At 48.4% G+C, this 142792-nt stretch overlaps 4 protein-coding genes and 1 long non-coding RNA gene across 10 annotated transcripts in view; 1 reads left to right on the top strand and 4 right to left on the bottom strand.

Annotated features, from left to right (window-relative positions):
* The window catches only part of tmem132e (transmembrane protein 132E), a 381572-nt gene extending 362142 nt beyond the window's left edge, over nucleotides 1-19430 (bottom strand). Inside the window, exon 1 of the mRNA XM_030100150.1 lies at nucleotides 19289-19430. Coding sequence (XP_029956010.1) covers nucleotides 19289-19349 — 61 coding nt within the window. The 5' untranslated portion in view covers nucleotides 19350-19430. The remainder of the gene's footprint in view (nucleotides 1-19288) is intronic.
* A 30279-nt stretch (nucleotides 19431-49709) lies between these two features.
* On the bottom strand, nucleotides 49710-57658 carry LOC115394884 (uncharacterized). The gene is made up of 3 exons (XR_003932186.1): nucleotides 57610-57658; nucleotides 57177-57241; nucleotides 49710-49931 (listed from the first exon to the last, which is right to left on the bottom strand). It is a non-coding gene; the product is annotated as an uncharacterized LOC115394884 (long non-coding RNA).
* Nucleotides 55950-65565, top strand: dtx2 (deltex 2, E3 ubiquitin ligase). 2 transcript variants are annotated; one of them, XM_030100162.1, is made up of 9 exons: nucleotides 55950-56567; nucleotides 58494-59094; nucleotides 59979-60037; nucleotides 61926-62144; nucleotides 63702-63769; nucleotides 63865-64029; nucleotides 64235-64396; nucleotides 64507-64596; nucleotides 64682-65565. In XM_030100162.1, exons 1-9 carry the CDS (start codon nucleotides 56255-56257, stop codon nucleotides 64916-64918), a joined length of 1914 nt encoding a protein of 637 aa, XP_029956022.1. In that variant the 5' UTR covers nucleotides 55950-56254; the 3' UTR covers nucleotides 64919-65565. The 2 variants fall into 2 exon arrangements, with proteins under 2 accessions (XP_029956022.1, XP_029956023.1); XM_030100163.1 differs by lacking the exon at nucleotides 61926-62144 and having other exon boundaries at nucleotides 55954-56567; nucleotides 64682-65564.
* Nucleotides 65566-66150: 585 nt separating this feature from the next.
* On the bottom strand, nucleotides 66151-91967 carry gtf2ird1 (GTF2I repeat domain containing 1). Of its 2 annotated transcripts, none has more exons than XM_030100151.1 (27): nucleotides 91654-91967; nucleotides 82462-82582; nucleotides 81720-81861; nucleotides 80849-81025; nucleotides 80174-80357; nucleotides 79749-80077; nucleotides 78644-78739; nucleotides 76421-76504; nucleotides 75637-75820; nucleotides 73686-73711; nucleotides 73241-73373; nucleotides 73057-73100; nucleotides 72836-72916; nucleotides 72572-72727; nucleotides 71051-71104; nucleotides 70889-70969; nucleotides 70538-70721; nucleotides 70352-70413; nucleotides 69874-69945; nucleotides 69484-69751; nucleotides 69330-69358; nucleotides 69190-69237; nucleotides 69029-69106; nucleotides 68058-68250; nucleotides 67914-67960; nucleotides 67733-67839; nucleotides 66151-67475 (listed from the first exon to the last, which is right to left on the bottom strand). In XM_030100151.1, the coding sequence occupies exons 2-27, from the start codon at nucleotides 82576-82578 to the stop codon at nucleotides 67407-67409; spliced, it is 3045 nt and encodes a 1014-aa protein (XP_029956011.1). In that variant the 5' UTR covers nucleotides 82579-82582; nucleotides 91654-91967; the 3' UTR covers nucleotides 66151-67406. The 2 variants fall into 2 exon arrangements, with proteins under 2 accessions (XP_029956011.1, XP_029956012.1); XM_030100152.1 differs by having other exon boundaries at nucleotides 70889-70966.
* A 2091-nt stretch (nucleotides 91968-94058) lies between these two features.
* Nucleotides 94059-127790, bottom strand: clip2 (CAP-GLY domain containing linker protein 2). Of its 4 annotated transcripts, XM_030100156.1 has the most exons (19): nucleotides 127444-127790; nucleotides 127243-127363; nucleotides 122538-122750; nucleotides 115357-115865; nucleotides 112883-113007; nucleotides 112038-112251; nucleotides 109669-109866; nucleotides 109477-109580; nucleotides 107653-107713; nucleotides 104572-104622; nucleotides 102074-102376; nucleotides 101427-101960; nucleotides 101290-101347; nucleotides 101131-101214; nucleotides 99826-99982; nucleotides 97637-97796; nucleotides 97295-97483; nucleotides 96900-96959; nucleotides 94059-96847 (listed from the first exon to the last, which is right to left on the bottom strand). In XM_030100156.1, exons 3-19 carry the CDS (start codon nucleotides 122650-122652, stop codon nucleotides 96824-96826), a joined length of 2946 nt encoding a protein of 981 aa, XP_029956016.1. In that variant the 5' UTR covers nucleotides 122653-122750; nucleotides 127243-127363; nucleotides 127444-127790; the 3' UTR covers nucleotides 94059-96823. The 4 variants fall into 4 exon arrangements, with proteins under 4 accessions (XP_029956016.1, XP_029956015.1, XP_029956017.1 ...); XM_030100155.1 differs by having other exon boundaries at nucleotides 127243-127790; XM_030100157.1 differs by having other exon boundaries at nucleotides 94059-96823; nucleotides 127243-127790.
* Between the last annotated feature and the right edge of the window lie 15002 nt (nucleotides 127791-142792).

Here is a 142792-nt window from a genome sequence, read left to right as displayed (position 1 = left end):
TAATCTAATCTAAACATCAAACTAGGATGACACTTTTGAAAAAAGAAAATCAATTTTTGAACAAAAAAAATTAATTTTTGAGCCAAAAAGCAAAAAAAATAAAATAAATTAACATAAAAATCCCGACATTGATGCGACTCGATTGTATTTGCCATTATTTCAAGGTTTCAGTGAAGGTTAAAATATAAACTGTAACTGTAAGAGAGCGGCTGGAGATGCTGAGTGTGACTGAAGGAGTCTCTGGGTTCCTTTATCTCAGTCGAACCATCAAACCAAGAAGTGAGCAGTCAACCAAAACCACAGGAAATTCAACCGGCAGCGAACAACGGAGCGGCGGCCGCTGATTCCACGTGAGAGCCGCGGACGGCGGCTCACTGACCCGGTTTATCGCCTGATCGAGGCCTTCCTCCACGCCTGCTTTATTGGACACGGCGCGATGCTAACAAAGCGCCGGCCGCCATAAAACGGGAGCGAGCGCATCTACAATGCTGAACAACCGGGAGCGTGGAGCGGCTCCAGGACACCCCGGCCCAGACCCGGTCCGAGGGCCAGAACCGGCCTAAACCGGCTCCAACACGGTCAAACCAGGCAAACAGAAGTGTTTTTCAACTCATTTCTTCAGAATAAGGGACAAAAGGAAAATCTTAATGTTTCAAATTCAAGGTTATTCACGGCTCTGTTTTCCCGGTCCGACCGTCTCAAGATGACACAGGACTGTTCATGACCTCTGACCTGAAATGAGAGGAAAGCAGCCCTGGTTGAAAACATCTCTAACTGCAGGATGAAGAGCTGAACTTTGAACTCCAAAACCTAAACAGGAGTTTCCATATGACGCCATTTTAACCACGCCTCCTTAAAAGATCCCAAAACCACAGGACTGAAGCTGGAGGCCTGCTGCGCTCACGATGCTAATGCGCGAGCCTCCCGGCTGGCTCCTCCCTCGCCGTGGAGTTCAGAGCGATCCCCAGCGGAAGAATTAGAAACAGCAGTTAATTTTATTGTGGAAATTGGAATTAACATTGTCTTTGCAGGCGTCACAGTCTGTAAAGTCCTCCCAGGGGCCAGATCGGACCTGACGCTGTGAAATCAGGCAGCGATCAGCCAGAAGATTACCACCGGCCGCCGTGACGGCCGAGGACCGTCCACATGCCGACCATTCCAGGGGAAAACGCCAAACTTGTGTTCTGGGAGTCCGTTCTGATGGAGTGCCCGGATCGTTTGATGGATACTGACGGGAAGCATTCCACAGCGGCGCTCCTCGGGCCGTGGCAGTTTTCCATCTGGGTTCTGCTGTGGGAAAAAGTGGCGTCCAATAAAGCAGCGGAGTGGGAGAACGTCCTGTCCTCCGCGGTGGACAGCCAGGACATGTCTGCAGCGGACAGCAGCTGCTGCCGAGGGCTCATGAGCAGAACGCTGCCGGTAATCGGTCCTGGCTCTCATCAGGCTGATTCTGGAGGCGGGTGGAGGCGGCGATCTGCAGGCAGCTGCAGGAGCAGCTGATTGGGTTAATGTGAAGCAGGCCGGCGTGCACGGCGGAGAACCGGGAGGAGTGCACGTGTGACTGATGGCTGCTGGTTAACCTTGAACGAGCCGAGCCGAGCTTCAATAACGGATTTTAAAAAGGTCCAGAGAACAAGCCAAGCAGTAATCATGGTGGTAAAATGGTCGTTTTCTTTTTTTTCCATCATCTTCTATTATTTTAACACCAGCAGGCCTGATATCGTTGATGGAAAAGACCTTCAGGGGTTTAAATTCCCATCAGGAACAGCTTTGGTCATCAGTCCATAACACCTATTTTGATTATATCAGAGTCACTGTGTGGGTTTTAATAAACACTGATGTTTAATTCAAAGACAGAATCTCAGTTAAGATGAAGCCTGGCACACAAATACTGAACCTCAACGTGAAAAAGTGTTTTCAGTGGTTCTGAGCGCCGCTGTCGTGTAAACAGCTTTCTAAAGCATTGCAGTGAAACCACCAGCATCTCAAGTCCCACACTGAGCTCCCAAGAAGTGGCTCTTATTTAAAATAATATACATTTAGACCAAACATAGCAATGTTCAATCTACTGGAGCGGTCTAATGAAGCCAGATGCTTCTTTAGCGCTGTAGCACAGCAGGAAGTCTCCACTGCACCATGACAGCTCCACATGCTTTTATTCTGAAGAGCCTCTCCACAGGATGCTCCAGTACCTATTTTTTGTCCGCGCTGCCCGTGAGGTGAGCGGCGGCGGTGATCCTGAGCGAGGCGGCCCTCGTCCCCAGGCGTTTGATGGGGTTCAGGTGCAGGGTTCACCTCGGGCCGCTGGAGGAGTCTCCCACCGGGCTCAGCCGACCGCGGCTTCATGAAGCACTCGGTCTCAGACCGGGGTTTTCCCCGAGCTGTGAGGGAGGGCGCGGATGAGGAGAGAGTCTCTCCGGAGTCATCAGCAGCTTCATTCCGCTGCTCTCCAGACCCAGGGCCCTATCGGAGGCTGATAAGCCTGATCGCTGTTCGCAGGCCGGATCTCCACTCCTGGCTGGCTGCAGGCCTCCACCGACTCCGCCTACTTCCTGAAGACGCAGGGCCTGTCTGGACGGAGAGTCTCAGCTCATGAAGGAGCCGGTCCACAACGTTACCGGAACAGATGGAAATCTCTGCAGCTAATGAGACGAGAAAACTGACTTTTCAACTGAGGGAAACTGGAAGATTCCTGACGGCGCTGCTCTGTCTCCACTGCTGCACGCCTGCTGAGAACCTGAAGCAGCTGCTTCATCTCGACGGAGTCTTGTTGTCATTTCTGATGGTTTTCTATGAGCTGCAGATTGAAATGTTCTGATTAAACCAAACTGGATGTGCTGGAGTATTTCTTTGAAGTGCAGGTTTGAAGTCTGGAAGCCGTTTCGGTAAATGCTGCAGTGGAACAGCATCAGAGGAACTCTCCTGCTCAGTCTGCCTCTGAACTCATGCACACCTCTGTTCATGGTTCTCCACAAGACTCCAGCTGGTCGATGCATTTCAACCACATGCAGGAGGTAAACAGCAACCATGGCAAACAAACGAGCAATCCCACGGATTTGAAGTATTCCAGAATTAGAGTAATAAAGAAAAACTTTTTAATTGTGCGAGTCGTTATCTGGCGCCGTGCATTGAGGCCAAACTCGGTGTCCTCAGAGATCTGCGTGACTAATTCATTATTCTAAGCCTCTTAAAGGTTGGCAGTCTGACGCCGTGTGATCGCTGAGAGCGGATACAAAGAATGTGCACGTTTATTATTCTGACTCCGGTTCACTCTGCAATCAGCAGAATGTGTTTTCCTCACCGTGACACAATGCAGAGGTTCAGAAAGGACTGAAACTTAAACATAGATTCAGTTAATCTGGTGCTAAACTGCATCCTCCTCCACCCTCCTCCACCCTCCTCCCCCCTCCTCCTCCTTCCTCCCCCCTCCTCCTCCTTCCTCCACCCTCCTCCTCCACCCTCCTCCTCCCTCCTCCCCCCTCCTCCTCCTTCCTCCTCCCTCCTCCCTCCTCCTCCTGAATCACTGGCTTCTCATTCTGCGCCCCGGTGAGAGGTGAGAGGACAGTTCACTCAGCACAGAAACATTTTGCAGCGTTTTCAGTTCCTGTTTACACGACAAAGCTGCTCTGACCGAAAACAACTTTTGGAAAACACTCGGGCTCCGTCGTCATAGAAACGGGGTGAAGCAGTGTGAGGACTGGGCAGCCAGTCAGAGGCAGAGCGGAAACCAACGAAAAGCCACAAAGTTTTGACTCCTTTCTCACCTTTTTCCTGCATTTAAACACAGATTACCAATAGCTTGTGCTCGACATTCGGTGTAGACTTCTTATTTTGTTTGTTTTGTGTCTTTTACATGTTCAACAGGAAACACTATGGATGGATGTTTACTACTGTATATACAGTCCGTTTTATTGCATTGACTGGGCTGAAAGTTGCTCTTTGAAATCAATCACTGATCAATTTTTGAGCGGATGTATTGAAGCGCTTCCCCTGCTCGTACAGAAATGTTTGTTTCTGTGCTGGAGGAGTCGAGTGAGTCGGATGTTTGTAAAGTCCTGGAACGGCGTGACGTGAAGCTAATATCCTGACGGAATATTTTGTGGGCGAGTTGGGAAGATTTGAAAGTACACTAGTCTAAGTGCATTTTTAAAATTGTGATTTTAAATCCTTAAAGTATTTATTCTCCTGCCTTAATTACCTTTAGCATGTTCTTCATGCTCTGCTCTGATTTGAGTGTAATGAGTGTTTCTTTGCGTTTGTGGAGCACTGCTCCTCCCCCACGCTCAGGTATCTCACTGTTTCTGTCCCGGGTGCATTTAGTTTTCTTCATACTAATTGCCAACTGCAACCAAAACACAGAAAGTGTAGCGATACAAGATGTCCCGGGCCTGTGGCTCAAACCGAGAACAGTCTGCGCGAGCTCGATAGGGTCTTAATCAATACCAGCGACTCCATGATTACTTGGCCAGTGGCTCCGATTCCTGGCGCCCAAAACCAAGTCAATCTCCAGCATCTGTTTCTGAATAAACACTGCTCCCCACAGGAGTTCTCTTTCTCTTTGCAGGACGTTTCCCAGCTGGTCTGCTGGAGGAAACGTTCGCCAGCCGCAGCAGAGCGCCGGCTGTTCAGACAGGTAGCTCGGCTCTTGCAGAGCGTTACTGTAGAACGCCATTCCCAAACATCCGTCCCTGAGAACCGCAAGTTCTGAGAAGACAGAGGGACACGGAGCGCCTCCAGCTGGAGTCCGGGTCAGTACCGGGCTGAAGTTACAGCGCTGACGCAGAGGGGTTGGAGGTCACGTGCACAGCCGCCGTGCACACCACTCCTCTCCCCACCAGGTCGCAGAAAGTTATCGCTAAATATTTGGGGGATCGATTTCAGGACGATGCGAAGCAGGAGCGCGACAGTAATGCTGCGACAAGATGAAGTGAGCCGCCCGGACGTTGCTCTGCGCTCGCCGGTCTCTCAGGCTGTTTTATATTCGCAGCGTAAAAACACCAAACGGGAGACAGAGCCAGGTGTGACTCGCTGCCGGCGGCTGGAAAACACTCCCAGCCGACACTGACGGTTCAATCCGGCGCTGGCAGAGGCCCTCCGGCTGCCTCCGTCACTTCCACTGTCCGGCGTGAGAGCTAACCACTGCACCGCGTCCAGGGGACCGAGTTCGATTCCAGGTGTGGGGCTTTCTGTGAGCACAATAAGCTTCACATCCTGCAGGCGTTTTGACGCTGCTGACGAAGCGACTGACCAAATGACAGACTGCATCAAGCTGAAGCCGAAGCGCCTGGCCAGCGTTGGAGACTGAGAAGGCCTTTTTGTGTTGAGTCTACATGTTCTTCCTGTGCTTGTACTGGTTTACATGAATGCTTCCTACCATGATCCAGGTTGTTATAACTACTGATTCCAAGCCAGTGACTCCCAAAGTTTCCTACGCTTGTAAACCTCGTCGATCTCAAACCTCATCCTGTGCCGTTTTGAGTCAGCCACACTGCAGGGATGACGTGAGGACGGATTTCCTCCTGCTCGCTTGTTGTTTCTTCATATCTGCAGCAGATTGTGGGAAAACGGCGCCCTCGGTGTGCGTTCGGACTGAGAGGCGGTTTATTTCCACCCTGTTGGTCTGCAGCGCGAAGAAAACCGTCTCCCCGGTTCTGTTCAGGCCCACCGCTGGTTCTGACACGCGGAGCTCACACGGCCGTCTTCCCACTGCACACCTCACCGGCGGAGCTTCACTCATATTCTCTAATTGGTATTTTTCTAGTTAATTAAATGGAAGCCAAATCAATCATTTCCTCGTTCCGGGCTGCTGCCCCCGGAGACCTCGCCGGGACCTCGCAGGGTGACGCAGCAGTAATTGGACAGAAGACGGAGGACAATGGCGTGAGGACTGCTCGGCGCGTCGCAGCTCCGCCGGGCGGGGGCGGGGGTGGGGGTGGGGGCGGGGGCGGGGGCGGGGCGGGGGCGGGGACGCATGTATTTTGCATGAATGCTGTAAGGTTAATGGCTTGAGTGGATGCATGAGGTATAAATTCTCCAAACCTGCTCCTCCAGCAGAATGTGTAAGCGTGGGTAATGTGGGAATTGACAGGCAGCGGGAGGCGAGAGCGCCGTATTACTAATGCAACACGTCTGCTTTAGGACAGGTTTAAGTGCAACAAGTTATTTCTTATTCATCAAAGACAGCGTGGAAGACATGTTTACTCCAATGCTTTATTTATTTCCTAGCCGATGCTAACATGCTAGCCTGGCCCGAAGCAGACAGCCTCGGCGTGGGGAAAATCCTGTTTCACAGGCTCATAGGGAAATTATTGAAATGTCTTTTGGAGCTAATATAGCAAAGCAGAGGCTATTAGGAGAGGCAGGGATTCCTTTTTTTCCCCAAGCCTATGTAACCTAATAAAAGAATTGATTACAATGGACATTGCTCAATGTGGCGGCTGCTGCGGGGCACAAAGCACCGAGCGCACGGCGGGGAAGTATGGATCCAAGTCAAACCGGGCAAAACTTTTAATTCCAATCTATTAGAGTGGAATAAGTGGACCGATAATATTTTACAAGGCCGAACATGAGCGCGATTCAAACGGCTCTGCATATTCAAAGGAAAGGCTCAGCTTGGCTTCCACTGCAGGACTGAGTGGAATGAATCAGCGCTACCAGAAGGCAGGGCCGCTCCAGAAAGCTCGGTGTGACAGCCAATCAGAACGAGGAGGGGAGGACAGAATGAAAATTAGGTTCTGACAGAAAATCAAGAGGAGGAGAAAAATTGTACAACACCAAAGAATGCTCCGAAATGGGCTGCATGCTACATGCTACAAGCTACATGCTACATGCTACATGTTGCATGCCACATGCTACATGCTATATACACCATGCTACATGCCACATGCTACATTCACATGCTGCATGCTACATGCTAAAGACCACCTGTGTGTTTTTCAGTAGGGCTGAAAATAACGATTATGTTTGGTGTTGACTAATCTATTAATTTTCTCCATTAGTCCCAAATATCTTTATTCTTGTTTGTTTATTTATTTTGTTGATCACCTGTCCTCTGGTCCGTGACGATCCAGCGGCGTCAGATTGTGTACGGTGTTCATGTAGTGCCACCACGAAATAAGTTTTTTAAAAGTTTTGTAAGAGTTTCCGTACGTTTGTTCTGCCATAATGCATGTGTTTTTTCTTCTTCTGTTTCCTCGTGAGATGTACATAAACAGTGAGCGACGCCGCCCCCAGCACTTCCTGTCGTGCACTGCAGTGACAGATGAGCGCCAAGCCGCAACAATAACAACAACAACAACAACAACAACAACAACAACATCGAAGTTTAAATTTCACATCAACGTGATCGATTGCGTCAACTAATCGTCGCCTCAGGCTGAGTGTAAATAAAGCCTTAGACTCCGCCCCTGACTCCTCGCTCCCCTGGATTAAAGACTCTGAGGGACGGATTTTACATTTTGGTGCCGTTAACGGCGTTGTATAGAACCGTTTCCAGAAATACCAGCGGTGACGGAGTGGGGTGTGGGTCGCTCCCGGCGGGATCGGTCCTGCGATGGATGGTCCGGGCTGAGCGAGCGGCTCCCTCTGCACGTCTCCTGCCATATTTAGATGGAGCTGAATGGGACTTTATGGGTTCATAGCTCAGAGTCGACGTCTTATTCCTCCTACGGGGACGAGAGTGAGAAATAGAGCCGCCTGCATGACGTAACCTTGCAAACGTTCCAGCTCTTAATTGTAAATTTAATTAACAATGATTTCCAGGGTCAGAGATGAAGTCTGCCCGTTTGGATTATATCCCAAATCAATGGCTTGTTGGCGAGCGGGCCGGATGTAGGGGAAATGACACCAACGCCAAAAGTCCACTTCAGAGTTAAAATGCCGTTCATCACCTCGGCTGCTTCGGATTTTAACCCCGATCACAGCGTCACCACGTGTGTGTGCGAACCAGACAAGACCCCCGCCGGGCCCGGGTGGATTCAGTGCCGTCGGTGCCACAGCGGCCTCGATAGCACAGCGTGTGTTTTCCACATGTTAGGATCAATAAGAGGAAGATTCAAACCGTATTTCCAGCAGATCGGCACACTCAACCCTCAAAAGTCCCAGACAACATTATTGATTCATCTCAGGGTTACAGTGGAGGGAAGCACCACCCACTGCAGCGTGCACACACCAAGGACACGCCACACCAGCTCCACACGGCCACAGACGGCAAAAATTACAAATTCACACAAAACGCTCAAGTACACCCAATCGAGAAACATTTGAGTGTTTTGTTTCCGATAAAGTCGGTCCAGTTGAAAGCAGAAGCTCACAGGACGCCAGTGAAAACGCCGAACCGCGGCCAAACTGAGGACCGACTCAGAAGAGAGGAACATGTAGACGACGCAGCAGATCAAACAGGTGAAACACGCCGCAGAAACCACACCGCCCGCTTTAATCCCGAGTTCCCATGAGACGACATGTCGGCCTGCTATTTTCTTCTTCCTTGAGACTCTGTTAGTTTCATATTTAAAACTAATCACAAAAAAACTAGTTTACACAACGCTTCAAATGGGTCATGAGAACGTCTCAGACAAATCGTCCAGGAAGCGGCGAGGCCTCGGGTCTCGTGCTGGAGGGTTCCGGGCCGAGCGGTGGATGTTGGCCGCGGTGATTCACTGTTTGCCGCCTGTGTTGACACATTCACAGCCTCCCCTGAAGAAAACACCACGGCTACATGTAATTACCCCGCAGAGGCCGGCCGGCCGGCCGTGGCTTTTATTTACCCTCAGCGAGGCACCCATTGATCCAACACAACATGAGAGAATGTCACCAACTGTTGGGCCCCAGACCGCAGCAATATGCAGACGTTGGTCTGCGATGGCGAAGAGGAAAAGCCGGACTCGGATATCAGACGGGAGAGAGCGATCCCCAGTCCTTCAGCAGACCTGCAGCTTTGGGAAATCAGCGAGGGAGCGAGGGGATGCCGCAAGATGTGCTGAAAGCTAAAAATCTGGTCATATTTCTTGGGTTTCCGCGGCTCGGATTGCAGAGGAATCGTTCACACGAGGTCCGCTGGGAAATACTGCCGGTATGCAAAGCAGGGGAGGAAACACTTCTGCAGCAGATGGTTTATCTGTTGTGACTCTGCTGATCTCGTCGCTCCTTACAGTTTGACAAATGACACGAACTGGATGCATATCTAATCTTAAACTTCCACCGCCTGTTACCTCTCATGTCTCACGGTATTAAACGTCCACGTCTCCGAAACCTCGGCGCGCCGCCGACTCGCGTTCGCACACGCCTGGGAATAACACTGATTCTGACATTTACTCCAAAGGCTGCACCGTGATCACAGCAAATGCAAATGCTTTAAGTATGTGTGGTGGAAAATAAAGCCTCCGTCAGCGGCAGTGTGGTAAACAAGCCTGGAAATGTACTCCACTGTTTTTAATTCCTTCTCCGGGTGCGCCGAGGCCACACCACTCAACAATCCTTTATTTCTCCCACAAAGGGGAAATTTGCATTGTTTCAATCGTAACTACTCTGATATATAATAATATAAACACACACACTTATTATCTATTTATAAGTTTAATCAGGGTAACTCTTCCCTCTGATCTGCTCTGTAATGCCGCATTTTAATACCGGTGGATCAGTGAAACTGTAGAAAACTGCTCATTTAGTACAATCTGTTCAGTCGAATCACTAAAACTGCCATCAAAAAACCTTAATCTGAGAAAAAAATCATAATTTCAGATACTTTTGATTATACCACATTATCTTTAAATGAGGCAGCATGCAGTCGTAGTAACAGTAAGGCTTCATTGTGTGTTTGGTGAAACGCTTTAAAAAAAGCTCCCATTTATTGTCTCACCAACAATAGAAATTGATTTCCGCCCTTGAATAATGTCATAAGCACAGAAGAATAGCAGATTATGAATGAATCAGCGTTCAAGATGAATCACATGCTGGTTGAGATCTTTTCTTTATCTTCAGCCGCTGGTGAGAAATGAGGAAATCCAGCGAAGTCGGAATCATTTAAACCTCAACTTTAAATTTATTTCCATTTTTATGTATTTTAAAATCATTTTAAAATAGTGTTATTGACTGTTCCAAAAACCATCGAGTGCCAGCAGGCCACGTTTCCACAATAAGGTTTTTTTAGTAAAAATATGAGAAAGCATCATTTCTGTTAGGGACGGACCAATATCAAAATACTGACCGATAGTTGATATTTACAGATATCAATACTGGTATAAAACAGGCTTGTGGGATGATTTTGTTAACTGAAAACCATGTAAACATTGAATATGAAGAGGTAATTATTTTTTTTATTTTTGCAAAACATCAGAACCGTGACTGAACTTGTTATTGAACATTCCTCAACTTAAACCAATCTAAACACACAATGGCAACTCGAGGAAATGAAGATCAGCTGTTCATATCATATCAGTTTTACTCATCAGACCGATACCGATGTGTTAAAAAATGTCTGATATCAACCGAGACCAATATCTACGTAGATCCCTGGTTTTTGTTTTGGTTTCAGAAAAGTTTCACGTTTACACGGCGACAATGAAAACGCTGTGAGTTTCTACAGAAACAGCAGAAAGGCTGAAAGAGTTCTGTGTTTTCACTTAAAAAAAACATTGTGTAAACGGGTTCGTCCTCTGCTGTCCAGTCTGTGTGCTAAGCTAAGCTAATCTCCAGACTGTGGCGTCCATGTCAACACTTCATCCCACGATCCGCCCCGTCTGCCCGTCGATATGACCGACAGTCCAGTGAGAGACAGACTGCAGCACGGCAGCTTTGGAGGCGCCGCCGCCCTCCGTCCACGGCGTCAGCGAGGTTACGACCCGCTGCTCAGAGATAGCCAGCGCTTCGTGACACACGGGAGGTCCTGGCCTTCCCCTGGATATGTGTCAACGGCCATACGGGGACGTAATGTCAGCCCTCATCTCTGCTCACATCTGTATTCCACCTCGGCCTCTTCCCAGAGCCACTCAGCCACTTTCGGGGTAACCTTTTCTTCGTCCCCTCCCGGCTGTCAGGGGAGACAACTTATTAAATGGGAGCTGTATTGCTGTGTCGAGACAAGCGGAATTAGACGAAAAAAGATTACACTCCTGCAACAACACAAAGGAGGGAGCATGTCACAGCTGGTGCCATCATATCTCCACAATAAAAGCTGATAAAGGCGTTACATAAGGCCCGCCTGGCGAACGCCGCTCCCACAGGGCGTCCGAGAAGTGGCCATTCCTCTCCTGTTATGTCAAGACGCATCACCGTGCATCTCACTCTTTCTCTTTCTTCCCTCTCGACGATGCAGATTTGAAATCTAGGTGCTGAAAATGTGGTGGAGGATGACTCATGACGCCACAGGCTGCAGAGACAGAAGAGAGAGTCCAGGCAGCAGACTCAGCATGTGAGACGGTCTGAGGGAGAAGACAGACCAACACCTAGCATCACACTGACCAACACCTAGCATCTCACTGAACAACACCTAGCAACAGACAGACCAACACCTAGCATCTCACTGACCAACACCTAGCATCACGCTGACCAACACCTAGCATCACACTGACCAACACCTAGCATCACGCTGACCAACACCTAGCATCACACTGACCAACACCTAGCATCACACTGACCAACACCTAGCATCACACTGACCAACACCTAGCATCACGCTGACCAACACCTAGCATCACACTGACCAACACCTAGCATCACACTGACCAACACCTAGCATCTCACTGAACAACACCTAGCAACAGACAGACCAACACCTAGCATCACGCTGACCAACACCTAGCATCACGCTGACCAACACCTAGCATCACACTGACCAACACCTAGCATCACGCTGACCAACACCTAGCATCACACTGACCAACACCTAGCATTTCACTGACCAACACCTAGCATCACACTGACCAACACCTAGCATCTCACTGACCAACACCTAGCATCACGCTGACCAACACCTAGCATCACGCTGACCAACACCTAGCATCACACTGACCAACACCTAGCATCACGCTGACCAACACCTAGCATCACGCTGACCAACACCTAGCATTTCACTGACCAACACCTAGCATCACACTGATCAACACCGAGCATTTCACTGACCAACACCTAGCATCACACTGACCAACACCTAGCATCACGCTGACCAACACCTAGCATTTCACTGACCAACACCTAGCATCACACTGACCAACACCTAGCATTTCACTGACCAACACCTAGCATCACACTGACCAACACCTAGCATCACACAGACCAACACCTAGCATCACACAGACCAACACCTAGCATCACACAGACCAACACCTAGCATCACACAGACCAACACCTGGCATCTCACTGACCAACACCTAGCATCACACAGACCAACACCTAGCCTCACACAGACCAACACCTAGCATCACACAGACCAACACCTGGCATCTCACTGACCAACACCTAGCATCACACAGACCAACACCTAGCCTCACACAGACCAACACCTGGCATCAGAGTGGACTGTTCAGACCGTCCAGAACTGGGTCACCCTGCAGTTTCTGTTCGCTCTGCTCCCTTCAGGCAGGACCAAAACAGCCTGAGAGGTAAAGCTGTTCAGGTCAGGAACACTTTCCCTCCCTCAGTCATCCATCTCTTATATCACATGTGAAATAACCATGGGCCGAGTGCAACCACTTCTTATTCTACTGTGTTTTTACTGATTTAATGCACCAGAGTTTATAGCTTCTGGTCTTTAGATTCAGGTACTTTGTTAATTGGTGTGTTTTTTGCACATGCAGACCCCAGAAGAGACATGCCACTCTTTCATATTTGGATTTCTTTTTTTTTAATCAGTTCTTCCTCATGATATAAAGCTGCATGTGTCTGTTTTGGAAGGTTTTTCCAGATACTCTGAATTCTCCCTACAGTTCCAAAAATGTGCACTTCCTGTCTGTGAAAGAGGCTGTGAGTGTTGTGATGGACTGCTGACCTGCTCAGGGTCAGACCGGCTCTCACACAGCCAGCCGGGATCCAGGACTCAACGACCCTGAGTTAAACGAACCCATAAAGATGATGGATTCATGGATAGCCCATTATTTATAGCTGCATGCTTCACAAGCTTGTAATCCAACACAGTAATCGCTAACAAGACGCCCACTCCTTCACAAAACTGAAAGACTGGAGTGTCCTCTGGAAGACGGGACAAAGTTCTGCCTCCGATGGACTCAAGTAAACCGAATCCAGCAGTAATCCGGCTTGTGAGGCGTCCGACAGAGTCCATCTGGATGAGGCGCCAGGCTCAGGGTGGATGTTACCGTGAGGCTCTTTATATTGTCCTCTGATTATTAAAGCAGCAGAAAAAAACAAATACTGGAACATCTAATTTACTATTTTGCAGAGATAAAGTCTGGAATGTCCTAAAAACTTAAATCAAGGACAGAATAAGTTTCATCTTCATCTGATGTTCACATTTTTCTAATTATTGACAGGTCGACACTGTGATTGACACTGTCTAGCTGTAACGACAGCAGGAGGTGGAAAAGCTTCACAATAAACACGAAACCGTGTGCATTTCTACTCTCCATCCGGTAGCAGGGAGCCTGCGGCGCTGCAGCCCGGCGTGGACGCTCCCTTCACGTTTCCGTACTGTACATGCATGTGAGGCAGACAATGCTACAGCGGCGACTCCGCGCTTCAAGTGACTGATCAGCAAGCGCCGTCTAATTACTCTGCACGGCATCCTGAAGCAGGTGGTGAATCATCCCCGGCAGAGTTTTCTTTCAATTATTTCCATAGAGAAAAAACAACGAATGGGAAAAAAAAAAAAAGACGTCTCTCACTGTTTAATATGAGAAAAAAAGGCAGATGGACAGAATGTACAGATAGGAGAAGCTGTTTAAAAATAACCCTGAAGAGTTTCCTGGATGATGCATGGATGGAGAAGAAGAAAAAAAGAGGCAAACCTTCATCTTCTGCTCAGGAAAAAGGCTGCTGTGTGACTGTATGAGGTATATCTACTGGACTTAATGTGCTCTCCATGGAAATGAGGCTTTTCTGCTAAACTGCGAGCCAAATGAGGCTATATTCAAGGCGCTAAATTGATTCCTTTTGAGGTTTGGCCCCTGGCACTGAAACATGCATGCGTTTCATGAGGAGAGAAGGGAGAAGGGTTAATGCACTGCAAACAAGTGCTGAACCCGTTCCAGCCCTGGAGCCCTGACACTCGGCGCCGATTCCTCACAGAGAGCTCCTCTGCGCTGATAAAGGAGGTCGTCCTCACAATCCATCAGCCGCAGAGCCTCCAGAACACGGCTCCGGGCGTCGCACGCACTCCGGCACGCCACTCGCTCCGCTGAGAGGAATCCAGTTTTGGCTTGTTACAATTAAATAGAGGGAAATCGATGGCCGCTGAACGACGGGCCCACCTGGAAAAATCTGTGACTGTAATTACAGCAGGAGGCGGCCAATAAAACAAGGAGCTGTCTGTTCCTCTAACAGCTTCTTCTCTTTAGCGTCTGCAGCCCAGGGTCCCGCCGCACACGGTTTAGCCTCCAGCTCCAAAATTTAAAGGAAAAAAAAGAAAAAGAAAAGCCACTTGTAAAAATGGTGGCGCTCCACACGGGTTAACCATTATCTGGCGCCGGCAGCCACAGAAAGCTCCTTCCCTTCAGCGAGAGCGGCTCGAAATATACAAACCATACGCTCGGCAGAACGGAAGTGACAGGTGCGCCAACAACAAATTAACATCCTGACATCAACCCGGCGCACAACAAAAGAGGAATAGCTAAACAGCGAGCGCTGACTCACTTCCAGGCCCAGAGTGCTTATGCATATGGAGGCCTGGTTCCCGCTGCGTACAGCAGCAGACGAAAGCACCAAACGACCAGGAGGCGTCTTCACACGCCGCGCAGCAAGGCTTCGTTTCACCACACGTGAATCAATCAGGTCTGAACATGAGAGCTGCTGAGTCACACTGCCGCCGCCGCCAGGAAGCCTGGCAGCGACATGCAAACCATGACGGAGCAGACAGAGGACGCGGTCGCCGCCGCTCCACCGCCGCCACGCCGCCGCCATGCCGGGAACCACTCCGCCAAATGAAGCTCCGCACGCCGGCCGAAGCCTTCCAGCCCGACTCACCGTGTCTGGGCTTCACAGCGCTCCACGCTCACGTATGCTGACAAACACTTTGAAATTAAAATGTTCTGTATGCAGGAGTGTCAAGCATAAGGCCCGTGGGCCAAAACAGGCCCGCGAGAGGCTCCAATCTGGCCAAAGCTCCAAGAAAATAGCAGGAATTTCAAAGAAAGCTCTGTTGTTTTTACAGCTGTCTCTGACTACCGGGTTGGTATCAAACCAGCCTCAAAGCCAGGCTGTCAGGGAGAGTTTGGAAAAATACCCAGAATGCAACAGCTAGAGGAGACGTTTCAAGGACATTTCACTGGATTTCACACCAGAAGGTTTCAGTGAAAGTGGCTTTATGTTGAGACTGCAGTCACTCTCAGAGGTACTTTGTGGGTTTTGTGAGAATGAAGTCGTTTTCATCATGTGTCCGACCGGAGACGACACCGGCCCAATGTGGCACCTCGACTCAGGCGTGCAAACACGAGAGAAAGGACTCATTTTTCTGGATGTTGCATCATTTTTCCACTGACGCAATCGTCTGAGAAGCACCGGCGGTTTAGTGCAACGCTTCTCAATACCAGAGATCCCATCGGATCCAGTTCCGTCAAAAGCAGATCGGAACACGTCAAGAAAACCAGGAGGCTGGGAGGGTCGGGGTTTGTCTTCACTGTGATCAGACTGGAGTCAGGAGAGACAAAACACAGGGCGGAGTCATGGAGTTAAAGCCTATTCCCAGTCCAGATCCTCCTGGTCCTGGTCCTGGTCCAGATCCTCCTAGAAAACCCCAGAACTGCTGCTTCTCAGACGTGAGTCTCAGACCGTCAGAAGTGAAAAGCGTCCATTAGCAGCAGCATCCCCCCAGAGGTCAGACCACGGATGACAAATCCTCATTTCAAACACTCAGCAAACATGTGGAGCAGAGAAGTGCCCTTGAGCAAAAATCCCCATCATCCCCAGGAACTTCGGTCTGTGCCTGACCTTTGACCTTCATGTGGAGGAGAAAGAACAGCAGAATCAGGGTCTTTCTCCCGCGAAGCCATCAGTCACAAAGACGTCGGGATTTAATTCCAGCAAATATTCAGCAGGAATGAATAAATCTTTAACTTGTTTACAGCCAAACCCTGAGCTTCCAGGTGTGAGGACGGAGGAATGATGAATTCATTACAGCGCTGGTTTTCCCAGGAGCGCTCTCCCACTCCATGATATTGCTTTTTCACACCTGGGGATTTGTCTGCTTAGCTCCTCATCCAGAAAGTCTCCCGCCTTTCTCCGGAGCTATCCTAACAAATTGTTTATTTGGAGCAGGACTGTGACGAGGGGGGGCGGGGGGGGGGCAGGTTTGAGGGGACTGGAGCTCTCTGAGGCCGAACGCCGCGGCGAGGCGGCGGTTAGAGGCGTAACGACACGGCGCTCATCGAGGACGGCGCCCGCCCGCCATTCCAGTGCTGATTGTCTGTTATTGAGCCTGATACACACTCCATCAGCAAACGGTGTGTGAAGGTTACAGGTCACTGTGAAGCCCCCCCTCCAGCCCGACAAACCAACACACAGTTACTACGCCACGGACGCCTCGCAGCTACGTCACGGTTCTGCTGAGCGGCAGGACGGAGGACGACAAGGCCTGAGCGAGGACTGGTAGCATGTAGCATCTCTGGTGTGTGAGCCCTGAAACTCTTTAGCATGTAGCATGTAGCATCTCTGGTGTGTGAGCCCTGACACTCTTTAGCATGTAGCATCTCTGGTGTGTGAGCCCTGACACTCTTTAGCATGTAGCATGTAGCATCTCTGGTGTGTGAGCCCTGACACTCTTTAGCATGTAGCATGTAGCATCTCTGGTGTGTGAGCCCTGACACTCTTTAGCATGTAGCATGTAGCATCTCTGGTGTGTGAGCCCTGACACTCTTTAGCATGTAGCATATAGCCTCTCTGGTGTGTGAGCCCTGGCACTCTTTAGCATGTAGCATGTAGCATCTCTGGTGTGTGAGCCCTGGCACTCTTTAGCATGTAGCATGTAGCATCTCTGGTGTGTGAGCCCTGGCACTCTACAATTCTACAATTCTACAATTTCATTCAGCAGACGCTTTTGTCCAAAGCGACGTACAACACAAGCAAGAATACAGACATAAGAAAGAAAGAAACCATTAGTAAATGATTCAAGTGCGATTGGTCAAGGGAGTTGCCATCAAGTTGCAGAAGAGGAGCCACTACCCCCCCCCCTTTTTTTTTTTTTTTGTGTGTGTCAACTTAGTCAGCGGTACATAAGTGCTGGGTTTTAGAACACCTGATCTATTCTTCCCCGAACATGGGGTTGGATTAAGACCCTAGGTGTTCTCTGAACAATTGAGTCTTCAATTGTCTCTTGAAAGTAGAAAGAGACTCGGCGGAACGCACCGAGTTAGGTAGTTCGTTCCACCATTTGGAAACAGCAGAGGAGAAGAGGCACTCTTTAGCATGTAGCATATAGCATCTCTGGTGTGTGAGCCCTGAAACTCTTTAGCAGGTAGCATGTAGCATGTAGCGTGTAGCGTGATTACATTAGGAGCAGCTAAGCTAACGGGCGGGACCAGGCTAACTGTATTGTAGCTGACAGGCGAGGCCACTAATACTCTCCTCTAATTTGGGAGCTTTAACGAGTCCAGACGTCGACACCGGGCCATATCCCCCATCGCGGTGTCGGTACGGGCGCATCGCTCCTGGCCAGGCGCCAAACCCGCTCCCGCCTTCCCGTCCTCACCGTCCTCCCCCCGCTCGCCGCCCCACCCGGCGCCCGAGCCACGCTGACCACAGGCGTTGGAGGATGTGTGTAGGCAGGCGGCTGCAGCGGACGGGTGAAGCCATCAAGGAGAGTATATGCTTTAGTGCACACGTAGGCGTTTTCTTTTGTGTGGTAATGAAATTGAGGCAAGACTTAGTGAAAATGAGTAGGAGAGCAGATATGGTGCAAAAAGCCTGGAAGGATGCAAAGGACGGTTCTGCAGCGAAGACGGGAGGAAATAAACGAACTCTGCCCGCATGTGGTTCACTCCGGGTCTAAATATATGCACATCTGAATAAAAATACAGCTTTAAATGACTCAATACACTCCACTGGAAAGTGCTTCCACTCAGTTTACCTCTAAGCAAGGCATGGCCAAGTCAGCGCAGGAAACACCGCTGTGCTTCTGCTGCATCCGTAAAAAAAAAAGAAAAAGGAGCTGGATATTAAAGGAGGATTAGTGTTTTTGGAGTCGAACTAGATCACAGGGACATGTCATGTCAGGAAATCATCTCTGGGACGTTTGGCTTCCCGGCACTTGGTTCTCTCTCTATGTAGGACACTATAGGGCTGCGGGTTGCATAAGAGCCGCTCGCTGTGTGACAGACTCCGAGCAGCGAGGAAGGAATGAGGAGGAGGAGGTAGACAGATGTTTAATGAACTCCTTTATTTCAGTTGGTCTCTGCCTGCAGCCTCACCCAGCCTGGACCCCAGCCTGGACCCCCAGCCTGGACCCCCCCACATTACAGTGAAGCCAAACACCAGCAGGCACAGCAGCAGGTTCTGGCTGTTCTCTGTTCTCTTCAGATATGTGTAAGTCTAATTCCACAGTCTTGGATTCATACCCAGGTTGGGAACAACAAGGAGGCTTCATGGCAAACTGTGCTTTTTCAAAAAGCAGTCCGTCCCCGTCTCTATCCTGAAAACAACCTGCACGTTAAGTGTTTTCATCTCCTTACAGGCGACCATCAATATTTGCTTCCTTTTTTACACCTTATGTTTCTGTTTATCTACTTTATTATTGATGCACAGAAGGAACAGCACCTGCAGTTTCATGATATGACACACACACACACACACACACACACTCCACAAATACAGCTGCTCCAGTCCGTTTTAAAAAGAGTTTGAACAGCCTGCAGGAGGATTTCACCCCGGGAAGAGCTCTCCACCTGTGTCTGGCAGGATGTGTGTGTGTGTGTTTGTGTGTGTGTGTGTGTGTGTGTGTGTGTGTGTGTGTGTGTGTGTGTGTGTGTGTGTGTGTGAGGCTGCTGGGTGGTGGTCATCTCCACAAATGACCAATGGCTACAGCAGCGACCTCTGCAGCAGCATGTCACACGAGCCCAGCACTTTTTATGCAACACAGCGATGATCCCGCTGGAGGAGGAGGAGGAGGAGGAGGAGGATGAAGAGGACTCACCACATGAAAGCGCTGCCACACAGATGAAGAGAGGCCATCTGAAATCCCGCACACCTGACATGGTAGAAATCCCCCAGCGGGCGCGAGGTGTAAATCCCAGTCGTTCCAGCGGAGGCCGGCGGGGGGTGCAGCCCCTCTCTGCGGGTGTCTCAGCCTCCGCAGTTCTTCCAGGTCCTCAACTTGGACGATGCGCAAAAGACAGATATGGATCTGGGCGCGCGCGCGCGTGTCGGTGTGTTCCAGCGCGTGTTGCGCACCGTCGAGGTCTTCAGAACGGTCTTATCACCCAGATGCGGTCCTCCGTCGGTCCCCGGCGGAGCGCGCTCCCCACATGGGAGAAGAAAGTTACCTGCTCCGAATCCGCGCGTTCCCAAAGCGCGTCCAGGCGAGAGAGGAACTGTCCCCCAAAAAATTACAAATCAGTGGGCATCCGGGGGAGGCGAAGCGCGTGCGGGCTTCAAAACACGCGTTTCCCCCCTAAAAGAAAAGCAGAGGAGTGTTGAAAATGAAGCGACCGGCGGGGACAGACGAGCAGACCGAGCTCGTGCGGTTTGTCATCCGCCAATTAAAAATTCAGACATGAGGATCCTAGCGCAAAAAAATGGAAAGCCGGGAGAGGAGGGCGAGCGGGGAGCGGGCGTCCGGAGGGTCCGGTGGTCACACACTTCTCCGGGGCTCCCAGAGAAATCCGGGCAGGTGGAAAGACGCCGCGCGCCGCGCAACACAAGGCGGAATCGCCTGGACAGCGGCGGCGGAGGGTCCCGTGTCTCCTGGAGTTCACCTACCGCAGCGTGGCGCGACCGGCAGCCGGCAGTCCCGAGCGGCGGAGCGGAGGAGGCACGCGCATCCCGCCAGACGACACTTTCTGCTGCACTTTGAGGCGCGCGGAGCCGGAGCGCAGCCGCCAGCGTCGTCCGTGCCGCTCACCGACAGTGTGACACCCAGCCAAGTCCGGAGCGCACTCTCCCGGTGTGTGCGTGCGTGCGTGCGTGCGTTTGTGTGTGTGTGTGTGTGTGTCTGTGCGTCCTGGCCGCGCCTGTCTGTGCGGGACTCTGCGGGAGACGCAGCCGCGCTCCTCGTCCTCCTCCGTCTCTTTCTTTTTCCTCTTCGTTATTTGAAACTCGGCCCCAAACTAAACGTGTTCACCTTAAAACGTCCAGAGCTGCAGATCCCGGCGGCGAAACCCCGCACGATGCGAGGCTGCTTCCTGCCCGAGCCTTCACAATAACACCGCTTCACGCGCTCTGAATCCAGCCAGACGTGAGGAGGGTCGAGATGATTGTGAGACGATTAATAACCTCTGGGAAACAATCACACCCAGCAGAAAATAGGGATTTAATTCATTAAAAGAAAAAAAATGTAAAATCAATTATAAAGCAGACACAAACAGAATATTTCCAAAAATCAAACTTATTCTGTTATTTGAAGGACCTAAAAACATTAAAATATGCTTACTAATAAAGGAAAGAACATACAGCATCATGGTGTGAATACTGCCTGTATATAAAAAGCCAGATTTTTAAAATCAAAAATATGCACCCTATCACTGCAATTGTTCTTTCTTTTGATTCAGAAACTTGAAAATTATATTTCGCCCTTAAAAAGGGAGAAATATAAAATATTAAAAATCGAATCTTCAAATTTACATAAAGGCGCCTTATATAAATTCAAAGATTCGATTTAAAAAATTCCTATTCACAGTATTTCCTGTTCTGTTCGATCTCCTGCTGGAGGTGCCTTGAAGGTTCCAGCACGTGCTTTTACCTCCTCACCCCAGTACGGCCACTTCCGGAGTTGACCATATTAGGTGTGTTGAACTTGTCTGGGATCACGTGAGTGTTTCAGCCGCCTCCCGCTGGGCTTCACCTGCTCCCCTCACCTCCTCATCCATCAGCCTGCAGGCTCCAGTAAGGTCACCTGAACCTTGATTCACGGCGTTCTGCTGGTGGAACTGGGAACGCTGGAGACTCCATGTGGGTCAGTTCCAGGTAAGTCTCGTCAAAGTGGGAAAAATTGTCCTGAATGCTGTCAACCTGGGAATTCCAACTGGGAAAGTGGGAAAATGTTGAGGCGAGAGTCCAGGTCCAGGTTCTCCTGGTCCTGGCCCTGGTTTTTGTCCTGGTCCATGTTCTCCCGGGATCACTGATGATCATTACCTTGATTTTTAGCATTTTTGCTGTTTCCAGAGAAACAGATATCATTTTCAAGATGTTGCTGTGTAAAGGCAGAACTTCTCTGAAACGATGCATTTTCACCTGAAATGTTGTTTGAACGGTTCCTCAAGAGGAACACTGGATGGCAGGGGTCTACCTCCGCCTCCAGAACACATGAGGAACATCATTCCAGTAGCATTTCAGCACTGGAGTGAAGAAGGAAGCTCTTATTAACCTCAACAGACTGCCAGGCAGATGCTTTTATTTTGACACTCTCAGAACAGGAACAGTGGCAGGAGAACATCAAACACCACACCTCTCTCTAATGGAGCAGACTCAACTAAAATAAACTAACTAAACTATTAACAACACTTATAACACTTTAATATAACCCACAGTAACAACACTCCAAACTCCCAGGGTGCATTGCAGCGCAGCAGTTGAGCCATGGCGAGCTGCTCTGCAGTCGCTGGATGAACCAAAACAGCGTGAGGGTCACATCGCAGGATTTATTGGTCTGGATTGTAGATTATGCTCCTTTCAAAGCAAACGCTGATGAACGGAGGTAAAACGTTCCACTCTGAGAGAGAGAGAGCGGGAGAGAGAGAGAGAGAGAGAGAGAGAGAGAGAGAGAGAGAGCGAGAGAGATGTATCAGTGAAAGGTGGAGTGAGAACGGAGAGAAGAGGCCTCCCGACATGAAACAGGTTCCACATGGCAGGAGCCTGGTTAGGTTTAGGATTGAGGATCATGTTTGACTTAGAATAAGGATCAAGACTAATATAAAGCTGGCCAGGATGTGTTTTTTGATTTTTAAACAGGTCCTTCGCTGCCGAGCAGATTCATGTTGGGCCCATATTTTTCAAAGAGCTCGCAATTTAGCAACACTCAAGAAGTATTCGGAGCTTGTATGATTTCAAAATTCCTGCATTTTCCTTGCAAAAAATTCAAACAGACTGTATCCCCACAGAAAGTTTAAACACGCTGCATTTTCTTCACACAGGAGCAGCCATTTTGCTCCCGTTGCCTTGGGAACCGTATGAAGTGAACGTCACCGGAAAGCTGCGAACTCCTGAGGAAGGCACAACCAAGTCCACAAATCAGTGTCATGTGACCGCAAAAGGCCGAGCCAGGTAACACGACCGTGGAGGCAGATGATGCTGCACGCCGTGACGCTGTGTGTTGAACTACAGGCGGAAGTCGACCTGGACGGCCATTTTCCCACCACCAAACCCTCCAGGATGGTTAAAGACGCCAGGAAGCAGCTCCCCGACACCGAGGCCTCAGCGTCCAAACAGCAGCAACGGCTCAGAGAGTCATAAGTGTGAAAGGTAAGGAAAAAATAGGTATTTATGCAGATATATCGTTCCTATTTATGGTTAATTTGAGGCATTTCTGAAAGAAAATGATCCTGAACGTGCACGAGCACGGTGATGAAGAACAGGTAGGATTCATAAGCCCTGATTACTTACAGGTGTTCTACGATCCACGTATGGATGTTTCATCAATACGGATTTTTTTGTACTTACACACATTCTGAATTTCATTCAAAAGACAGAATTTACAACCGTTTGACAGACTTTAGAACCATTTCTACACACGGTTTGATAAATGAGGCCCCTGGTTCTCTGCAGTGCAGAACCACACTCGGCCCTTTGGACTGTATGAGAAGTTTATAGGAATGGAGGTAAAATCTTCCCTCTCGGGGGGTTCCCTGCAGAGAAGCTATGGAGTAGACGCATCAGATTGAGCTCCCCAGAACTTTTAAATTAAATAGCTTCATAGGCACAGTTTCTTCAAATATCTTTTTCTTTTAATTTTTTTACATCTTGCTGTATGCGTATTTAGCAACACAGCTTCAAGATATGGCCGGAAAGTCCACAAAAAGTCGAAATCAGGTTGCATCCGCGCCGCGGCCTGGTATTCACGGCTCACCCTCGGACCAGCGTGACGAGCTAACCTCTACTGATCCGGCTACAGCGCTAGCTACCGGGACCTTCAGGAAGGAGCTCCTGTCATCGCTCCGCGGGGACATTGGTGACGCCATTAAATCCGAGATTAAGGGAGTTTTGGAAGAAGAGATGGCCGGACTAAGAGCTGACATAAACATGGTGAGAACCGAGACACAAGCTTGTCAGAGTTCGATAGCCGCGGAGCTAACAACACTGAAAAACACTACGGCAGAGATGGAAAAAAGCCTGTCATCCTGCACGGATGATGTTGTTACTCTACACCGGGAAGTGGCTTGGCTCAAAACACAATCCGAGGCATTACAGGACAAGTGCGAAGATTTAGAAGCGAGATCGAGAAGGAGTAATATCAGAATTGTGGGGGTGCCGGAGAGCCAAGGAAGCACCACCGCTGTCGTGTCGGCACTTCTGCAACAAGCGCTGGGCTTAGCGGGGCCACCAGTGATTGACAGATCACACCGTTGACTTCAGCCACAGCCCAGGCGGGTCACTGTGGCCCGCTTACACTACTGTCAGGACTGCGCCAACATCCTCCGCCTCGCCAGAGAGAAGCAACGGATAAAAGTGAACGGGGCAAATATTTTCATCTACCCAGACGACACAGCACGAGCGGCCAAAGCAAGAGCAGGATACAACAGTGTGCCGCAACAACGAGGGGAGCTGGAGGGGGTCCGCTACGGCATCCTCTACCCAGCCCGCCTTCGGATCACGCATGGCAGCAAGGACCATATTTTTTCCACACCAGAGGAAGCCCAGGCTTACGTCACTCAGAACTTTCCTGCGCGTGGAGCTTCAGCTGAGAAGAAGTAACTCCACAGTGCTGCACCGCGGAGCTCCTGATAAGGAGCATAATGTCAGAAACTGTCCCAAACACGAGAGTGAGTGCTGTTTGCTCATATTCATATTTTCAGTTTTAACATTAGGATCACATCCCAATATGTTGATGTTGCTTTAATGTTCGGGGTCTTTGACATAACCTGGGTTGTCATTTCGTGAAGAGTTTGAGTCTTACTTTATCATAAGTACTAAACTGTTTGGAATTTGTATCACATTTGAATTTTTTCATATTTTCGGGGGTTTAAAGATTTGAGTTTTCATTATTACCATTCCTGTAGCAGTATAGTGGTTATGTGGGTGTGTGTGTGCATGTGCAGATGTGCACATTTATATACGTATATATTTATATGCTACATGGATATAGACATGTTTATGTATGTGGGTGTGGAGGTGGAGGAATGTCAAGAGCATTTCTTTAAGTCTGCTCATTTACTTACCTATTGCCTCTTGAGTTACTTCTCCCATCTTTGATTACCCCAATGATCGACACTAATCAAGGTTCCTTCCCCATTTTTTGTTTTTTTTTTAATTTACTTCAATTTCGAAATTGTTCATGTGTCACAATTTGCACAGGATTTGTTCTGGGGGTCCCAACGTATAACCAAGCGGTAGCCCAGCTATACAGCATGGTTGGGGTTAGCCTTAGTTTAGGTAAGGCCAGAACGGCCTGGGGTTCTGAACAGGTCAGCTTCGGGAGTTCAGGCCGTTGTTTTCAGTTCTGTGTTGCTTATTCTGGGGGAACATGCCTTTATCTTTACACAAGTTCTGTTTTTTTTTTTCACCACTTCACAATATGTTGGAAGCTTTTTTCTGCTTTTGGCCTTCAAACAATTAAACACCTGCATTTGGAATTATTCCTTTTCTTTCTAATATATCTCTTTGCATTAAATGACTAACACTGAAAGATTAAGCTCAGTCAGGTTCATCAGTTCCACCATCCTATCAAACGCACCAGAGTATTCACTCATTTAAAGTCACTGGGTTCAGATATTATATTCCTGCAGGAAACACACCTTCGTACTAACGAACATTCCAAATTGAAAAAAGGTTGGATAGAACAAATATTCCACTCTAACTTTGGAGACAGGTCAAGGGGAGCTGCGATACTTATAAGAAAAAATGTTCCATTTAGGCCAATTAATGTAATACCAGACAACAAAGGGTGTTTTATCATTGTATCAGGGAAACTCTATGGCATCCTAGTTGTACTTGTGAATATCTATGGACCCAACTGGGATAATCCTGAATTCTTTTCTCACCTTATAGAAAAACTCCCTGACCTTAACTCACATTGGCTGATATTAGGCGGGGACTTCAACTGTGTGCTGCAGCCGATGCTGGATAAGTCTAATCCATCAAGAAACCAAACTTTGTCCAAATCGGCAGCACTTATGTCATTATTCAGCCAATCTTACAAATTATTTGATCCCTGGAAACACGCAAATCCCACTACCAGACAATTTTCCTTTTTCTCACCAGTTCATCTTACATACTGAAGAATTGACTATTATCTGATTGATCACAGAGCTCACACATCACAGATCACAGAGCCATCTCTTTTGTAACCGTCAGTACCATAGCATAGTGATCTCCGACCACTGCCCTGTGCAACTAGACATAACATTTCCAAATAGTCCTGCGCCTCAGCGTTCATGGCAACTTGACCCGCTACTGCTAAAAAATAATTCATTCACTAAGTTCATATCTGATCAAATAGATTTATTCTTGGAAATTAATAGTACTCCTGGGATGTCATACACAATCATATGGGAGTCGCTCAAAGCATATCTATGGGGCCAAATAATTTCATATGCAGCCCATAAGAAAAAAGAACGAACTAAACGCTCTGCAGAACTGACAGATCAGATATTGCAAACTGACAATAAACTAGCTCAAGGTTCCACACCAGCGCTGGTTAAAGAGCGACTGTTGTTACAGACAGAATTTAACAACCTCAATATGAGACAAGCTGAACGTCTGTTACTTAAAACAAAACAAACATCTTACGAACATGGTGAAAAAGCAGGAAAAATACTAAGCCATCAGCTCAGACGAGCCCAGGCACGCAGCGCAATCCCTGAAATTCGCATCTCACCAAATTCGACCAGCACACATCCCCAAACTATCAACGACCAATTTAAACCGTTTTATACTAGCTTGTATACGTCACAAGCCTCCACACACCCTGCTGAAATCCAGGCGTTTCTTGCAGGATTAGAACTTCGACAAATTGATACGAAGGACCGGGCCTTTCTGGATGCCCCCATTACTAGCAAAGAAATAATACAGGCGATCAGTTCGATCCAGAGTGGGAAAGCACCCGGCCCCGACGGTCTACCCACAGAATTTTATAAATCATTTTCCAATAAACTGGCTCCTTTTTTATGTTTACTGTTTCAGGAAATTATCTGCAGAAGACAGCTACCCAATTCCATGACCCAGGCATCCATATCAGTCGTACTGAAAAAAGATTGGGATCCTCTGGATTGTGGATCCTATCGCCCAATCAGCCTCTTGTGCTGTGACTACAAAATCCTTACCAAAGTGTTAGCAGATCGTTTAGAATCAGTTATATCTAAGATCATTGATCCTGACCAAACTGGCTTCATTCCTGGGAGGCAGTCTTTTTACAACATACGTAGGCTATTCAGTGTACTTTACTCTTCTCACTCATCGGACCAGCCTGAAGCTGTGCTGTCTCTTGACGCAGAGAAAGCATTCAATATGGTTGAGTGGAATTATCTATTCTCTGTACGTTCTAAATTTGGATTTGGCCCAACATTTACCTCATGGACCAAAATAATATATACATCACCAGTAGCTTCAGTACGCACAAACTCTACCAGGCCTAATTATTTTAATTTACACAGAGGAACGCGGCAGGGGTGCTGCCTTTCACCATTTTTATTTGATCTAACAATCGAGCCATTAGCCATAGCTTTAAGAATGCAACAGGACATTAAGGGTGTCGACAGAAATCAAATAACCAATAAAGTTTCACTGTACGCGGACGATCTCTTACCATACATATCTAACCCTACCACATCAATCCCGAAGCTCATTATATGCTTCAACAATTTGGTAAAATTTCAGGCTACAAATTAAATTTCTCAAAAAGCTTACTTTTTCCCATGAATCATCTTGCAGCTTCCATTGACTACAGTAGTTTCTCCTTCAAATTATAACAAGAACATTTCTCTTATCTGGGCATAAATGTTACACGTACATATGAAGGTCTCTATGATCATAATTTCAAATTGCTTCTACAACGCACCAAACAGGATTTCGATAGATGGACAGTGCTTCCTACTACACTGGCTGGCAGGATCAGCACAATCAAAATGACAGTATTACCACGATTTTTGTATCTATTTCAATCAATCCCCATTCTACTTACTAAAACCTGGTTTAAAAAACGTAATAGCCTAATCACTGCTTTCATTTGGAACAAAACTACCACACAAATTAAAAGAAGCAGTTTGGAAGTACCCAAATATAATGGGGGACTTGGTTTGTCTAATTTCTTATTTTATTATTGGGCGGCTAACATTTCTAAATTGAACTATTGGATCTCAATGTATGAAAATAAAAAGGGACCCACACCGGCCTCTATGGAGCTTGTCCCAGACTCCTCATATCACTCATCTCTATGTTAAGTAGCCCCTTACCAGGCAGTGTTGCTTCCCTAACTGTATGCCCAGCGGTAAAAAACACTTAAAATCTGGTTGCAATTCAGGAAACATTTCCACTTAAGCCAGTCAAGCATCTTCTCACCTTTAAAAAGGAATCACTTATTCCCACCATCACAAATAGACACAGCTTTCAACTTATGGCATGAGAACAGCCTGGTTTTTTTTTCCGGGAACTTTTTATTGAAAACACATTTGCATCGTTTGACAAATTACAGAAGGATTACAATCCCCCCAAAAACCATTACTTCAGATTTTTTCAGGTACGTAGTTTTGCCGAGAAAAATTTTCCATTTCCCACTTTAACATCCAAAAACACAATAGATTCAATTCTTGAACTTGACCCTGATGCTAAGAGAAGGATAGCTGGAATCTACAAGTTAATACAAGGTATAAACCCCGCTTCTTGGCAGAAAACTAAATTGGCTTGGGAGAACGATCTACGCATCACAATCTCAGAGGAAACCTGGAAACACTCAACAGAACGCATTCACACAACATCCTTCTGTGCGAGACATGGCCTTATCCAGTTCAAAGTTTTTCATCGGTTACATCTATCAAACGAGAAATTGGCTAAAATATATCCTGGCTCAGACCCTAAGTGCCTTAGATGCCATCATAACCCTGCCGCACTGGGTCACATGTTTTGAACGTGCAGATCAGTGGCTGATTTCTGGACAAAGATCTTTGAGGCCATATCCCATATTTGCCAGGTGAGAGTAGACCCCAGTCCAGTAGTTGCTGTTTCTGGGGTGTTTCCAACAGGCCAACCCACCTCCCTCCAAACAAATGTGGTGGCTTTCATAACTTTATTGGCTCAGAGGCAAATCCTGTTGCACTGGAAGTCAGTGAAACCTGCTTCATTTAATGAATGGGTCAGAGCAGTACATTCTATGATTCCATTAGAAAAGCTGAGGTACAGTAGAGCTCGAGATAAATATATGAAAACCTGGACACCCTTTATCGAATACATTGAAAGTCGAATGGTGCGTTCACACCGGACGCGTCGCAAGCGTCTTGAGCGGCGCTTTTCTATGCAAAGTCTATGGTGGACGAGCGTCGTAGAGCGGCGGGGCGGCGCATCAGGAGCGTCATGAGCAGCGCTTTTCAAGCGTTTCGAGCATCGACGCCCACGACGCTCGTCCCCGGCGTCAGGAGCGCCGTGAGCGTCGCTTTTTGAGAGTTGGGAAAACTGAACTTTCGACGCGCTGCCGCTAAGCGTCAACCAATCAGAGACGATCCCTCCGGTGCCACGTCACTACGAGTGATCCGAGCACCGATGCGGGCCGGCCAGTGTTGCTAACTTGACGACTTTCTCGCTAAATCTGGCGACTTTCCAAAGCCTCTTGGCGACGTTTTTTGTCGACGTTGTCAAAAGCAATAGCGACAAATCTAGCAACCTTCTCTGGTGCTCTGGAGACGTGACAGGACGTCTCGTTGCTGTCGTCAATGAGCAGCGGGTGCTGCGTGAGCCCCTCCCCCGTCCCAAAGCGCTCACAAGCGGTCAGTCTCAGCAGCGCCCCCTGCTGCAGGCAGAGCAGAGAGGAGCAGACCAGCCAATAGCGACTTTTCCGACGACGCAGTCTAGCTTTATTTAACAAATAAAGCCAAGCCGCTCTCCTGATGCGATCCGCCATAGCTGGAAACAGAAATCAGCCTCCCGCGCGCCAATTAACTGACGTGCGTCAAGAGCGTCGTGAGCTTTGTGACCAGCCGGTGTCAAGCATCGTGTTTGAAGCGTCACAAGCGTCAGCTTCGAGGCGTCCCAAGCGTCGACGACGCCTGCGACGCGTCCGGTGTGAACGCACCATAACCCTCACTTAATGTCATATTTTGGAAAAAAGACTCCCCTATTGATTATTTTTTTCTTTTTCTTCTCTCCTCCCTGTGCTTAATTTGAAGGGTTCTAACCTTTCCATTGTTGTTATGTTTCTATGTGCAAAGGATGAGCATGAGAAACACAAGAAGCATAATGTCCTACGATGCTCCAATCTCTATGTGTGTATGTGGGTATGTGTATGTATATGTGTCTATGTGTGTGCGTGTGTGCATGTATACATGCATATAGATTTGTTTCTTTTTTCTTCTTTTGTGACTTAATCATTGTGAAGTTACCTCTTTTATTCCCCCTTCTTATTGTTGATATCATTATTATGATTATTACTATTTCTTCTATTTTATTTTACTTTTTCTGCAAAGCCTTGGGGTGGGGGGTGGGCTTTGGGGTTGGGGTTTGTTCTGTAAATTAAAAATTATAAATAAAGTTGGAAAAAAACTTCCCTCTCATCACTCTTACTCAATACAACGAACACTTCCCTTCTTCATCAGCCAGCCCCGTTTGCGCTTACAAACATGGATAGTTCAGTGAGATCAAAGTAAAAAATGTCATTTCATTGAACATGTTTGTGTTTTTTATTTCTCGGTGTGTGTCAGAAGGGCTCCTCAGTCTGGAGAGACTCCACAAGGTGCTTCAAGATCCAGACCCAGAGCTCAGTCCCTGAATGTCCAGATCAATATCACGCCTGAGAGAAGTCTTCTTGATGTTTTCCTGAGCAGACAAACCATCAATTTGTGCCTCCCCACCTCACCTGAGTACCCTTTTCCCCACTTGTAGCATTTTTTTCAAGAACATTGTTGTGATATTATATCTTTAATCAGTCTTTATTAGCAGTAAGACGGTATAAAATACTGACCCACCGACCTTACCAGCTCTAACTCAGCCCAGCCTACTCCAACCCAACCAATCCTGACCTACTCTAACAACCTACTTTAACCCAACTCAACCCACTCTAACCTAACCCAACTTAAGCAACTCTAACCCAAGTCAGCCTGCTCTAACCCTAACCCTAATCTAACCTAATCTACTGTAATCCAACCAAACTCATCCAATCTATTGCAAATCAAGCACAGCTAACCGAGTCAAACCAAACCCAACCTGCTCTCATATGTTTTATTTTAACTCAACACAATCTACCCTAACCTAACCTAGCCTAAACCTAAGCTAATCCAACCTAACCCACGCTAACCTAACCTGGAATAAACCTAAGCTAACCCAACCTGGCTGCCTTTGGACCGTGGATGAAGCCCACAGTCACTGAAGAAAAGTTAACACAGAGAAACCTGCAGACTCCACAGGGAGACTCTGATTCCCAGTCAAACCGAGGTTTTGTCCCTGTGAGATGAGAGCGCTAACCACTGCTCCACTGCACCGCCGTGATGTAAAGTCTTCAATTGGACGCTGTCGGTTTCTCTTCTGTGCTTTTTGCTCTCTCTCAGGGATTTTTAAATATTCATTTCAAGCTGACAGCTTGACATCAGGTTTGAATAAATAAACAGGCTTTGAACATGTTTTGTTTGACAATGATCCGAAAACACAAAATGACCTTAAAGCTGGAGACGTTCGACTAAAGGCACTTGGTTTGATTCCTCTCAGCTCACACTCCAGACTCCCGTCTTTACATTGAGAGGTATTCTCCTCGGGATGATCTGAACGGCAGTGATCGTCCTCTCGCCTGTTTCACACTTGCAGGCAGAACATGTACGATAAAAGTAAATCACAGTGACGAGGAAGTGCAGAAGTGTGGGAGAGAATCAGTGGTTGCTACCTTTCCCCTGACTTTGTGCCTAATGAGAGTCCACACATCGACTGGCGGCTCCGGGCGCTATAGGAACTTAATGGAGCCGGTGATGAGCTGATTTTAATTGCGGGCAGTGGGAACACCGGGTCGTTGGCCTCCAGGATGCAGACAGGCGCGCTCGCAGTCAATTAATAAAATACAAACTCATTTGCTGTGTTTTAATCCGTCCCCATATTGTTGGATCAGTCGGTCGGCGCCGCGTTCGGCGGAGGAGCCGATGTAGCGGAACCTTCAGGCTGGCGAGCCGATCCGTCTCCAGACGCCCGGCTGAGAAGCCGTCGGTCGGCAGACGTATTGGGGAACACGCCATTAAGTTCTGGATGATACAGTGAAAATATGGGGTAATTACGTGGCTGCAGCATTTAGAACTCACTAAAACAGTTTTATGTGCTTCAAAGTTTGCAGTCATTCTTAAAGTGAGCTCGAGCTGAAGCCACAGCGAGGAGCGGCCGCTTTTCGCTTTCCCTGTGAACGCAGCGCGCAGCGTTCAATGCCTCACAGCTCCAGCACATCATCATTGACAGGTTTGGGACATTGGTGCAGTGGATTGCACTCTCACCTCACAGCGAGAATACCTCTGTTTGATTCATGAATGTCTGACATTTGCATGTTCTTCCTGTGCCAGTGGATCGCACTGCTGCTGCACAGCAAAGATTGAGATGTTCGATTCCGCGAACACAAGAGAGCGCAGCTCTGCTGTGCAGTGGTTTGCACTTTCAGCTCGCAGCGAGGGAGCATGGTTTGACTCTGGGCTGATTCGACCCTGATGGTTGTTCTGGGTTCCAGTTTTCCACCACATTCCGGACAGTGTTTCAGTTGCACAACGCAAATGTGCTGGTTCAATTCCTGGGTGAGTTCCTGCATCATAAAAGTTTTAAAAAGCCAAAATAATAATGCAAAGCTCCACTTTCCTGACAGCAGGTTCGATTCCGGCCTTCTTGTGGCGTCCAGGCCTCATTTAGGCGACATGTTTGAGGTTTTTTGTGAGAGAAACTTCCTTCACGCTACAGCAACAAGCTGAAAATGATGTTCATCAAAAAACAAATCCAAATGTGATCAAGACAACTCAAAGTTTTCAAGACTATTTTACGTGTTCTGTATGGAGAACTGTCTATAGCTGTGAACGACCCACACCTTTCCCTGGCCTTGGTGTTTTGTGTTTTCGGAAAAAAGAACTGACCTATAAGATGCACACATATCATGTTGAAGTGGGCTGTTATTCAGGACGGGGGCACCGGCTCTGACTGTGGTCTGTGTTCACGTTTCCATGCAAAACAACAAAAAAACACTTTTTAGACACACTATTTGTTACACAGGAGCTAATTTGCTTCTGTCTGAGGCACTAACATAATAAAAAATGGCTTTTAGTATTAGCAGAGCTCATAAAAACGGGATGTGACAGTGAAAGAAAGACTGCAAACGGAGATTCATGGGCGAATAAGATCATTTATCTGAACCACATAAAAAATGCAGCCACTTTTAAAATTTAAGTACAAAAGCAAGACTGACACAAATACTTAGGAACAAAGAGAGGCTTCAGCGTGGCACGGTCTGACTCTGAATATCAAGTTTGTTGACAACAGGAAGACAAAGATGTGTTTAGCAGCTGCAAAGACAGAAAGACAAAGTCCCAGGTAGCACATTAGCATGGCGGTTATATAACTGCATTCACTGACATGTAATTCAAAGCAGGGAGCGAAGCTGTGATATTGGTCTATTATGTTGCCTGAGAAAAGGGAAATCTGGAAATCTCATGCGTGAGCTGCACACTGCCAGGAGCAGATACTTAGCACTTTGGATTTTCTTCAAAAACTGCAGTATTAAAATTTAAAGGTGAGGTGGAGGAGTTGATTTTGATTTTCTATTCATGCATAATTGCAGGGAGTCCTAAATTCTGCCCCCCCCCCCCCAAAAAAAAAAAAAAGAAAGAAAGAGTGCTCGCTAACTTATCACCCCGAGACACTCCTCCAACTTCAAAGCTCCGGAGTTTGCAGAAAAAGTTCCCGGTTCGACAATTAGTCTTTTTTAAAATGTCAGAAGGAGCCGTGACAGATTGTAAAGCAGCGGTAGCGTTGCACCCGCGGCGGCTCGTCGCTCTGCTGCTCCGGGGGCTGCAGTCCCCCCCCCCCCTCCCCCACCACGCCGCCCGCCGCCACGGCGCCACTCAGGTACGCTAACAGCTAACAGGAAAACTGCAAGAGACTTGATTTGTCTGAGTGCCGGTGATGAATTGAAGCGTTAATCTTCCGGGGGCAGGGCGGGATTCGCCGCTTGTCGGCTTCCTCCTGTGAGCCGTCATCAAAAAGACGGAGGCGCTCGGCTCTGCTTCTTCACCCTCCACACACAGGGAACCGCTGAAATGAACCCCGAGCGCTTGGCGGGCCGTCCGTTGATTCTGATCCTCCTCCGCGGGCCGGATTGTTACCCAGCGTTCACGTTAATGGCGTCTGAAGACCTTCAGGAATGCGCTCACCCGGCTCTCTGTTCGCGACACCCGTGCGCTCGCCCGCATATTCCTGCAATTTTTCGAGCCGCCAGCCGTGTGGCAGCTGAACAATGCAGGTCAAGAGCTTCAGTTAATGTTCCCATCAATCACCGGGGAAAAGGTGATCTCAGGGACTTTTCCTGTGGCACCAGAGCTGGCATCATTTAGCTGTGTTTGGATATTTCCCAAGGTGATTCATCAAAGGTTTTTGCTCAACATTATTGGAAAAGTAAAAACCAGTCCAGGCAGAGGCGCCACTAGAGTGAAACAACCTCCGAGGACTGGTCGACATGAGCGAAGCCTTCACCGACACGCTGGACTCCGTTCAAGACGTTTTATAATTCAGAACTAGGAACAGTAATTCCTTACACTGAAAACACGTTGAATCTCCTTTCTTTAATTCTTTCTTTAATCCGTCAGAAGAGAACAAACTTCACTTCCTCCTTCTTTTCTTTCTTTCTCAGTTAATTTTGATGCTACAGCTTTAAAGACTTTTCATTATTTCCATTTCTTCTAAGACTCCTATTAAACGAACAGACTCAGCTCGAGTCCAGCGCCCGCTTTGGGCGGCCATCTTGGAACATGTGCGTCATCGTGACAGAACGAGAGAACGAGCAGAACCACCGGTTGAATGTAAAGTGGGATGTTCAGGTGACGACACACTGGGAGGAGCTGAAAGGGACAAAGAGCTGTGGCTCCGCCCCGTGTGGAAAATGAGTCCTCTGAACGCTCTGGCTCCATCCTGAGGGGCAGTGAGTCACTGCTGCTGCTCCTGAACCGGTCTCCTCGTGCTCAGCAGAGACAACCAGAACCATGCTTTCCTCCAGAGGGACTCCTGGTCCAGATTCTCCTGGTCCTGGTTCCAGTCCAGGTTCTCCTGGACTTGGTCATTTTAGAGTTGACAGTCACCGTAACAACGTGTGTTCTCCATTGGCAGTGTTTGGAGTGTGTTGTTCTCCGTGTTCTCCGTGCTGGCTACGACCTTCCTGCCACTGAGGCAGAGCGGGGAATTGTCCTGTCATGATGACTTCCAGTTTCCTTTGGTTTTTTTGGAATTAGTTTAGATTTCATTTTATTTTTTGGTGCTATGGAATGAAAACTACCCAAAACCAAAACGTCAAGTGAGCGACTCCCGTCCTGCTGTGGAGTCCAGGTTCAGACCACATCAGAGAACCCCTGGCTTCAGCCAGCCGTCAGCACGGAGCAGGACGGGCCGCAGCAGCAGGTTCGACTGCTGCTGCCGCCAACCGTGGCGGAGCTGGCCGCCGGGACCCGGTCTCTACAGAGACCACGACGGAACGCCGGCCGAAGCCATTCCAAGCAGGAGAACCGTCTCTGCAGGACTGGCTCGCTGCTGAACCGACGGGCTGCACGGTAACTGGAAATGGGAAAATAAACAAGCTGTTTGTTCAGGAAGGAGCGCCTTTATCAGAGTAATCCATCCAGCTTCATGCAGTTTAAGGGGAATTTATCTGCTGCTCATGCTCTCACACTGAAACAGGCTGAGATCTAAACCCCTTTACACCACGACAAGTCACATTTTGGTTTTTTCATGTCGGAAAGATGTTGTGTTTACACTGCAACATTTTGGAAATGCTGTCTGTTCACATGGAAACAGGAGAACCAGTGAGAACGATGTGGTTTATCGATTGATTTCACCGGGGCAGTTCATGTCGGATGTTGCTGCTCACGCCGCTCTCCAGCTCTGATTTTATTCTGCTAGACTGAATGCAGCTGTTATGTTTTCGTCGTGTTTAAGCAGAGCGTTTGCAGTTTGATCCAGTGTGACCAGGCCTCCCTCGCTGCAGGAACTTCACTCCACACTCTAAGCATTCGCTGCAGCTCTGCCGGGAAGCCTTTCCTGGTGCGTTCCGGCGCAAACAGGCTTATTTTCCAGTGCGTTGAACGGGCGTCAGAGCAGGAGGCCGTTAGCGAACACTTCCCAGTCTGAGGCAGCGGCTCCACCGCCCAGACGGCCGTCGGCTCACTGCAGGAATTTATAAAGACGACGGAAGCTCCCGGGAGGGCGGCGCCGGACCGCCGCCGAAAGCGCCTGCATCAGCAGATCCCCGGTCCTGGAGGAGCTGTCCGTGTGAAGCTGCAGCCGCGGAGGCCGGCCGAGACGTGAACGGATTGAAAGACACGCTCTGTAAACGGCGCGGACGTGTGGAGGGTGGAGGAGGGTCGGACCGGATCGGATCGGAGGCGCAGCACAGAGCTCACACTCTGGATTCAAACATGGCCGATCAGAACCACGCTCGCGCTGACGGACAAGGACGAGCTTCAGAGGGAAGTTCATTTAAAGCCGGTTCCCAACTCAGAAAAAAGCTCCAATAAAAACAGTACAGTGAGGGAGAACATGCAAACTCCACCCAGGACGGAGACCCAGAGACCAGCTGGGCTGAGCCGCCGCAGTTTCCCCTCATTACTCTCATTTTCTCCAGAGATTTTTTTTATTTGAATCAGCGTCTCGTATTCTGGCAGGACTTCATAATTTACTGCAAGACCACCGAAAATGATCCATGGGCCACAGTAGGGGTCTCGAGCCACAGTTTGAGCACCTCTGTACTGACTGATGAGAAGGTCAGAGCGTTCTGAGATGAGCATCTGCAGCTGCTCAGATCCATTCGTCTTCAGAGGGAAGGAAAATCACATTCTGCTGGTAAAAATAGCAGAAACCACAGTGGGAGGCTAAACGCTCCGCGGCCCAGAGGGGGAGCGGTCAACGCCTCACACAGACAGGATCACCGGTTTGAATCCAGGCTGAGGACCTCTCTGCAGTTTGCATGTGAGAGGAGGAAGATGCTCCATAATGACGTCTGTGCTCATTGCAGCATTGATTCAGCTGAACCTCGCTGAACGGGATCATAAAGTCTCGCTGACTGGATGTTTTCTCGTGTTGTGTTCAGACAGTAACAGAGCGAAGAGCTTGACCTACATGTTGCTTTTTTGTGCAGCAGAAAGAAGAAAAGGCAGAAAACCACCGGCGCTTTGGCCTCTGTGGCATGTTTTCTCCTGTCAGTGAGGATCTATTGTCTGCACGCTTTAAAAACTGAACTGTAAATATATAAATAGAGGTTCAGAGGATGACAAGCTCCTCAAACATCAACCCCCGGCGCCGCTCAAAAGACGAGAGACATGAAGGCTGGACCGGTCCTCTCAGCCACCGCTCAGATCTGAGCCTCGTCTTCGTCTGGCGGCGGCGCGTCGGTCCCGAACACTCACCTCGCTCCCGGCGTCCCGGGCTTCTCTCCCGCCGCTAATAGAATGATCAGAAATGTTTAATTCATACAAAAACCCGGAGCATGAAATCATCCATTTGTCAATCTTTTGGAGGGCTCTGCACGAGATGATTTCCTAAATGCAATCAGGAGCTTCCTGCAGCCATTAGCGGTTACCTGGCAACCGCCTCCAGCTTCAGCCTGAGCTCCAGGAAAGCATCAGCTCCGGTCTTTACCGGGTTCGAGTGCAGGATGGGAAGACGTTCAGCACTGCTTCTGATGGTTTTAGGAACATGCATGCTTTGCATACACGATGTGAAATCAATACCTCCTGTTTTTTTAGGCTTCGTGAGGGGAGAGAATGTTCAGGACATTTCAGGATCTGCAGCGAGACGTTTCTGAGAATTTTAATGAAGCTCTTTTGGAAATATCTCAAATTTAAAAAAATAAATTATTATATACAAGGTTGTATTCTTAATGTTTGATAGCTACAATTTCATTATTTTTTATTGTTTTATTTGGCTTTGACCAACTTTCCTGTTACTTTCTATTGATTTTCCCCACATTAGCTATTTTCATTATTAACATTCTAAAGGTTAGAATAGTTTTAGGTACACTAAAAACGTTAGCATTTTTGCTGTATTATTTTGTGAGTAATTTTAGGTATTTTCATTCTTTTAGTCCTTTAGCTGTTTGTGTTGGTGGTGAAGGTGTGTGACTATGTTTTTATTTTGCTATCTATATACTGATTTTTGTTTTAAATACTCTAAAACACTTTGTGTAAAATGCATTATAAATAAATTTGATCTGATTTGCATGTGCGTGGTTTCAATTAAAAAACAAACTACAGCGCCAACTCATGGCCAAATCATGCTAAATTCACCGCTTTCAGCTTTTCTGCCTTTTCAAACATTTGAGGTTAAAACACAGAAAGATCACATTTTTCTAAAAATGAAAGAGGAAAATTATTGATATTTTTATTGATATGTGCAAAGTCAACATGAAAAAGTTTCAGAAAAATACAAGAAAATATATGAATATTTATGTTCCTGCGTTTGAGAGAGATTTCAGTGAACTCCAGATGAAGAAGCGTTTCTCCAGCGGGCCTGAAAAAGGCAAAGCAGACGTGGCTGCAGCTACACTGTCTGCATCAGAGGCTGCACGGCCAGCGAGAGCGAAGAGAGAAGAGATTTCTCTTTTCAAAGGAATACCGAGGCCAGAAGAAGGCCTTCAGAGCTGTGGGTTGCACTCTAAGAGAAAGAGTTTGGCCTTGGTGGACCATAAGTGTGAGAGGAGCGATCTCTGTCCCTCCGACCCACTTCTGGATAACCCTGCTCATCTGAACGCGCTTTACTTCCTGTCTGCAGATGAACTGCTGTGTGTTTCCCCTCGGTGGGGGTCACTCTGCTGCTCCGACACCTCCCCCTCCTCAGGGGAGGTCTCATGAAAGGAAGCAGATTTGTAATTCCAGAGAGTAAAAAGACGAAGCTGCTGGAGATGCTACACAAAGGGCGCGGCGCCGAGCGCAGCGGGAGGCCTGCCGCCGGGCCGAGAGCGGCCGCAATCACACTCCAGACGCAGTGTGAAGCAGGAGCTCTCCACCCGGCGCTGCAACCGGCGCTACACCCGGCTGATGAGCAGGCATCTGGTCAGTAATTCAAGAGAGGAGACGTCTGAAACTAATAACTCTTCAGAGACTACGCCTTGCTGTTAACCCTTTAGTGAACACACCTTGCTGTTAACCCTTCAGTGTTCACCATGTTGTTAGCCCTTTAGCGCTCGCCCTGCTGTTAGGGTGCTTTCACACCTACAGCATCTGGTCCGCTTGAAGCGGACTAGCGTCCCCAACTCCGGCAGGTTCGGTTCGTACGCGCTGGTGTGAAAGCGGACCAGTTAGCTTTGGTCCGGGACAAAGAACCGCACCGAGACCTCCTCGAGGAGGTGGTCTCGGTGCGGTCTCGGCGCGGTCCGCTGCTGGTGTGAAAGTTTACCAGCCTCGGTCTTGTCCGCTCTGTTGTGGAGAAGGCTTTTTGGTCGGCGGAGGCTTCCGTAGCAAGCCGCGCAGCGCATCACGTCACACATGCTGGCCAATCAGGGTTCACTTCCGCCACCCAAAACACATTATTATGTGAACAGCGCCACCAAGGGGCAGGAGGGTCATAGTGGATAGTTCATCTGCAAAAACAAGTGGTGTGAATGCGAACCGAACCAGCTGACAGCTGCAACATTTATGAATAATTTATGTCCGAACCGAACCACTCTAGCGGACTAGTAGGTGTGAAAGCACCCTTAGCCGTTAAGTGAACACACTTTGGTGTTAACCCTTTAACGCTCGCCTTGCTGTTAGCCGTTTGGCGCTGGCCTTGCTGTTAGCTCTTTAGCACTCGCCTTGTGATGCCGTTCCTCTTTTTACCCTGAAGTGCTGAAACGGCTGCACACTATGTGCTATTTATAGTAACTGGATTTCACTTATATCACGCTGAGCTGTCCCTAAAGCTGTTTATACTGTTAATCACATTCACACACACCAGCGGTTCAGGGCCTTGCTCAAGGACGCTTCAATATTGGGAGTTGAACCAGCAACCTCATGGTTGAGGGATCCAGTCAAACCGGCTCTGGTCACCAGAGTTTCTATAAAATCTATTTTATCACTACATCTGCTCTTTTCAGGGTAAAAAGACTGAAGTGGTGACTGGTGAAGCTAATTTGGAGTTTTTCAGTGACTTCCTCCGTCTCGGTCGTGGATCATTGTAGATCCGAGATCAGCAATCGCCTTTAATTCAGCACATCTCAGCGAGACGCACTGAGCTCTAATAAAGCCCCTTAATCCCTGTTACAGAAATAAACATAACGCCAGCAGCTGTCCGCGCTCCGACGAGCAGACTCGCGCCATTAAGAGGAGATGGTGAGCGGCGCCACATAAACCAAGACGCTGTAAACTTGTTTTTCATTTGGCGAGCAGGAATTACTGACAATTTAATGTCTCACTTCAGGCTGCCAGGAAATATGTTTGTAATCTCATTGCAGTGACGGGTGATAACGGTGGGAGTTTATTAAAGGCCACCCATCAACCGGCGAGTCCAACGTTTGGTCAGTCAGAGCAACAGAATCCAAAGTTCTGGATTTTGTATTTTTCTCTCCACAGAGACTGAAATGGAGACGGGGACTCAGACACATTTAGGAAAGAGAGCGTAGAAAGTTCACAAAGGACAGACTGTCTCTTCATAAATACATGAAATGATTTTTATTTTTTCTAAATTTCACAGAAGTCGTCCGTGAAGCCAGAAAACACAGACGCAAGTTTCAATCTCCACAGAATCAGACGTCAGAGCGAATAAGCCGTAAACGCTCACGAAGAGCTCTTTCAGTCACGTCAGGGAGGAACGATGGGCGCCATTAGCCAGCTTACTTTGCCGAAAGCCTCACTTAAGTCTGCATAAAGCACCAGAAACACTTTTAATCTGGGATCATTCAGGCACAAAAACATGAGTGATGCGTCCGCCGTATGTTTGGCGTGTTTGTTTCTCCAGGTCTGAGATTTCCCCTCGTCAGTGAACGCACCTCGACCTCCGCTCTGCCTGGGACCCGGGCTTTGTGATTAAGTGGCACATGCGACCCTCGGGGGGGCGGCGGCGTTGCCTTTATGCTTCATCCGACGGCGAGTCGCATCTTCAAAGGTATTTCCACGATCACACAGATGTCTGCCATCTGCCCAGAATGATAAAGCGTTTGCCCAGAGCCAAGCAAAAGTTTGGATTTTCCACAGACTGAGCGTCGACTCGCTGCGTCTTTGTTGTGAACCGGGTACGGTTCTGGGAAAAAGGCTCCATTCTGAACCGACTCCAGCTTCGAGGAGGAAAGGAGCCACGGGAGGAGCAGAGGATTTGACTTCGTCATGCATCTTTTCACTCTGACACCCCACATTTACAGACTTTGTCCTCTTTCCAGTCAGCCGACGGCATCGTTCTGGGATTTACCCTCTTCAGGTTCTGTTCAGGTTCTCCTCACGGCCCTGCTGTGTTCTGCTGGACTCCGTCTCGTCCCTGTCGCTCAGTTTCTGAGTGAAAAAAACCTGCCTTTTTTTTTGATAACAGTTATCTTGTAATTCAATCAAAACCTGACACTCTGTAGGTTTGTTTTTTTTTGTGCTTTCAAAACATTAAATTCAATAAACTGGGTTTTTCTGTGTTGTGTGTGTCTTTATATCTCATCGCTGTGCAATAAAATAGCTTTTCAAAGATGTGTGGACACATGTACAAGCTGAGCGGCGCGCCGGCCTCATTCTACACAGTTAATCCTGCAGCAGAGGTTAGCCTCCACAGCTGTCCGTTGTTCATGTGTTCATCACAGGAAACACGCAGCAGTGCCTCCATGTTCCAGACCGTTAGAGAGAGTTTCAGACAGGAGACAGCCCTTCTAGTCCAGGAATCCCTCAGTGATCCTGGACTAGATCAGTCCTGGTCCAGGAGTTAGTCCCAATCCAGGAGTACCTCAGTAACCCTGAACCAAGTCAGTCCTGATCCAGGAGTACCGAGTCAGTCCTGAACCGAGTCAGTCTCGATTCAGGGGTACCGAATCAGTCCTAATACAGAAGTACCTCAGTAATCCTGAACCAAGTCAGTCCCAATTCAGGAGTACCAAGTCAGTCCTGATCCAGGAGTACCGAGTTAGTCCTCAACCAAGTCAATCTCGATCCAGGAGTACCTCGATAATCCTGAACCAAGTCAGTCCTGATCCAGGAGTACCGAGTCAGTCCTGAACCGAGTCAGTCTCGATTCAGGGGTACTGAATCAGTCCTAATACAGAAGTACCTCAGTAATCCTGAACCAAGTCAGTCCCAATTCAGGAGTACCAAGTCAGTCCTGATCCAGGAGTACCGAGTTAGTCCTCAACCAAGTCAATCTCGATCCAGGAGTACCTCGATAATCCTGAACCAAGTCAGTCCTGATCCAGGAGTACCGAGTCAGTCCTGAACCGAGTCAGTCTCGATTCAGGGGTACTGAATCAGTCCTAATACAGAAGTACCTCAGTAATCCTGAACCAAGTCAGTCCCAATTCAGGAGTACCAAGTCAGTCCTGATCCAGGAGTACCGAGTTAGTCCTCAACCAAGTCAATCTCGATCCAGGAGTACCTCGATAATCCTGAACCAAGTCAGTCCTGATTAAGGATTACCTTGATTCAAAACACCTGTTTATTCATTAGAGAACCACAGACTGAACATGAACCATCATGCCAGAACAGGACGACATCGTCTGCATAGAGGAATATTCCTGTCCAAAAGAAGGAGACCACCGACACAAGAGGCTGGAGTTTCCCGGTCAGATCGTGGATCTCGCGGTCCAGCAGTTTGGGAGAAGCCTGCTTCATACCTTCCAGCTGATATTGACGCAGGAGCGGTTGCATCTGGAAGACTGAGCAGTAAATCTCTCAGACCTGCTGCCTGATGTAAGCATCCTGTCGTGTGATATTGTTGTGGATACATAACGAGTCCTTTATCTGTGCTGATCTCAGAGCTGCCAGTGAAGCACATCCCCACGTCAGCCGGAGCGTTAGCCTCCTGTAGCGTGGTTCCCTCCTGGTGTCGGCGGCCAGCAGCGACAAGTTCTGTTTGCTTCATGAGAGAACAGTGACTGGACGGAAGACTATTGACCCTGACTCACTTTCTATTCAATCCTTTCGGGTCAAACGTCTGAACTTCAGCAGCTGCTCTCGTTGCTGATGGATAAAGAGAAATGTTTATACCCAAGCCTGCCGTTAGAAAATTGCTGGAGGTTTAGAGAGAACTGGCAGAAGGGCAAAAAGTGAAGTTAAAAATCCTTCCCTGTCCAAACTTCACTCACAAAGAATAAATGAAAGAGCTGCTTCTGCAGAGGTCGTCTTGTCTCTGTCTTCAGGTTTCAGTCAGTCCTTTCACTCGATGTGAAAACCGTCAGTTACTCTGCTTTAGGTGATAAATTCTCACCTTTATTTTACTGGTTTACATTTGAACATGCAAAATTCAAGTTAACAATGAACATAGCATCTGAACGTCGCTGCTGCACCGCAGGAGATTGTTCAAATTGGTTGTTGAAAGTCAAGATTTGCATCAGAGCAGCTGATTAGGTGAATTGATAGTATTTCAAATTAATCCCGCCCAGGTTCATTAACATGATGTATGATGTGTGTCACTGCTGATAATGAAGCTGCTGTGTTTATATAATATTACAATAACTCAAAGGTTCAGGTTGCTTTAGATCAGTCATCAACCATCAATCCAGGTAAAAGCTTATGCTGACTGTTCGGGCGTTTTTATGCAGTGCATAAACTTCCTTCATATAATCATCTGCAGCACTGTGGCACTTGTATTTCAGCATTTGTGTGCGCCCCAAATGTCTTACAGAGAACAGAACAAGATTTTTTTTAACATTAAAATGTATAAAATCTGAATAGAAATAAAGAAATTGCAGAGTCAAAGCAAAGATGCCAGCGAGGAAAGAGTTAAAGCATCCTGCTTGTTGACTGTGATGAAAAGGAGAGTTTGTCTGTAGAGAAACATTCAAACATGAGTTGATCCAAAGGCAGGGAGCAGTCAAATCATGGAAACAAAACAAGATGTTAGGAAAATGAGAGCATTTAAAAGACAAAAGCCAATTAAAACAGGAGAACAAGTAGCTAAGAAATTAAAATGAAGTTAACAAAAATTAATTTAAAATAGTGTTTGAACTTTTCTTTTAGCCGCTGTCGTCTCAAACATCCTGAAATATCACAGCGATACGTCACATCACTCTGTTCCAGAGACCTTCAAACAACGGCTCGCTCTGCGCATCGAACAGAGAACATAGACCCAGACAACATGGAACATAGACCCAGACAACAGAGAACATAGAACCAGACAACATAGACCCAGACAACAGAGAACATAGACCCAGACAACATGGAACATAGACCCAGACAACATAGACCCAGACAACAGAGAACATAGACCCAGACAACATAGACCCAGACAACAGAGAACATAGAACCAGACAACATAGACCCAGACAACAGAGAACATAGACCCAGACAACATGGAACATAGACCCAGACAACATAGACCCAGACAACAGAGAACATAGAACCAGACAACATAGACCCAGACAACAGAGAACATAGACCCAGACAACAGAGAACATAGACCCAGACAACATGGAACATAGACCCAGACAACATAGACCCAGACAACAGAGAACATAGAACCAGACAACATAGACCCAGACAACAGAGAACATAGACCCAGACAACATGGAACATAGACCCAGACAACAGAGAACATAGAACCAGACAACATAGACCCAGACAACATGGAACATAGACCCAGACAACATAGACCCAGACAACAGAGAACATAGACCCAGACAACATGGAACATAGACCCAGACAACAGAGAACATAGACCCAGACAACATGGAACATAGACCCAGACAACATAGACCCAGACAACATGGAACATAGACCCAGACAACATAGAACATAGACCCAGACAACAGAGAACATAGACCCAGACAACAGAGAACATAGACCCAGACAACATAGAACATAGACCCAGACAACAGAGAACATAGACCCAGACAACATAGAACATAGACCCAGACAACAGAGAACATAGACCCAGACAACATAGAACATAGACCCAGACAACAGAGAACATAGACCCAGACAACATAGAACATAGACCCAGACAACAGAGAACATAGACCCAGACAACATAGAACATAGACCCAGACAACAGAGAACATAGACCCAGACAACAGAGAACATAGACCCAGACAACATAGAACATAGACCCAGACAACATAGACCCAGACAACAGAGAACATAGACCCAGACAACAGAGAACATAGAACCAGACAACATAGAGCTAAAGTTGTGACCAACATCACCACAATCTCAGTCCTGATCCAGATCACCAGGATCTAAAGTCCTGTTCCAAGGACCCATAGTCCTGATCCAGATCAGCAGGATCTCAGTCCTGGTCCAGATCAGCAGGATCTCAGTCCTGGTCCTGGTCTAAACAGGTCCTCAGCGTCTCTGGATCTTTCGCCCTTTTTTCCAGTCTTGCCTGAGTTTTCACTTCGTGTGGTTTTTCCTCAGTTGTGTTTGTGTTTAATACCTGGAACATCTGGGGACGTCGGCTACTGCAGTGTTTTCAAATCTATGGAGTCGGGACCCAAAGAGGGTCGACGACTGGTTTTCTTTGGGTCGTGAAATGATTAAAAAAAAAAAAAATCCTCAGAATTTGGAGATGAAAGATCTAATTTCTATCCTAGAAAATGTCATTAGTGTAGAGGAATACCTGGGTCTGTTCGGAGCTTCTCCTCCTGCTTGATTGCCGTTGTAATGAACGCCTTTCATGAAGACTTGTTGTGTTTTCAGTTGTAAGCTGACAAGATTCGGGCGTCTTGATGTAAAATTAATGCAACCTTTCAAATCAGCTGTAAGATCTGGAGAAGAACAACGTAAATGAGGTTTTTAATTGAAAGTTTGCGGCTCCTAAAAGCCCCCTGTCAGCACGCGGCTGTCTGCCTCCACAGAGACCAACCAGCGGTTAACAACCAGTACTTACAGCAAGCCTTTTGTTGGAGAATAAATTAGAGAAAGGTGTCAGTCAAGACGACGCTCACTTTGCAAATTGCTGCATTTATATGCAACACAATAATGTCATTATTCCTGCTTGTCCTCGACAGTCTGAAGCTGTTTAAGCTGCAAAAAAAAAAAAAGAAAAAGAAAAGAAAGGAAAATGAAAAAGACAAGTCCCAGTGTTAATCCTGTTTACACTACTGAACGAGGAGTTTTGACTGTTCACAGATAATAACGGCGGAGCTTTGGAGGACTGACAGCTTTCCCCTTCCACTGTTTGGATTAAGGATTATAGTCAGAGTTCAGCTCTGATGTGTTTTTGATGTTCTTTCTTTTATTATCTGCATATACAAATACAGAGAAGTCACAGCTGCTATTTCTGAACGTATTATTTGACATTCCTTCAGTTTTGTTCACGTGAGAAAGAAATCAGGATCCACCTGTATTTACTTTCAACCAATCAGGTGTTTTTTTTTTTTTTTATTGATCGATGTTGTTATTTTTAGAATTTGCTGAGTTTGATCCCCACGGTGGTGCAGTGGTTTGCCCTCTCTCCTCTGACCTGTAGTGTTTTTACACTAAACGATCATTTAGTTTTGAATTTGTGTTTGATCGGTTTAACGTTACCTTCTGGTACTGTGCTGTTCTGCACCGTCACTCATATTGCCGTCTCTCTCCGTTCTTAGCATCATGATCATCACTGTTGTCTTGTTGTTATTGTGGGATGCGATTGGCTGTTGCCCGTGGTAACGCCACCTCGCTCGGTCCTACCTCCACAGACCGACAAAGCCAGGGATTGGATGAAAGACGAAACACCTGAAAGGCCACAGATGACCAGATGCCGGTCTTTCAAAATAAAAGTTCCCCCTTGCACTCCACAATGAGTAATTGTCTGGTGGGGATTTCAAACCTGCGGTGCAGAGCCGCAGATCCACTCAGATCCGGTGGAAACAGTGAAAAAGCAGCGTTTTCACCTTGTTACATGGAAGTGACAGAAACGCAGTGAACGGCTGTTTTCTCCGTTTCCATGGAGACACACTCAAAGGCGCTTCAGCACCAGGAAGCTATTTCTCATCTGCTCTGATAACCGTCGCCGTGGAAACAAACACCCAAAACACAACGAAAGCTTTGCGTTTTCACTGAACGAGAACTCGTTATGTTCGTGAAGAAAGAGCAGACGATCACATCCTCCGGCCATCGTTCCTCTCACATCAGCCCGCTCTGCTTCAGTCTGTCTGTATCGGAAACTGGAGTTGTTTTCCACGCACGGGGGAAAATGTCAAAAATCTAATAATATATTTGATTTGTGGGGACTGTGTGGGCTGGAGGTGGACCACAAGTTTAAAACCCCCACAGGAAGGCAGACACGCTTCATTAAACACCGAGAAGTTTCACACAGAACTGCTTATTTGTCTGATTTATTCGTCTATTGACAAAAGAGGCTTTATTTCTTTCAACATCTCATTCCAGAGATTTTTAAGTTGTGTATGCACAAAAGAGAGATTATCTTCTGCATTAATGAAGCTTGTTGAGTAACCTCTGCGGAGAATCTCTGAATCGTTTATGGAGATGTTATTGTCTTATATAACTGAGTATTGGATGCACACAGAGCAGGCGCTCTGTGAATACGTTAAAATACAACTACTGGGAGAACTGAAGTTTCTCCAGGCTGGGCCAAGTGTCATCAATTTTGTTTTTTTTTTTGGAGGGGAAACTGAAATGTGGTCACCAGAACTTTTGTCCTTTTGCATGTTGCACAACTTGGTATCACAGTGACTGAAGTTTGTGGGCGTAGCGGTCAACGGTTGGTTCAGATTATGGAAATTTCATGACTTCGGCCGTTTTCACACCAGGAGAGTCCAGGACTGGGTTCACTGAGGCAGATTTCACACCTTCATTTGGTTTGCTTTGCTTTCAGGGACTTTCACAGCTGGCCTGTTTGATCTGGACCAGAATCCACTTCCTCCTCAGGACGGATGGTCCCCTGAACTCAGACCTGGGTCTGACCGGTGACCCCTGGTCCCCTGGAAGTCCTCGGCTGTGTTGCGGACTCCCCGCGGCGGTGGCGGGAGGACGTGACCCGCAGAGCAGCAGAAAAGCTGAAAGTGCTGTGGTTTCGTGGTGGGCCACTAGTGGGCGCTGGTGTCTGTCTATAACATTACCAGTGGGCGAACTGGGATTTCCTGTGAGGCGACAGTGCTAACCACTTCTCCACCGCCGGGCTTCGAACACGAGCGTCAAACGTCTCCAGTATCGATTCATTTTTACCTGGAGGTGCGGAGCCGGGAGTAAAGTGCTCTGCATGTGGCGTGACGTGTGACGGGCGCCATAAACAACATGTCCGCCGCCCTGTTGTGTCATATCGGCTGTTAGCGCGGCACGCCTTGGCCAAACAATACTCTCTGCGATTCAGAGTTGAACTTAACAATCCCATCAGGCTGTCGGCCGCTGGGCGCCAGGCCCACATCTGAAGGCTTCCTTCAAACACGCCGTTCTGGCATCCCCGCCTCTGAAGTCTGGATTCAGCTCACACCCGAGCCACGAGCGGCTCCTGTCGACTGCAGATAGACTGGAGTGTGTGAGTACAAACCCAGCCGAGCACACACCCCCAAAGTGCTGTTCAAAGAGACTCCATTACTCCAGAGGAGGAATAAAGCGGCGGTGTCCTCCGGCTGACTGGCACCTCAAGACGTCGCAGGCAATTCACAAAACAGACAGCCCACCCTCATGTTTACACAGATTCAGCCGTATAATTTTCTTCACCGCTCGACACAACACCTCCCTGAAAGTATCTCGGCCTCGCCTTTGATGGCAGAGCTTCTTTTCGTAATTACCGCTCACGTCAATAAAGGGAAAATTTCAAAAGCCTTTGTTGAAGCTTCACGTATTGTGTGCGCCTTCTGCACCAAAATTGGATTTTGGGGGAATTTTCTGCAGGCGAACGATCACAAAAACAAAGAATAAGGTCAGACTGGAGGCAAGATGAACAACAATCAATAATGTAGTCTGTCATTTCTTAAATGGACTTTTCTATATAGTGGTAAATATATCCAGAACACTGCCAGGCCTGTTTAATCGTGTGAGTTGATGAACTCTGGACCTGCTTTATCCGTGGTGGAGTCGAGCCGCTGCAGCACCGAGAGCCTTCTCAGTGCAAACCTGACATGTGCTCTTTGGCTAAATGTGCGTCTCACTGTGTGTTTGTAGACGTTTTGGTGACGAGAGCGGAGTCAGCGGGCAGGATGAGACTGAAGGCAGGCTTCTGCTCTTTGCTTTGGTTGGAATATTTGTGAATCTGGAACAGCGGCGGCCCCGGCTGCCATTAACCTCCCCGCGTGTGACTTTACCTCCGTTGTAAAGGGCTGCGGCTGTTATTCGGTGCTATTTTGAAAGATAAAGACCACGTCTGCCTTGATAAGTGGATGCTCCGTTTGACCGCTGTCACCAGGACTCAAGCCCAGCTCCCTCTTCAGGCGTCGCGTCTGAACCTCGCTCTTCTCACCATCCTGAGCCCAAAAAAATAAAGTGGAAGCAAATTCATGCAGCAGAAGCAGAGATAATTTCCTATTCCGGGTGTGTTCCTTCCTAACAGCCAGAACCCACAGCGCCCTGGCAGCTCCGCTCGGAGCCGCACTCGTCTTTATTCCACCTTCTCACGTGTATGAGAAACCGTAAACAGACTGGCGGGAGGCGGAGGCTGCTACTGGAGGCTGACGTCCCGTCGGCGCCGTCCGGACCGGGACGGAGAGACTCGGTCTCGTCTTGACGGATGACGCCGACCACGTCTTCTGGCATGTGTCGCTCTGGAGGCGCTCCGGTTCTGCTGGAGGACGGCGTCCGGGCAGCTCAAGGCCGAATCTTCGCTCCCCCGCTGGGGCGCTTGCAGGAAGCGATGGCATTAGCATGACGTGGCGACGACGCTCCCGGCGCTCCGACCCAGCGGGATGACCTGCTCGTCCTCGACGAGGACGCTTCGTCCTCTGTGAAGCCTTGCCTCGGGGAGAGGCGGATCCAGCTGGGATTTGCGGTGCGGCACTCCACCGGTCCTGAATCCACCTATTTGAAGCAGAATGAGGGAGAGGCTGCTTCACTGAAACCGATCGCTCCGACGTGGGCCAGGAGCCGCCAGATAATGGAGACCGTTCGAATCCCCTGGAGCCGGCCGTGGCTCTTTCTGCGGCAGCGGCGCCCGGCTCCCCGAGAAGAGATATTTCATTATTCCATCTCCCTCTGCATCGCCTCACCTCAGGAGTCCGGCATATAGAAAGTTTAATCTGAATGCAGCGGGGCTCATTGCTGTAATTGACACTATTGAGAGCGCAGGGCCTGACCAGAGCCTCCATATGAAGGGAAGGGTTTTGAACCGTGGTGTGGAAAATTACAGGTTATTTCAGTGCACTCTGGCAATAATTCTCATTTTCTTCAGGAAATGTTGGATAAAGATGAACTTTTTTTTTTCTTTTTTCACCTATAAGACCAAGTGACGTGACCGGCTGAACGCACACCACCGAGCCCGTCTCAGATAACAACTCACCGGGAGCACAGTTCATGAATTCTGCAACATCCGAGCTGCAACGTGCAACAAACCATTGCTTTCTTTCAACCTAATTTTTGGCACTTTTGAACTCAGCCAATAGAAAACGCGACCGTGGCCCGGGCAGGTGAAGATGGAGGGACTGCAGAGACACAGCCATTTGTGAAATGAGGTGCCGGCACTATTTTATGGTCCGCTTGTAAATGCCATTCACAAATCATGTATCGGAGAGAGGAGGGATCCAAAATCGATTAAGGATGAGGTGAAGGTGATTTAATGTGAAACAATGATTTCACAGACTCTGCAGAGAAAGAGGGAAACTTAAATGGTGTAAATTATCTCAGGGCTTCTTTTGTGAGACTGTGTGGGAACGACAATTCTCAGGAGGTGGAGAGTTTCTGTCGAACCAGACTCAGAGGAGACTGAAACTGACAGCACTGGGTTAATTTAAATTATTAATCCACATAATCCAGTCAATTAAACCGGGGCTAATTTAAACTCCTTAATGTGTTTTATGACAGTTTTATTCTGACAGTCAGTAAAAATAAACTTTTCAGATGAAACTGCATGTTTAGCGCAGAACAGATTTTATCTCTGAGCTCCGAAGGTTCAACTTAAAATATCAGAAACATTCGTCTTTTCACTTCAGCCACTGAGTCTCTGCGATGTGTTTTCCATTGTCGAGCTATAAATAAACCACAGTTTGAGACCACACTTTCACCGCGGTGGTCTCAATGCACCGGGCAATTTCTGTTCAATGCACCCATTCAAACGGGGAAGACAAAAGACTGCCTGTGGTGGTTCACTTTCATTACCTGGCTGAAGGACACTCAGGCAGCCGGGACTCTGAACCGAGATCAGGGACTGGATGGATGGATGGATGGATGATGGATGGATGGACGGACGGATGGATGGATGGATGGATGGATGGATGGATGGATGGATGATGGATGGATGATGGATGGATGGATAACAAATGGATGGATGAATGGATGGATGGATAGATGGATGGATGGATGGATGATGATGCTAAAGAATGGATGGATGATGATGGAATGAAGGATGATACATGGATGGATGGATGATGATGGATAATTAATGGATGAATGGTGGATGAATGGTTGATGAATGATGAATGGATGGATGGATGGATGGATGGATGATGATGATGGATGATGGGTGGATGGATGGATGGATGATGATGAATGGATGATGATGGATGGATGGATGGATGGCTGATGATGATGGATGATGGGTGGATGGATGGATGGATGATGGATGGATGATGATGAATGGATGATGATGGATGGATGGATGGATGGATGGATGGATGGATGGATGGCTGATGATGATGGATGATGGGTGGATGGTGATGGATGGATGATGGATGATGGATGGATGATGGATGGATGGATGGATGGATGGATGATGATGAATGGATGATGATGAATGGATGGATGGATGGATGGATGGCGATGGATGGATGGATGGATGATGGATGGATGATGATGAATGGATGATGATGGATGGATGGATGGATGGATGGATGGATGGATGGATGGATGGCTGATGATGATGGATGATGGGTGGATGGATGGATGGATGGATGGATGGATGGATGATGATGAATGGATGATGATGGATGGATGGTGATGGATGGATGGATGGATGGATGATGATGAATGGATATAGATGGATGGATGGATGGATGGATGGATGGATGGATGGATGGATGATGATGAATGGATATGGATGGATGGATGGATGGATGGATGGATGGCGATGGATGGATGATGGGTGGATGGATGGATGGATGATGGATGGATGGTGATGGATGGATGGATGGATGATGATGATGGGTGGATGGATGGATGGATGGATGGATGGATGATGATGAATGGATATGGATGGATGGATGGATGGATGATGATGAATGGATATGGATGGATGGATGGATGGATGGATGGATGATGATGAATGGATATGGATGGATGGATGATGATGAATGGATGATCTAGTAACATTCAAGTAACGGTGCTTTGGTTGTGAGTGAGTGGTGAGGCTTGCTGTTCGTCCTGTGACTGATACCACAGACAGCAGAGAGCATCATGGGGAACGGCTGCAGTGAAATGAGCCTGATTGCCTCGTCTTCATGTCTGCAGGAATGCTGAGTGAGCTTTAACCACGTTGGTTCCGTGGTGATGAATATCCCAGCAGTGACGCTGACATGGACTCCAGCTGAAGCTTCACGCAGTGAATCGCTGCTGAAATCTCGGTGGGGCGCCGACTCCTGCAGCCTCAGGTGTTCTCAGTGTTTCCGGAAGCGTGCGCTCTTTTGTTTGACAAACACATCAGGCTGTCGCGCCGGCTCCGCCGCCCGGTGATTTATCCCTGCTGGTCAGCGGACCGCGGCGAGACGGAGAGCTTAAGGTTACTAATCCAGTAACTCAGCGTCTCGTGACTGCGTGATGGAGGCCCCTCGCCTCCCCGTGAAAAATCGGGTTTACCTGCAGGACGCTTAATGCGGCATCAATCTCCCTAACCAGGGAGGCGGCGTGTTGACTGATGGCGGCCGGCGAGCGCGTGGCGCCCGCGGTGCAGACGGCACGCCGGGCGGTCCCCCGCCGCAGGTCGGGAAGCTTCACTTGCAGACTGAGCTGGCTGGGGCCGACAAGCTGCCATGGAAGAACCGTTTTGAAGAAAGGTGCAGCTGGAAGCTCTTTTCCATCACCAATGAAGACGCAGCTTCTCTGTGGAAACAGGCGGAGAACGCCGCTCTGCAGCTGCACCACCGTCAGAGATGAGGTTCAAAGCCTCTCTCCTCAGGCCCCGCTGAGGCCACCGTGCAGGGGCACGTCTCTCCTCCAGTTCTGGGCGTCCGTTTCTACGGCAACGGCTGTTTGGAGCCAGAGACAACACACCTTTCTGAAAAGTGGCTTTTTGAAATGCTGCTACTGCACATGCTCAGTAGAGGGACAGGAAGAACCATGTTTCAATCCAGAGGGTCCTGGTTCCAGTCCAGATCCTCCTGGACTTGGTAGTTTTAGAGTTGCTAGTCACTGTAACAACAATCCAGCTTTGTGTTTTGTCCTTATGAATGTCTGAGTTCTCCAGTGTTAACGTTCAGAGTGTTGTTCTCCGTGTTCTCGGTGTTGATGTTCAGAGTGTTGTTCTCTGTGTTCTCGGTGTTAGTGTTCAGTGTGTTGTTCTCCATGTTCTCAGTGTTAGTGCTCATTGTATTGTCCTGGCTCTGGCTGCTCCACCTGTATGGGCAGTTTCTCTCCCTGCTCTGCTCCTCCTTATCATTCGCCGTCGCTCCTCCAGTACAGACAGCCTGGCTTTTCTCCGGTGGCGGCCGTCTGCGCCGCCTGACCTTCTCACGGAGCACATGCTGGTTTTGGGGATGACTCTCTATTCGGCGCATGTTGGGCCGAGTGTCATCGTGAGCTGAAGTGTTATCAACGAGATGTGAGTTATGAATCCTGCGTATCGTAAAAGGCAGATTGATAATTAAGCATATCATGAAGGTATAGAGAGCCACGCTCCCAGCTCTTTTTTGTTTGGGTTTTGAATTATAGGATTTATTTAAATGGTTGATGGGGCTTTTATTACGCCTCATGGGCTGCCAGATTGTGCACATCCCACACAAATGTGACATGAATGAAAAAATAAATGGATGGGTGGAGGATTAGATAATTACACTGTGAAAAACAGGACAATTTCAGTCTCACAACCAAAATGTGCCTTTTATTTTGGTAATAAGTTGATAGAGAAACTGTAGTGTTAGACTCATTTCTACCCTCAATTAACAATCAGTAACCAGCGTGTGTCTGTATCATTGTAATGCTGCTGTATCACAGGTTCTGTATTTAACCATTTTTTCATCAGTTAGAGGAGGAAGATGCTCTATAGTCTTGTTTTGATATGTTCCAATCCAGACCTCCGTTCCGCTCAGTGTGGATTCGTGCTGTTAGCATCGTTGTTTTTCAGGATTAACCAGGTGAGACAACCTGCAGACATTTCAAGTCATTTCATGAACAGTTAAAGCACAAAGTGTGTCAGATGTTGTTTGTGTTTTATCATCTCAGTGCTTCATTCAGCCACTGAGGAAAGTGATGTAAAGCAGAGAGCGCCAGGCTAAATGTCCAATAGCAGTATGAAAATCTAGCATGTGGAGCTGCTGCTGAATCTCCCGACTCGCAGCCTTCAGACCAGCGACGCCTCATCGCATCGATCCCTGTTTTTTTATTGTCATTATGTGTGAAAGCGCCGCGTCCCAGTTATATTGCCCAAAAGCACAAATGAACAATGTTAGTTTGACTTTGCAGCTTCAGATGCTGCTGTTTTCTTCGGTGTTGCTCACGGGGAGAACACTTGGCATGGGTCTGGTTATTGATTATGTGTCGGTTTACAGGTTAAATGGAATACAGAAATCCCACTTGGCCACTAATTTCAGCGACGCTCTGGCCGCTGTCAGAGCTGTCGGGTGGGATTATCATTTATGTGAATGCAATGAACATACGCCTGACAGAGCAGATTGAGTTTCCTCCAAGAAAGTCACTGCATTGTCATCTCCGACGTTGCATAAATCCAATTTACATCAATCCACGTTTCACAAATTTTGCCTTTGATGAGAATGAAGTGATCGATGTTCCGCCGTGTAAAAACTCCTTCAGGTAACAGAGAAACATCCAGAAAATATGAAGCCTGCTCACTTTCTGCAGGCTGAACAGTGGATGTATTTGAAAGAATGAGTTTCAGTGGAAGCCATCGATTACGGCTGAGTTTTGAATTTACTGGTTTCAGATCTATTTATCTCCACTAAGGGCCAAATGCAACTTCAGCTTCAATGTTCAATGTTCAATCTCCACATACCTTCATATTCAGTAAACTTCTATATCCTCTTTATTCTAACAACTTCAGAGGATTCATGTATGAACAGGGAGAACATGCAAACTTCCCCCAGGTGGACGTCACAGCCTGAAATCAGAGCCGGCATCAGGACAAACCTCCACACCTTCCAGTCTGCATTCAGTTTGTGTGGTTTGATACATTCTGATCGTCTGCTTCATGAGGTGTCACCATATGCTGGGTTTCACTTTTAATAGTGCATTTATGAGTTTTGTCTTCAGCACATCTTTCTTGCCTTTAAGACTTTTTTTGGAGTGTTGCAGTGTTTGTGTTTTTCATCTGAGGCAGGGTTTTTGTATGGAGTCAAAGTGTAAATATAAACAGAAAGTTATTTATTTATTTATTTATTTATTTATTTATTTATTTATTTGTTTATCTTTATATTTAAACATTTATTTTCTTTTATTAACTGATTTTATTGTGGTCCTCCTGTGACTCCATATTTCCATTGTCCGTAGCAGAGTTTGTTTGTTTGTTTGTTTGTTTTAGTCGCAGGTGTGTGTTTGTGTGTGTTTATTCTGTCTTCTGCCTGCTGCAGGTCTGATTTTTGTCTGAAGCGCAGTTCCCCGCCTTCTGCAGCAGGGGGCGCCAGAGCGCTCACTCGCGTCTTTGAAGCGTCACATGAAGAAGACCGTGCCCACTGTTGTTTCCAGGGCTGGTGTTTCCCACGGTCCCTGAAGACCGCGGCCGAGGAGCCACAATCTGCACCACAAAGCAGAAGCCTCCTCTCCTAAGCGCTCCTCCATGCCTCTCGCCTGTCACCATGCAGCGAAGCGTTCACCCGGCCGGCCTCCCCTCTGATCCGCGCCCCGCCGCTTCCTCTCAGGCCTGTTAGCACATTCAAAATGCAGACTTTGTCTCCGTCGTAGCCGCACTCCGTCGACCAGCTGAACCCGAGCGAGCCGTTGTTAGCTCCGGCTAATCTCGGTGAATTATGGCGATCGTGTCCGGCTCCTGCGCCCGGGTCAACGGCTCCAGGAGCGGGCCCTCCGTGTCGGCCGCCCCGTCCGGATCCGCGGGCCAGGCCCAGCCCATGATAGCCGTGTGGGAATGGCAGGACGACCTGGGCTACTGGCGGCCGTACAGCGGCCAGGTGAGCGCCCACATCGAGCGGTGTCTGTCACCGCGGGGCCACCGGGGAGGAGCGGGGCCCGGCGCCACGAGCATCTGCCTCGGACAATCAGACCCCAGCCTGTCGCCGTACCTCATCGACATCCCGAGCCTCAAGCAGTTCCGGCAGGACACAGGTGAACCCCGTCAACGGAGAACCGTGACAAATCCACACCGAGGATGATCGAGGCCTGCTAGCTTAGCCTAGCCTAGCTTAGCCTCTCCTGATGTTTTGATGTTTACATCCGCGCAGGCCAGAATTACATCAGATAACCGCGGAGCTTTAACGCTGCGTTGCCTAAATCACATCGCCCTGGGCTCAGATCACACTCAGCGGCAGTGCTGGAGCTATTTCGCTGGATAAATCACCTTTTACAGTCAGACTGACTCACATTAGGAGGAAAACAACAGAGGTGAGACAAAAACCTCTGTTTTGATCGAGTTTTCCACCGGAAACTCCGATCATTCTGGCTTGAGAGGTAACATACTGTCACCGCCTGATGGACCTACATCACATTAAAGAGACCCTAACAAAAGAATGAGATGTTACACAAGTCAAGATCCAGGCTTTGTTCCATTTCAATCATTAAAAAATCGAACAAAGAAATCAGCAGGGGGGTAAAACAGGCCCGTGAACCCATTCCAGTGTGTTCCTAACAGACTGTCAGTCTACAGGATGAGCTTCAGGCTGCAGATGTGTTGTTTTCAACATCACCACATCTGCAGAGTTCAGGCCAGTGACTGACCTGTGTTGACCTGGAGCAGATCCAGCTCCACCGCAGTGGGTCGTGTTGACAGGAGCTCAGTCAACCTGGTGGGAACAAGGCAGAGGTCAAAGGTCAAAATAAGGGAACATGAGAACTGCAGACATTCAAATGAGGTGAGGTCACGTCAGGTTAACGTTTGGTCGAGAGAGGAAGCGAGAGAGAGCTGCCGCTGTGTGGAAGCACTAAGATAAGGTGGTGATACTGACAGCTTTACTGCGGTTTAACTCGCGTTGTTTCGCCGTAATGAGCCGGAAAAACATCGAAGCTTCAGTCTGAAAGGCACAAACAGTTTTATTTCAAATATCTTTATGGGCGCGACGAAGTCCATCTGCATCAATAATAACAGTACAAAGCTCATGTCTCAGCTGAATTAGAGCATGTCTGCCTCTAAGACTCCATAAATCAAACGCACCCGGACTCTGTCCCCGCCCGGCTGCTTCCAGGTCGAGTTTGGATCCAGATCCTGACTCTGCACCAGCTCTGTGTGTTTGGCGAGCGCCGGCTCGTCCGGGCCGGAGCGTGGTGGGCGGGGCTATCGGGGGAAAGGGTCACGGCCGCCTCAGAACCTGCAGCCGAGCGTCTCCACTGGCTTTGTCGCTGCAGCTGAAGCTTCTCTGAGAAGGAAACATCCGGCCCGCAGGCTCCAGAATGACCAACCTGTTTACTTTCACTTTGAGGCCAGAAAACACGAACAATAGACTGGTCTGGTTCTCCACGGCATTGAGAGTCTCTGATCATGACTGAAAGTGTCAGATTTCCCTGTGGAGGAGGGAGGAACAGAGCGACGGCAGAGCTGTGCTCTGGGTTCATCGTTAGTGATTCTGCTCATGTGCTTATAGATCAACATCAGAGCAGAGGTTGATCACCAAACGCCGATTTAGTAAACACAATCTACATTTCAGAGAACATCTGGATTAGTGCAGAAGCATCGGTTTAATCCAGCGGGTCGCGGTCGGTCTCTCACTTTCCTCTGTCCTCACGTTAAAAACTCGTCCTCAGCTTCTGGAACACTAAAATGTTTTTACTCTCCTCTGTGTGTAAACCAGACGGGAGTCTTTGGGGATCCGGTTTGCTTTCTGTTTACGGAGTCGATCAGTCTTCAGCCCTGCTGAGGCTTTTCTGAAGGACACTATTCTCTAGGTGGGATGAACAGCAGAGAGTCTGTCAAGCTGCTGATGTTGGTGTCAGACGGTGTCTGTGGTTCTGGTCCTGGTCCTGGTCCCGGTCCCGGTCCCGGTCCCGGTCCCGGTCCTGGTCCCGGTCCTGTGCACTGACTGAAGACCCGCTGTGTTTCAGGGAAGACGCGCTCGGTGCGGCGCTCGCTCTTCGCCCAGTCGTCGGGCCTGGGCAGCGGCGTCTACTGGGAGTGGCAGAACGACGAGGGGCGCTGGACCCCGTACGAGACCCGGACCTCCATCCTGCTGGAGCACAGCTACCAGGCCCGGCAGGGCACGGCGGACCTGGGCCCCCACGGCTACAACTACATCGTGGACCTGACGTCCCTGGCCCAGGTCAACAAGGCCACGGGCTACCGGCGCCTGGTGCGGCGCCAGTGCAACCTCCCGTACCCGCTGGCGTCCGCCGGCCCCCCGGCCATCCCCTCGGGCCCCTCGGGCCCCTCGGGCCCCGCCTGCTCCTGCCAGCAGTGCCTGAGCCACAGCAGCACGGGGCCCATGCCCAGCCGGTCCCGCCACTCCTTCTCCTCGGGGAGCCTGACCCGGCCCGGCCTGCAGGGGGCGGTGCGGGCCGCCCACCCGGCCTCCGTGTACTCGCCGTACCCGAGGAGACCCCTGTCCGTGGGGGGGATGTCCTGGGGAAGCCCCTGGCCCCCGCCGGCCCCCGGGGGCCAGCTCCCCGCCCCGCTGCTGACCGGCTCCTCCAGTGCCAACGGGCTGAGGTGGGCATCTCGTCCTGCTCTGGGTCTTCGGTGTTGGGCTGAGTCCTGCGGTTCCATCATGGACCCTCATGCTGTTTTCATCCTGTCCATGTCCTGTTCTCCACCCTGCTGTCTGTCCTCTCCCGTCCCTCCCGTCCTCGTCTCCACTCTGACCATCTGAACAGGAACGTCTGCAGCTCAGCAGTCGCTTTGTTTTTCTAACTTCCTGTCCTCCTCTTCCTCCTCCTCCTCCTCCTCCTCCTCCTCCTTCGTCTCTTCTCCGACCACACTCTTCTCCTCTTCCTCCTCCTCTTCCTCCTCCTCTTCCTCCTCCTCTTCCTCCTCCTCCTCCTCCTCCTCTTCCTCCTCCTCTTCCTCCTCCTCTTCCTCCTCCTCCTCCTTCGTCTCTTCTCTGACCACACTCTTATCCTCTTCCTCCTCCTCCTCCTCCTCCTCCTCCTCCTCCTCCTCCTCCTCCTCCTCCTCCTCTTCCTCCTCCTCCTCCTCTTCCTCCTCCTCCTCCTCCTCCTCCTCCTCTTGTTGTGCTCATTGGGTCTGAAGCGGTCTCCTGTTCTGGACTGGTTCTGTCTCAGAGCTCCTGTCCTGCTTCCCTCTGGCCTCAGGGCTTCACTCTCTTCAACATCTCTGCTTTCTGTGCTGCTGTTTCATGAATCATATTGTTTTTTTCTCATGAATCTTTGGTTTTCACTGTCAAAGGTTCCAAAGAAACGCTTAAAGGTTTTGAGATTAGATGTTGTCTGAGTAAACTTTTCACTTCACGATAAATCTTTGACTTGTTGCATTGTTCTGTCTTTCCTGTCGGCTTCACCGTGTGTGTCTGAGAGTCATTCTGTCCTTCTTCCTCCTGACCGTGTCCCTGGTCTCTGGTCTCTGGTCTGTTCCAGTGTTCCTTCCATCTCCGTGCAGCTGAACGGATCCACCAGCGTCGGCTCGGCCCTGGCAGGTAAGCGGCGCTCTGCCGGTGTGTCAGGAGTTTCCGTCAGCCAGTTTTTACCAGCGGCTGTCAGAACCGTCACCAGTCCTCGGACTCGCCGCAGGTCCGGTTCTTCTGGGAACTTCAGGGCTTCGTTCAGGATCAGTCAGTCTGCTGCTTATTTCAGACTCAGTCACTGGAAATTTGAAGCGGTTTATGGAAATGTTCAGTTTTGAGTTTTAAGTTTATTGATGGAGTCAAGACCACCTGAACCCAGACCGGGTCAAGACCAAGACTGTAAGGAACCCAGACAAGAACAAGACTGGAGCATCCAAACATGAGACCAAGACTGCCAAGACCAAGGCAAGAAAAAGACTTTCACAACCCAAGACCAAGACTCTAAGGTTCTGAGACCAAGTCCTCCGTGATCCCAGACCAAGTCCAGATCAAGACTGTAAGAGGCCAAGACTAAGACCTTGAAAATGCGGCTTGGAGACCGAGACCGGTCTGGAGTCCCGTCACACTCATGCCACTGTATCAGACCTGGGAACTGGATCCAGTCCGGGGATTATTGAGATTCAGAAACAACTGAGAGTCTGGATTCAGGATCCTGGTGAATTACAGAGGGGGGACTTCGAAAACATTGTGCGGGGGCTGAGGACGGTCTCTGCTTGTCCTCATGTGTATTTCAGTCCACATGTCTTCAGAACTGGACCGGCTCGGCTCGTTTTCTCTTCTCTAGTCTGAAAGTGTCTGAAGGACTGATTCAGCGGAGTCCAGAACACCAGGACAGGAGAGGTCTGGTTTTTAAAGACATGATTGGAGCAGTGTGGAGAGATCAGTGGTCTGGGTCCTGGTCCTGGTTCCGGGTCCAGGTTCTCCTGGTCCTGGTTCCAGTCCAGGTTCTCCTGATCCTGGTAGTTGTAGAGTTGACGGTCCCCGTCCAGTAGTCCACCTCAGTGCTCTGAACAAGTCAAAAGAGCTAAATGCATGAAGCACACTCTGAGAACAGTATTCATAGAACCCGAGGTTTGTGTCGTAGCGCCTCTGAATCCTGAAGTGTCGTCTTTCTTCTGAGTTCTGTGTGACTGTGGGTTATTGAGCCCAGGTTCGATTCCCAGGAGCAGCATGAAGGACAGACCGTCCGGTGTGAGTTTGTCACGACTTACTGTAAAAGTCAACGAGCCAGAGTGAAGTTATTTTCCAGTGTTGCGTTCAGGGCCCGTTTGTCTCTGTGATTCTGGCCTTCGTCCTGAAAGCGAAGCTTTAATTAGCTTTTTTTTTCCCTGGAAAGGGTGAAGCGAGAGAGCAGCTGAAAGCCAGTCCGCTCCGCTCTGCCCTGGTCCGGCGCCGATAAGCCGTCCGGATCAATACGATCAGCCGGGAGAGCGCCGGCGGACCAGGGCCTCATTAGTGGGAGGGGGAAGGTCGCCGGCGCGCCGCCTCTGAGCGCTCGCTAGACGCTAACCTGCTCAGATGCTAACTAGCGCTGATGCTAAACAACGCCGATGATAATCAGCGCCGCATTTCCTACACCAGAGTCCTACACTCTGGCTCTGACTGAGCATGTGCAGATCAGTAGCGGCGTTTCCGCCGTCTCCATGGCGACGCAGCCTGAGTGTTTTTGGAAAACTCCGCCTCTTTCCAGAGACGTGTGGTTTTCAGTGGCTCGGCGCCCCGTTGCCATGTGAACGGACCCACCGTGTAGCATCTCCACTGGAGGTGGTTGCCGTGGAAACGGCTCCGTCAGGCCCCCGGGTCTTCGGCGCCGGAGCGAAGCGTCAGCTGCAGCATTTCTCATTCCTTTGATTTGTTCCTTTCTGCTCCCGCATATCTCCACCTGCTCTCACCTGCCCCGCCCCCCGCTGAAACCCCTCCCCTCTGCCCCTCCCCCTCCCCCTCCCCTCCCCCGCTCCAGGCATGGCCTCCATTTTGATGTCAGCAGTGGGACTCGGCGTGCACTTCACCTCCGCCCCCCTCCCCCAGCAGCCGCCGCCGCCGCCTCAGCAGCAGCAGCATCTTCATCCTCCGCCTCCTCCGCCTCCTTTTGCTCCGCCCCCTCCTCTCCTGCCCAGCAAGCCCCCCAGCAGCAGCAGCAGCAGTTCAGTTAGGAGAGCAAAGAGGCAGCACAGGAGAGGTAGCTACACCTCACCAGCCCTCCATCCCTCCATCGCTCCATCGCTCCATCACGCCATCCTCCATCCGTTCTCCGTCTCTCTGTGATCAAACTCCAGGCTCCTCCTGCTTCTCTGAACCCGATCTGGAGGTCCAGACGCTAAGCTAGCTAACGCCGTCCGCCGCTGTCATTCCACTTCCAACCACAAGAGGGTGGAGTGAGTCGGAGCCGTGGCCCATGGCTCCATACTGGTTCCCTTTCCGGGGGTTCTTCACTGAACTTACCCAGAGCCAGGCCTGGAGCAGCTGTGAGCCTGACGGCCTGCAGGGGGCAGCGTGGCCAGACGCCGCCGCCGGCTCAGCCCGTCACTCTCATCCTCTCACCTCAAACTCTTCTTTAAAGACCCAGATTTTCCAATCCTCCATTCCGGGCAGAGTTTTCATGTTTTCAGTCGTCTTCGAGCCTGGTGTCAAATTACAACAATCAAAAAGTCAAAGCAGCCACATGAAGAGTGTAACGGGCGATAGATCCTCTCATCAGTGTTTCTGGTTGAGGAGGCCGGAGAGTCGTGAAGGAAACACTGACCGGATCAGGTTTTCCTGTCGGTCCTGAAGCCGCCGCCGCCACCGTGTCCAATCCGCTCCAGCGTTCTGCGGCGGGAGTGCAGCAGGTTGGGTTTGGAGGGAAACACTCTGTTCTCCAGAACAACGAAACGAAAACAGCAAAACAAACCCGGCCGGGGCGCCGCGGCTCCGCCCGCCAATCTGAATGATCTGCTTCGCTTTGCTGCTCATCCGGATAATGAACTTCATTTCATTGCTGCCTCTGCCCCCCCCCCCCCCCCCCCCCCCCCCCCCCGGTTCCTCACGTCCATAAATTCAGCTTCTTCCATTTCATCGTCTGACATAAAGAACAGACATCCAGTCTGACGGTGTGTGTGTGTGTGTGTGTGTGTGTGTGTGTGTGTGTGTGTTTTGTTTTTTTTCAACAAGAAATCCCATTTAGGTTGCATTTATGTAGAAATCTGCTTTTGAAACATATTCCGTTTTTTTTTGTTTGTTTTTTACGTATTTTCTGTTGAGTTTGAGGATTTGTTGAAGCCGGTTGTCATGGAAACGGGCTCAGGCGGATATACCGAATCGTTTTCAGTGTGTCTCATCTGAAAACTCTAAATCGCAATCCTGAAACCATCGGAGGAAACCGTTACCGTGGAAACCAGGTTTCGTTGCCAATTGGACACAGGCGCAAAAGGTGAACGGCCGCCCTCAGCATGGAGACTGGGGGAACGGTTGCTCGGCAACACGGCGGCTCTTTCAGCCATGTTTTAGTTTGAGTCTTTCCTGGTGTTAGTTCTGTGGTTCTGCATGTCGGGAACGTTTTAGACAGTCATTGATCCATCCATCCCTCCATCCCTCCATCATCCATCCCTCCATCATCCATCCCTCCATCATCCATCCCTCCATCCCTCCCTCCCTCCATCCCTCCCTCCATCCCTCCCTCCATCCCTCCATCCATCCATCCCTCCTCCTCCTCCTCCTCCTCCTCCTGCTGACCCTGTCTTCCTCCTCTCCTGTCCAGCCTCGGCTCAGAGACCAGAGGAGGTGATCCAGCGCTACATGGAGGTGGTCGCCGGCGTGTCGGATGAGGTAGCACTCTTTCTTTTTTTTTTATTATTATTTTTTTATTTGTATTTTCAAAATAAAAGCATGGCGGCTGAGCTGAAGGCGTCCGTCTCCCGCAGGACTGCATCATCTGCATGGACCAGCTGTCCAACCCGTCCGGGTACGAGACGGCGGCGGGCGACGGCGGCCAGAGCGCGCTGCCGGACGCCGTGGGGAAGTTCGTCAAGTGCGGCCACACGCTGCACATGCTCTGCATGCTGGCCATGTACAACAACGGGACCAAGGTACGGCGCTGCGCCGTGCAAAACACTCAAACATAAGGCCCGGGGGCCCAACACCGGCCCGCAGGACGCTCCGATCGGGTCGGACCTCCAAACCGATGAGGACATTAAAATAAAACCCGAGTTGAGATGCCGCTGATGCTGATGAGAGCTAGCGAGCTCGCATTAGCCTGAACCGGTGTCCCCGCTGTGTCCCCGCTGTCCCCAGGACGGCAGCCTGCAGTGTCCGTCCTGCAAGACAATCTACGGCGAGAAGACGGGGACGCAGCCCAAAGGCAAGATGGAGATCTACAGCATCGCCCAGTGCCTGCCGGGCCACCCCGACTGCGGAACCATCCAGATCATCTACAGCATCCCGCCCGGCGTCCAGGTACCCGTCTCCATGGCGACGGTGGTTTTACTGCTGAGATGCTCGTCCTCTGGAGCCGTCCGTTCACCAGCTGACTCTGTCCTCCTCCTCCTCCTCCTCCTCCTCCTCAGGGTCCGGAGCATCCGAACCCCGGCCAGCCGTTCACCTGCAGAGGTTTCCCTCGCTTCTGTTTCCTCCCGGATAACGACAAAGGCAGAAAGGTGAGGAAGCTGCAGCGTCTCCTCCTGCTCCTCCTCCTCTTCCTCCTCCTCCAGTGATGGCTGACCCCGGTCTCCGTCCCCGCAGGTCCTGGAGCTGCTGAAGGTGGCGTGGATGCGGCGCCTGATCTTCACGGTGGGGACGTCCAGCACCACGGGCGAGCCGGACACGGTGGTGTGGAACGGGATCCACCACAAGACGGAGATGATGTCCAACCTGTCGGGCCACGGCTACCCCGACCCCAACTACCTGGACAACGTCCTGTCGGAGCTGGCTTCCCAGGGCGTGAGCGAGGACTGCCTCAGAGCGGCGGGCGGCAGCTAGGCCGCACGCACACACGCACGCACACACACTCATATACACACATATAAACACACACTCACACTCACACACACTCCTGAATCTTGTAAAGAACGTTTAGCTCCTCGCCGGACCCAGCAGAGACCTGGACCGCCTTCCTTCTCCATCCGGCTGGACGCCAGGCCGTCGCCTCGGTCCAGACCAGAATCTGTTCAAGCACTTTATCCGGCCGCCGCGTCGCCGGAGACCTGGGCGGTTTCTGCTTCTCCCCGTTTTCGGTTTGGCGCTCGGAAACGCCATGTAGCAAAGCCGGTCCCGGTCCCAGAGGAAGTGTAAATACAGCCGGCGCCGCAGACCCCGAACTCTTTCTATTTAACCCTCGCTGCGGCCGTGGGGTTGCCGGTCGGACGCCCGAGGGGCGCTCGGCAGGCGCCTTTCTTCTGGAGTTCTGTCACTTTGTCATTTGTGTTTGGGTGTGTGTGAGGAGGGACGAGGCCGCTCGGCGCGGAAACACTTCAACACTTTCAGTGACAATCAAGCTCGCTCGCCCAGCGAGCGGCACCGCCCGCTGCTAGCATCCAGCCGCCAACAGCTCCGGTCCTGACATGTAAACTCATACAGTGAAACGAGAAAAAAAAACTGCAATAAAGAAAAGAAGCAAAACGAGTCCCGGGTGGTCTGATCTGTTCCGCTGGTCCCGTTTCCACGACAACATCGAGGTCGAGACAGCCGTGGCCTCAAACTGGACCCATTGACACGCAGCAGCTCCTCGGGCTGTTCTGCAGGAAGTGTTTATTACTCCAGTTTCATGAAACGGCTCCGGTTTGACAGGATTATTCGGTGTTTAAACGGTTCCTCCATGAGCTGAATCTAAAGTCAAGAACGAAACATCTGGAGACGAACCAAGCCGGGCTCTGCTGCTGTCGGAAGGTGGAGAAACTCTGGGGGACAAACACTTCTCTCCACATCCCGAGGCGACAAAACGATATGTGGACAGTCCAGCATCTCAAAGCATCCTGGGAAAAGGGTTTAACGTCCAGAAGCTTTGGTTTGATTTCTTTATTCTGGATCAAACTCCAGGAAGTGGACCTCAGTCCGCAAACAGCAAGATCAATCCATTTACCATTAACATTAATTGTAAAATAAAAACAAATGAAATTACCACTAAAACTACTAACGATAAGAAACTACAATAAAAAAAAAACAGGCTCAACAATATTTTTTTGATGAGACGTTCAGGGACGGTGGGAAAAAGGAATCGTGACACAATCCAAAGTGCAAGGCAACACATTTTATTTGAAAGGCCTAATTGGCGTTAAGGTACAGCATATTAAATATGGTTAGTCCAGAGAGTCGTCGCAGAGTAACATACCATTCTTCTTTACAGGATACATTCAGGCTGAAATGACCTATTTTACATGTCGCTAACATAAGAAGGCGTCTTACTCCCCGTCCAATCAGAACGCTCCGTTTTGCTCTGTGTGAACCCGGCGGTGTCGGCCAGAGCTCGGCGCTCTGCTCGTCCCCCGGAGAACGGAATAATATATTTTACATCCCTGCATGTTATATCTCAATAAATATAATAAATAAAAAGTACAAAGATCTGAATCGTGTGGAACCCGGTCCTGAAGACGTCCAGACGCAGTGTGTGTGTGTGTGTGTGTGTGTGTGTGTGTGTATGTGTGTGTGTGTGTGTGTGAGAACGTTTAGAGACAGAACAAGAGAACAAACACTCTGGAGGGGAGTCCAGAACCAGGACGTAGGCCGAGCTCTCGGCACCACACACGCACACGCACACACACACACACACACACACACTCTCCAGCCTTGTTCCCACTGCACGGCACTGTAGGATGTAGCGTCAGCAGAATGTGGGCGTGTCCTGAGCGTGACGTCTCTGGCGGTGGCGGTCCTTCCCTCGCTGAGCGTCTGCACCTCCTGGAGTTAGCCAAACAGAGCGACGTGGCGTATGCTAGCAGCAGGAGGGTGAAAACCACCGACTGTTTGAGGATCTGAGCAGGACGTCTCCAAACTGAACATCTGACACCGGATGTGAATGTGATTGGTCCAGCCTGTCACATGACTGCGTCACGCTGTGATTGGGCGAGTTATGCAAAACTTGTGGAAACCAGAGACGGAGACCAGAACCTGTTCTGGAACCAGGAGCTTTATGTTTATTTCCACGCTGGAAATCAGCTTTTTTGAACGGGTTCTAATGAGAACCGGGCTCTTTTTGAAACCAACACCATCGCCCCCTGCAGGAAACCCCTGGTATTACAGCTTTTCTAATTGATACATGAGCGACGGGTCGGACATGGAGGGCCGGAGTTTTAAAATGCACTGTGCAGTGGAAACGAGGCAAAACACACACACGCGCACACACACACACACACACACACACACACACACACACACACAGCTCTCCTGCTTAGTGTTGGAGACTCGTCCGCTCTCCCTCCGTCTCCTGACGTCCGTCTGCTGCAGTCCGCCCTCCGCCCCGTGACCTCTGACCTCAGTAGTTGACCTTCCCGGGAACCTGCACGTTGACCCCGCTGTAGTCCACCATGTACATGGGCCACTGCTGCAGGACGGACAGAGGAGACAGCAGCTGCTCAGAAACACTTCAGCTTCACCGCAGGTTTACCGCAGTTTACAGAATGTCAGTAAAAAAAACGGACTGACAGGGTCGTCGTCAAACAGAGGCCTCTAGTGGCGGCAGAGAGCAACGAGCCACATGATCAGCCAGTGATGAAACATCCAATCATACGACCTCACTGAGGTCCAGATCCCGTTTCCACGGCAACCTCCGGGTCATGGTGAGAATGAAGTGTCACGCACCATCACTGGAATCTGATTGGTGGAGAGCAGGTCGGACGGCGGCGGTATCCGGCTGCTCTCGTGGACCCGCTTCCGTTTCCGCCGGTTGGTGGAGGCGTCGGTTCCTGCTGGAGACGAGGAGGGGACGCCGTGTGAGGCACCAAACACACACACACGCACACACACACACACACTGGCCTACCTGTGTTGCCGGCGTTGCAGGCCTGACTGCAGATCTCTGCGAACGGCCTGCAGGACAGCAGAGGAAGGTTATCGGCGGGGTCAGAGCGAACCGAGCGGCTTTGCAGCGGCGCCTCGGCGGCCCTGGCGAGCTGAGCGGACTCACTGCAGCTGGCTCTTGATGGTGAAGGAGACCTTCTCGGCGGCTTGCAGGATCTTCTCCAGGCACAGGATGTCGTAGGTGTTGGGGTTCCGGAAGGAGACGTCGTCCGGGAGGCCGCTGACCTCCACCGACTCCGGACTGCCCCGGATCAGCTTGTACGGCACCACCACGGAGCGGTCCAGACCCAGAGCTTCACCTGAGCACGGCACAGAACCGGGTCAGTCCAGGAGAACCGGGACGGCTCTGAACCACCGGGAGAGACAGATCTCTTCCCTTTACGCATGAACACACTCATCACATATTCCTCACATTTATAGCTGAAACAGATTTTTCACAGGCTGGAAAAACACAACAATTTCATCATTTTGCCCATTTTAGATGTTCTAAACTTTCCTAGAATGTAATAAAACAGTCATGGTATGAGTATGTCATGCATAATAACTATTTTTAACAAGTTATTTGCGCAAAAACCACAAAAGGTGAATTCTAAAGTAATATAAAATATTTAAATATAATTGCAAACATTTTTAAAGTGCTACTGTGAGAATGTCACATTTTATTAAAGGATTAGTAAAATCTTATAGCTATATTCATATCTATCTCGAGATTGTTGGCACCTTTTCATTACTCCATTACAGGCTGATCTATAAGCTACTCAGTCATACTGTCCCAGAATATCTTGTAATTTCGCCGTTCACCACTAGGTGGGACAGCGAGTCGTGCTGCCTTGTCAAACCATTCACAAACTCTGGAACGAGGCAGGAATAAATCACGCAGACTGAAAACTTTCATGTGCATTTCTGACGAGAAGCGATGTGGAGGTTACTGTCAGCGCTGCGACTCAAGACGTCTGCTCCCTGCAGACTCGATTCGCCGCCTGGTGTCTCAGGACGGTGATTTCACCTCACTGCTCTCATTAACTGAGGCTGTGCCGGGCCGACCGGTACCGCCCCCTGCAGGCGGCTGTGGTTTACCGTATTTCTTGTTGAACAGCTCCTTGACTTGCTCTCGCAGCACCACCTTCTCCCCCATCCGGTTGATGTCGTCGTCATCTGTCGACCACAAAGCAGCCGTTAAATCAGGACTGTGAAGACGGCCGCGGCGAATTAACGGGAACCGCAGCAGGTTTCCTCACCGCTGATGGAAGCGTACGCCTTCTTTAGTAACGTCACTCTCCGAGGTGCTGAAAGATCAAAGACGGCGTGGATTATTAAAGCCGCCAGTCAGAAAGTCTTTTATCCGTTAAGAGGAGAGAAAACAAGATTCTGATCCCACCTGGTTTTGGAATAAGTCCTTGAAATGGTCTGAAAGCAACCCAGAAAGAAGAAAGTTAGAATGTGAGAGTCTGGAGTCTTCGGTCACACGGTGTGAGGGGCTGGCAGACCGTTCTGGACCCGGGTCGGCCCCGGCCGGCCCACCGCGCTCCCACCTGGTGATGGTGAAGTTGATCTTGTCGGCCACGGCCAGGATCCTCTCCAGGTTCTGCGAGCCGAAGGTGCAGGGCTTCCTGAAGGGGATGCCGGGCGGAAGGCCCTCGATGATGACCGAGTCCGGGTTGTTCTTGATCCTCTTGTAAGGCACTTGGACCGGGTACTTGATGCCCAGTGCCTCGCCGTACTTCCTGTTGAACAGGTCCTGGACCTGCTCCCGCAGCGTGTTGGCCAGGTCGATCCGGGACAGCTTGGACTCCAGGCACTCTGCACACAGCACACACAAGGCTCAGCCGTCAGCGGCGCCACGCCGCGCCACGCCACGCCACGCCACGCCACGCCACGCCACGCCACGCCACGCCGCCGTCTCAGGCCAGATGGGGACGCACCTGAGAATCCGGGTCTCTTGGATCCGGCTGCAGGGTCGTCTGTGATCGGCGTCACGTCCTTGGCGTCCAGCTCTTTAAAACACAGCAGCACCCAGACGTTAAACCGGTTCCAGCGGCGGAGCTTTGTGAGACTGAGACAGCAGCGATAGCTGCAGGAAATCCCTGCAAGGACTTTAAAAACAGCTCCTGGACGGGATCTGACCTCGCGCTGGTGACACTATCGGCAAAAACAGAAGCTTATATTCCAGCGCTTCACATATACACAGACACACAGCCTCTCTGAAGAGACGCAACACAAAGCCCTGCTGGAACAACATCTGCCGATTCCTCTCCGGTCTGAGCCCGAGCCAGCCTCCACTGTTCCAGCACCGCATCAAACTCTCTGCAGGATGGAGCCGTGCTACATGCTACATGCTACATGCTACATGCTAAACGTGACCACAGTCTGGTCAAAGCGAGCTGCAGAACAGAGGCGTACCTGGATCACAGAGCGGCATGGAAGGCATCTCTTGTTTTACTTGCTCGGTGAGGAGCTCAGGCCTGAAGAAACAGGTGATTCTTTAGTTTTCAGCAACATTCTCATTAAAATCCAGCAGAGAAAAGTCAGGAAGTGTGTGTGGAGCCGACGGTTTCCTCGGGTTTCTCGCGGCCGGGATGAAAGTACCTTTTGATGACGAACTGGATGTGGCTGCTGGCAGACAGGATCTTCCTCAGCTTGGCCGCTCCGAAGCAGTTGGGCCGGCGCAGGGCGATCCCCTCGGGCAGCCCGGTGACGTACAGGTGCTCCGGGTACATCTGGAACCGCGAGTACGGCACCTTGGCCGGTTCGGGGAGGCCCAGGGCTTCAGCTGAGGACCAGCACAACTGCAGCTCAGCTCAACAAATGTTTGAAGGAAGCAGTGGAATTTAATTTGACTAAGGTGTGTGAAGGTGTGTGAGGTCTACATTAACAGCCCCCTGTGGCCGGGGCATTAGGGCATTAGGGCAGTAAGCTGCGGCGCTGCGGGTTCCTCACCATACTTGATGCTGAACAGACTCTCCACTTGTCTGCGGAGCTGCAGGATCATTTCCCCGATGTCCTCCACCAGGCTGCCTGCTGAGGACGCAGGAGGGCGTGGTTAAAGGGGCGTGTGTGTGTGTGTGTGTGTGTGTGTGTGTGTGTGTGTGTGTGGGGTACCTTCAGAAGGTCTCCTGATGCTCTGGGAGGAGGCACTGGGTGACAGCGCTTCAGCTGCAGGAGGCCAGAACAGACAGGAGAGGCTTCAGAACGGCGGGACAGCAGATGAGACGGAAGTCTGAGGACGTCTGGACCCGATCAGGACGAAGGACGAGCCGCCGCTCACTGAGCTTCACAAACCGCCAACCGCCAACGCCGTTCTGACGGAGCTCTAAAGGCCCCGTTCACTCGGCCAGTGAAAACGGAAAACTTTGGTTTCGTTTCGCTGTTTATACGACGACGGCGCTCGGTGACGATGAAAATGTAACTTTTTGAAAACGGCTGCCAAGAGGGACCGTTTGGAATCACTCCCAACCCGTCTCCATGGAAACAAGAGGAAAACATAACTTCAGGAGAATGTTCCGACACGGTTCCTATGGAAACGGGAGGAAAACGCGACTTTGGAAAAACACACTGACTCCGTCTCCATGGAAACAGTCGAAAAGGCAACTCGGAGGCTAACTTGGTGTCCTGTCCATAAGAATGTCCCACATGAAGGGTTAGGTTAGCGGAGCGGGTCAAGCCGTGCTCGGCGGCCCGCCTGCTGACACGGGGCGGTGATTTCAGGACACGCTGCAACACAATGCAAGACTTCAATCAGCTGTGAGACGTCCTCGTCACGCCGGCGCCGAGCCAGTTGAAAGCGCGAGGCGCCGTTTGAAGGGTGCGTTTGTTTTGTGCGGAGCGTCTCGGGACGTGATGCAACCGGCACGGAATATGTTAACCAGCGTTTCCCGGCGCAGCGCCGGCCATTTGAAATGCCGACAAAACGTAAGAATCCACGGCGATCACAGAGTAATGGGCCCGTCTGACGCAGGGGTGGGACTCCTGCAGCCCACACACACTCACACACACACACGCGCACACACACACGCACATCACCTCAGAGTGTGTTTTCAGGGACTAGTCTACTCTGCTTCAGTGTAACACTGAACAGGCGCGTCGCTGCACTTACCTTCACTTTCTTTCCTTTTAGTGGTCAATTGTGAAAGAAAAGAAAACTTAAACAAAGCACAAAGAAATCAACAAAACAAATAAAGCAAAACACGTCACTAGAAGCACTGAGAGCTCGAACCAAGACGCCCTCCAGCAGAGCCCCTCCGGCAGAGGTCAAAGTTCAGCGTGTTAAGTGGGCCGGTCAGAGCCAGGCGTCTGCTGGAAGCACCTTGGTCTCCTTTCTCTACTCACTGAGGGTCTCGGGAGGGGGCGGGGCTACGGGGGTTCAGGGTGGGCTCTAAACTCACTCTGGACATGAGCGCGATGCGCCGCTCACAAGGCGAGGTGGGGGGGGGGGGGGGGGGGGGGGGGGGAACGGGGGACTGAGGTAGGGGGTGTGGCTACGACTTACAGGAAGAGAGGAGGGTCTGAAGAAGGAGGTTTCATACGTGCTGCGGCTTACTGAGCTCCCTAAACACGAGAGTGCGGGGCGTCGGGCGGGTCCGGGAGGGGCGGGGCCTGGGAGGAGGGGGGGGGTCGGGTTACCTGAGTGGTTCTCCAGCGGGAGGTGGGGGGCGGAGGAGGGGGGCGGGGCTGGAGGCGGGGCGGAGGGGGCGGAGGGCGAGGCGGTGGATGGACGCGGTGCGGAGGCGGCGGGCTCGGCCCCCGGCTCGCCGGGCTCCTCCCCGCTGGCGCCGGCCTCTACGGAAACAAACACACCCTTTACAGCAGGAGGCGGCGGCGCAGCGCCTCACTGCGACCGACTGCATCCAAATGACATGAAAGCAGAAAGGCAGCCTGAAGACTCACCTGGAACCGTAATCTGGATGATCTCCCCGTCCGGAGGCTCCGTTTTGATCCTCCTCAGAGGGACGCAGTCTGCAGAGGGACCTGCAGGGGGCGAGGCGTTCAGCGGCGTCAGCTTCCAGAGCCGCGATCAACAGATTCAACGGAGACGGGAGAGCAGAGCGACTCCCGGACCGAAAACCTTCACTTCATTCACAGCTCGACGCTCAGAGAGGAGCACATACCGGCTTCACAGTCGGCCAGCGGGCTCACACACGCACTGGTCGACCTGCAGAGTCAGGAAACACACATCCGCAGCCGGTCCATCAGTCTGACTGGAGCTCATCAGCTCATGTTTCATGCTACAAACTGTGACTGATTTTATCAATGTCTGTGTGTGTGTGTGTGTGTGTGTGTGTGCTGTCCCACCTGCTGCTGTGAGCGTTGCTCAGCAGCTCGCCGCCGCCGCCGCCGCCGGGGATGCTCAGGCAGTCGGGGAAGCCGTCGTCAGGCGTGCAGGTCAGGTCCAGCTTCCCCTCCTCTCGTGCGATCTTACCGGCGGCTTCAGGAGTCGAGAGGCAGGAGATGGAGAAACATCCGCCGTGAGGAGAGACAGAACGAGCCGAGAGAGTCTGATCAGACACTGAGGAGTGACGGAGCCGCAGCCGGGACAGAAACCAGCATGGAGCCGTTCTGAAACAGCCGGCTCTCATCACGTCTACAGGCCTCATCTGTTTAAATCACTGACTTCCTTTAGTCTGTGTTGAAAAAAGAAAGAGGCTGAGTTTGGTGTCTCCACTCCTCTCCGCTCACTTTCAGTCTGCAGATCAGCGCCGTCAACCAGACTTTCTGAAACACGATCAGTCAGACTTACCGGTGAAAATCCTCTCGTCAAACATTCTGAAACAGAGAGAAACGGGCTGTCAGTGTTTCCACGGCGCACAGGGAGGGAGGCAGATCAGAGGCTGGAGGCAGCTCTCAGCTCTCATTAAAGCTTTCAGCTTCTTTTTCAGACGTCATGTTCTGCAGCGGCTCATCCAGATGTTCATACCTCTGATCGTTCGATACTGCGGTCATGTGATTCAATAATGACTCAAAAAGACAAACCATCAGTCTCAGGAAAGAAACTCAAATAACTGAGTTTTTTCTGGGTTTGGTTCTGCCTCTTCTCCTCTCATCCTCCTTTCTTCCCCTCCCCCTCCTCCTCCTCCTCTCCTCCTCCTCCTCCTCCTCCTCCTCTCATCCTCCTTTCTTCCTCCTCCTCCTCTCATCCTCCTTTCTTCCTCCTCCTCCTCCTCTCATCCTCCTTTCTTCCTCCTCCTCCTCCTCTCCTCCTCCTTTCTTCCTCCTCCTCCTCCTCCCCTCCTCCTTTCTTCCTCCTCCTCCTCCTCGTCTTTCTGGGATCAGAGGATCCTCAGGTTGACTGTAAAATCTGTCCTGGAGCTCGGCCTTCATGTTTCATTCATTGATCACATGCTGACCTGATTTCGAGTTTTGCTCCTGACACAGACCCGGCTCCAGCTACTCCTCCTGCTGCGTCCGCTCTGGTCTGTGGGGGGCGCCAGTGAGCGGCAGGGACGCCATGTGGTAAAACCCCACACTGCGGGGAAACGCTCCAACAGGAAACCCTCCACCGTCCATCAGGACACTCGCTTGTTTCATTTTTCACCTGCTGCACATTAAAGAACCTTCCTCTGGGAATAAAGTGTCTCTTTTCTCTTTCTTCAACACAAATTAATGACTGCAAGTGTGCAAATGCAGGTTGAAATACATTTAGATATTGATAACTTCATAGTTTTTTTTATTAATTAAATTAAATCAAATAAAGTGACTTAATGATGAGACCAGCTTTTTACAGGACAAGCAGAAGTACGAGTGCTGGACGTGTCAGTAAATCCATATTTAATCCTGACCGTGGAACATTCTATTATTTCTGGTATTTTTCTTTTCCATGTTTTATTAAGAAAACTTTGAAAAAAATGCCTCAGTGATCCCGGGAGACGAGGAGGGGATAAATAAAGCTGCTCAAGTTTTAAAATCAACAGAAGCCGTTCAACTTCAAATTCCTCCTCCTTGGGAGTGTTTTCCCTGAGAAGTCATCTGGCAATAATTAAACACACTTAAATAAAACCTGCATTTAAAGCCATTAATATTACAGACGGCTGTGTTTCTGTGTGCAGAAGGAGAAATATAGCGGAAGTCCCATCAGGCCCTGCATCTGCAGCCTCTCCTAAACACAACAGGAAAGCTCTGCAACTGGGAATTAATCACATTTTCAATCTTTCCTAATTGCATCCAAGCTGATGAGCCGCCGGCAGGACTGGTTAAAGAGACGCGTTATCTCCAAGCAGGCGTGCTGCTCATTCAAATGAGCGCCAACGAACAGAGGGGCGAGCAGCCGAGAAGGCCGAGTGGCGAGAGGCGAGAGGCGAGAGGGAGGAGCGGCACCGAGCGCTGGAGGAGGCGTCTCACCAGCGTTCACCGGGGTTCATTACCGTGGGTTACTGACCACGGTTCACCGCGGTTTACCATATTCTACTGGTGTTTGCTGCAGTTTGCCATGGCCAACAACTGGTTAGTGGGATTTACATGGTTCCCTGTATGTTGTTTACCACAGTTTAACAAGGTTCACATTTTACTACAGCTTACTATGGGTAACAACAGGTCACCAGGATTTATGTGATTTACCACAGGTTAACATGGTTCATCACAGTCTATCACAGCATGTCCACTGTCCTCCGACAGTGGACATGCTGTCCAGGAGGCGTACAGGAGTGGACAGCTGGATTTCTCTCCTTCACAGGCTCCTGGAAGCTTCTGCTCACCGTTTGACGATGAAGCGGATGCCGTGGCGTTCGTCCAGGATGCGTTTGAGCTTGGGGACTCCGTAGGTGCAGGGCCTCTTGAAGGGGATCTGGTCGGGGATGCCGATGATCTCCACGGCTCCCGGATCGCAGGCGATTTTGCGGTAGGGGACAGGCACCATGTGATCCAAACCGAGAGCCTCAGCTGGGGGGAGAGCAGCGAGGAGTCAGGGAGATCCACTGCTTACATGGTATTCTCAAGTGAAAAGAGAAAACTGGTTGTTTTAAAGGCGTCTTTTCACGCGACCACGGCGCTCAGAGCCGCTGAAAACACAATGGAAGCCGAAGCTGCTGCTGCTGCTGGGGTTTAGAACCGCAGCCAAACCTCTTCACTGGAAGCAGAATTAAGAAACATCAAATACAGCATGAGCCGTCAAATATCTGGCCCCATTTGAAGGAAGAGAAAAGAGGAATCTGGATTGAGATGAACATCAGATAAATCTTTTTTTTTTTATAGTTGGGGTTTTTAATGAAGAATAAGTCATGTCTGAAGACAGAAACTCTTTATTCTTGTGAAGAAGTGGTTCCACTGTAGAGATTTTTGTAGTATTTAAAGGTTGAACTTGATGGAAAATGCATGCGCCGGGTCTCACAGAGGAAGCGATGATCAAACTGAAGCAATGACCCCAATCTATCAGCAGTCAGAGTCACCGCACCGCCGAGGCACCGATATCGCTCACATCTGCACCGTGGGCGTCACGCTTCACAAAAAGAAGAGAGGAAAAAAAAGAGGGGCATTCCTCACCGTATCTGCTGTTGAACAGGATCTGAACGCACTCTCTCAGCGTGTTGATGTCTTCAGTTTCCCGAATGAAAGAGTCCCACTTTTCTGCAAAACGAAGAGAGCCTCCGTCAGAGCTCCTCAATTCAATCGTCTCACTTTATTGGAGCGTCGCCCTTTAATTCAAATGCACTCTACTTTATTGTAGTTCTTCAAATCTGAAATTAATCTTCTCCATCTACACAAAGTCAATTTGGTAAACCGGGACAATCTTCTTAAAGGATTACTCTTGACATCTTAGTAGCTTAGCCCTCTAACGGCTCGGAGTTAGCTCGGTTCAGACCGGGTTCAGTAAACAGTGTCTGGCTTCTGCAGAGAAAACCGAAGGGGCTGCACTGACTTTTTATTCGCCTTCTAATGACTCAAATATGTTGTGAGACGAGAGTTTTCAGGCTATTAATGTTTTCAGAGGATTGCGTAATCCTAATTGCTTCGAGACTAAAACATAAACAGATGTGGAGGTCGAGGTGGAGAGTTATGAATCAACTAAACAGATGGTTTACAACAGAGGGACTAATGGAGACCTAATGTGGAGACGGACGGATGGAAGGAAGGATGGATGGATGGAAGGATAGTTGGATGTTAGATCAATGAATAGATGGACTGATAGATTATGGTTGGACGGACGGACGGATGGACAGATTGGGGGATGATGACTGAAGGCTGGATGGATGAATGACTGAATGGACGTTGAAAGAAACAATGGATGGATGGATGTTAGATGGATGGTTGGTTGTTGGAGGGGTGAATGGTTGGATGGATGGATGGAAGGAAGGAAGGAAGGAAGGAAGGATGGGTGGGTGGTTGGATGCACAGCGGATATATAAAGTCTACACACCACAGCTGAAATGACAGGTTTTCGTGATGTTAAAAAATAAAAGCAAGACAAATACTTTCACAACTTGTTCCACCTTTAATGTGACCTATGACCTTTATAAAACAAGCAGACATCTTTCAGGGAGGTGAAGTAAAAATAAAAAAACTCGCAATCTGTCAGATCTGGAGCAGTTTTGCAAAGAAGAGTGGGCAAATATATCCACATCGAGATGCTCCACACTGAGAGGCTGCTGCCTGAACAGACGGAGTGCTGCAATAAAAGCCAAAGGTGCTGCAGCAAAGTTTAGGATGTGCATATTTATGCAACCAGGCTTTTTCAGTTTTTTATTTTATATTGTTCCCTTTTAAAAGGTTTCGGTTTTGTTTAACTTGCACTGTACAGGTCATAGGTCACATTAAAGGTGGAAAAAGTTGTGAAATTATTTGTCTCGCTGTCATTTTTTTACATCATGAAAACCTGGCATTTCAACTGTGGTGTGGAGACTTTATATCCACTGTATGTATGGTTGGATGGTTGGATGTACGGTTGGATGTATGTGTGGATGGGGCAGAGGTCTGGTCCAGGACCTCCCCTCCCCCTGTTTCAGTCCTTGAGGAACTCTGAGGTCCGTCACTGACTCGTGCTGAATGAGTACAGAAGCCGAGGCTTCTCCTTCCCACACTGTGGCTCTCGGCCCTCCTCTGACCATCTTGCAGCGTTTACGCTCCGTATCTGGCTGGAAAAGGTTCACTTCTAATCAGAAGGCTTGAGGAAGCTGCTGGGTTTCGGGTTGTGGGCCCAGATGGACCAGCTGTTTCCCCGCCGGCTCTTTTCAAAGTTGAGCCGAGGTAACGCCGCAGACTCCACCACAGGATCAATCTTCTGCTGCTATTGTGAACCTGAAGACGAGGCGAGGCGCTGAGACGGAGATAACTGGGTGTCGGTGTCGCACGACGGTGACAGCTTTTTATCTGCCATCGGAGCCACTTACCGGGAAATCTGAGGCGGAAACCGGGAACACGTCAACGCTTTCTATCTTTTGATGTTGGCTTCAAATGCTGTGACGGTGTTTTTTAAATCCACAACAAAATACTGTGTCAATCAATATCTCTCTCACACACACTGGAACCGTTACTTTATTACTCATTCAAAGATGCGTCAAATCAAAACTTTAAAGGTTTTTTAGCCGGGGGGAGAGAGAGTGTGATGAACTGTCTTTGTTTAGTTTGAAACTTTGAGGCTCTGCTTGTTGCCTCGGCCACCTCGGAGCCTCCTGCGGGCCGGTTCTGGCCTGCGGGCCTCATGTTCGACACTCCTGCTTTGAGTGACGGCCAGTGGACGCGTGTTGTCGGTTGAAGCCTCGGACTGACCTGATTTTTCGTGCACGATGGAGAAGAGCAGCCTCTTGGAGATGTGGACGCCTGGAGGACTCTGACCCTGCTCTCCGGCCAGCCGCGGGGTCTCATCTGAAAACGCAACGCCGCGTTAACGTCACCGAGCCTCACCGCTCACCCGACATCCCCTCCGTTACTGCCGTCTGCTACACTTCTAAAGGGCATTAATGCCCCACCAGAGGGCGCCACTCTGCACCGACACAGTGGACAAACATCAGGAAGAGGACAACAGCTGCTTTTGGAGAGCAGAAGAAGAAAGTTAAGGAAAATAACAGCGAGAGGAGACAGCAGCACTGATGTCGGTTGATCCTTAATCAGTGTTTTCAGTTTGAAAGACAAACTTATCTTTCTTTATATAAAAAAACAAAAGCTTCCCTGCTCTGTTCAATCAGGCTCTGCAAATTATCAATACAAGAACAGGACAACAGTCGCGAAAAGACATTCTTTTGACGGATTAGGTGAAACCTAGGGGTCACAGAGTGGAAGTCAGTTTTCAAAAGGTTTCCTTTTCAAAAAGCTGCATTTTCAGTGACTCTGAACACCGTCGTGTAAACGGAGCCCAAAAACACAGAGATGTGAGTTTTCTTTCAGAACGTGTTGTGAACTGGACTCCATCACCGTTATCTGACTCCACCCGACTCCACCCGACCGCCGGGCGGCCATACCGCCACAGCACCGCACTCAGGCTCTTTGGAAGACATTAAAGCAGCCTCAGAGTTCATCACCTGCCGGCACACTGCGACGGAGCACTAATGCACCTTTTTAAGAGGAAGATTTTCCTTTTCATCATGTTTATCTTTATCAGGAGCCTCATCAAGGCCTTCAGGCCTCACATCCACCGAAATCCTTTCAGACTGACTCAATACTGCAAGGAAAAAAACAACCTGGAGCTGTTTTGAAATAGCAAGCAGCTCAGAAACTAAACTGTGTGCTCAAAAGCAGGTTTTACCACAATAAACAGTAAAACTGGCGACAGAGTGTGATTAGTCTCTTACAGGTAGAAATGATCACATCCTGTCAGTTTAAAGCTCCTCCACATGATGATCAGAGATTTGAGAAGGCCGGGTGAGGCGTCCCTTACCGCTGCCGGCGGCGTCTTTGAGCATGGCGCTCTTGTCCATCCAGCTGGCGAGTCGGTCCTTGCCCAGGTTGAGGAGGGACATGGGTTTGAAGTCCAGCTTGCTGTCCGGGTGAGGTTTGGAGGACATGGGCATGCCGTACAAGAAGTTGGACAGGACCGAGTTGCTGGACGAGGCGGGGCTGGACGCCGTGACGGGCGGGGCCGGCGGCGCCGGGGCCGGCCCCGGGGTCTTGACCGGGCCGTGGACGGTCTGCGTCACGGCGGCCGTGGAAGCGCTGTGATTGGCGTCCGTGCTGGACTTGGCTTCTCGAGACAGGTCTTCTGCGGGCCTGCGGACAGAGGGAGGCGGGGTCAGAGGTCACAGCGCTGCTCGTTCAGCCGCACCAGTCCCAGGTAGAGCTGACTGAAAGCCGTGTGATGCAGACCTCTTCACCGTGAACTGGATGCGGTGGCTCAGCTCCAGGATCTTCATCAGCGTCTTGGTGTCGTACTCCGACGGCTTCTTCAGGGCGACTCCGTCCGGCAGGCCGTGGGCCACCACGCAGCCGGGGTCCTTCTGGAGCCACTCGTAAGGCACGGGGACCAGGCTGCTCTTCCCCACCGCCTCACCTGAGGGTCACGAGAGCCCGGGGTCACGGAGAGCCCGGGGTCACGGAGAGCCCGGGGTCACGGAGAGCCCGGGGTCACGGAGAGCCCGGGGTCACGGAGGCACCCGGGGCGCTGCCGGGAACAGCCTTTCAGCGAGTTTTGGGTGTGGCTCTACACGACAGCTCACTCTGAAAACAGGTGGAGCTTTCTGAAAAAGTTCGGCCTCCATTGTTTTTATTAAGTTGAAACTTGAACAGTTTTCTTGTTTCTGTGTAAATGGAAGCCGTTTTCAAATCACTGCTGTGTAAACGCAAAACTTTTCTGACACAAAAACCAAGTGTTCCCACTGGAAACGTCGCATAAACGAGGCCAGAGATAAATTCAGAGTGAGGGTCAGATTAAAGGTCAGAAACAGCTGAAACATCAGACCTTTTCTACTGAGGAACAGTAAGAGCTGTTAATGAAGGACCCGGATCATGACTCATCGACTGGACGATCTGCTCGGCTCTTACTGTAAAGCACAGTGAAGACTTCCTCCACCATCTTCCTCAGGACGAAGACGTTGGACTGGGCGTCGGTCGGGGCTCTGGGTTTGCCGTGCTCGCCGTCTTTGCCCAGCTTGCTGAGGTCTCCCTCCTGGTCTTTGGTATGGGCGTTGGCGGCGCTCAGGCTCTGCAGGCACGGCGCCCCTGACCCGGGAGAGGAACAGAGTCCGACTTTAAATGAGCATTCTCGTCTGAAACGATAGCAGGCTGAGATAGTGACGATTGTAAAGAAATCCTCTTTAAAACAAACAAACCAGTGACGGAGAGGCTTGCCGCGGAAAGTAACGAATGCGCCGCCTTTGAGAAATGGCGCCCTGTAAAATGAACAACTTGTTTTCTCGATGCTGTGTCCAGATAAATGTAAATAATCTCTCACGAGGGCAATTAAACCGACAACGCCGAGGTCTCCTGCTCGTTTGTTGTAGCTGAATCACAACCTGGGAACAGAAAACTTTCTTTAAGCTCTCGACGGGGCGGCCGCCGTCCGCCGGCTCGGCAGCTCCGACTCGCGGCGGCTGCACGACACTGACCGACCGACGCTTCGGGAGCGCACCCCGACGCGCCGGCGACATGCATAATGCAGCGAGTGTTTGATGAAGGAGACGTGACGCGTATCGCTTCATCAGCTGAAAGGCAGAATGTCAGAGTGTGGCTGCTCTCTTAATGAGTGAAAGCGAAAGTCGCAGCAGCTGCTGAAGCTTTCAGCTGAATCTGCAGTCACGCAACGGCGGAGCCCGACGGGGACGCGGGTGGATTCTCACAAAAGGCAAAAAGTGATCAATGCTTCAACACAAACAGACGACTGAAGAGAGGAAGAAGGGATTTCAGGGGAGCTCACGGCAAAACTTGTAGAAGTCTGTCTGGATTTCCCTCCTGGAGTTGAGGAACACTCGGCCCTTCTCCGTGCCCACGGCGATCACGCTGTCCTCGTGCACGGTGACGCACGCCACCTCGGCGTTCAGCTTGGACATGGCCATGCACTGGAAGGAGAGGGCGGGACTCAAACTCAAGGACACAGGCGGCGCTTCAGGAAGTGGACGGCTGCATCCGTCCACTTCCTGCTCACTGGAATGAAGGAACACCTTAGGTGTTTCATCTTCTTTGATTTCTGGAGAAAAAACTCCAAAAGTTTTAACAGAAGATTTTCAGTTAGAGCAAAGGTTAAACATGAGGCCCGTGGACCAAAACCGGCCCTCAAGAGGCACCGATCCAGCCAAACCACCAAATCTTTTCAGAGTAGTGGACACAACTCAACACTGAGACCTGAGATGAGACATCTCTGATGCTAGCATGACAGCTAGCTAACTAGCGTTAGCCTCAAAGCAAACTTACAAACTTTTAGGTTTACGTTGTTAACGCTAAATAATTATCTTTACTTATTAGTACACTGGACGCACCTGCAGCCTTCAGTTTAAATGTTTTAACCAATTCTTGTTCACAAAACAGATCTGATGCTAATATAGCAAACAAAACAGTAGCTAGCGTTCCCATTCGACCCTGTGGTGGGCCGGTTCTGGACCACGAGCCGTATGTTGGACCCATCTCAGAGGGCGCGGTGGCCGGTGTGATCCTGGACGTACCACCGAGTCGAGGGCAGACACCAGGCTGGTGAGGATCTCCTGCCGGGCCGACAACAGCGGCTCTCCGCGGGAATTCGTCCTGATGCCGTCGCACGCCAGCTTCCTCATCTGAGCCATGCCTCTGCGGGAAAAACACGAGCACACGGTCACACGGCGGCGCGGGTCGAATCATTCAAAGCAGTCTGCTCACATCGGAGTTTGACTTTAAGCAAATGAAAAGCTGCCTTGGAGAGCATTAACCTGATACCGAGGCTGGAAAAGACAGAAAGGAAACAAACAGTCTTTTAACGAAGTAATTATTGTGACCACAGAGAGAAATCTTATCAATCTACAGGGCTCAAACACACTGAATTCATTTAACATGCAATTCTTCATTTTTGCAAACTGGTAATAAACAAACAGTTACGTTGTGATACATCTCACACAGCTAACAGAATATTCAGAGTTTTCACTCCTGCTGCTTGCTATTTTGGAACAAAACAGTTGTCCGATACTGTTAATGACATTAGCATATATGGAAAAGGTAGGAGAGTGGCACCACCAGGGGACAGCTAGTAAACATTTCCAATTCAGGCTCCACACAAAGCCATGCCGAGATAAAAACAGCACCGAGGGAAACTCTGGAGTTTCTCCTCCTCATGCTAACTGAGCCGCATGCTAGCATCTGGGAAACACTCGCTAACCTCCGAGGATAATCTGGACCGGGACCAGGACCAAAACCAGGACCAGGACCAGGAGAATCTGGACTGGGAGCCATGACACTCTGGAGGACAACACTCCTCCTGTGGTCCATCTACTGAGCACGTGCAGAGCTGCTGTTCACTGCAGCCATTGTGTGCATGAGCAATAGCAGTGTTTCCCCCTTTCCACTGGAGTTTGAGTGTTTTCAAAAAGTTGTGTTTTCAGTGGCTCCAAACATAGTTTTCATAGAAAAGAACAACCAAAATGTTACAGAAGTCTTCAGTTTCACTTGCGGACGGAGGCCTGAGAGAAGCATCCGTCCTCTCGGGTGGTTTTGTGACTCTGGTGTAATTTTATCTGCACAAAACACTAAAAACCCTCGGATCCTGTCCTCTCCGCTGGTTCACCTCTCCTCAGGTCCTCTGGGACGCTCTAGTTCTGAAGCCAGGGCAGATCCATCCTCCAGCCCGGCTGCCAGACACAGTTCACACACCCCACCTCGGCTTTGGGGGTACAGGTCCTCACGGTGGTGCTGAGGGGTCACAGGAGTCAGAGGAACCCGTCCCCCGGGGACCAGGGCTGCCGGTACAAAATGTCACGCTAATCCATTAAGTAGAAAGACGGATGGGCTGACAGACGTCCCCGTCCCGAGAGCCGCTCCGGGCTGAATCCCGTGAAGATCAGGAATGAGCGGTTTGCCCTTGTCAATCCGGGACAATTAGAGCACTCAGAGGACGGCCATGAGCACTTCTACACTTTATGCTCTCCGCTTGGCAGATGGCGCACGACAAGCGATACTGACTGGAGACTGCAGAGACGAGAGATCGAATTTCCAACACCACTGGAAGTACAGCCAATCAGCCACAACATTAGGACCAGCTGGGCACTTTGTGGACTTCACCAGACCTCTGACGTTCGTACACGAGTGTAAAACCAGGAAGCTGCGAGGAGGAGTCTCCACGGATCTGTCTGGACTGAAAGCCCAGGAATTTGTTAAAACTCAAAATGGTTGTTTTGTTCCTCAAAGCGTTACCGAATTGTTTCAGCTTTGGTGTCAGGATGAATTCTCCTGCTGAAACAACTTCTCCTCCCGATCAAACTCAGTTTGAGTCACACAGCGGGGTAGGATTCGTGTCCAGCTACGTGGTTGATTAGTTGGTAACCAGGTTAAGTCAACGACTTGTGAACGGACAAAAGCTGGGAGGCGAGCAGATACGGGGAAATTAATTTTTGGTGGAATTCAAGACATAATTTGTATCCAGAAAAAAAATCTGGTCTTTACGATCTTTACGATAAGAGGGACGTTATGGATGGATGTTAATGAAACGTGGAAGGCCGATTAATTATGAGCAGATGAGGATTTAATTACATTCTGAAAGCGATCCAGACCTGGACAACAGATCCGGCCGAGAGCTTATTAATGTTCCAGACATATTAGTTAATGTATGTACCGTGGAGAGGGGACAGCTGGAAGGGCATATCTAAACCGGCAGCAGAACCACGACTAAGACAACACTAACAGAATTCACAGGGTCCATCGTGTTAGGACGAAATGTTTTGGTGTACATGTTCTTTTTTTCTTCCCCCACTTAAATCTTTATTAGAAAACCATTTTCATATACAAACATAAAACCAAAGAACCAAAGCCAATTGGAAAAGACCTTCATGTTAAAAGCTTTAAAGATAGGTTCATAAATTGCTTGCTGTTCAGTATTTGTTAATTTTTCTGTCGAGAAGATCTCTTCTGTGATCTTTATCCACTGATTTGTTGTTGGTGGTGTTCCTCTACCCCAGTTTCTTGCTTGCAGCCAACAGCAATGCTAACAGATATCTGTCATGCTGTGGGATTACTCCTCCTGGGATTTCACAAAGATAGACGACCAAACAATTCTTTGGGAGTTCGTTTCCAAATACTTGTCTCAATTCTTCATTTACACTTCTCCCTAAAAATTCAGCTGTTGCACACTTTGGATACAACACGATCAACCGGAGTCCAAAAACAAGGCTGTGAATGGAAGTAAGGACACAAACGGACAGGAAGTGTTAAAGGGAAACGGCTCGGCTAAAGCCAGGCACTATGTTCTCATGGCAACTGAAACCCGTCTCCTTGGAAACTAATCTCGGGGCATTTGAACAATGCAGCTCTGGCCTTTAATCTCTCCAGACACTGGGAACCATTATACTAGCCTCTGGCAAGCCCAAACCACGGACTCAATAGAGAGAGGACAGAGAGGTGGAGAGACACCAGGCAGAGGGAGAGAGAGGGAGAGAGAGAGCGAGGAGGGAGGGTGTGGTGGGTTCAGCTGCACCAGTCTCAACGTGCCAAGTCTATTGGCCATCTAAATCTGCCTCCCCTGAGGACACAGCAAACATTAGCCCCCTCCTAAATTATTATGGCCTCGAAATAGATGGCCTCCTTCCCTCACATATTTAAAAGGCAGAGGAAGTAGCGAGGAGGAGAGCGGCGGGGATAAGCAGAGGCTCAGGATAATGCCATGTCAATTGCTTTGCAAGAGGAAGCTGGAGCGTAATGTCACAGTGCTGTTATGGTTCTCAGTGAATATTGAACAGTTCAGAGTGGAACGGCGTCCAGAAATGAAGCGACGCACAATACCTCATGAGAGCTATTACGGCGCTATAAAAAAAGAAGAAAGAAGAAAAGAAAGAAAGATCCTTTGATGCAAATCCCACAGTGGCTTTGTTGATAGTGAATGACGCAAACTTTGTGGACATGCCAGGACTATTCACCATGATTTCATCCAGATACTTACTTTGACAAAAGCTCATTTATTCTCGCAGCCTGCAAAAAGCAGCCAAAAAAAAAAAACCCCTCTTCAGTGGAAGCTAAAGGTTTTCTTTGACATCCAGGATTCGGTCATTTAGGTTCAGTCTCTAGGTGCTTTGCATACTCCACAGCGTAACACAGAAAAAGACAAATCTGGACACTCCATGAGAGATTATCACAGTTTTCAGCAAATCCTGTTATATTCCCTGTTTTTTTTCTTAACCAGATGACTGATCATAGCGAAACAGAAGCGGGAGCCTTCACTTTCCTTTCTTTAATCCATGTCTTGCAGTGACGTAAACATGTTCCTCTGGATTTTTGTGCGTCTCGGAGCGCTGGGCAGGCTGTGGGAGTGCCATTTGGAGCTAACCTTTAAGAAAATTGAATAAAGCAGCCGAGAGAGGCCCAGAATGACCTCTAATGCAATGAAGATGTTTACTGACCAGAATGACACAAAGAACAGCTCAAAAACAAACTCGCAGGAAACAGGTACAGCCACAGTTTTGCATCTGATCTGTAAACTGGAGACGTTCCCGGTGAATAATTCCTCCGTGGAATTACCAGAATTCCTAATTGATTCAAGCGGGCTGGTCTACACGCAGTGAAACTGCACCGAGCACAACTTGTAGTGAAGCACTTACAGCGCTGTATGCATTAAGAGCTCTTCCCAGCCTTAATTACAATCTCCAACATTATTGGACCTTAAACGCTGGCGGAGCACGAGTCTCTGTGAGCAGCACTCGGGAGGGTTAGCCATTAGCATGGCGGCTCCGTGGATTCGGACTCGACGTGCTAAATGAAGCTGCGCGACTCTCTGAGGTCGCTGTCGTGACGCGACCTTCGCGGATCAGACGACTCTCTGGACCGTCCTGAGACGGCTAATCGCGTTCATCTGTTCTTCTCTACAGTGGCAAACAGTACAGTACGATTTCCACCACAACGGTGTTCAACGTCACTGGAAATGCAACAACTCCGTCTCCTGGCGCATCACGGCTGTGGTAACCAGTAACCAGTTGTTCTGCACATGCTCAGTAGACGGACAGTAAGAACAATGATTTCCTCCAGAGTGTCTTGACTCCCAGTCCAGGTTCTCCTGGTCCTGGTCCTGGTTCCGGTCCAGATTCTCCTGGGCTTGGTAGTTTTAGAGTTGACTGTCACCGTAACAACAATCCAACTTGGTGTTCTGTCCATATGGATGTCTGAGTTCTCCGTTGTGAATGAGTGGAGTATATTGTTCTCTGTGTGTGTGTGTGTGTGTGTGTGTGTGTGTGTGTGTGTGTGTGGTTTCATTGTAAAATCAAGCAATAGCATAAATTCATACATTGTTTTCAACGTGAAAACTTTCTGAAATGAAAATGCTGAAATGCTGCGTTTTCCTGCGCCGCGTCGAGGAAACGGGGGTTTAGAGAGTGAACACTCTCACGGTCACGAGGGATTCTACGAGAGCTTTTAATGCGCTGGGGGAAATCTTACATCCCGAAGATGTGGCAACCTGTGTAAATCCTCCGGGATGTGAAACACCCTGCTCTGCCACGGAGGTGTTTCCAGTCATCCCAGCTAGCTAACGCTAACAGGAGGCGAGCGCTCGGCTAGTCGAGGTCAACAACTCCTCCAGCTAAAGCAAACGGCACTGAACACTGCAGACATACGCTGTGGGTTCGGCGGTGAAACACTGCGAGTGGATCAGCTGATGTGATTCCCGCTACGAGCCCTTTGTCAACAGACGCAACAGGTTGATCCATTCAGATCAAACCTGGCGCTGCGTCTCTCCAGGCGCCTCTGATTCTCCTACAGGGACAAGAAGGGTCAGACGGACGATGCTCCCACACAGCCTCACCGTCACAGTCAGGTAAAAGAAGAGCGATTTGCAGAAAAGCCTGCCAGACCTTGGGTTTCTCCATACGTAAGAGCCCTGATGTTTGTTCAGCACCAAGATAAATGGCAGCGTCCACTCCCGGCCATATTCCAGTCCCACACTGGATTTCTCCAAGGAAGCAAAACAACAGTAGGATTGCAAACGTACATACAGCAGGGTGTGGTGTGGCAGACTTTATTTAACTTATCATTAGTAGCAGAGAAGAAAGCTAATCCCTTTGTTTACGCCCTGCGACTGCAGCCGCAGGCCTTTGTCATGGCCCATGTTCAGCTTGTTATCACGGCTGTGAGGGAAACCAGCGAAATACCAAGGAGACAGGCTGATATATGAGGGTCTGTGCGCCCAGTATTAACATTTAAGATCCAAACCGTTTCCCCAAATTAAAGCCCCAGTGAGGTTAAGACACTGTGTAAGTTATGGCCGGCTCAGTAAAAGAAGCTGGGCACTGGAAACAGGAAGAGATAAAACATCTGGAATGTATGGTGGATTAAAGCCTGATTAGCTCTTCACTTCCGATTCATAGGATTTTTGAATTTACAAACCACATAATACAGCTTTAAACGTAAACAACACACAAAAGGATAGGAAATATGGAAACGTTTAAAGACTTTTCACAAGAAATTTCAATTCTCGTCTCATATTTTGTACTTTAAGACTTTTGTTCATATTTGATTTGCAATATTGGCTGTCTTGGATCATTCTTGTGCATTTCATTCATGATCTCTCTCACTTACAAAGACAAAGACACGCAGGAAGAACATGCAAACTCACAGAAGGGTGTCTGGCCCACACTTGAACTGGGGATCGTGTGGCTGTCAACACATAATCTGTGCTAAAAACCATGTTTTTCATCTCTTCCACACTAAAGCCAATGACAGAAAAACTTCAGAATAATTAGGGATACTGTTTAGGAAACACAGTTTAAAGAACGACTGCAAACTACGGGTGTAATGAATCACTGAGCTCTTAACTCATGGTACCAAGTCCACGTGACGGAAATCATTTATTATTTCTGTTGAACCCCATACTGTACTTTCCCATCTTCTTTTGAGTACTGTTTCAGATTAAACTTTTCATTGTTGAGGTGGGTGCAGCTAGTGACTGGAAGGCACTACTGTAGGCATCTTTACTTTTCTTTGTGAAAGAATAACTTAAAATATGTTTTGTCCAAATAAAAATCAAATAAATGAACAAATCTCACATAAAATAAACTTTGGAGAAAATCTCTCTGGTCAAAGGCAAACACCAATACTTGCAGATTGTTTTGGCTTTGTCTGTTATTTTCTCACCATTTTCTTCTTTTTTTTTGTTGTCCAAAATGCTGCCACACCTCCGATTTGAAATCACCTGAGAGAACAGCCATGACTTTACCGGTGTCTGCTCCGCTCCGCTCCCATCATCTTTTCAAACTCAAAGTTCAATAACAGATGCACTCGAGGTGAGGAAGAAACAAAAACGTAAGAAGAGCCACACGGATCTTCTACGTTCCCGCTTTCCGTTCTGCGTCGAACAGTTCGCCACGTGGGACGTTAATAGAGGAAGTAGACTGCGCCCTCTGCTGTTTGCTCTGTCGCGCACTTTTACTCCACCGATTCAATTCCCCACACTCGAGATGCATCGTCACGTCACTAGAATCGGTCGGACTTAAATCATGTTTAGCATGTAGCATGGCTGGAGTGTGAGCCCTGCAACTCTTTAGCATGTAGCATGTAGCATGTAGCAGGGCTCAGAGCGACATTGATCTCACTCTGCTGCTCCAAATGTTTCTGCTGGCTGAGTCGCTGGTTAAGTCGCTGGTTAAGTTGCTGGTTACGTTGCTGGTTGAGTTGCTGGTTGAGTTGCTGGTGTTGTACCAACTATTGTTCTCCCCCCTCCATATTTTGTCAGATTATGATTTACAGTCTGTTTCACGTCTGTCATTCTTATGAATATTACAGAATCTCCAAACCGCGGACGTCACTCGTCCTAGCGAGTCTACCTGCTGCTGACGTAGCTGACGGACGACGTTATGTAATACTTATCAGAGCTTTAACGTCAAGTATCGAACCCGATACGCAACACCAGTATTCTTAAAAATAACTTAATAAAAAAAGTCAAATAAATCATTTTTCAACCATATCTCTAAAATTCTGGTGTTTACATCCATTAGATTATCTCCAAAAATAGTTTTAATTCTAATACATGCATTGTTATTAATGTAATATAACTGCAGCCAATAATTAATATTTCTTTCAGTGTATTTTTAAAGTTACTTCGATAAAGTTACCTTCAGTTTTCCTTTTTCCAGTTTGTCATTGTAAAAAAAAAAAAAACAGTCTCTCCCTATTACCTAGCTGTTTAAATAAATGTAAATAAAGGCTATTATTATATAGATATTATGTTTGAACTTTTGTTATAAGTGCATCTTTCTGTGGATAAAGTCAAACAGGATTTGTCAGGTTTGTAAGCTGCATTGACATTTAAAGTCCAGGTCACAGTGAACACAGGAGCCAAGTAAAGCAAGGTAAACAAACAACCCAATCAAAGTATTGAAGAGGAATCTTACGAAATCTGCTTCTGTTCAGTAAATCAATTGTACTATTAACTTTTGAAGATTTACTGAATATCAACAATACAGAAAGACACAGTCACTCAAAGCAAACAGTGTTAGTGTTTTTTCATTTAGTTATGACAGGTTATGCGGATGTCATTAGTTTTAGTATCATTTCTCTATTTTCCTGTATTCTCCTGTACTTTTCAATTAAATGTTCCTATATATTTAACTGTACTTTTCCAGTTTTTATTATTGAAATTTTGCATGCATTTTTCCTTATTTTTTTTTTATCTAGTAAACTATAAATTCCCATTTTGTCTGAGTTTCTACTCTCTTTTTCATCAGTTTTTCCAGTGTTTTTCTCCTATTTAACCGTATTTCCATCCATTTTTCTTGTATTTCTCCTGGATTTCATCCTCTCCCTGTGCCTTTCCTTGCTGTGTTCTCTGCAGAAGACCTGCTGCTGGAGCTCCTGCTCTCACAGCCCAAAAGGAACATTCAATTCAGATTGCAGGAGAGCAGAACGGAAACGTTTGAAATCATAAAAAAATTACAATAGAAAAAAAAGTGTGAACCAGAATAATATAAGATATTTAAAACCAAAGGAAAGGGGATGATATCTGACTTTAGTCTGCTTGGACGAAAGTTCTGCTGTATATTAATAATAAAAAAACAAAAGTTTTATCTCAGACTGCTTAATAAATAATAAATAAAAAAAAAAACAGTGAAGTTTGCAGTGTTACTTTGAGTTAAATGTGGAGAAAATATGAGTGAAGTTTACTTATTTCTACACATCCGACCTTGTGTGTGTTTAAATGGGAGCAGAGGATGAAACGGAGATGAGATTAACTGGTTAACAGCTCTGTCACCGGGTCATAAAGGACGGACAATTGCTGATTTTAGACTGTTTTGTTGAAGTTTAAATGTGTTTGGTTGGTTTACTCGCTCATTTAGCTAGCTGGCTTTTGTTTAACTACCTGGTTAACCTTGTAGTCGGCGACTACCCACCGACGGCGAATAACGCCACCCGTCCACCGACAAGGTTAAATCCCCCCAGACCGAGTTATCCGCTAACTAGCGGCCACCTTTGTTAACTAACCAGCGCAGGCTAACCGGCTAACGGGAGCGTAATGAAGCTAACTAGCTGTGCGGCGTTAGCCTCCTGCTAGCTAGCGGCTAGCCTTTCATCTCCTCCCCCAGCCCCGAAATTAATCTATAATCTGTAATTCCTACATGTACAGTCACGAAAACCCCCCGCTCCACGAACACACGCAGCCCAGCCGAGCACGGACACAAACACACACATCGAAATCTCACCTTAATTAGCGATTAAATAGCCTTGTTGCTGCTGTCAATCCCGGAATAGGTTTATTCCCCGTTTTAATCCATCAGAAACAATTCCCAACCACAATGTAGCCGCGCCGTCCGCTAAAACATCGTAATCCGGATCATCGCCGCCACTCTTCGATCTTTACTGTCTGTTGTGTGTGTGTTTTTTCCAAGTTTTATTCCCGTTTTTCCTCTTAACTGAGCTGGGTGTCCCTTTCCCCTTTCTTTGTTCTGTAATCCAGTAAAATTGAAACTCATTCGCCTCCTGCTAATCCCAGCCCAACTCAACAACAGCATCTATTGGCTGCAATTTACATACAGGATTAACGGAGGAACCTCTGGAAAAAACCCCAGAGAGCAAGACGGGCATGCAGGGAAGATTCCTGCTCACGTTTGTATTTATTTGCTCTTTAAATCACTGTCTGCCACTTGGCTGCGGACTGTGCATCATCCCAATTATTTTTAGGATTAGGAGTGGATATGCAGCCGCTGGAGGATCCAGTGGCCTGGAGGTTCTGCCATAGCTCCACTGATCGCCCAAAATAGCTCCAGTCTCTTTTATTAAGGGTAAAGTTCACATTCTAGAAGGTAGGAACCAGCTTGTCTGGCTTTTATTCATTTTAACTGGATCTCAGTTACATAATCCACTATAATCTGACCTGTTTTTTTTTCAATCACAAATACATAAATAAATAAATAAATAAATAAATAAATAAATAAATAAATAAATAAATAAATAAATAAAATAATGATATATAGAGAGCAATAATTCCAGAATGTTTTATGGTTCTACAATTTGTGAAAATTTCAAAATATATGGAAGATTCCTGAATATGTAAAAGTTCCAGAGGTAGAGAGAATTCTGGAATATTGTAGAGTTCTAGATTATGATACTTCTACCATTTGCGAGGGTTCCAGACTTTGTCAGTTCTATGATTTGTGAGAGTTCTCTCAGAGTTCTTGAATTATTCAGTTTTCCAATATGTGGAAGTTCAATAAAATGTCAGTTGTCTTGTTTTCCAGTGTTTGTGAACATTTGAGAAGTGTAGAATTTCTAAGTCCTGTTCTTTGAGAGACTTGTAGAATTTGTCAAAATTGTAGAATGTTTTATAATTCCTAATTTTTTAGAATTGTGAGAATTGGATGATACATGGAAGTTCTTGAATATTTAAATGTTGTTGAACTTCTGGAACATCTGTGAGTTCTAGATTAGAGTGCTGTTTCCAGACTTTCTGGTTCTGTGATGTGTGAGAGTTCTGGAATGCTCTGAGAGTTCTGCAGTTATTCAGAACCGTGAAAGTTGGAGAATGTGTCAGAACAGCAGGGTTCTCCAGTGTTGGAGAACGTTGCACAATTCTAGAACTTGTAGTACGTTTTATTCTTTGTCACACCATGGTTGATGGTAAAACTGTAGAATTTCTGAAAAACTGCTGAATATATGGGAGTTTCTGAACACTGTATGTAAATGGTCTAGAATTACAGATATCTCTGAAATGTTTTCAGAGATTTAGAATTTGCGAGGGATCTACAATATCTCAGAGTTCCAGATTGTGTGGGATTAGAGAGAGATCCAGAATATGTGACAGTTTTAGAATTGTGCTTTGTGTCAAAGGAGAGACCTAAAGAGAGAACATATAAGTTCTGGAGTTTCAAAGAGTTCCAGAAAGGGACATTTCCATGATGTGGGACAGTTTGCTCATCTCGGAGTCCCAGATTGTGATCATACACCTGAAGTCTGTAAGAATTATATAATCTGAGGGTTCTAGAATGTGTCAGATTACTGAGATCCAGAAGGTGTGATGGTTCTGGACCTTTCCAGAGCGTAGAACCTGCAGCAGTAGTGGAGTTTTCACGGTCTTCTAGACAGTCTTGAAATGTCCCTCAACACCACCCAGGAATGGAAATGTTTGATTTCCATGTATTTGAATGAGCACCCTGTGAAAGGGTTAAAATCTGCGCCTGTTCTTCTCATCTGCTGTACTTTCTGCTGGCTTTTGCAAATAAGTAATGACTTACTTATTTAAATGTCATCGGCATAACCAATCTGCCCTCAGGCAAAAAAAAAACCGGGACGTGAGGATAAGACCTGACATTTGCCAAGGCCAACAAATAAAAAGTGAGATATCCGGAGGTTAGAAATCCAGGGATTGTAAATAAACATGCAGTGTCTGGAGGTTTCATCATTTTGATTTCAGCTGTGTGTGTGAGCGGTTGGGAAATGGGTAAATAGTTCTGGTTTCTGGCTGAATTTCCTCTTTGCTGGCACCGAATCTGACGCTCCGTTGAATGAGCCGTGTGGAAACACTGTGATTTCCCTCACAAACACACACACACACACACAGAGGTGACAGAAGTATGAACGAGTGTGAAATAAAACACTACCAGCACTTGCCCACATTGTTAATATTTAATGACTCAATCTCCAAAACCATTGCAGCAATAATCCAAAGGGTACAAACCCTCCAGCTGAAAAGGCCATGTACAAGATCAGCTGGAGAACAGCTTTTATCTGAGCTGACGACACCTGCCCTGTGGGAGGGGTTTCAGTTCCTCCGAGCTCGCCGCACGCCACTCACCTCTGTGATCACCAGACAGGATCTCCTCATGCAGCGGACAAATGGACAAAACAACATTTGGAAGACTTCGGAGAAGAAGTTATACGAATGAAATCCGGACGGGATTGATCCGGGGCGCCGTTTGGGTTTCAGCTCCGGTCAGAAGACCCAGCGGAGGGTCGGTAAAGCAGATCCATTGACTCCCAGGGCCTGTCCACACGGCAGGGACTCCAAGTGAAAACATGGGGGTTCGTTTACACGACAACACTGACAACACGGCTTCAGTCCAGATCCTCCTGGTCCTGGTCCAGAGCCTCCTGGACTTGCTAGCTTTAGAGTAGACAGTCACTGTAATAACCGCTTACAAAGTCCTGTGTTCTCTCCCATTGTTAATGTTTCTAGCCAATCAACAGCACCTACTTGTGGCCCGGCATGCTCACTACATCGTCCACAGCGTCTGTGCTGTTTGTGTGTGAACGTATATTGTTTTCAGAACGTGCCGTGTAAACACGAGGCTTCTCACAACGCGTTTTCACTTGAAATGAGGCGTAAACAGGGACTAAGGTGGGACCGCACAGGATGCCACTTCACATCACGTACAGTTCGTCAACACTAACACACAGATGGAATCCAGGGTAAATAAAAGAAGAGGTGTGTCGGACCAAGGTCAGAAAAAGTCTGGAATGATTCACAATATGCATCCAGCAGGACAGAGATGAGTTCAGCAGGCCAGTCAGTCTCCAGTCCAAACAGAGGAGTCCACCAATGTGCGAAGGACGAAGGGAGGTGGTCTCAACAGTCACCTCCGTCAACACCTGAAGAGAGGATTGGTAGTCGGATCGGAACCTTCAGTTCCGTTACGGATATACAGACGTCTGAGTTCAGGGTGAGTATACAGTTACGTGCTGGGTGACTTTCCATTGATTTTAATTGGTGCTAAAGTGTTGGTTCAGCCATATCTCAGCTAAATCAGACTGTTTAGAAACAGTACTTTGACTTTAGTTACTTCTACATAAAAAAAGCACTTTAGTGATGCTGATTTTGAAAGGTACAGTGGTTAGCACCCTGGTTTTCACAGTAGGAGCTACCATAAGAGGGGGTTTGTTTACTTGACAACGGTGCTCGGAGCCTCTGAAATTGCAACTTTATGCAAATACTGTGTGTTTTCACTCAAAACAAGCTGGTAGTGAAGCTGATAACAGCAGTGAAAGCTAACAAACATCTATGCATGCGACCTCGTGAGAACGGGCACAATGAAGGCCACGTGTTGAAAAGATGATTCCAAGCCTCAGGAATGTTTTAAAGTACATTGTGAGATCGTCTGTTTGAAGGTTAGCTCTAATTTGGGAGCGTCAGAGAACTTCTGAGGACACAGCAGGAAGAGCAATAATCCCCACCAGAAATGACCACAGTCATCTGGTTAGCTTATTCTGGTCCTGTTTGGGACAAAATGCCTCGACTGGATCAAAATCCAGACAGCAGATAAAGTCTGTAGTGAGCCGAAAATGAAAGAAGCATCGTAATGAAGACCTTCAGTGTGAGTTTTCTCAGGACCGGGTCGGGTGAGGTACTGCTGGCACTGCGGGATTTTCAACCCCGCACACTGCATCGGCATGTGGAGGCGGCCATTATTCCACTGGACTCCGACGACGTAGAGAAAACCACTGAAGTCGACAAGCTTAACGGCACAGGACTGTCGTGAGTGGCAACGAAAGGCTGAAACTGAAACACTGACTCTGCTGCCACCTCGAGGCCACAGATGGTATTACTGACATCATACGTACTGCAACTTTAAGCATGGTTACTGTTGTGTAGCATGGCGTTTCCAAACTGACGTTTCCGTGTGAACGTGGGACTTTTCTGAAACTTTTTCACCTGAAGCGCTGCCGTGTAAACGGGGCCTCATGTAGGGCCAAAACAAATCAACCTGAGCAGCACCATGTGAGACACCCCCTCCAGAAAAACCCCTCATGAGCAGGAGTTCATGCTTGAGATTTAATTTTCAGTGTGCATTACAGCAGGAGTATTAAAAGGTTGCTACCAATCCTCACCAGATATTAAAGGTGACAGTTGAGTCGGATCCCTTTAAAAAAAACAACAGAGTAATCCCTTAACGTGTTGCCGAGTGTCACCTACAGTACTGAGGATTATTATTACAAAGCCGAGGAGCAAAGAAAAAGTAATAAATAAAAACAAACAAAGCCACAGTTCTTCTGATCTTCACGGGGTCGTTGTCCGTTTGCTTTCCAAATTGTCAAAGAGTTTCTGGGAAACTGAAACTCTTCTAACTACCGTAAAGCATCAAAAGTTGCCGTACCGATAATAGATCTTCATGTCCATGTCTTACTTCCTGTCTATACTATACTTTATAGTACTTTAAGCGGTCTTGGTGATTGGCTAATAGGTGCTTTCTGCGACGACACATAAATTCACTGGAGACAGAGGTCAGCTCTTTTGGTTTTTTTAACTGTAAACTGAGAGGTTCTTCTTCTTGGTCGCCCGTCGCCGGATCGGGACGAGTCGGACGGACTTCTGCACGTCCCGGTCCAGGCTGGGTGGGGCCAGCGTCCCAGCCATGTCTCCTGCTCAGATCAGTGTTGCTCCTAGGAGAGGGGGGAGATAAAATGCTTTCAGGGAAACACAGCCAGTTTTTGGCAAAGTTATTTGAGGAATACTCACGTCTGGAGAACAGTCGGACTCCTGGTGGTGAATCCCATTAGCTGAATTGGCACCGTGTGCCTAGAAAACAGTCACAGATCCATGAGATTGACACGTTTTCATAGGAATACCATACGTGAGATGGTGTTGTGTTTGCCTTCCGGATCCAGCTTTGAGAGTTTTACCTCAAGCAGAATAAAGTTGAGATGTTTGTTTTAAAATATAGAGAATTAAAGCTGAAAGTGGTGAGTAATGGCCTTCAAAGTTGCATTTACACAGTCACAGCCGCCTTGCCAGGTGCTGGATCCTCGTGGGGGCTACTTGGGGTTCAGGGACTCGAGGATCAAACTGCCAACATCTGGATTCCCAGTTTATTTCATTAAAAAAACAAACAAACACACTTATTAATATTTTACCGGGCTTTTTTCCGGGTGTTTGCGCATGGCCTGGACCAGCTGGTCGACCTGCTGATTGTGTTCCAGGGCGTTCCTCAGGGCGTCCTCCGTGCTGAGCAGCCGCTGCCGAAGGCGGTTCACCTCCGAGTCCAGAGCCGAGGGATCCAGCATGGAGTACCGCCGGTGGTCAGGTGAGGACCGCTCCCGACCCTGAAAGACACCAGGCGCCAAGTCTAAGGCTCAGAATCTGATCGGGAATCAGCTACATGTGAATAAAAGCCCAAAACACTTCTACTAAAAACGTTTGGCAACGTTTAGCCAGCAGGCCGCATGCTGAAGAAGCTGCTCCCGCTCTGGTCTTACCAACAGCAGCAGTTTCTCCCGCAGGGTCTTGATGTCGTCCTGCAGCTTCTGCTCCTTGACCTTCCACTCGGCCTTGTGCACTTCCCGGTTCAGGTCCTTCTCCATGTCCCGTGAGTGACGGTGTGACTCCAGGAGCAGAACCCTCAGCTCGTTCAGACTCCTGTCGGCACACAGCACCAGCAGCGGAGTTTTAACATTCACACTCAACTCCATCATACATGGCTGTCGACTCTGGCCGCAGGATCGCGAAGACGGCTCCACTCTCTCGGTATGTGCCGGACCGGTAGGCGGATTGTTCCTTTAGTGCACATTTGGCTGGTTGCCAGTGAAACAGAGAACCTCGTAAACACAGGGCAGCAGGCTGCTCCCACCTGACAGGCATGGCTTGAGCTCTTTTAACATCTGGCACCTGCTTATTTACCGAGCTGTTTACTTTTAGGAGAAGTCTCTCTCCAGTCCACATAACTGGAGGTGACAACGGCCAGGCTTCAGTCGCAAAGAGGTGAGTCCTCTACTGCCTGCTCTCGTGGCGTTTTCTGTCCTGCTGGTCGACGCTGGTCGGGGTAAACCACCACGGTAACTCACGCTGAACAGCAACAATCAGTTAAAAAGAAATCTTCATTTACACAAAACCTGCATGGAAACCTGGTTAAGAGCTGCTGTGAGCATTCACACCTGCAGGGGGCAGTGTGAGGAGAAGCGTGGAGCCAGGCCGGCCAATCAGAACCACATACTGCCACGGTGGACATGCTAGTGCGCTAGCACCGTGAGCAAGATGAGGGTTTTCCACATTATTCCTGAAATATCACCGTTTTCACTGTCGTCCAAACGGAGCGATGGATGAAAATAAGTTCTTTCACATCCAAACGTGGAGCGATTTCACCGTTTCTGAGTCCTTGATTTCAACGTCCCGTCGAAACTCCACCACCCATTCTCCCAGTTCAGCGGCGGACTCGAGTCAATGAGCAAAAAGTTTCAGGATAACAGGAGAATTTCAACATCGATCATCACGTCAGGTGTCAAGTTTTAATTAATGATGTAACAGATGACACACACACACACTCACACACACACACACACACACAGAGTGTTGTAAAGGTAACGTGTGACGCAGTAGATAAATAATCCTGTTTTGGATGTGTTTACTCCACACTGAGGACTGAATCCCCTCAGCAGTTCAAACCGGCTCTCTTCAAGCCGAGTCGTCATAAAAACCAACCGCCTGCCGCTTCCTTCCCTCGTCAGGCTCCGTCTTCACCTGAACCCGAGCGAGGCTGGAGCTGCTGACTCAGCTGACGGCCGTCTGAGGATTTCACGTCACCCGCTGTGAGCGATCGATCGGCGTGATGGATGGCTGTTTGTGCTCGGATTTTTATCACAAGCTTTGGGGGAATATTTGACAGCGAGCCAGCGCATGCTGCACATTCCGCTTTGGGAGAGTGTGTGGGAACAGCCGAGCGGTGGGGGGGGGGGCAACAACAAAGCCCCGGCAGATGTCCACCTCTCGGGGGGGGTTGCACTGAGTTTCACCAGCCTCCAAAGTCAAATTCACAAACTGAGCAAACCTGATGTGACTTCTTTCTCAGTTTTTGACCCACATGTACTCACAGTTTTATCTTCATTATCGTTTATCATCTCTGCTCCTAAAACATTAAAGCTGCCAAGATTGCTCTTTTATCTATTTTACACTTTAATGATCTATTAGATTTCAACGTGAAGACCTGATTTTAGTGAATATTGCAGTTTTATCGTTTTACAAGGAAAAGTGTCCACTGCATCAGTTTTTATCAAGGACTCACCTCAACTGCTTCTGTTAGAAATAAAATACCTTCATTATTAACACAAGTGTCAAACATAATTCTTTGCTGAAGTAACGGTAAAAAAGTACAGCTTCTGGATATTACTCATGCAAAAATGATGAAAAGATGCAGATCAGGATTAAACTTCTCTAATACAGGTAACTAAAATGACCCCTTATTTTCATTGTATCTGTGCTTTAGAGTGGAGTTTTACTTTATTAATCCCAAACTGGGAAATTCCGAACACTTTACCCATTTTTTATCCAAGCAGACAAGTGTGAAGTTTGACTGAAAAGCTCCAATCAGACGTTTCAGTATTTGTTATTAAATGCAGCCACTATTATGAGAAATAAACTGTCGAGTAAAGAATCAGGGTATCTGATTTTTCACCTCTCTTTCTTCAGCAGCTCCTGGCTGATGCTGACCAGCTGCCCAGATGCATCATGGGACTTCTTGGTCATGGACTCCAGCTCCGCCTCCACGCGCATCTTCTCCCGGGCCAGCGCCTCGGATTTCTTTTCCCCAGAGCGAACTTTTCCCTCCAGAGCTGGAGAAAGATGCATTTGACACTCAGTAAACACAAAAAGTGTAAAAATGGACGCGAGCGCCCCTAGTGGTTCCAGTTCGTACTGCAGGAGAGACCCAGCAATTAAAAAACTGAACATTCATCCAGCATTCCTTAAAAATAAAGAAAAAACAATATGGGACTGTGTAAATATATGTTCTTATATTGTAGATGCATTATGTGTGTTTCACAGTAGTCGTTGCCATTAAAACGAGTCTGGAGAGTTTTTTAAAAATATGCCTTAAAGAATTATGATGTAAACATGAGAAGCTTCCAGTGTCACAAATACCTACAGTAGAATTAGTTTTGAGCGTCTACACACCGTAAACAACAGGTACAATGTAGAAAAGCATCAAGTAGTGTCATCCAGTGATAATATGAAACTATAAGCTACTAAACAGGATTAAATACATTAAATATGTATTAAATATTCAGATTATACTGCATTAGTTCACATTTATGTGTTCGGGGTGTCAGAATGATTTTTCATTGCAGTTTTCTTATTTATTCTGTATATTAAATGTAATTCAAAGAGATTTGTTTAGTTTCCAGCAGAAAATCATGTTTTTTACTGTTTACATGAAGAAACCAGCTGCATATTATTCATCTGTCTGAGTAACTTTTGATCCCACGGGCAATAAATCAGGATTAAAACTGATTAAAACTGACCTGAAACCACTTCAGCTTATCAAACTGGGTTCATTACAGTTCAGTAGTAGAGCTACATGAACAGACGTTCCATGAATAAATGATCCTTCTTGAAGGAAATCATCAGACGTTCACTTTGGATTTTTTACTAATCATTCCGATCTGCTCGGCTTTGATCAATAATTTCTCTTAAAAGTCATTAAAACTGAACGTTTCTTCAAATATTCCAATAAAACAAAGTGATGAAGCTGTTTTTTTTCCATATTGTTCTTTTCCTGATCTTGAATTATTGACGATCTGCTCTCCGAAGCGTGTCGATCTGATTGTCTGAACTACAGCAGAAACTTTTCAGCAGAACATCCAGACTTCTGAGCTCTGATCCAAGACAGAAGACGATGGGACACGAGGCTCTGGTTCTTTTTAAATGTTGGAAATTCAAGGGGGGAGTGGAGGAACCCAGACAGGCCCCCAGAGACGTTTACCTCCGACCTGCGACTTGAGGGCTTCCACCTGCGACGTGAGCGTGGACACCTCCTTCTCCCTCTTCAGCAGCTTCTCCATCGTTTCTGAGGAGAAGCGACCAGACTGCTCAGGCATCGAGAGGGGAGTCGGTCTGACGGGAGAACCGAGGAGAACCAAACCTTCGATGTTCTGCTTCAGCTTCATCTTCTCGTCTGAGATCTCGTTGTCTTCGATCACCTGGAAGAGCGAGAGGAGCGCGTCAGGCCGGGACGGGGCTCCCGGGCGGGGCGGGGCCGTTTGCGGGCGGCGTGCTCACGTTGGCGTCGTGCGACGTGTAGCGGTCGGCCTGGACGGCCTGCAGCTGGTTGGCCGTCACCCTCAGCTGCTCCTCCAGCCGGCGGATCTCCTCCTGGCTCTCCGTCTGGGCCCTCTGCACCGCCTGGTAGTCCCACGTCTTCTTCTCGGCCAGCTCCAGCCGCCCCCGCAGCTCCGCGGCGCTCCGGTCCGTCTCCGCCCGGAGCCTCTCGGCCTCCGCCAGCCGCCGCTCCGCCCGCTGCAGCCTCTCCGCCGCCTCGTCCGGGGCGTGGCGGCCGCTCGCCGGGCCCTCCCGGGCCTCGAGGAGGCGGGCGCACAGGTCCTCGCGCTCCTTGGTCAAGATGGCGGCCTCGATCTTGTGCTTGGCCTTCAGGTTCTCCACCTCCAGCTGGTGCTCCATCTTCAGGCTCTCCAGGGCCGTCCTCAGCTCCTGGGCGTCCTGCCGCTCGCCGTCTGCGCCGCCGCCGCCGCTCAGCGACGCCTTCAGCTCCTCCAGGGAGCGCTGGTGGTCGCTGACCAGGGTGTCGAACTTGGCCTGCAGAGGAAGTGGGGTACAAACGTCTGCCTTTATGCCTGAAGGACCCGGAGCGACCCGGAGCGACCCGCCGCCCCGCCGGCTCTCTGAACCGATCCGCCGCGGCGCCGTACCTTCCAGGCGTCCATCATCTCCATGTTCTCCTTGGTCGCCTGCTGGACTCTCTGCTTCAGGTCGCTGATCTCCTGGTTCTGCTTCTCCACCACCGCCTTCATGGACTCCACCTCCCGCTGGCCGGCCTCGTACCTCCCCTTCAGCTCGCCGCCGTCCGGCGGGGCGCCGGCGTCGGGCCGGCTCTCGTCGGAGTCGGCGCCGGACCCCCGCAGCTGGACCCGGAGGGTCTGGATCTCCTCTCTCCGGAGCGCCAGCTCCTCCTCCAGCTGCACGATCCGACTCTGCTCCTCCACCGTGGTCTGCTGAGGAGAGAGAGAGAGGGAGGGAGAGAGAGGGGGAGGGAGAGAGAGAGAGGGAGGGAGAGAGGGGCGTCCCTCAGCAAGGTGAACGACAACAGAACCACAACAGCCGGAGACTCGGAGGCTGGCGGAGAGCAGAGACCAGCCTGAGGAGGCGGCGGAGGCATCCAGTCGACACACAGGACGGAAGTACCCAGAGGGCGAGGACAGCGACGGCTCCGCTCCTTCTCCACTGTTTCAGAGGTGTCCCCCCCCCCGATCCGAAGCTGCCAGCTGATCCCCCCCCCCCCCGACACGGCGTGGCCCCAGCAGATGGCAGACGGCGGTCATTAGCCGCTCGCCGCTGACCTCAGTCCGGCGTTTAGCGACTCAGATGAGGAGATCTAACGGGCTGGTGAAGGTGAAACGGAAGAAACTCAGCTCAGGCGAACCTTCAGAAGCAGATTCAAACTCTGTATTGAAGGAAGTCCAGATTAGACCAGTGCAGCTGGTGTAGTGGTGAGCACTGTCGCCACTCGGCGGAGGAATCCTCGGTTTGATTCTGGGATTCACACAGCGTGGTTACTGAGTTACGTTTCTATTATTTCTGACATTAACACGGCAGACGTTCAGAGGATTAAACACACTATCTGTTCTATCTAATATCGAGGCTATCAAACATATATGTTTGATTTGAACAGGACCAGCATCAATACTGGGAATGGTCCGCTGGTTTCTGCTTCACTGGTTTTTTTTTAATTTGAGCCAAATTTGAGCCAGGGTTAGTGGGTTTAATAAAGATGTGAACAAAACGGTCAATTTTTCGCTGTTTTTCATGCATATAATAATAATAATAATAATAATAACAAATTTTATTTATCATGCACTTTACATTTGTAAAACAAATCTCAAAGTGCTACAGTGGAGTTAAAAACAACAATGACAAAAGTAACAATAACAATTTCTGTAAAATTTGAAGAAGCAGTCACATTTTCACTTCTACATCCTGACATCTTGAAATAAAGGAGACATTTTAGGCTAGCTGTTGATCTGGACCAGGCAACGTTATCACGGGCGTTCTGCCATTTCTGCCGTTTCTTCATAGACGGACGCTGCAGCGTGAACACGATGGTGCACAGCTGTATTTCACACTGACGATGTAATTAAATATCCTGAAATAACTTCTAGGGTATTTCGACAACTGTAGCTTCAATAAATACAGCTGGAAACGCTGCCGGACTCAGGCGCATCCACCTTCTGGCCACATGGGGGCAGCACATCTACAAATCTTTGCGGTTTGCGGTTATAACCTCCAACTTTTTTCTGCTTTTTTCGATTCCCAGCAGCTTCCGATCGGCGCCTCTCACTGCATACGGTTCAACCCGTCCCGTCTGCCGCGCGGCGCCGAGCAGATGGCGTGCGCTGGATGGATCGTGGCATTTCCTCAGTAAACAGATGCCGTCTTTCGCTGGCGACAAAGTTACTCAATTAGGTTTTCGGGGCTGAAAAAGCCAAAGGCTAAAAGAGGCTAAAAAGTTGGGGGAAGGAGCGCTAATCACCACGTGTGACTCACTCTGCTGTTAAGATGATGAGAGCTGCTGACGCTGGTCTGCGTTTCGCAGCAGATCAAAGTCCAGATCAATCATGGCGGTCATTAGCTGACCCGCCGTCCTGCGGCTGGAAGACACGCCAGAGTCATTATTTCATTTCCACCAGAACACAGAGTGAGAAGGATCAAAGCGTCGCTGTCCAAATATTTGTGTCTCGCTGTTTGTGCAAAGAAGTGGAAGAAGAGAGGACGGAGCAGCCATTCTCTGATCGCCTAGAAGCAGCCGAGCAAACATAATGAAGCCCACCACCAACCGCGCACACGCACGCACGCGCACACACACACACACACACACATCCAATGAAAACAAGGAGATGAAGCAGGAGGACCTGCTGCATGGCGCACAGATGTTAATTTCAACCGTCTGGGGAGAAAAAAAACAAAACAATAAAAAAAGACCTCAGAGTAACGAGCTGATTGATATCAGGCACCTGAGGAGCATTCAGATTACAGCAAGAAGGGTAAACGAGCGGAGAGAGGGAGAGACAGGGCGAGTGGATTTAAGGTTAATGTCCTAAACAGCATCTGAAGTCGATTTGAAGTCGGGAATTGAGAGAGCTCAGCGGCAGATCAAAGTCCAAACAAGATCAATTCGGTCTTTTTTTTTCACCTTGGTTCTTTTCCCCAACCTCAACGGTCCTGCATCATGATTGCATCTTCCCTGTTGGCAAAAGCACACCTTACTGCGAGTCGCACCGGACGGTTTTTCAAAGCGCTTCGTTTTCACTGAAGCCTGAAAACTGAGCACGGTTTGATTTGTGGGAGCGAGGTCCGCAGTTTCTATATGCTGCACTTCACAGGCCATCAGTCCCGAAAGCTGCGACGCCTGGAGAGAGCAAAGGACGTCCTGAACTGACTGCAGAGAGCAAAGGACGTCCTGAACTGACTGCAGAGAGCAAAGGACGTCCTGAACTGACTGCAGAGAGCCAAAGACGTCCTGAGCTGACTGCAGAGAGCAAAGGACGTCCTGAACTGACTGCAGAGAGCCAAAGACGTCCTGAGCTGACTGCAGAGAGCAAAGGACGTCCTGAACTGACTGCAGAGAGCAAAAGACGTCCTGAACTGACTGTAGAGAGCAAAGGACGTCCTGAACTGACTGCAGAGAGCCAAAGACGTCCTGAACTGACTGCAGAGAGCAAAGGACGTCCTGAGCTGACTGCAGAGAGCAAAGGACGTCCTGAACTGACTGTAGAGAGCAAAAGACGTCCTGAACTGACTGTAGAGAGCAAAGGACGTCCTGAACTGACTGCAGAGAGCCAAAGACGTCCTGAACTGACTGCAGAGAGCAAAGGACGTCCTGAGCTGACTGCAGAGAGCAAAGGACGTCCTGAACTGACTGTAGAGAGCAAAGGACGTCCTGAGCTGACTGTAGAGAGCAAAGGACGTCCTGAACTGACTGCAGAGAGCAAAGGACGTCCTGAACTGACTGCAGAGAGCAAAGGACGTCCTGAACTGACTGCAGAGAGCAAAGGACGTCCTGAACTGACTGCAGAGAGCAAAGGACGTCCTGAACTGACAGCAGAGAGCCAAAGACGTCCTGAGCTGACTGTAGAGAGCAAAGGACGTCCTGAACTGACTGCAGAGAGCAAAGGACGTCCTGAACTGACTGCAGAGAGCAAAGGACGTCCTGAACTGACTGCAGAGAGCAAAGGACGTCCTGAACTGACAGCAGAGAGCCAAAGACGTCCTGAGCTGACTGCAGAGAGCAAAGGACGTCCTGAGCTGACTGGAGAGAGTACTCTCTTAAGGAGGACTCCAGGACAGAGCAGTCTGAAAACGCTCAGGTAGAACCAGAGAAATAAATCTGCCATGTGAGTATTCAACTCACATCACCACATTGCACAGACTGTTGGCCACTCTGCTCTCGGTAGTGTGGCTGGTCATGCGACTTATAATCAGAAGTGACGTTTAAAAGAGAAACATCAAAAGCAGGGTTTAAAGAAAAAATACTAAAGAGAAAGAGAGCAGACAAGAAGTTCAGAGAGTTTGAGAAACGTGTGAAGAACTGGAGAAAGACTTTGTTTATGATGAAGGAAATAAAGAATCTCGGGTTAAAAACTGAGGAATAAACTGACAGTTTTGAGGACAGTCGCTGCTGGAACTGGATTATCTACACTTACATCTGGACAAGAAAATAAATGGGACCTCAGGCTTTATTTTTGCCTTTTTATGACTTATAATCTGGGAATTACAGAAGTTGCTTCACAACTGTCGGAATTTATACAGCAGTTTACCATCTGTGAACACTAGATGTCACTGTACGACAGCAGAGCGCTGCTACAGGGTTAAACTGACAAAGGCCAGAGCCGAGGGAGGACCTCCTGGACTCGCTCTGGGTTGAAGGTCTGAGGACTCCTGAAGAAACGTGAAGCGCTCAGGCTGAATGCTCGACGCCTCGCTCTCCAGCTGATTTTAAAATCTGATTTGCTTGATGAAGACTGTGAATTAAAGGCTTCAAACAGCCTTTAACACATAACACTAATTGAAGAATGAGTCTCAGTCAGAATCCAGCAGCTTTGATGTGATTTTTATAACGAGACTGCTGAAAAAATAAAAATAAAAAATAAAATAAAAAATCAAGAGGAATCATCCTGTCACATGTCTGGAGATAAAAGTTTCCTCATTTTAAACTCTCAGTATTCTACAGAGATGAAAATCAGCCTTCAGATGTGAAAGTAAGTTTGAATGAAACTCAGTGAGTGGAAGAAGAAAGGGGAGAGATGCTGGAGTGGTGTTTTCAGATCAGAGGGAAGGGAGGGGAAGGAGAGCGCACGAGGTCCACTGCAGAGGATCACAGGGAGTTTAATCGTATCTGTCAATAACGGAGGGGATTTGTGAACAGGCGACGCTGAAGTCGCTGATCTCAGGACTGCAGTTCAGGAGAATCTGTGTTTGTTGCTGCCTTACTCGACTGAGGGTGGACCTTGAGTGTGAGGGATGCGGGTTTGAATCCCAGTTGAGGGAGCAGTAGAAACGAGCCAAATTTCGTTAACTTCAGGAGCATTAATAGGACACTAAAGTGAGAAGTGGCTTCAATGCCATCTCTGACCACCAGGTGTCACTGTACAGCAGCAGAAAGCTGCAACAAAACCTCCGTTGCTGCCGGATCTGCCCGGCAGAGAAACAGAAACAGGGCGGACAGTGTGAGAAACCTGTGAGAGACTCTGCGGGATCAGGGCGGTTTGGATTAACGGCGTTCCGTCTGGGCGAGCTGAGCTGCTGAGGAGCTGCCGTCACCCTTTACTCTTCTCATTACTCTCAATAACTTTTTAATTACGCTGCGAGCCAGTCTTAGTCGTATAACAATGACTTTCAATTTTCTGGTGTAAACAGCCTCCGCGCTCCGATGGGAGGATACAGTGGAGGGAAACAGTCACGCGCGTCTGGATTAACGCTTTCAACAACTTAAAAACATCCTCTGCCTCGTTCGTCTGTCAAACTGAAGCATTTCTTCATCGTTTTCACTCCTCAGAGTGAAACTTCTCAGAGTTTTTCATGTCAGACATCTGAAACTTGAAGGGATTTTCAGACTATCAGAACCTTTTCCCTCATGAAATATTACAAATGCGCACTGAAATCATTACAATCATCTGAAATCAGTGAATAAACTCATCTCATTTCATCTCTCCATCCTGTCAGAGAGAAAACACATCTTTTATTCCATGCTTGAATAAACCATCCTGGTAAATACCTCCAGGTCTCCCTTGGTGATGGATTCCTCCTCCACCCTGAACTGCAGGTCCTCCACTTTCCTGCAGACACACACAGGACCAGGACAGTCAGGTAAGCACACAGCAGGGGGCGCCGGCACCACTCTTCACAGTCCGCTGCCCCCGAATGGCAGACTGTCGCTCAGCTTTATGTCCCAGCAGTGCTGATGCTCCCTGGAGGAGCCAGAGGCGGAGTCTGACGGAGACACTGGGAATGTCAGGACACCTGAGGTCGACATTATGTGAAAGTCTTGTTTGTTGAATTGATGCTTTGATCATTAACTCTGTCATTTGAGATTTTAGGGAGATTTATAAGTTTCACGACAACATTTTATCCATCTGCTGACGCACCTGTGCAGAACTGCATCCTCACTCCTCAGCCTACAGTAACCAGCTGTTTATCCAAACTAAAGATGTATTCAAATGTTGTCAAATCAATCCCACGTTTGAGCACAGGGTGGCAGCACTGAGCCACCATTTCTCCGTTTAGCTGTTAGTTGATGTCAAAACCTTAAAAACTCATTAAATGTACAGATTGGTGTGAGAGTCTTGCACTTCTTTTTTGGATTGAATGCAGGAATAAATGCAGTTCACTGCTGACGCCATCTAGTGGCGCAAAGTGGGATTATGAGAAAGATAGACCTGAAGCTCGTCTGTTGACTTCACTAGAACCATCTCTCATCAAGGTAACACTTTCTGTTGACTGAAGTTACATGGAGGAAGATGCTCTATAATCTGGAGGTTAGAGGAGGAAGATGCTCTATAATCTGGATGTTAGAGGAGGAAGATGCTCTATAATCTGGATGTTAGAGGAGGAAGATGCTCTATAATCTGGATGTTAGAGGAGGAAGATGCTCTATAATCTGGATGTTAGAGGAGGAAGATGCTCTATAATCTGGAGGTTAGAGGAGGAAGATACTCTATAATCTGGAGGTTAGAGGAGGAAGATGCTCTATAATCTGGATGTGAAAAGAGGAAGATGCTCTATAATCTGGAGGTTAGAGGAGGAAGATGCTCTATAATCTGGAGCTTAGAGGAGGAAGATGCTCTATAATCTGGAGGTTAGAGGAGGAAGATGCTCTATAATCTGGATGTTAGAGGAGGAAGATGCTCTATAATCTGGATGTTAGAGGAGGAAGATGCTCTATAATCTGGATGTTAGAGGAGGAAGATGCTCTATAATCTGGAGGTTAGAGGAGGAAGATACTCTATAATCTGGAGGTTAGAGGAGGAAGATGCTCTATAATCTGGAGCTAAGAGGAGGAAGATGCTCTATAATCTGGATGTTAGATGAGGAAGATGCTCTATAATCTGGAGGTTAGAGGAGGAAGATGCTCTATAATTTGGAGGTTAGAGGAGGAAGATGCTCTATAATCTGGAGGTTAGAGGAGGAAGATGCTCTATAATCTGGATGTTAGATGAGGAAGATGCTCTATAATCTGGATGTTAGATGAGGAAGATGCTCTATAATCTGGAGGTTAGAGGAGGAAGATGCTCTATAATCTGGAGGTTAGAGGAGGAAGATGCTCTATAATCTGGAGGTTAGAGGAGGAAGATGCTCTATAATCTGGATGTTAGATGAGGAAGATGCTCTATAATCTGGAGGTTAGAGGAGGAAGATGCTCTATAATCTGTCCAGATTATCAGATTATAGAGCATCTTCCCTCCACTGACTGATGTAACCTCAGATGAATCAGAGTTAAAACAGTGTTAAACTGGCGCTACACACAGATTTCTGTTAATCTGCGCGACCTTTGACCTCCTGTTAGATAATGTGTGGACGTCGTCTCCAGGTGTGACGTTACCTTTTCTCTTCCTCCAGCTGATTGGCCAGCTCCAGCTTATCTTTCTGAGTGCTGGCCAGCTGACCTTTGACCTGCTGCAGGCTGCTCTCGTTCTCCGTCACGTACTGAGGACACAGAGGGACAGCGGGACGAACCCGTGAGAAGCTGCGGGACGAGGAGGGGCGTGGCCGGGCGCGGCCGCCGCCCTCCTACCTGCAGGTGCTGCGTCTTGAGCAGGCTCAGCTCCTTCTCCACCTCGCAGATGTGGCTGGTGGCCTTGGCCACCTCGGCCCGCTCCAGGTCGCGCTCGGCCAGCAGCTGCTCGATGTGCTGCTGCTTCTCCTTCAGCGCCTCCTGCAGCGCCGTGGTGCCCGAGATCTTGCGGGCGTAGCGGGACGACGTCTCCGTCAGCTGAGAGGGCGCAGCGACAGACACGAGAGGGGAAGCAGGCGGAGGGTCAGCAGATCTGTGGCGTTCCCGTCCTTCCGGGAATTTCTCCGACTTAGTTTGATTCCAGAAACGAGCCGGTTTTTAATTCAAGGCGAAACCAATGTTTCCTTTCTGACTTTCTGGCTTAATACTCCTGGCTTCTGATTGGCTCATGTATCACCTATTGTTAGGTCCAATAAGATGAATGCACATTAGACTGGGTGGAAATATCCTCCTGGTAATAGAGGACGGTCCTGCTGTAACAGTAAATATGGAAAATACACAACACATCTTTCCCTGCTCTCTGGGTCTTAATGCTGCTTTGAGTCCTTCGTACACGGCGACGCCACATTTTTCTTTTTCCTGGTGTGATGCCTCCAATCTGCTAAGGTAATAACAGAATATTGGCTTCAAATAGTTGATTAAAACGAGCTCCAGAGACAGTTTTTAAATGAGATGGAAGGATGAGAGGCTGTGTGAAGAATAGCATCAAACTACACTATCAGCTGACATTTCCTCATCCAGCATCCATCAGGACAGAGCTGGACCACGTGTTTCTCAGTCATTACAACTAGACTGAAGGGTGCTACACATCGTCCCGCCACTGGAGGGCGCTGTTTGAAAAGATTCCAGCTGTCTGACTCTTCATGCTGGTTTCAAACTTCAGGGTTTTGGGTTTTTTTTTAATAATCTAATGATTACAGAACATTATCATCAAGAAAAACTCAGTTTGAATGAAAAAAGATGAAAAATAGCATAAAATGTTTGATGACTCGAGGTAAATTACTGTAATAATGAGAGGAAACAAAAGAAGCATCGACTACTTTTAGATTACAGCATTCATTAATCCAAGGTCTCTACCTGAGTGTAGAAACTTACTTTTGTGTCATTTTATAGTGTTTATATCTAAAATATTCCATATGTGTCACAATCAACAGCTGCAAACAGAGCAGGGAGAATAAAACGTCTTCTGACTCATTTTAGGGTCATTTCTGACATTTCCTCTGTGATGTCTGAACGGAGGTTGAATTCAGTCTCAGCAGGAAAACGACAGATGAGACCATCGGTCCTCCGGATGAGTCCGGACGGACGAGCCTCTCCCGCTTTATTAGCTCTTAAGAAAATGAGAGTTTTCTGTGCGGCTCCGAGCCAATCAGGCGGAGTAGAGCCGGAGCCGGGCGTCCAGGACCTGGCCTGGGACCAGCAGCTGGAATCGATACCAGACGCTTCATCCCCTCAGGTCCTGCAGCGGACCGTCTGCCAGGACGCTGCTCCTGAGACGGGAAACGCAGCGTCAGAGAGCTGGTTATGGACCGCTCGGCTGATCACTCAGCGACAGAGCGCCTTGAACGCCATCATTCTTCTGCTTTAATCTGATGTTTTTATCTTCCTCTCTTAAAGAGAATATATACCTTGGTTCATCATCAGTCAAACACACTTCACTTCAGCTTCCACAGCCAGCCCAGGCTCACCGCATCGGTAAAATAGAGTCAGAATAACCTTAAATCTAAACTTTTCTTTTTCCTGCCACGGTACAAAGTATACTAAAACTAAACAAGTACTACCGTTAATGTAACGTTCTGGTGTAACATCCAGTGAAATATGTGTGGAACGTCTCCTGGAGCTGCTGCATTCTGGGTATTTTTCCACCCTGCCCTGACAGCACGGCAGCAACAGAAACCAAGGCGCCGAGTTCCCACTAGAACACGAGAAAACTGGGCTTCAGCAGGTCTGACAGGCGGCATGGTTCTGCTCCGGTCCTGCTTGTAGTATTCTACTGATGAGAACGTGGTGCTAACATGAGACTAGTTAGTCACAGATCACTGTTATAACGCGTCGTCCCAGTCCTGGGTTTATTCAGTTTTTTACTGACAGTTTCTACTCTGATCCAGTTTGTGAAACAATCAAATGTTTCTTGTTTTCTGCTGTTTCCTCTCAGATTGTTTGGATGGATTTTGAAGTTTGTATCGACTTCTCGTCCTCAGACGCAGAGCTGCAGCATAAACCAGCCTGTTTCGGGTGTGATCTGCTGCTTCTGCCTGCAGACAGCAGCGAGGCATCGATCCTCCTCCCCAGACAGCACATCCAGCTTCCCTTCTGTTTTTTATCTCCCATAACGCCAAGGAGTTCCTTCGGCTCGGCCGGAGTCTCACCAGTCCGGCTCGGCTGGGCCGGCCGCCCACCGACGAGGCCACCGAGCTGACGGAGCTGATGGAGGAGCTGCTGGGGCTGTGGGCCAGAGACGACACCCCCATCGCCACCCGCTTGCTCTTCTTGGCCTTGGCCGGGCTGGTGGACGGGAAGCCGATCCGGATCACTTTGTGGATCGGAGCGAACAGGCCGAACTTAGGGAGGCACTGGAAGTACCTGAGAGAGAGAGAGAGAGAGAGAGAGAGAGAGAGAGAGAGAGAGAGAGAGAGAGAGAGAGGGAGAGAGAGAGAGAGAGAGAGAGAGAGAGAGAGAGGGAGAGGGAGGGAGAGAGAGGGAGAGGGAGAGAGGGAGGGAGAGGGAGAGAGAGAGAGAGAGGGAGAGAGAGGGAGAGAGAGGGAGAGGGAGAGGGAGAGGGAGAGGGAGAGAGAGAGAGAGGGAGAGGGAGAGGGAGAGGGAGAGAGAGAGAGAGGGAGAGGGAGAGGGAGAGGGAGAGGGAGAGAGAGAGAGAGGGAGAGGGAGAGAGAGAGAGAGAGAGAGAGAGGAGAGAGAGAGAGAGAGGGAGAGAGATCCAGTCTTCAACATTCCCTTTCAGGTCTCAGCGTTGTGTTTTGTTCATTGCTCTTAAGAAATCTTTCTATTTTTTTCAAATCAATGCTTTATGTGAATTTTTGACACTTCCCTCAGTGTTTTGGCCGGCCTGGAGCTGGAGTTTATCACTTGATTCAGAATAAGTGGTAATGAGGCAGAAATAAGCGTGCATGCATGTTGATAACACTGATAACAGGGCGTCCTCCTAATGACGGGGCGAATGTGCCGGAGCAGCAGGAGCCCCAGAGCGTGTCGGTACCTGGTCCCCGCCACGGCGCCGTCGTTCTTCCCCAGCGGCTCGTCCAGCTCCACGCCGCACCACTCCCCCTTGGCGAAGTCCGTCTCGCCCATGTAGCGGATCACGCCCATCTTGGAGCCTCCGACCTGCCGGCAGGCGAGCAGAGGGCTTCAGCAGGGTGAAGCCGAGGCCCAAGTCCCACATTTATACTCTTCACTCTGTTCAACACGAGTCCAGCCGTCCCCGATGGAGGAGCCGAGGCCGCCACAGCGAGAAAACGCAAACTCCACACTGGAAGATCCAGGAGAAGATGGATCATTTCCGAAAAGTCTCACATTTACACGGCAACATGCTGACAATAAGCTCCGTTTCCATGGTAGCGGCAGAAACACTGTAAATGATGTAGTTAGCATGCCGGGCCACCAGTTGGCGCTGGTGGTTATTTTTGTGATAAAACCTGCACTCTGTTTGAACGGCGGAAAACTCAACTCCTCTCAAACGCTGCGACAGGAAACAGCAGTAGTAAACGCATTGGCACATCTAACGCCCTCGTTTTCAGCATTTCCACGTAAAGAGACGTTTTGCCGTGGAAACGCAAAACTTTTCTGAAACAAAAACAAACGCAGCGTTTTAAAATGAAACAGCCTGAGTCTCAGCAGTCAGCACCAACGTCAGCTGGATTTGTTTGTTTTAACTTCACTCTCCTGAGGACAGGAGCAGTCCTCTGACTCACTGCGCCCCCCTGTGGCGATACGGTAGAATCACAACCCCGATCTCAGCTGTTTCCGTAGATTTTCCTCACTGTATCACCTCAAAAGAAGCCGGCGCAGCACAGGAAGAGCGATTCCTGAGGGAAAACATTTCTGTGGTGAAAAATGCCTCTAAAAATATAGAGAGAGGAATGAAACATGCACTGTTTCCCTGAGCTGAACGCCGAGCTCCGTCTCGCCGCTGCGGTGCCGCATGGAGCTTTTCTTTCATAAACTCTCACATTTCTGTGTGATTTTACTGCCTCCACTTTCATTCTGTACTGTTTATTGTTCAATAAATTGAATAAAGTGTGTATTTGGGAAGTTTTGGCTCCCAACGCTCAGTAAACTTGCTTTTATGTTCATGCTCAGAGGATCTGACGGTTTCAGCTCCACACGCTGTAAGAGTTCAACATTTGTGGCTCCAGGAATGTGAACTCGGACTGGAGAGGAAACTTTCCAGTCAGCAGCCATAAATCCTGGAACATCAGTCCTCACAGCTGTGCATGTGTTGGTCAGATTAACCCACTGCCTGCTGGGAGTATAACGGCTTCAGCCCCACACACACACACACACACACACACACACACACACGAAGAGGAGCTACAGTCCTGACAAAACGCTAAAAGTCTTTTTTTTTAATATTCTAGAAACTTTTATCGGCTCACATGTGGAGGTTTTTTTTAAGGTAATTGTACTTCCTGGATGAACAGGAAGTGGAGAATCGATGAGTCGGCATTCAATAAGGACGGTAGCGCATCCTGGAAATCCCTGGAATTTCTGGAAACGAGTGAGAAGGCTGCGTGAAGCGTTTTCGCTGGTGTCACGATAAAACACCGACACGGCAGCTTCCAGCTCTTCCCTCCATCTTTCCGAACGGAGAGCAGAGCCCGGAATCCGCCGTTTAACCTCCGAGGTCTTCAGGCAGCAGTGAAAACCACACACACATCAGCAGGGCGGCGTGAGGAGCGAGCGCGGCATCTCCAGACCTCCGAGCAGCACGCCGCCGCCGCTGCTCCCCCTGCTCCTTCGGAGCGTTTGGAAGGCGGTGTTGTGTTTCCAGAAGCTTCTGAGTGGCAGCGCGGCCGCCGCACTCAGATGGATTACCCAGGATTCACTGATCAATGTGTCAGCAGTGGGCGCTCCGCCCTTAAGTGCTGAAAGTAATCCGGAGTGATTTACAGTATTGACCAGGAGGAAGGCTCCAGCCTCACGTGAGCCGAGGTCGCGACCCCTGCGCCCGTCAGCGAAGCAACGTGACCCCCGACTCAGACTCACCGCTCACAAAATAAAGGAAAACACACATTTCTGTCCCAGTTTCCCCTCAGAATCCACATCAGGCTGAAGGTTCAGCATCAGCCATTCACAATACGACGCCGGCCCTTTAAGAGGCAGCAGTACACACCTCAAACATGGCTGAAAACAACGACGCAACTCACTTCAAAATCTTTCTTTAAATATGAAAGTAGCAGCTCTGAATGGACATAAACATTCTGCAGAGAGCTGACTGGAGCCACTGAGCAGCAGCAAGGCTAAAGAGGCGTTCAGGGACGCTTTGAAGAGTCGAATTTTGGAGATTTTGCCATTTTAGAGAGGCGTTCAGGGACGCTTCAGAGAGTTTGGAATTTTGGGGGCTTTACAGAGGCGTTCAGGGACACATGACAATGACGAGCGACTGTTTGCACGTTCCTCGGGGAGCCTCCGCCTGCCCACGGCGAGGCTCCGGTCTCAGTGACGCCGACTCACCAGGACTCGGTCCCCCACCCGCAGGTCCTTGTCTCCGCCCTTCTTGATGGAGCCGCTGTCGGACATGTTGGAGCCCGACTCGTTGCCGGTCTTCACGGCGCTGTTGAGCAGGCCCTCCCGCAGCGGCACCACCACCCGCTGGCCGGCGGGGGCGGCGCCGCCCTGCTGGGCCTGGTTCTGGTTCTGGTTCTGCGCGGAGTCGGTGGAGTGGCTGTCGCTGCCCTCCCCCGCCGGCTGCCGGGTGAGCTTGGAGGGCCTGGTGAAGATGCCCTGCAGCGGCTGGCACTCGAAGTAGCGCACGCCGCCCACCGAGCCGTCGTTCTTGCCAACTAGGTCGTTGAGGATGACCCCCGCCCACTGGCCCGGGGCGAACTGGGTCTCCCCGAGGTAGGCGATGGCTCCGGGTTTGACGCCGTTGACCCAGACCTGCTCGCCCACCGTGTAGTCCCCCAACACGTCATCGCCCTCCTCCGAGATCTTGGTTGGGGTGGTGGGCTTGAGCGGAGCGCCTGGAACAAACAAGGCATTGTGGTGTGAGACGCCGCCAAGCAGCCAGAAGCCAGAGACCAAGAGACCATGAGACCAGCTCCAACTGCGAGGACGGGACGAGGAACTGTAACTCCCGTACACAGGAAATCAAACATTTCAGGCTTTTTCTCATGTTAATCCTCTAAATTCAGCCTGAGAGGCACGGAAACTGATCATGAAGTGATTTAAAAGATCAGAGAATCTGTTTAACTGGAGGAGTCATGGCAGAAAAAAAACAAAGACTATTAACTAGAATAATCCAAAATCAGAAAGAAGAAAGACTAAAATGGTACTAAATGAAGCCTTTAAATCCCATTTTAAACACATTTTCTGAGACAAGAGTTCTCTTCATGAGCCGTCCGGCTCGTAAAACACTGAGCACATTGTGAGGAAAGCTCATTCAGAGCCCAGCAGAAGCTCCCTGACACCACACACACACACACACACACACACACACACACACACACACACACACACACACACACACACACACACACACACACACACACACACACACACACACACACACACACACACACAGCTGTAAAACATAATAAAAACACTGAAAAAGTGATGCCAGTTCGTGGAAGATTAGACCATCCTTTAATTCCTGCATGAAAAGTGGGTCAGAGAGACGGTCGGTGATTAACCTCACCATGATATCACACACACACACACACACACACACACACACACACACACACACACACACACACACACACACACACACACACACACACACACACACACACACACACACACACACTTTTGTTTTTCACTGTGTCCAGTCGCAGTGTTTCCATGGTGACGGCATTGAAGCGTTTTCAGAAAGTAGTGTTTTCATGTCTCTGAGCACCGTTTTCTTGTAAACAGACACTCAAAACACAACGACAGTTCTGTTTTGCCTTTGAAGCCGCTGTGGAGCGACCGGGGCCTCGGCGTGAGCGGCGTGTTGACGGCGTGGTCCGAGGGAAACTGAAGTATTGACGGTTTAAAGTCGGGAGCATTTATCAATCGATGATGTGTCCTGATGGATGGAGGAGTGACACGTAGCATTAGCATTAGCGTCACGTCAGGGAGTTTGACCCAGATTGGGCTGTAGAGGCAGAAACGTTTCACTCTTGTCGCGACATCAGGCTCCGTCTCTGACCGTCGGCACCGCGGTTGAGGAAGCAGCTGTTCTGCACATGCTCAGCAGCATCGCTGTGACGGACCTCACAGCGCCGATCGGCGGATAAACTCAGCGGAGTTTTAAACCTGAGGGAGTCGCTGAGGCAACAGGAGCCGGGGGGGGGGGGGGCCTGGAAACAGCCACTCACTTCCTCTATTGTGTGGGTCCACCTCCCACCACCATCTGAATCCCCCCATTCATCAGCTGGGCACAATGAGAGCTGCACAGCTCCGCCCCCTCCCCCCTCCCCCCTCCCCCTCGCCACCGGTTCCCATCGCTCCCTGCAGGACCTGCTGCTCTCTGGACTCCACTCCTCCACTGAATGAAGCTGGCTGAACAGATGGACGAGGTCCGGCCTCCACGTTTCAGGCTTTTCATCGATTTGCTGCTTTTACATCCAGACACACGTGAAAGTGTGACAGACCCCCCCCCCCCCTCCCCCTTCCCCCCCCCACCCGCCCCACATTTCAGCTACAAACGGCCTGTTTTAAGGAATCCGGCCTCCTGCTGCAGTGGAGGCTTCAGAAACTCGTCACTTCACTCTGTTCGGATCCTGACGGCTCCTCCTCAGTCCAACAAAATAACTTCAACTTTCAACATCTGGCGCTTATTCATCATGATGTTCATCATAATAATCTGAAATGAAGCTTGACAGTGACATGAGCAAAGGCTTCTGAAGATGTAAACTCTTTTTTTGAAATGGTTTCCCAATTTTAAGACAAGATAAGGTATATCAATGATAACTTTTTTATTGTAAACGTGTCAAAAATGTGCAATAAGACATTCAGTCATTTCTTCCAGTATAAGTTAAACTTTTAATGTAATTGTAGAAAACATTTCGAAATGTTTCACTATCATGGAGAGTCGTCTTTTACTATTTGGTAAAAGTTATTGAAATTAAATAAAAGGGAAAATATTACTTTACCAGTCAGACAACTTAATTAAAATATTAGAGTTTCTTCATTATGTCTTTAACTTGATGTCAAATGAATTTCCAATGACAAATCAATACAATGAGTTTCCCAGTGGATGTGTTACTACTCATATGGCAAAAAAGGAATAATAACTGATATTTATGTTAGAATGTCTTCATTATTGCCACATTGGTTCTGAACTTTCTGGATTGTCCTTTTTGCTGATGATTCACTGTTTTATTCCTCAGATCGATTTGGATCTAGTTCCATCTAAAAAGGTCTGTTTAAAGGAAGCATATGATGGAAAATAGTCTGATAGATTCTGCAACATTCTCAATCCCTGATGGAGATGTTTGACATATTCTGCATCCCGTCGGCAGCAGCTGGATCAGAATGCAAGTGTCAACATTACTGAGTGAATTGAAAAGGTTCAGGAAGTCGTGACTATCTGGTTTTTAAGGTCCAGTTAAACTGAAACAAGACTTTACTTGAAAAGTCTTGTAAACAGGTTCTTAGAGAGTCCACACGGTTCTGTATGAGTCCAATGAGGAACATTTCAGTTAATAAAATAAAACACCAACTGCAGATCCTTCCGTGAGGACTCCTGTGGCGAGGCTCGGTCTGGCTTGGACGCCGTCCTCCATTCACTCCCATGACGACAGCTTCTTCAACAGGCCTGAAATCTTTAAAGGTAGTGAACTCTGCCAGCTTCCGGCACCGCGGCCCCTTCTCACAGTCCCCCCAGATAAAAAACCAACAAACCCAGGCTGAGGTCCAGGAGAGGGAGGCCAGGTCAGGGCAGACGCGATCCGGAGCAGGAAACTAATCCCCCCACCGCCAGACCTGAGGCAGGCGTAATTAAAAGCAATGGATTAACCAGCACCGTGTTGACGGAGGGATTTTCAATCCTCAGTCAGCAAATGTTTGCTTTTAGTAAATGTCTGCAGAAATTAACTCTTAAGCTCACGTCCACTGAAAGAGTGACAGTAAGCACCGGGTTTACAGCCTCCTCGTTCCCAGCTCGTCTACCACCGCTCACCTGAGCCACCACTCACCTGAGCCACCATCCTCCTGAACCACCACTCACCTGAACCACCGCTCACCTGAACCACCATCCTCCTGAACCACCGCTCACCTGAACCACCGCTCACCTGAGCCACCGCTCACCTGAGCCACCATCCTCCTGAACCACCGCTCACCTGAACCACCGCTCACCTGAGCCACCATCCTCCTGAACCACCGCTCACCTGAACCACCACTCACCTGAGCCACCATCCTCCTGAACCACCACTCACCTGAACCACCGCTCACCTGAGCCACCATCCTCCTGAACCACCGCTCACCTGAACCACCGCTCACCTGAACCACCATCCTCCTGAACCACCACTCACCTGAACCACCATCCTCCTGAACCACCGCTCACCTGAACCACCGCTCACCTGAACCACCATCCTCCTGAACCACCACTCACCTGAACCACCATCCTCCTGAACCACCACTCACCTGAACCACCGCTCACCTGAGCCACCATCCTCCTGAACCACCACTCACCTGAACCACCATCCTCCTGAACCACCGCTCACCTGAACCACCATCCTCCTGAACCACCGCTCACCTGAGCCAATGCTCACCTGCACCACCAAGTTTCATGTTGTTTGTTACAGATTTGGTGAAACAGAAGGTGTTCAGAGTGCATCTGTACCTCTATGGAGTAAAACTCACCGAAACATGAGTAACTGGTGCCATCTCTAGGGTTCTGCTCAGTCTTCCTAGTGGATCTAAGATCAGCAGGAGCTCCAGTTTAACTCCAGCTAACAGTGAAGGACAGTGTAGGACGTGGTGTTTGGACTGGACAGTAAAAACATGTAAACTCCAACGGCTCCTCTTTAGTTGTGCTAACAGTCATTTTCCCAGCTGTCCCCTCGTGGCTTTTATTTATCGACTTTATCATTAATATACCCTGTTTCCATATCCTGTTTATACAACGACATGTGGAGTATAGACGGGTTTTTGTTTCAGAAAAGTTGTGCGTTTCCACGGAAACAGCAGAAACACTGGAAACAACGTAGCTAGCATCCCGGGCCACTAGTGGGCGCTGCTGGAGTCACGACACTGGCTGCCACTGTTCTTAAATCTTTCTGTTTCCCACTTCCTGACGTCTCGTCTCTCATTTCTGTGCCCATCAGGTCAAAGTTGGTCCAAATCTTCGTTCATGTTCTGCTCGTTGTGTCTCAGAGTTCCAGCCAATCACAGCATGGCCAACACAATCAATCAGACACCGAAACACTTCCAGCAGATCACTTCCTGTACGCAGGCCCGAAGCATGTAGAACTCTCATCTGACCACATGATCTCACTCTGTCATTCCAGAAAATGCATAAAAACATGATCTGCTGCGAACAGTTTACATTCCCAACGTTACAATAAAGCAGCGCCGTGCTGCTGTGTGTTTTCTTTCTCTGCACAAACAGGATGTGAGCAAACTAATGGCTCCACATCCCAACAGCTGAAAACCACAGGCGGTGGTTTTAATGAGCAGCACTCGCAGCGACCCGGAGCCGCCGGGCCGCCGTCCACACCGGGGACGACTGGAGACGCCCGGGACGGGAGCGGAGACGAGCTGCAGGACACACTCGCTCTCAAACCTGCAGATGAAAGACCTGTTTGTTTAGCCTCATGCTAAATGTGGCGAGCAGGAGAGGCGTGTGGCGCTCGGGTCGCCCGCAGGATTCACAGGATCTGGAGTTTTGGATGAGCGGAACTGGTCCAGCAGTGATCGGAGGAGTTTAAACTTCTCAGCTATAAACTCCTTCAAGGTCAAGTCAGGTGGTAAACACACCAGAAAAGCTGCTAAACGGTTCTTACGTAACACTGCTGGCTTTGCACAGAACCTTTTTTTAGTGTATAATTTAGAAAATGATGTGTCTGAGCTGCTTCTACAGCTGTGCTCTCATGAAACCCACAATCAGCACCGACACACTGGGAGCTGCCTCCGATTCCCAAACAAGAAAAGCCTCTGCATGCTAATGCTAACGAGACGAGAGGGCAGCACGGCCGACAGGAGCCGGAATTCAGCAGAAACAACATGTGGACTGCGCTGAGCAGGCCGCAGTCTGGAGCCCAGCTTCAAACAGCGGCAGGATGAAGTTTGTGAATAATAAAAAGCATGCACGGCGCAACTTTTTAACTCAGAGGAAAGACAGCTGGATGAGGCGTGCACGCTCAACGTGGGAGCTCAGAGGACAGCAGCACATCCTCTCTACATGCTATTTTCTGCAAAAAGGTGGCGAAACGTTCAACTTATCAGGATCCTCTTGGAAATCCTGGTACGGAATGCAACATTTCCAACATTTCATGTATGAAGACGACTGAAAATAACCTTTAAAATTAAAGTATTATGTTGCATTTTCTGCAGGATATGAATCAAATGCACGTGACATATCAGCTTCATGATACACCGCTAACAACTCTGATTAAAATATGAATGTGAGTTTAATTGCATAATGCAGGTGTGTTGCATTTCAACACCCTCAGGAGGTCAATCCTGCAAAAAGATGGTGAAACATGGTGAAATCCTGACAAGGACCGAATCATGAGGAGCATCTGATGCAGGAACTATTCACTATGACCGCGTGCCCATGAGCAGTGGCAGCGCTGCCGTGCAAACAGATCCCCAAAACGCAGCAGAGGTTTTCTCTTTTCACTTGAAAACATGGTGAAAACGGAGCTTAGGCCAGGTTTATGTGGGTCTGCAGCTTGTTGAAGCTAAATCCAGGATTCACTCACTTTCAGTGAAAAGCTGGTGTCAGGCTGCAAAACCCCACAGGGAGAACATGCAAACTCCGCACAGAAAAGCCCCAACGTGTCTGATTCTGAAACAATAAGCTGATAACTCAACACCGCCCACAAAATCTCTCACCTTCACAGACGAACAGAGACACAGGCCTAAATATGTTTTTAATCCACTTTTTCCTTTAGGAGAGGTATTTACACACTTTTTCTGTTAGTTTTTTGAATTACAAGCTATATAGTCGGACGATTTTCTGACTTTTATCACTTTAACTTTGTTCTATTCATCGGTTTTTGGGTCTAGAATTCTGTTTGATATTCCCTCATTTCAGCAGTGAACCTTGTTTACTTGTTTACATCCTGTTTATGTCTCAGTGCACAAGCAAAAAACTACAAATACGCAGGAAGTGGGAGCTGTGTGTGTGTGCATTAAAACTAATACAGATGTGTGTGTGTGCCTGTGGAAGCATACACAGACAGGCAGCGGTGGATACATGTGCACTAACGTGCACGTATCTGTTAAAACTGTGCGTGTTTCAGAAGAACGCCGCCGTCATTTGAAGTCCTCCACATCCCAGAACTCCGCATGTCTCTCTCTCTCGCTCTCTCTCGCTTTTTTTCTTAATGATAAAGAATGCTTTGAATGTGCTGGCGTGTAATGTGCTGCAGCTGCGGCGCCGAGTCATTAACACAAACAAACGCTCTCAGTCACTTCCGCTGACGAGCCCCGGCCTCCGGGAGTCGGGGGGTCAGGGGGTCAGGGAACAGGAAGTGGCTTACCGTCTTTGGGGGCCACGGGGCTGGCGGTTCCCCCCGCCGACGTCCTGCCCACCGGGCTGGAATGTTTGGGCCCGCGGCCGGGGATCTTCAGTCCGCTGGACTTCAGCATGTTCATGGCGAGGCGGCGGGAAGGCGGCCGGGACCGGGAGGCTGCTGGACGGGGTCTGGATCAGTCTAGACCAGGCGCCGCTGGCCGTCCTGCTCCATGACCAGCTGCAGGGGCGGAACAGGGAACAGTCAGCGGAACCCACAGGGAAGCTGGAGGACTAGACGGCTGCAGCAGAACCGCAAGGACACCGAAGATCTCTTTAGAACATGAGGAACTCTGATCCTGACTGGACGTTTGACTCTCTGAAGCTCAGATATTTATGACAGCATAAAGGCCTTTCGGGAGAAAACAAAACACTGCATTTTGGCCTTTTGACGGAGTGTTTACAAGAAGAAAACACAACTTTTTGAAAACACTCAGGCTCTGTCTCCATGGAAAACCAGGGAAACGCAACTTTTAGACAAGACTCGGGTTTTAGGTAGACTGCAGATACACTGTTACTACACATGTGGTAAAAATGTCTGCACATGCTCAGTAGATGGACAACAATGTTCTCCTCCAGAGTGACATGACTCCAGCCCATGTTCTCCTGGTCCTGGTCCTGGTTCCAGTCCAGATTCTCCTGGACTTGGCAGTCTTAAATAGTCACCATAACATCGTTCCAACACGGTGGTCTGTCATACTGTCGTCTACGACAGTATCTTAAATATTGTTTCGTCGATGTACAATTTAGACTCAAAAAGAAAACCAACGTGGGTCCAGCTCTCTCCCGGGACTGGTGCAGAGGTTTTTCAGACGTGTTCCGCACGATTCCTCCCTCGTCAGCTGGTATTAGGATGAACATCTGTCGAGGTCTGTCAGGGACGCGCGGCATTTTAATCTCTTTTCCACTGCCTAGCTAACCGGGTCAGCTATTAGCTAGTTAGCAGAGCCACTGGCGGCAGTCAGCTGTTAGCTAGATGGTTTAGACACCAGGATCAATCAGCTGTTAGCTTGTTAGATTAGCCACAGGCATCAATCAGCTGTAAGTTCGTTAGATTAGCCACAGTCGTCAATCAGCTAGCCAATAAAGACTAAACTAAACTAAACTAAACTAAACTGAACTAAACTGAACTAAACTAAACTAAACTAAACTATTAGCTTGTTAGCTTACTGAACAGAGTGAATCAGCTACTAGTTAGCTTAGCCACAGGCATCAATCAGCTGTTAGCTAGTTAGCGTAGCCACAGGAAGACATTCGGCGATCTGGCCAAAGTGGTTCTTCGCCTGATGTTTAGCAGAACGTATTCAGAGCTCTTTCACAACATTCCCCTCGGAGGAGAGAGAACCTGAATGTTCCCGTTTGATGTCTCTACGCTGGAGTTTAACAATGAGTCTCTGTTTAAAGAAAACCAAAGAGCTGCAGTTCTGAAATATTTTGCCCAAGAACTTTAACAGCATTTCTTGGGGGAAAAAAAATCCCATTTTAGAGGATATCATGAGAATCAGAGATATTTCTGCCCTTCGGTTTGAGCAGCACTGCTTTACGTCATCATTTTGTTAAAACCTGTGAACACACCCACAGGGAGGTTTATCAAAGTACGTCTTCAGGGCTTCGATGTGAAGTCTGAACCCACGAGGAGATAAAACCGCGACTCCAACAGCCCAGGAAGAAACATGAGGACGATAATCCCCAACCTGTGTTTGGAAGTGTAACAAAAGGTCATGAATGATGCTGGAAAGTCCCAGAAAAACAGGATCGCAGTGAGTTTTAAGGAAGAAAACTTCTGAGATTGTGTTTGAACTTAAACCAGACAGCTCCTCTGCTCAGGGAAGGACGAGTCCATGATGGAGACGGACACAGTGAATCCAACGGTCCTGCCACACGGTCAACAGGGGGTAGAAAGTTTACCAGGAATAACTTTTCTTAAAACCTTTACTCATGAGCAGCTGAGGCGGGAACATGAGGCCCAGAGGCCAGAGGAACCGCAGAGCCTGAAGGCTGAGCGGGTCACAGACTTCGTGGAATTGTGAAATATTGAGTCACCATGTGACTCACGGACGGGATTTACGTTTTTGTGGGCTTCAGTCTGTGAGGTGGAATCCCTCATGCTGAGTCGCAGGACAGTGTTCGACTCTGAGGACTCCTTAAATCAAACACTCTGAGAAGGGAACGGCCACAATCCGGTCAAAAAGCCAAAAACAGGCTGACATGATCAAGTATGGATTCAGAAAGGTTTTGATAAACACTGCTGGACACATGGTAACTCTGAAAGGCCACTTCACAGTCAGGACACGAGGTGGCGCCGTTTTCATAATGGAACCAGGAATACATACAGATGTGACCCGGTCAATCAAATAATATTAAGAATTATTCTGGAAAAAATGGTCAGACTGAATTAGATTTAAATCACTGGTAAAGCTTTTTCCAAGTAAAGAAAAAAAAAGCAAAAAACACAAAGGAAATTAAAAAAAGAAGAGGAAAAAAGAACTTATTTTTGAAAAAATGGAAAAAGGAAAATGAGGGGAGAAAAAGGTAAATAAAAAACCTTGTAAATACTCGTACAGCTACAGTAAATAACAAAAGCAGCCATATTCGTAATGGCTACAAACAAAGATAATAAAATATATCGACCCGAACACTGTTAGGATGTACGGCTTTTTTCTTTAACTTTCAGATAATTAACATGTTTCGCAGCTTTCATACAGAATACTTTTGTTGAAAATAAAAGTTGTATTTGTTGATAAAAGTTACAGATCTCCAGTGTGACTCTCCACTAAAGGTGTGCGATATGGCGACATTAGATATGAAGGATTTGAATGCGTTGACGATCTGACAAAGCAGAGTCTGCTGGGTTCGGTCTGTATGTTGCAGCTCTACACATGCCGACGCATCAGAGGTTTAACTGAGTTTTACATCACAAAATGGTTTGGCTGCACTACTGAGAAACCTGCTAATTAATCTCAAAAATTAATGAGAAGAAGAATCATGGTATTATTTTATTCTAGAAAAATGTGGACATGATGTTTTTGCCATACCGCCCACCTCCAGTCTCCACATATGCAGATGATGGTGTAGTGAAAATACAGAAATCACTGATTCGTCCTGGAAATGTTCCGGTTGTCAACAGGACGTCACTCATGAGGGAAGTCAAACCCTCTTCAACCCAATCTGACCATCTGGAGCGACTTTCAGTAAGTTGCGCTCTTCTGTCCGGCCTGTGACTGACTGGGAATGTCGGAGATGACAGGAAATGTGACAGTCCATGTTCTGCTGCAGCGAGACTGAGGCGCCGCTTCAGTTCACATCCAGACGGTGTGAGACGGTCGGCCGCAGAGTTGGTGGACGGCAGCATGAAGGCATGTTTGACTCCTGAGGAGAGACTTTTAATCAAACTGCTCTTCAGTTCCCAACATGAGGACAGAAACTTGCAGGAAGAGTCACGAGTGAGGAGTAAAACAAACCTGGTTGAACCTCAGAGAAGCAGGAATGTCTGGAGATGATGGGCGTAATCTTTAATAATGGAAAGTTTTTCAAACATTTCGCCAATCAGGATTCTGCTGCTTTACCTTCATCAGGCCTCGTTTCTCCTTCGATCTGAACGGCAAATGAAAGTGATCGAACGCGACTCGGATGCAATACGACATCCAGGTCCCTTCAGACGGTCGATGGGGTCTAACAGGAACTCAACACCTTCCACAACCTTCACCGTCGCGCCATAAAGCAGCTTCTAACCAGAAGATGGTGTACAGAGTCCCTCTAACGTTCTGTCGGCCTGTTACCTGGCAGCAGTTTGAATTTCACAGCAACTCGTCACTGCCCTCTACCATCAAACACACTGCTGATATCCAGCATCCTGCTCCTTTAAAAGAGTGTTTATCGGCCCCAGTTAGGATGAAATGATGATTATCCCCATGAGAGCACAGCTATAGGGTCAAGAAAGCCTCTCATTCATCATGAAAAAGCACACAGAAGCTCCGACATCCCGTCTGAAGCTGCTGAAGTTTGTTTGTGTCGATAAGCATCCCGAGGTGTGTTATTGCAGGCAGCCTCCTCAGACCATCACATGTGTCCGAGTCCATCTAAATCCCATTAGGAACACATCACCGCTTCATATTTCCTCTCATGACCAACTTATCAATTTCAGCAGAGTGATAGGAAGACAGAAAGCCGATGTAGGACGGAGCCCAAGTGGAGCATGGCCTACAAACCATGGCTGGAAGCCCGCTGAGGAGAAACAATGCTGAAATAAACAACTCACATCTGGATGGCTGGGTGAGGGTGAGGGGGTGAAATCCAGCTTCACAGGAGGGGCAGGCAGGTTCCACACATGAGATGGATTTTAAAGTCTTTTCCATAAAGATAGGTTTCCTCTGGACATATGAAAGCTGATTTCCTGGCAGAAGTGGAAAATGAGGCCCGGTGCGTCTTTCCCCTCAGCTGAAGCTTTTCAGCTGGACTCATCTCCAGTCCACACCTGATTTCAGCCCAAACTGGACGGGATGACAATGCGCACCTCAACTAAAATGTAACACAACTGATCTATTGTTGTAGCGACTGCGGCAACGTGGTCCATGCATGCACAGTGCCCTTCACTCCAACACCCTCCCGGGAGCGCACAAAAAAAAAAAAAAAAAAAACGCACAAAAGGAGCACAAAGGCAGGGAAATGCTCACCTTTCTGTGGGAAATACTGCCTCCGAGGGAACCAACTTTCAGCTCCGCGCAGAGGATGGGAAAACGGGGGGGATTAGTGGCAGCCACTCCCTGGGATGCAAATATGGATGCTGAGCCGAAACTGAAAGGGAGAGTCAGCGTGGATCAGCGGATGGTGGCAACAACTGCAGCCTGTCAGCGGCGTGCAGGCTGCCGGCTCACCGAGGGGAGGAGGACGGGTCCGGACGGATCCAAACTGCGACGATCATCCACACCGGCACAGCCCGACGTGCTGCGGCTGCTCCCCCGAACGAGGCGCAGCATCAGCAACACTCAAAACCAACTTTTTCTCCAAACACATCCGGGTCCGGACGCACCAGGATCGCCGCAAATCACGATATTTCCCCCTTCCAGGCCTCTCCTCCTCGCCGTTTTTTCCCACAGTGGTGTGGATTTGTGAGCACAGCCTCCTTGTGACTCAACCCACCGGCGAGACTGAACAAAGGGGGCTGGGAAGCAGTCGGAGCCTCCTGGGGGAGAGGAGAGGGGAGACTCCAGTCTGGCGCTGCTCCCTCACGGACTCCGTTCACAAAACACAGAATTTACACTTTCAAGCGTTTATCGGTGTGAATGTATGACTCATCGAGTATGAGTCAGCACTATTTCCAATCACTACAACTAGCTGCGTCATTCGGCATGAGTGAAATCCAGAAAAATAGCTTCCCCGACCATATATTTCACATTTAATGGGCGCCTCCTTGTGTTCTCAATCCGCTTCACAGGCTCGTTTTCATCCGTTTTAAAAGTAGATTCCACAGAAAACAAATGATTTAGAAGCCAATATGAATATGCCGAATTAAAAAAATCTATTCCAGTTTCATATACCACAAATATTATCACAAACAACTCTTTGTTCAACTGACAATTAAAATACTATAAAAATTGACAAAATTGTGAGTCAAGCTGGATTTGTTTGGGGTGACCAGGTTCTCGTATTTAAATCATTCATGTAGAATAAAGATATTGGGCCAGCCTGGAAGCGTGAAGGAGATTTAAAGTGACTTATTTCAGGTGAGATTTGACACGTGAACAGTTTCCTGAACCAGAGGGCGGGGCAAGGGCTCATTTCCGGTTTAGAGAAGGGTTCTGCACTCTGATTGGCTGCTGCGGTGAGCTGGGATGTAAGAAGCACTGTGATTGGTTGACTCACCTGCTGAAAGGACCGGTTTGACAGGTGAGAATAAAGACCCTCTCCATACCAATAAAGACCCAATAAATAAATAAAAATTATTATTGCCTGTGTAATAAAATTATTATTATTACAGTCATTGCCTGTGATTAATAAAATATTTTCTGTTCTGTTTCCATTAACGTTGTCAGGGGACTGAGTCTGCACATGCAGGAGAAAAGAAATCCAAATATGATGAAAATGTACATTTTTCACATCATGTAACATTCATTTTAACTTACTACATGTAGTAGTGTACAAGTACACACACACACACACACACACACACACACACACACTAAACAACAGACCAACAGAAAGACAGTTTATTTTCACATGTTGTAGTTTTTCTGAGAAAAATATTTTAAACTAAAAAATAGTTTGAACAGAATTCCTTTGGCCATCACATATAAGATAATAAATACTTTAACCTCTGAATACCTTGTTGTTGTTTTCTCAGCATCACGTTTTCAGGAGCTTCTCTTTCCACCAGTTCAGCCTGGACTCGAACCAGTGGCCTGGGGTCGAGTGCAAACCACTACTCACTGTGCAGCCCACGATGAAGCCAGAGGATGAATATAACTTCGAGAAAAAAACTACCAAAACATCCGAGCAATTCTGTGTTTGTAGCAGTAAAACCCTGCAGGTCTGCAGTAATTCTGAATTTAAACAGTTAATCAAGCTTTTAGAGCAAAATATGGATCAAGTCCAAAAAGATGATGTCAAGAAACATTAGAATAAAGAAAAACAGTATTTCAAAGATACTCGTTTCTAGAAAAAAGGTGTGATTAGAAATATGTCTGCTAATCATAAAAATGATAAATATCTTCTGTGTAGAAATAATCATTTAACATAAAGACGAATTAACTTTTTAAAAGTATTAAAATGTCAAAGATAAAAATGTACTCATGAAACATTTGCTTCTATAGTCACGAAGAGACTTCAGCGGAAGTCCATATGTTAAAAGCACAACATAAAAAAGTGTGGGTGTCAGGTTTTTTTTAAAAACACGAAGTAGAATCCGTGAAAAACTAGAAATTATTTTTTTTATGTGGCTGAAAATATAAGCGAGGAAAGTGCACTTCTGAACTTTGACACGAGAGGGAGACAAATTCTAACAATGAAGTTTGAGGAATTTCTGGAGACTGAAGAATGAAAATCTTCAATTACAGACGGAAATTATTATTATGATGAGAGGAACGAACCTGTAAAGTGTAACAGAAATCATAAATTATCAGATAACGACCACTGGACCTGAAAAATCTGCTCCAGCACCACAAAAACCCTCAGTTATTCAGAGCAACACCGTCAGTCCTGACTCTAGATGCAGTATACTGTTACTTCTGGACAGGTTTGTGGTGGTTTATGTGAGAAATCACTATGTGTCTCCAATCGTCTTCCCTCTGCCTTCACATTTAGTCCACATGTGCTTCCATACATCATTACATATAATGATACACAATAATTCATGGATATCACTATTGAACAGTAGTTTATTCTGTCAGATTGACTAAGTTTCTTGTCGTTAAGGGAGCCCAGAACCTGAACCCAGTCCCGTATGGAGCTGACTACTTTGGACAGAAACTCCACATGGACCAGCATGGTGATGTTTGGAGTTGGCCATGTTGTAGCCATCGATGGATACAGTGGGAAATCGGTTGCCCATTCCACCATGGCAATTAAAAACTACCTGAGGAGGAGGTGTACAGGTACAGTGTTAACTCTCACACGTAATTCAAAAATACTTCAGTTCTAACAGAGACACAGGATGTTAAACTGAGATTTCATGTTGTGAGAACGGAGTGAGCATGACTTGAGACCCTGCTGTCTTCTGCTCTTAAACACAGACATATCAGCATATTTACACCTCATGCTGTTTCTTGCTGTTGTTTTTGTGAAGCGGTGATGACGTCCGGCTGTGGGATCAGCTTCAGGCAGACTGTGGGACAGAGTTTCACCTGAGTCTCTTCATGCAAGAGAAACTATCTGGCTCCAGATACAACAAGGAACGGCCGGCATTTCTGCAGACGCCATCAGAAAAGGTAGGTTTTCTTTGCTGTTGTTCTTTTTCTGTCCGGTACATTGTGAAATCAACATGCTCTGATAATTCAGTTCGATGTTAAATCACAGGAATTATATTGTTAAAACATGTTTAATGTTTTACTTTCTTATCTATTTTAATCTTTTGTTTTACATGCAACCAATAATTATTTATGAATTCAAATCTCTCCTTTTTTTTGTCCGTCTTTACTCTCAGAACCGTCGCATCGAGCGGATTTGGGTCGAGGTTTGTATGATTTATTTCTGTAAGATATTAAATTTGTTTAACTGAGCTCAGATAAAATGTAATTGTGATGTGTAGGTCAACAACAGGGTCAACTACAAAATCAAGGCCTGCCCGACTCATCTGAGACCAGCAGGTCCTGGATATGCAGGATGGGGTCGTCAGGTTCTGCGTCTCAGCTCTGGCAGCATCAGCCGGTTTGTGGAGTCCTGGAACGCTCACAGAGTGCCTGCTACTTTCATTTTCATGCTCCTTGTCGTAGTTTGTCTATATTCGTGACAGTTTGAGGAAAAATAGTTTCAGACTCTTGTCCTTGTGTCCTTTGTGTAACCCAGTGCAGGAAGAGGGATCCCCAGTGTTCTGGCCTCAGGGGGCTGGGTCCCCCAGTGTTCTGGCCTCAGGGGGCTGTCCAGTCCAGGTTCCTGAGAACCTGCTCCAGCAGACCGGTACGATGCAGACAGAGGCTCTTCCCTGACCACCGTCTCCGGTTTCGGAGTCGACACTTTTACAACAGAAGAGGCGAGACATCAGGCTGGAAGACGATTTTCAGAGGCTTTTGGAGACGTCACTGCTCTGTTCGATGGCATCACCAGTGACAACCCAACGGCGTTTCTGGATGCTCTGCAGCAGTGAATGGAGAGATCAGAGGACAGAAAACAATAAGCAGAGAGTTTGTTCTCCCATTAAAGTTCCTTGAAAAACAAGTTTGGATGTCTGTTTTTTCTTTTTGCAGCAGGTTTATTCATGAATTAAGAAAGGAATCAAGAACCACATTTTAACCAACACCCAGGTTATGAAATATCAAATTTATATATATTTCAAACAATGACATTACAAACATTCAACAATCAACTCCAACAGCAAGATAAACTATGTACAATAACAAAATGAGAGCTGCAGAAACATGAACGTGCGTGGGAAAGGAGAAAACATTAGTTAACTGATCTGAAAAAAGCCAAAGAATCATGCTTCATTTTCACACATGAACACTGAATGTAGAGCCATTAGAGTCAGAATCAGAATGGGAATGGCCTTCATTGTTAAACAGTGCAGCAGCCCTTGGATCAATGAGGCCTGAGATCATGATGCGTAAGGATTCTTTATTCCAAGCACTCCTCACGACACCGTGAAACTGTTCTTAAAAACATGTATATAGACAAAAAAAGGAGCATTTCAAATAAGCATTTCCCAGTGCAATCATTATATCAAGCCTTTCACAATCATAAGTTCACCGACGTACCTCGCTGCACTCTCCAAGGAACGCAAACTCCGAGTGAAGCTGCCAGCAGCAGCGGCTGCCTGATGGCTGGGTCAAACAAACAAAGCTAAGAGCCAAGCGGACGCATTTAAAGATCGCACACAGGTAACTTCCGGGTCATTATTTACAATGCAAAAAATATAAAATACACAAAATAAATCACATTATACAACAATATTCCCCCAATATTCAGATCCACATTTGTCCAGCCCTTTGTCTTTTTGCCCCTTTTATTTTCATTTAATACAAATTTAAACACACAATAAAATAACATTATGGCCATTTACACACAGTGTACAGTGAGACTGGACAGTTTCTCCTTTCAGTGCAGGCACAATAAATATAAGAGTATTTGGCCACACTTCCCTTGTTCTGAACTATAATAATAATATATAATCTGCGATGAGCATCAGTCCTCCTGATCTGTGTTTGGGAACGGTCAGTATCCTTTCTGATGGTCGTCTCCAGTCAGCAGTGAACCCATGCTCTCAGGGTGTTTTCATACTGGTGCAGGTATAGGTCGGCCTGTGGATTTATGTAGATGGAGTCTTTTCTAGTCTTTCATTGAAAACTCCATCCCAAGCTCTGCCCTACCAATTTGCAAGTGTTTATTTAACGTTTGCATCTTTTAAATCAAGTGAACATTCAATCAATCAATACATTCTGTTTATTTTCACTCCTATAGTTGCCTGCAAAAGGAGTTTAATGTCAAACAGAAGTAACGGGGTTTGTCCGGAGTAAGTATGAAGAAACTGCCAAGTGCAGAGTCTGACACTGTGACATATAACCAATCAGGAAGTTTCCAGTGGTGACAGCAGAGACAGGAAGCTGCAGTGGTTGTTTGACATTGAAGAACACGACCAGTCCCAAAGTTTAGACTCACTTTCTCCTTCAACGTTTTTTCTTTTCTTTATTTTTATGACTATTTCCATGATAGATTTTCAGTGAAGGTATCAAAACTATGAATGAATACATATGGAGTGTGAAATAAGACAAAGTATGTTTTATATTTTACTTTTGTTAAACAATTTGCTTTGTTGACAGCGCTGCAAACAACCGGCCTTTTGTAGTTTCACCTTGGTTAAAAGAGACAGTTTGACCCGGTCAGGGTTTGAGGAGCTGCTCACCCAGGCTGGGTTCATGGTTGGTTTTGGTCTTTGGCCTCATGGGGTCTCTGATTTTTTTATTTCTAAACAAAAATAGGTTTAATCCAGGTTAATATGGTTGCACACTTGAAGGAATGACCCGACTCGTGTGGGTTGTTTAAAGATGAGCTTTAGTGAACAGTTTCTGAAAAACACACGACACATGGCTGTCACCTCTGTCTGGGTGCGTTCCACAATATTGGCCCAGAGCCCTGCTCACTTTTGGGGATACTCCCTCTGGTGGTGAAGTAGGGGTACAAGCCTATGCGTCTGTTATTTGATGGGGATGGGAATACAGTTTTAGGGAATGAAACAAATTACAATGGGAACAACTTAAAGTAAACTAATAATAATATGGGGGGTAGCCTATGTTCCCTTTACACTCTCCCCTCAAGAATTACATGGCGTCCCGACATGACACTATCTGACCTTATGCAGCTAATTATCAATTGCATTCAAGCAGGTTACAACTGAGTAGGAGTCAGAGTTCAACAATGTCCATCAGAATGCATGGCTGTTGCCACGAGTTCGTATGACAGGTCTCTCACATTGGTGTCAAATGCTTGCAGGTGGTGTCATTGTGCACGATGACAATCCACTGCCACTTCCATCTTTAGCATGGGTATCTGCAGCCTCTCTGAGTAAGGCATCTTAACACAGCTCTGACCTCTCTTTAGCACATGGTACTGTAGTCCAAGCTGGATTCCAAGATATTCTGCATTTCCAAACCAAATCAGCATATCACAACATTCAATGAGCTTATCAACTAGTATATCAACTAACAATAATGACAATTCTGAACTCTTTACAATGTTACTTTCATCTTCGAGTTACACCTCTATGAAATGTTTTAGTCAGATGCTACAGTAGGCTGTCCTGACTGAAGATAAGTAAACCTCAACTTTGGTTTTCTTATTCTGAAAGGATACTTTCTTTCTTCAACAGGCGATGATTCAGCATCTTCTTGATGGATTACAGTCAGGTCGGCACCAATCCAAGTCGGCCCTGGCCAACTCGGCACCGCCTCCGGGATACAGTCAAGTCGGCATCAAGCCAAGTCGGCCTCGGGTGTGGGGGGGCGGGGGGGGGGGGGGGGGGGGGGGGGGGGCGGCTCTCAAGTGGCCGAGTTGGTCGGTGCCGACTTGACTGTAAGCTGCTTACCAATTTGGCCAAAAGCCTCTTTTTTTAAAATCACGATGCGGCTGCGGCGCGACGATTTGCACAGTTTTTTTTCGTGCCGGCTGCGCCACTTCTCCTCACATAGCAGGCGGGGGACTGGAGGACAAACTGTGTGATTATGGTGACTGACAGGTTAGAGGTGGAGAATGTACCTGGAGCTTCATGTTTGACATCTTGTTTAAACCGATTAGCTTAGCTACAAGCGCACAGCGCAAGCAGCTGTCTGGTCACACGTGACGGGAGCGTACCTTTGTTCCCCGCTTTGTATGGACCGGGGAACATAGGACCTTTGTGTGATGCGGAGGATGTTTACGACAGTGAGCTTTCACAGGAGACCAGTAGGGGGAGCGCTAAAGCAAATCTTGCAAAGTGCTGCTTTAAATCATTATTTTTGTCCACAGATTGGATTTACACCAGAATAAAAACAACGTTTAGCTGTGATTAGGAAAAAGTTTCATGATACGTCCGCTCTGTCGCTCTGAAGGCACAGACTCCTCGAATTTTTTTATTTAAATTTTTATTAAATTTTTATCAAATATTTTATTATATTTCACTGTTGTTTACATCAACAAGGTTGGTGCAAATGCAAATCTGCGCTCATCGCCGCAGCAAAATACAAACAACAAAAAAACCTACATCCGAGTGCATCGTCAAAAAACTGCAAATCGTCACGCCGCAGCCGCATCGTGATTTAAAAAAAAAGAGGCTTTTGGCCGAGTTGGTAAGCAGCTTACAGTCAAGTCGGCACCGACCAACTCGGCCACTTGAGAGCACCCCCCCCGCGAGGCCGACTTGGCTTTGATGCCGACTTGACTGTATCCCGGAGGCGGTGCCGAGTTGGCCAGGGCCGACTTGGATTGGTGCCGACCTGACTGTATCCCCTTCTTGATCACTGTTCTCATTTTCAGAAGAGTGATACAGGATGGCTGGTTGAGAGTTGTCATTTCCTTGGGTCTCAGCATCTGTGTCATGTTGATCCCCTTCACTCTCTTGATCACCTCCTGCCGTACCATTTTCTGGGTCAGGATCAGGTTCCCTTTGCCACTGATGCTGGACACCTTGTTCCTGGTGATCTGCTGACCACTCCATTACTCCTCTCCAGTCGTCAGCCTCTCTGAACTTTGTTCTTGCTCAAGTTGTTCATGTCTTCTTTTGTTTATTAGTTTCTTCTTTCTTGCTTCCGTACGTGTGTTTTCTGTTTCATTGGTAAGAAGTTACACGGCAGCAGAAGATTCCGGTGGACCACCCGGACTCGTCCTTTTCCATTTTCCAGCTTAATTTCATAGACCGGGCTGTCCTTGTATTTTTTTGTGTCACCACAAATACTTGGTCCTCCCAGAATGGCCTTCGTTTTCCTGGTCCTCCTTTCTCATTTAAATTTTTGACCAGTACTCTGCATCCTGTGTCCAGTTCTGCACCATGTACTTTCTGTCATAAAGCATTTTCCTTGCCTACTTTCTTTGTATGCTGTCCTCTGAGGCAAGTTTGTAAGCATCATTCATGCGAGCCTTCCACCTTTCAGCATAATCTCTGTGTGACATGCTTTGCTCTTTCATTGTGAGATCAAACATCAGTCAATGGGGAGTCTGGGGTTTCTCCCAAACAACAGAAAGTAGGGTGCATACCCGGTGGCCTCACTACGTGTACAATTGTAGGCGTGGACCACTTTTGACAGTGACGCTTTCCAGTCTGCTTTTGCCGTCTCAGGGAGGTTTCGGAGCATCCCCAGCAATGTTCTGTTTAAATCGTTCCACCTGACCGTTCCCCTGGGGATGGTACGGTGTGGTCCTGGACCCTTTTACTCCACTGCACTCTTGAAGCTTGGCAAACAGCTTGTTCTCAAACTCCCTGCCTTGGTCATGGTGGAGTCGTGTGGGAAAACACAACACAACAATACAAAATCCCCAAAGACTTTCTCAGCAGCTGTTTTGGCACTTTTATCTCTGCAGGGGTAAGCCTGGGCGAACCATGTAAGTGGTCCATCACGACCATATATTCATATCCCTCCTTACATTTTTCCAAGTGCAAGAAATCTACAGACACCAGTTCAAATGGGTAGGTGGTTTTGATGTTGATTAGAGGTGCTCTGGTGGGCCTATTAGTAAGCTTGTTTTTCAGACAGCTGCATTCTTTTGTGACATAGTGCTCAATGTCTTTCTGCATGTGGGGCCAGTCAAAGCGGTCTCGGATGAGGGTCACTACTCTCTCAACTCCTAAATGGCCCATGTCTTCATGCAGTTCTTTGTACACCAGTTTGTGAAACTGCTTCGGCAGGAGGAGCTGTGACCAGTTGTGTGTTTTCCTGTATAGTAAATCATCCTTGTCCAAGTAGAGTTTGTGTTTATCTCTTACCAATACAGCAATTTCTGTATTGCGGATCTGTTTTCCACCTTTCGGCCAGCGGTTTGTAGTGACATACTTGAGTACTTGGCCAATTACGGGGTCTTCTTGCTGTGCTTGTCTCAGATTTGTTTTGGAATCTCCACCACTGACAGCTTTGCATCACTTGGCATCTCTGCTACTGCAGTTGCGATGGTTAGAGGACACAGCCATGGCTCTCCCTTTTGCAGCTGAACAGCAACAGCCTCCGTCACACTGTTCATTACCTCAGGTGTCATGGCTTCTGTACAGGTCTGGATGTACTGCTCTATGTTTAAAGGCATGCGTGAAAGGCCATCAGCATCCCTGTTGGCACTGCCTGGTCGATACGTGATGGTAAAACTGAAAATCTGCAAGTTCCGCTACCCATCGGTGGGTGTTGCATTAAGCTTTGCCGTTGTGAGCACGTATGTAAGAGGATTGTTGTCCGTGTAGACAATAAACGGAGGGGAGTAATAGAGATGGTCTCTAAAACGCTCACATATGGACCACTTAAGGGCAAGAAACTCCAACTTCCCTGAATGGAGGTGGTAGTTTTTTTCTGGAACAGTCAGAGTTCTCGACCCATAAGCCATCACCACCAGTTTCCCCCCGTCGCTGATATAGCACGGCCCCAAGCCCTTCCTGTGAAGCATCACAGTGTAGGATAAAGGGTTGCTCAAAATCAGGGTATCCCAGCACAGGAGGCTGAATGAGGAAATCGACCAAATGACAAAGACCCTGCTGGTGTTCGGCAGACCACACTACTGGGTAGGATGATGGTAACTGACCCCCTTTGCTTTGTGTCTTTTTGTCATGTTTTCTCTTCGTATCTTTCCTCTTTCCTGCATTTTCTCCTGAGAGGAGGTCATAAATGGGTTTTGCGATCCGTGAAAAGTTGGGAATGTAGCTGCGGTAGTATGAGATGAACCCTAGCAACTTTCTCACTTCTCCAACGGTGGTAGGATTCTTTCTTCTAGAGCTTGGACTGGGGCGATGTCGGCAGGGTCGATGTTATGACCGTCTGGAGTCACTAGCCTCCCCAGGAATCTCACCTGGTTTCTGAAAAGCTCGCATTTTTTGGTGTTAACTTCACTCCATGGCTTCAGCGCTGCAGAACCTTTCTCAGATCGTTTAAGTGGTCTTCAAAAGTCTGAGAGTGAACAAGATTGTCGTCCAAGTACGGTAAGCATATGTCATCCCTCAGTCCAGTCAGGCATTCTTCCACTGACCTCTGAAACTCAGCAGGAGCAGATGTTAAACCAAAGGGGATTCTGACCCACTCATAGAGTCCCATGGTGTGATAAATGCTGTGAGGGGACGGCTTGATTCCTCCAGGAAGCCCTGATGGTAAGCCTTCCCTTGGTCGAGGACGGAGAACCAAGAACTTCCTTCAGGGTGTTCAGCATATCTTGTATGCGCGGGATGGGATGCCGATCAGGGATTGACTTCAGATTTAGCTCCCTGTAATCACAACACAAGCGGAGGTTCCCGTCCTTCTTTCGTACACACACAATAGGGCTGGAGTAGGGTGATTTAGATTTTTTTATCCAACCTCTGTTTAAACAATCTTCAAGGTATTCTTTTACCTCTTTATGTAGCGGTTTTGGGACTGATGTATATGTTCGTCTCACTGGTGTGGGGTCACTGAGGCGAATCTTGAGTTGCAGAGAAGGCATAGTGCCAACATCATATTCATCACGTGCGAAGACTCTGCACTCTTCTCTTAACAGCTTTTTCACCTCTTGCTGCTGTGCTGGGGGGAAGTGGTCAAGGGGGACAGGAGGGTCCCAAGGATTATCATTACCATTGTTTATCCTCCTATCCTGTTCTGATGTCTGATTATTCTGGACTGTGCGTACTTCCTCAGTGGTTGGTTTTTTTCATCTCTTCCTGTTTAGTTTCCATTACTTTTGCATCAGCAGGATAAATTGTCCTAATTCTCTGGGTTTGTCCAAACACAGTTTTGGGGGGCAGTGCAATCTCAAGAGCTGTGTTATTAGTGATTGGGAGGATGATACGGGACCATGTACCTTGCTGTAGCTGTACGACACCTTCCTGGACCTCCAAGCCCTCCAGCAGCTGCGATGGAAGGTTAGGCTCAAACAGGGCATCCTGACGGCCTGGGAGTGGACCTGCCCTCACAGAGCACTTCACAAATCTTGTTTGGCCAGCTGGGATGTTCATGAGTTTTTTTCCTGTTTTCATTGTGCCCTCTTCAAGCCCATCATCTCCACTCTTCATCACTTTGAGAAAAACTTCAGCTTTCTTACAGTCTATGGAGAATGCTGCGCTGATGGCATCTGTAGCAGTACGACGTGGTTCAATTCCCTTTTCCAGCAGGTATTCAATCACATTGAAACCATTGATTGGTTCTTCTGCAACCCCATCTTCCTGGGAGACAAGAACTGGGACTTGTAAATCCAACGGTGCAGGTTTTGCTGTGGGCAGACTAAATTTGACTTCAACCCACCCTGAAAAGGGGATTGTGGTTTGGTTTACTGCTCTTCCATCAAGTACACCAGGCCCAATTATCTCAGTTAAAGTGCGAGTTAAGCAGAAATAAATTTGTGTTATGAGTTTGTCACACTGCATAAACATGTGTCATTAACCACTGAGCCAAATTTGAATGATTAAAAAATCGCCAAGTATACAAAATAAGGTCTCAAAATCAGGTAAAACAAGCACTTCTCTCTGCTGTGAAACACTGGGGTGTGTCAGCTAGAAGCGCTGGAGCCACGCCCACAGCGGGAGTGGAGCCGCCTCCAGCTGGGTCCGTCTCATGAGGCTGTTAGCTTAACAAGCTAGCGCTAACAGCCAGACGGACCTAGCCCTACCAATTTGAGAAATCAGAGCCAAAACTGACTAGTCGATGCTGAGTGCTCACCCTCGTTCCTCACAGTGTCCATCAGAATAGTCATTTAGTTGGTTTAATTAAACAGTCTGATTCCCCCGGTCCGCACCAGTTCTAAGCCAGCTGCTAGGCGCCAGCCGAGTCGACCCGCAGCTCCGGGCGGGGGAGCCGTGGGTCCGCGGAGGTGGAGATCCGCGGAAGGGCCCGCGCGTGTCCAGAGTCGCCGCCGCCGACCGCCGACCCTACCCCCTCCGAAGCCGACCCGCCTTCCGCGGCGGCGGCGGACACCGACCCCCGGGAAGAAGGGCCTCCCAGACCCGGCCGCGCCTCCTGTCGCGGTGGCGGGCCCGGGGTGAGCCGAACGCCCCCCGGGGACGAGGGCAACCCGCAGGTTTATTAGCTAACGGCATTGTTACCCTGCACACTGTGGCAACGCAGTGAAAGTATATCACGACGACGTGGAGGTGACATGGCCTGGTTAGCTGACTTGTTGACTGGGTAGCTAGCTGCAAACTGTCCGACCAGATGCGGTCCGAGACTCGAAAGCTATCGGAAAACCACCGATGCCTAATAGCGGCTAATGTTTTTATATCGCTCAGCATCTCCTGGGTGCTGGTTACCCGCCCATTAAATCCTGACACAGAAGCGGTGAAAAAAGTCTGTGGGAAAAAAGGATACCTCCAACTTAAATCAATAAATGGAGGAATGGCTTTTATATGTGTAAAGAAAACACTTTATGCTTAGTTAAGGTGGTTTAAGAAAGAAAATGGCTGATTTTGGTTAACTCGGACTTTAAGCATCTCACCTTGGTGTGTGGAATGTTCTGCTGTCTCCATTTCTCATTGATCAGGCAAACCTGTGACCCAGTGTCCCACAGTGCTCTGGTTTCTATGCCATCTAGCAGACAGGAAATTAGTGCTTTTTTCCCAATAAGGTTCACAAGCTGAGCCCTCCGTTTTAGGGAAAGAGGTTAACAGTGACTGTTTCTTGTCCTGGTTGTGAGTGGTCAACCCCAAAAATGATTGTTCTTGCCACCTACTGCGCCGATTTTTGTTCGTGGACTGGTTGTGACTCAACATTTACCTCTTCTCACCCTTGGTTCTCTGTTCTTCTTGAATTTCTGTTGTCTCTCCCACTCAAAGCTTGCTGCTTCATTTGTCTTTGCTATCGAACATCATCAGTGATGGACGGACATCGAGATAACATTTTAACTGATATTTCACATTGTCACTGATTAGGCCAGTACCAACAGCTCGCAGAAATTTCTTCTGGATCAGTTCAGCGCTGTACTGTTCATCTGTGCCTGGTTCTTTGGAAGATTGCTAGAAGTCTCTCCTTCAGCTCGATCGCCCTGAAGAGAAAGTTCTGTGGAGACTCATTACTCTCTTGGGTGATGTTAATCAGTCGATGAAAGAGATCAGTGGACCTGTCCTCCTGTAATGTCCCCTCAGAATGGTGCGAAGCTGAGAGAGTGGGAGGTCTGTTTTGATCTCTAACATATCACAGAGGCTTAAACCAGGGCTGGATAGCTCTGACCACAGCTTCAATAATTTCAGCCTCAGTGTGGTTTCTTTTCAGTCCAATATCCATTTGATGCATCAAGTTTGAGTATGAAAGTTTATCTTTTGGCCTCTTTCCTCCAATTTGGTCCATTGATCTTAACTCTCTTCGAATGGTGATTCAGGTGGCTGCACTGCTGGTGAAGCAGTGAAGCTATGAACTGGACGTGGGCCTGCTCCACCGGGAGACATTCTTTTAGTCAGTTGTGCCATTCCTTGCTGTAACTTATGGGTTGCAGTTTTGAAGCTCAAGTCTAACGCTGCATACTGCTCCTGCAGACTTGCCAGTGCAGCAGCATCTTCACTGACATCTTCACTATCCCCAGGATGGCCCTCTCTTCTTTGACTTCTTTTGCATGTTTTATTCATCTGTCCAGAAATGCATATGCAACATCCTCATCTTCCTTTTCAAACACTGTGTCGACTGTTTCACTTACAGCTCTGATCAGCGGGTGCTTCTTTGTATGTCTTTCTGTGGAGATCTTAGCATGACAACACACCTCCTGTAGTTGGTCGAACTTCAGCTGCAGCAGGATCTCAGTCAGCTTATCCTGCAGTTTCTTCCAGCTTCCATCTTGTCGGTTGCCCTGTGATCTCGTCCTCAGCAGCACCGCTGATACCCACCGCTGCCCACCAAATTTTGTCGCACACTTGAAGGGATGACCCGACTCGTGTGGGTTTTTTAAAGATGAGCTTTAGTGAACAGTCTCTGAAAAACACGACACATGGCTGTCACCTCTGTCTGGGTGCGTGCCACAATATTGCCCCAGAGCCCTGCTCACTTTTGGGGATACTCCCTCTGGGTGGTGAAGTAGGGTACAAGCCTATGTGTCCTGTTATTTGATGGGGATGGGAATACAGTTTTAGGGAATGAAACAAAATTACAATGGGATGACAACTAAAAGTAAAATAATAATAATATTGGGGGTAGCCTATGTTCCCCTTACAATATGATTGTATGTTCTAAATGTTTGTGGCACATCTCAGCAGATTGCTGGCTCTCCTCTCCCCTCCTTCATTCTACTCTACCTGGTGCCTCAGCAGAACTCAGAACCCCTCATCAGGGCAGATCACATCCAGTTCTCAGCTGGTTGATCTGTTGTCCTCTGAGAGGCCTTTACAGATGTATTAAAAGAGACGACAAAACAGACTGTGAAACTGTTTCTTTCCAAGAGCATCACCATCCTAAACTCTCATGTGAAACTACTCAACAATATAATGCAGCTGTGTCTCTGCTGCTGTTCACTGAGTCACATCCACTCAACACCTGCAATACAGTCACACTGAAGTGTACAATTCACCTTTTTACATTATTTAAAATTCTTTCACATTTAAAAAATATATATTTATCCTTTGTGATATTTAGATTGTATATTTTTTTATATTTGTTGTGCCTGCAAGGAGAAACTCTCTTATCTCATTGTACACCATAACAACCTAATGGCTCCAGTTTCAGAGTTCATGTCATATGTGGAAATGAACTATGATGCTTCTCTGTCAGAAGAACCATTTGAAATGTGCACTGAACTGAGCTGTTGTCCTGGTTTTATGATATTTACAAGGTAAAAACATGAAAATAACAAGAAAATAATCTGCTTAACTTCACTGTGTTTCTCCACTGATCCCAGATGAAGAGACTGCAGTCCAGTGAGGCTGGATTAATTAGAAATAACCACAGGAGATGTTTTTATTGTTCAGCATATCAA

This window comes from Salarias fasciatus, chromosome 10 (assembly GCF_902148845.1).
Source record: "Salarias fasciatus chromosome 10, fSalaFa1.1, whole genome shotgun sequence".
In the NCBI taxonomy this organism is placed as follows: domain Eukaryota; kingdom Metazoa; phylum Chordata; class Actinopteri; order Blenniiformes; family Blenniidae; genus Salarias; species Salarias fasciatus.
The sequence above is the reverse complement of the archived record's forward strand: the minus strand, read 5'-3'. Positions and strand labels throughout refer to the sequence as shown.

What these genes read in the sequence shown, in the direction of transcription:
- dtx2 (XM_030100162.1), top strand. Translation starts at nt 56,255, where the DNA reads ATGGCGATCGTGTCCGGCTCCTGCGCCCGGGTCAACGGCTCCAGGAGC. An exon ending in TCCAGTGCCAACGGGCTGAG is followed by an intron (nt 59,095 to 59,978) that starts GTGGGCATCTCG and finishes GGTCTGTTCCAG; the next exon opens with TGTTCCTTCCATCTCCGTGC. An exon ending in TGTACAACAACGGGACCAAG is followed by an intron (nt 64,030 to 64,234) that starts GTACGGCGCTGC and finishes CGCTGTCCCCAG; the next exon opens with GACGGCAGCCTGCAGTGTCC.
- gtf2ird1 (XM_030100151.1), bottom strand. Translation starts at nt 82,578, where the DNA reads ATGGCTCAGATGAGGAAGCTGGCGTGCGACGGCATCAGGACGAATTCC. An exon ending in TGTCTGCCCTCGACTCGGTG is followed by an intron (nt 81,862 to 82,461) that starts GTACGTCCAGGA and finishes CTCTCCTTCCAG; the next exon opens with TGCATGGCCATGTCCAAGCT. An exon ending in ATCCGCTTCATCGTCAAACG is followed by an intron (nt 73,712 to 75,636) that starts GTGAGCAGAAGC and finishes TCTCTGTTTCAG; the next exon opens with AATGTTTGACGAGAGGATTT.
- clip2 (XM_030100155.1), bottom strand. Translation starts at nt 122,652, where the DNA reads ATGAACATGCTGAAGTCCAGCGGACTGAAGATCCCCGGCCGCGGGCCC. An exon ending in GGGTGGGGGACCGAGTCCTG is followed by an intron (nt 113,008 to 115,356) that starts GTGAGTCGGCGT and finishes GCCTGCCGGCAG; the next exon opens with GTCGGAGGCTCCAAGATGGG. An exon ending in AGATGATGGACGCCTGGAAG is followed by an intron (nt 101,961 to 102,073) that starts GTACGGCGCCGC and finishes CTTCCTCTGCAG; the next exon opens with GCCAAGTTCGACACCCTGGT.